The 144,179-nt window shown below is 40.6% G+C and overlaps 9 protein-coding genes across 13 annotated transcripts in view; 6 read left to right on the top strand and 3 right to left on the bottom strand.

Moving 5' to 3' along the window:
• The window catches only part of garre1 (granule associated Rac and RHOG effector 1), a 41,967-nt gene extending 35,597 nt beyond the window's left edge, over positions 1–6,370 (bottom strand). For 2 of the 4 annotated variants that reach the window (XM_066714009.1, XM_066714008.1), the window contains exon 1: positions 5,513–5,900. The gene's annotated coding sequence lies outside the window, so the exon portion shown is untranslated. Of the gene's footprint in view, positions 1–5,512; positions 5,901–6,206 lie in introns of those variants that run through there. The other 2 variants (XM_066714007.1, XM_066714006.1) reach the window with 2 other exon arrangements.
• Positions 6,371–18,826: 12,456 nt separating this feature from the next.
• gpib (glucose-6-phosphate isomerase b) lies at positions 18,827–33,136 on the top strand. The gene is made up of 18 exons (XM_066714004.1): positions 18,827–19,031; positions 20,087–20,177; positions 21,924–21,992; positions 23,342–23,461; positions 24,253–24,336; positions 24,915–25,061; positions 26,213–26,284; positions 26,761–26,805; positions 27,490–27,543; positions 28,492–28,552; positions 29,762–29,805; positions 29,913–30,065; positions 30,380–30,509; positions 30,674–30,750; positions 31,081–31,209; positions 32,019–32,094; positions 32,396–32,462; positions 32,719–33,136. Exons 1-18 carry the CDS (start codon positions 18,907–18,909, stop codon positions 32,840–32,842), a joined length of 1,668 nt encoding a protein of 555 aa, XP_066570101.1. The 5' UTR covers positions 18,827–18,906; the 3' UTR covers positions 32,843–33,136.
• A 21,220-nt stretch (positions 33,137–54,356) lies between these two features.
• Positions 54,357–89,675, bottom strand: wtip (WT1 interacting protein). The gene is made up of 8 exons (XM_066713997.1): positions 87,497–89,675; positions 75,562–75,663; positions 64,181–64,248; positions 62,055–62,117; positions 61,405–61,535; positions 60,725–60,776; positions 60,224–60,292; positions 54,357–57,365 (listed from the first exon to the last, which is right to left on the bottom strand). Exons 1-8 carry the CDS (start codon positions 88,965–88,967, stop codon positions 57,213–57,215), a joined length of 2,109 nt encoding a protein of 702 aa, XP_066570094.1. The 5' UTR covers positions 88,968–89,675; the 3' UTR covers positions 54,357–57,212.
• Positions 89,676–92,273: 2,598 nt separating this feature from the next.
• sdr42e1 (short chain dehydrogenase/reductase family 42E, member 1) lies at positions 92,274–96,471 on the bottom strand. The gene is made up of 3 exons (XM_066713999.1): positions 96,373–96,471; positions 95,745–95,820; positions 92,274–94,784 (listed from the first exon to the last, which is right to left on the bottom strand). The coding sequence occupies exons 2-3, from the start codon at positions 95,816–95,818 to the stop codon at positions 93,686–93,688; spliced, it is 1,173 nt and encodes a 390-aa protein (XP_066570096.1). The 5' UTR covers positions 95,819–95,820; positions 96,373–96,471; the 3' UTR covers positions 92,274–93,685.
• A 2,312-nt stretch (positions 96,472–98,783) lies between these two features.
• Positions 98,784–104,533, top strand: hsd17b2 (hydroxysteroid (17-beta) dehydrogenase 2). The gene is made up of 5 exons (XM_066713998.1): positions 98,784–99,292; positions 100,440–100,652; positions 101,757–101,942; positions 102,554–102,691; positions 103,442–104,533. The coding sequence occupies exons 1-5, from the start codon at positions 98,809–98,811 to the stop codon at positions 103,807–103,809; spliced, it is 1,389 nt and encodes a 462-aa protein (XP_066570095.1). The 5' UTR covers positions 98,784–98,808; the 3' UTR covers positions 103,810–104,533.
• Positions 104,534–107,666: 3,133 nt separating this feature from the next.
• Positions 107,667–111,855, top strand: LOC136758274 (arylamine N-acetyltransferase, pineal gland isozyme NAT-10). The gene is made up of 2 exons (XM_066712523.1): positions 107,667–107,863; positions 110,685–111,855. The coding sequence occupies exons 1-2, from the start codon at positions 107,786–107,788 to the stop codon at positions 111,561–111,563; spliced, it is 957 nt and encodes a 318-aa protein (XP_066568620.1). The 5' UTR covers positions 107,667–107,785; the 3' UTR covers positions 111,564–111,855.
• Positions 111,856–114,859: 3,004 nt separating this feature from the next.
• LOC136759140 (arylamine N-acetyltransferase, pineal gland isozyme NAT-3) lies at positions 114,860–123,637 on the top strand. Of its 2 annotated transcripts, XM_066714002.1 has the most exons (3): positions 114,868–114,924; positions 121,631–121,665; positions 122,482–123,637. In XM_066714002.1, exon 3 carries the CDS (start codon positions 122,485–122,487, stop codon positions 123,358–123,360), a length of 876 nt encoding a protein of 291 aa, XP_066570099.1. In that variant the 5' UTR covers positions 114,868–114,924; positions 121,631–121,665; positions 122,482–122,484; the 3' UTR covers positions 123,361–123,637. The 2 variants fall into 2 exon arrangements, with proteins under 2 accessions (XP_066570098.1, XP_066570099.1); XM_066714001.1 differs by lacking the exon at positions 121,631–121,665 and having other exon boundaries at positions 114,860–114,924.
• A 5,009-nt stretch (positions 123,638–128,646) lies between these two features.
• Positions 128,647–130,264, top strand: LOC136758273 (arylamine N-acetyltransferase, pineal gland isozyme NAT-10-like). Its single transcript, XM_066712522.1, has one exon. The coding sequence runs from the start codon at positions 128,650–128,652 to the stop codon at positions 129,523–129,525; it is 876 nt and encodes a 291-aa protein (XP_066568619.1). The 5' UTR covers positions 128,647–128,649; the 3' UTR covers positions 129,526–130,264.
• A 7,664-nt stretch (positions 130,265–137,928) lies between these two features.
• LOC136758317 (arylamine N-acetyltransferase, pineal gland isozyme NAT-10-like) lies at positions 137,929–141,153 on the top strand. Its single transcript, XM_066712565.1, has 2 exons — positions 137,929–137,986; positions 140,612–141,153. The coding sequence occupies exons 1-2, from the start codon at positions 137,929–137,931 to the stop codon at positions 141,151–141,153; spliced, it is 600 nt and encodes a 199-aa protein (XP_066568662.1).
• Positions 141,154–144,179: the final 3,026 nt, after the last annotated feature.

Genomic DNA, 144,179 nt, shown 5'->3' with positions numbered 1-144,179 from the left:
TCAATGGAAAACAAAATGATGCAGAATAATGTACTGTTTTTAATTAGCTTGCCAACAAACCCACCATTTTCCACAAGCCCATTATTCTGTAAGACTTGCTGTTGATTTTGATGTACACAGAATTGAATGTGTACAGTGAAGTAACTCCCCTACAATGTAAGGTGGAAACTGTCTGCAGTGATTCATGTCCAATACACTATACAGCAAAATGGAAGCAGACAATCTGTCAATACTGCGACATTATAGACTTGTTTACTATTGTTACTGTGGTTTATTCCTTAATGGATTAAATGTGACACAATATTCCTAGAAATACAGCTAAACATTTGCACAGTACCTTCAAAAATGTCTTACTGTATTTTAATCTGTTTTTCGCCAAAGAACGACAATTACACATCAGAATGGTATGATTTTTGATACAAAAACTAATATACAAAAAAGATTATGTATATGTATTTTTTAAATGAAGGCAATAAAACCATTTGTAATTTTTAATAGAATACATTACAAAATGATCAGCTCACATGAATATTTAAAGAATATTGAAATACTGCTGCAACAATAAGCATCATTCTAGAGAGCTAGGCAAACTGCACAAAAAGATAAAAACATTTTCCTGAAACTGAACAGCCTACCTACAGCAATTAAAATGTCATACCCACTTGCAATTAAAACTATTTAAGAACAAAATGTAAATTCTGCTTCTCACCTGCTATCTTACAAGTTCAGTTAAGTTCAGTCTCATAAACATAGGTAACACATAAAGAGCACAAAGAGCACCATTTATATCCTTCTTTCATGGCTTGAGCTCATAAAAATAATACTGTGGCTAGAACCCAATATTACTTTTGCAGACCCAGCCATAACCACAACTTGAGGTCCAGGGTCAGACAGTGGGCCACAAGAATGTCTGGTCATCTTTTAAATCAAAGTCAGGAATGTATTAAGAAATCTAATATTTTCTGCTTCATATTTGACCCATTCCAGACACCTAGGACTGCAGGAAATGTGCCGTAATAAGCCAGTGTTTACTGTTCAGTGGTATGTTTTCTTTTTTCTTCTTCCTGTCCTGAGATGACGCTTGGAGGTACTTAAGTAAGTATAAAAGGATGACGAACTCCCAGTAGCGACTAGCCTTTGTAAAACTGTGTACATTGACATAGTCAGGGGGCAGAGTGGTTTTAATCCCTAGATGCACTGCTCTGACACATCGGTTGTGGCAGCTTGCCTAAGGGAAGTACTTCAGGTTCAAGACAGGCATGGGGGACATTTACCTTTCAATGTCAAACTGTCCTACAACATACAAGCAAGGTTATGACAAAGTTGTACAATACCCTAGGCATCCTGAAAAACTGTACTCACATCATTTACTGGACATACAGGAGGTCTCAGATAGAAAGGAAGAAAATGGGGCAATTACAATTATCCCAGGGTAGAACAGTGATTCATTTCAGAATAAATATAGCTTAAGATGTAGGCCTGAGACACAGCCACTTTCTTTGCTTTTCATATACAGAGCTGTTCACGTTGGGAACATTTGCCAAGTGAGAATATTTACTCTAAGAGACTATAATGTTTCAAGATCAAGTTAGATGATTAGTTAGGATCACTTTAAGATGCAAGTGAAATCTCATAGTCTGATTAGCTTTGTTTTTCTTCTGGGGCATTCTTGGGTTCACATGAAGGAAGCAACCATACTTGGGCCGATCCCCCCAGCTCAAGCATAACTGGTTGGCAAACAGAATGGGTAAAACTAGGCCATCACAGGGAAGGTTGGGTAGAAGTAACTCCATAAAAAAAGTGAAATGTATTAGGTATTGTTCTGTGTTATTTCCTGATGGTTTGAGGAAATCCAACAGAATTTAACTGGTATGAAGGGGATCCTCTAAAATGAATTCCAATGTATCCTCGGGTAATAGGAAATGAGGAGAGCATAGCCAAAAGAATCAGGGTGTGCTGAGGTTCTGACACACTGTGCTATTTTAACAATACACCATTCTGAGAATGAAAACAAGGTGCTTTATGGCCAATAAATAAAAAGATAGTAGAGTGTGTCAATTTAGACATTTTCTGTTCCTATTGCTGTACCTGAGTATCAGAGATTTCATGACAGTGGGGGGACTTTTTAAACACTTCAATATGACAACCCGAGCAGCTGTTTTCTTCTATGACATCTTATGACAACTTGAGACTAAGTTATATGCTCCTTGGACTGAAATACCTTTCAAAGACAGCCAACAGCTGGATAAGCACCACAAATACACGGAGCAAAGCAAAACTCAACAAGCTAAAACACTTCGGAAACTATTGTAAAGGCCTGAAACACCATAGCCTGCACTCAGTAGACCAAGATTTGGGTTTTGGAGCTCACTGGGCAGAGCACTCAAAGGCTCTGCAATGTATGCCATTGTGCGAGTTCAGGACACAATTATACTCACTCTCATTGTCTAGTGCCACACGACAACAGTGCTCTACACACTCTTCTGAAGATGACTTTTGCAGCCTGGCAGAAAACCCAAAGACAGATTACTAAAACAACTGCTCGGACAGTTTGGTTGGGATATAAAAAAAAAATGTCAGCAATGCTGGTTTTAATGACCAAATGCCGCCAATTGGCAAGAGGCTGCACGGCCCACCTGTTCCAGAACAAAGACAGATTGCAAGTACTGCATTCAAGTACTCCCTCTGTTAGAGTCAGGAACAATATGAATGAACAGTGGCTTGTTTTATTGTGCGTGTAGTTTATTTAGGTATCACTGATGTAAGAAAACAAGAACAAAATGAAAGCGAAAACATCTAAGGGCTCGGACTACGTAAAGCCCACCTGTATATCGGTCCGAATTGAAGGTTGGGGTTAATTTTAAATCCTATCTAAATGAAGTGTAAGTTCAATGCCCCTTAAAGCTACAAGCTGAAGAAGGTACGTTCTGTTACAAGTAGCGGTGCAGCCGAATCCAAAAAGATTACAGCACTCAGCCCTCGGCCCTCACAATATTGCAGCGGAATGCATTTATTTCCATAGCAACAGGAGCGCTACGGATAAATCAACAGGCGCCGCCGAAAGACAACAATACCATCGAGAAGAGTGCATGCAAACAATGCACAGAAACAGAGTCGGCACCAGTCATTTACTGTAATTAGGTGTACTTTGCAGCACTCGTTCATTTTGTTCATTTTTTTTCTCCAAATAATAGCCATTATCTATATTTCTTCCATCTGCTAAACAGCCAAATAATTAGTTCAATGGGTTAGAAGACAGGAGTTTTCAACTAATTTGGCTACACTCTGTGATCCTGCACATTTATCTGTTAGTGATACAAGCTACTGCTCATGAATGCTCATTAATTAAACCTCTACAGGATAAGGGCTTGATCTGTCAAGAGGAAACACTGTACAAAAACTGAGATACCTCCAAATCTTTGTTGTTATTTATTTATTTTTATTTTTTTACATTTTCCCTTACATCGCCAGCTGCTTCACAGGCTGCGCCACACACAGACCCACTACAGCTGTTATGGACAGATTCTGCCATTCCTATAATGCTATACAGTGGGAGCTACATTCCACGTCTACACACATCTTCTGTCTCTCTGCCTTACACAAAACTGATAAAGGGGGAGAAATTAAGCAGCATTAATACTGGACAAGGAAAAAAAAAAAAAAAAAAGCCAAAAAGACATACCACAAAAAGCATTCGGAAATCAGCTCTGCCAGAAGGTGGAAAAGCATAATTGAGGGCACAGCAAACCACAAGCCTACGATGCAGCTGAAATCCTGGGAGTAGAGAATCCACAGAAAGCTATTACTTTGCTCTTTTTCAGTTGTGTGAATTGTTGCATACAAACCTTTGATTATCTTTGTAGCAATAACAGGGAACCTTCCTCACAAACTCCCTGCTACAGTTCACATCTCTGCTCAGAAAACTGGAGCAGCAGCAAGCTGTCATTAGTGGCCAGCGAGATATTTCCTACATTTCCTCGCTTCGGCGACCCAAACAGGAAACACATTCCACATGATCTCTGTGCCACAGGCCCAGCTGCAGCCCCACAGCACAACAACACACACCTCCCCATTAAAACACCAATTCTGCACAGACCAATAAAGTGCCCGTTTGGCTGTGCTTTAAATACTCATGCTTCTGCCTATTTTTAATGTGCAGATATATATTTAAAGGTTTTTCTTTCGTTTTGTTTTGGAATTTGATATTACCTTTTAAGGCAATGGAAAAAGGGCTGACTTATGAAACCAGGAATGTCTACTCCATCGGCCCTTTTTTAAGCATGCAGTCTTTTAGTTTTGATCACTATTCGTTGGCAGGTAAAGCTGGCACAAACTTCATTTACAACTCACTACCAGAGGCCTTTTACCTTTGTGATCTGCCACTGTTTGCTCTTGATAGCAGCAATCAGGCTGGACGCAGGATCGCTGTGTTTACACTTCTTATGGGCGAGGCAGCAATGTGATCAGTGATCCTGCCCGGTTTCCCAATCGTCCCATTCATAAAATAGTTCAGCACACCTCCTGTTATGACAACGCCTGGGTGCTATATGGACAACATGCATTGCTCATTTCAACGCAAATGCATGTTTAGAGAAAAGTATGCCACATGTAATATAAGCCAAGATCATATTGAAGACGTCATAAACAAGTCAAAACGAACTCAAGAAAAGTTACAAATCCCCAACTTTGTTTTATAAACAAGCACACATCAAAGGTTTGCCATATTTACATGTTTATATAGGCTATAGAGAGGGAGATCTACAGTAAACATGCATATTATCATTGGAGTTAAAGCTAAGCTGAAATATGACCGACCTCAGCCAACATACAAAATATAGTGCGTGTACATACATATATATGCAAATAATAAATCAATCCATAAAAACACATACATTCCACACAAGACTGATAATGACTTAAAACAGGTCTAAGTTTTTAAATACTGCAATGTGGGGAGGTGTATTAGTGTATGGTGTCAGCTTTTCTATAGTGTATGGTGTCTGAAATTAAGCAAAACCTGAAAACAACGGCCATCAAGACTCGCAGATCATTGCCAAGCACGACCAAACATGGGTCCATCCCGGGAAAATGTCTTTCGGGTGAATCTTGGGTCCTTTTCATTCAGATAGATGTCCTACCAGGTCATAGCGCTTAATACGATTAATAATAATACACCGAGATTCATCCCAGCCGCAGTAGCCGAAAAGGCTCCGGAGCCGATGCTGTATCCAGCCCCAGCATTAGAGAACAGAAATAAATGCACGGTTAAAACCCGGCCATGCAGATTATATACTTCTGTTTAGTCGACTTGATTTACAGTCGCTATACGTTTACGGGCAGCTTGATCCCCTTCTACACGACGTTGCAGGATTGATGCAACAAGAATAACTTTGTGGGGGGCAAAAGCATATATACAACTATCATTAATACTAATACTACTGCTAATAATAATAATAATAATAATAATAATAATAATAATAATAATAATAATAATAATAGATTGCATGTTTACCTGTCGCTTCGCAAAACACTCCTGCACCCGGCTGGCTCAGCACAGCTAGAATAGGAAAACCACAGGAGGACTATTTCTGAAGCCGATCACTATTTAGCAGGAAGGTGCATTGGAATCCCCGCAAGCGCAGTGTGCCAGTTTCGCCGAAACTCGCGTAGAAAGCACGGGCGGACACTTTGTGGCAAGCTATTAATATGGCCTTTTAACGCCCTAAAAAAAAAAAAAAAATCACCGAGGGGTTTGCAAGCTTCTCCTGAACTCGAGCGACGCAACAGTTCGGCATCGTTATGTGCAGCTCGCAGGGCACACTTTAACAAATGCCGATTTCATTGTTTTAAAAAAAAGATAAGAAAAACTACCCACTACATTGCATAATTAATTCAAATGAGAAAAAAAAAAAAAAAAAAAGGAATAGTTTTGTTAATCTGGTCAGTAATGCCACATGAACGGTCCGTGCATTGCAGTAGGATTAAAGCAACATTTGGACAGATATGCAGTCTCCTTCATTTGCGTGGCTGTGCAAATCTGCGGGAAAAGCCTTCTCTCCGGATCCAGACAGTGCAGTGAAGTGCGGGCTGCTCGCTGCATACGGAATGCGCTGCACCACTAAAGCAGCGAGCCGCACAACAGTGATCCCCTGGCAATCTGCGACACAGCCCCCCGAAACTGTCCCCGTCGTACAGGGCGTCCCTACCGTGTACTTGTATTCGTGGCCGAGGAGCTGCGTTTTATCCCTTCACCGATGCTTTTAAAAATAGACATAGAAACATTTCTTACCAGCTACGTCTCCCACCCTCCTGACAGCAAATCCCTGTCTGTGTACAGCGGAAGTGACGTTTCCCGAGCTCAAGCAGGTCAAGTGAAGTGGCCTGAAAGGGAGTTTCCCTGCGCCTATGGGTGGCACTGCTGCTGCTGCTGCTGCTGAACTTCATGCGTTTTTCACTAGATCTCCACTATGTAAATCATGTAAGGCACTGACTCTGCCCCCTTTGTTATTATTGTTACTGTGGGTTTGGCATTCAATTTGTCATCATATTTTAGTTCAATCCAAGGAAACTAATTATTGCCAATGTACAATATATCAAAGCAAGAACATATCCTAACTTCTTGTGAGAATTGTTCATTCCTTTACTGTGCTTTCTATTTAAAATGTTTGTTTTGTTTTGTATATTGATAATAATAGGTATTTTCTTTTTGCTCAACGTTTAACACAATTCAACTTCCCTTCATGAATTTGTCACCTCCAGTTCTGTGGTATCTCTTCAGAAGGATTTTGTGCATTTGCTTTCTTGTTTACTCAGATAGACAAACAATATAAATGGTTTCAGTATATGAAAATAGCCTCTTTACTCACCAAAATGAAACATTTTATTTTTGTGTATGTGGTGCTGAAATAAAATATTTTAAACAATAATAAACATCTGTCTAAATGTATCATTCACATTCACAGTAACAGTTATTTGAACACTATGACTATATGCGGCTATTGGCAAGCAGACCATTATTTATTAAAGGAGTGAGCCTCATAATTAGTAATAATTTGCCTTAAAGAGTCATTTATACTGGTTGGACTGGCTAGTGCATTATGCCCTATGTACAATAGTGATTCAAGGGCGCTGCTAATAATAAATAGCTGATTACAACTGATGACAAATAAATAAATCAGTAAAACAAAAACAAAATATCTTGCAGATATTTAGCAGTTGTAATGTTTTATTTGAGCAAGTATTAAATCCCATTTGAACCTGTTGAATGCTAGAAAATGAATCCATGCATTTATATGTATGTGTAGATGTGTGATATAAAATTAAATATTATTGCTATACCCACGTTACAACTATGTTATAACCATTTTACAAAATGTATTGAGCAGGCCTTCATCCAGCAGGGGATCGATATACACAGTACTGTGCAAAAGTTTTACGCAGGTGTAAAATGCTGTAAAGTAAGAATGCTTTCAAAAATAGACGTTAATAGATTATATTTATCAATTAACTAAATGCAAAGTGAGTGAACAGAAGAAAAATCTACATCAAATCAATATTTGGTGTGACCACCCATTGCCTTCAAAACAGCATCAATTCTTCTAGGTACACTTGCACAAAGTCAGGGATTTTGTAGGCATATAGTCAGGTGTATAATTAAACAATTATACCAGACAGGTGCTAATGATCATCAATTCAATATGTAGGTTGAAACACAATCATTAACTGAAACAGAAACAACTGTGTAGGAGGAATAAAACTGGGTGAGGAACAGCCAGACTCAGCTAACAAGGTGAGGTTGCTAAAGACAGTTTACTGTCGAAAGTCATACACCATGGCAAGACTGAGCACAGCAACAAGACACAAGGTAGTTATACTGCATCAGCTAGGTCTCTCCCAGGCAGACATTTCAAGGCAGACAGTGGTTTCCAGATGTGCTGTCCAAGCTCTTTTGAGGAAGCACAAAGAAACGGGCAACGTTGAGGACCGTAGATGCAGTGGTCGGCCAAGGAAACTTACTGTAGCAGATGAAAGACACACCATGCTTACTTCCCTTCGCAATCAGAAGATGTCCAGCAGTGCCATCAGCTCAGAATTGGCAGAAAACAGTGGGGCCCTGGTACACCCATCTACTGTCCAGAGAAGTGTGGTCAGAAGTGGCCTTCATGGAAGACTTGTGGCCAAAAAGCCATACCTCCGACGAGGCAACAAGGCCAAGCGACTCAACAATGCACGAAAACACAGGAACTGGGGTGCAGAAAAATGGCAGCAGGTGCTCTGGACTGATGAGTCTAAATTTGGCTGTAGCAGAAGGCAGTTTGTTGGCCGAAGGGCTGGAGAGCGATACACGAATGAGTGTCTGCAGGCAACAGTGAAGCATGGTGGAGGTTCCTTGCAAGTTTGGGGCTGCATTTCTGCAAATGGAGTTGGGCATTTGGTCAGAGTTAATGGTCTCCTCAATGCTGAGAAGTACAGGCAGATACTTATCCATCATGCAGTACCATCAGGGAGGCATCTGATTGGCCCCAAATATATTCTGCAGCATGACAACGACCCCAAACATACAGTGACACTCATTAAGAACTATCTTCAGCGTAAAGAAGAACAAGGAGTCCTGGAAGTGATGGTTTGGCCCCCACAGAGCCCTGATCTCAACATCATCGAGTCTGTCTGGTATTACATGAAGAGAGAGAAGCAACTGAGGCTGCCCAAATCCACAGAAGAACTGTGGTTAGTTCTCCAAGATGTTCGGGCCAACCTATCTGCCGAGTTCCTTCACAAACTGTGTGCAAGTGTACCTAGAAGAACTGATGCTGTTTTGAAGGCAAAGGATGGTCACACCAAATATGGATTTGATGTAGATTTTTCTTCTGTTCACTCACTTTGCATTTAGTTCATTGATAAATATAATCTATTAACATGTCTATTCTTGAAAGCATTTCTACTTTAAACCATTTTTTCACAACTGCATAAAACTTTTGCACAGTACTGTATATATACACTCACCTAAAGGATTATTAGGAACACCTGTTCAATTTCTCATTAATGCAATTATCTAACCAACCAATCACATGGCAGTTGCTTCAATGCATTTAGGGGTGTGGTCCTGGTCAAGACAATCTCCTGAACTCCAAACTGAATGTCTGAATGGGAAAGAAAGGTGATTTAAGCAATTTTGAGCGTGGCATGGTTGTTGGTGCCAGACGGGCCGGTCTGAGTATTTCACAATCTGCTCAGTTACTGGGATTTTCACGCACAACCATTTCTAGGGTTTACAAAGAATGGTGTGAAAAGGGAAAAACATCCAGTATGCGGCAGTCCTGTGGGCGAAAATGCCTTGTTGATGCTAGAGGTCAGAGGAGAATGGGCCGACTGATTCAAGCTGATAGAAGAGCAACTTTGACTGAAATAAGCACTCGTTACAACCGAGGTATGCAGCAAAGCATTTGTGAAGCCACAACACGTACAACCTTGAGGCGGATGGGCTACAACAGCACAAGACCCCACCGGGTACCACTCATCTCCACTACAAATAGGAAAAAGAGGCTACAATTTGCACAAGCTCACCAAAATTGGACAGTTGAAGACTGGAAAAATGTTGCCTGGTCTGATGAGTCTCGATTTCTGTTGAGACATTCAGATGGTAGAGTCAGAATTTGGCGTAAACAGAATGAGAACATGGATCCATCATGCCTTGTTACCACTGTGCAGGCTGGTGGTGGTGGTGTAATGGTGTGGGGGATGTTTTCTTGGCAAACTTTAGGCCCCTTAGTGCCAACTGGGCATCGTTTAAATGCCACGGCCTACCTGAGCATTGTTTCTGACCATGTCCATCCCTTTATGACCACCATGTACCCATCCTCTGATGGCTACTTCCAGCAGGATAATGCACCATGTCACAAAGGTCGAATCATTTCAAATTGGTTTCTTGAACATGACAATGAGTTCACTGTACTAAACTGGCCCCCACAGTCACCAGATCTCAACCCAATAGAGCATCTTTGGGATGTGGTGGAACGGGAGCTTCGTGCCCTGGATGTGCATCCCACAAATCTCCATCAACTGCAAGATGCTATCCTATCAATATGGGCCAACATTTCCAAAGAATGCTTTCAGCACCTTGTTGAATCAATGCCACGTAGAATTAAGGCAGTTCTGAAGGCGAAAGGGGGTCAAACACAGTATTAGTATGGTGTTCCTAATAATCCTTTAGGTGAGTGTATATACCGCTCTCCACCATATATATATGTGTGTATGTGTGTATTTTTCTTTGGTCGGATTTGAACTTACATGCACGCAGGGAATATCAAGTGAAGGTCAAGTTGAGAATGTATTGAAATGTAGTGCACCTGCAACATCGTACTTTCTGAACCAGGGCTGTCTATATCTTGAATGCTTTACATTAAGGCTGTTTTATACTCAGTATATTGCAGTAATTTCAGACTTCAGTTTGATTATGTACTATTTCACATGTTATGATTAAGCACATACTGTCGGGATGAGTTTTAAGCAAATTTTCCAATGTCCATTTAGCAGGGTCACTGGGGCAGACAGCATGGAGTGTGAAATATGAGGCTATTATGAAAGAATGCAAAACAGAGCTGTAGAGGGGGGAGGGGGGATTATTTTTCTGAGCACTGTTCACAGACTCCACAGAGTTGCTACTGAAGCCTCTGAGCTTGCACTTTTTCTATTGGAAAGTAGCAGTTTTCCTGAGCATGGGAGTTTAAAGTACACAACACATCACAGAAAAAGAAAGCAGAAGAAGAAAAATTGAAGAAATGGAAAACCTTTCCTATCTTTGACATTTGGCTGGGATTCTCATGAACTATTGTGTGGAAGTGCACTGTCTTTATACAGGAAGAAAGAAGTGTTACCGTGACAACCAGGGCAAGAGGCCTTAAACCAACAAGACATGAAATCAGACCATTGTTCTGGTCTGAGAGATAGAATATGACATCACTATTCCTTCCTTCAGCTTTACACTCATTATTTTGTTTGTCTCCATATCCGGGAAAGTTGAATTTAAGGCCTTTATCAATTTGAACAGCAAGCATGAAATGCTTAATTTCCCCTTGTGTTGTTTAGAAATAGCCACTCATTTCACCAGTAAATACATGTTAACAATGGCAAACTATGGCAAAATATGCAAACTGCAATATTTTCATACACAAGATAAAATCAAGTTTAGCATAATTAAATAAGATACTATATTAGCAAATCTGATACCTATATGATATATACATAAATATCACACTGATTGCTGGTCTTTAAACAAATCTGTACTGACTGTAAATGGAAGCAAGTCTACAAGGTCACCGAACTAGGGAGACGGAAACATTTGGTTGATTTTACACAATACCCAATTCCTGTTGAAAAGGGCCTGTTTTTTCTTCTTCAGTGGTTTCAAAAACAAGAGCCAAGTCCCGGGAATGTATTGGTTTATGTTTCCAACACTTGTAAGAAGTTAATTATGTCGTTAGCAACCTTGTCGGACAAGGCAGATCAGGCTGAGGTATGGTGTACTTTGTTTGTTTTTAATTTGGCTCTGGATTCCCTTGTTCAGCTCTCAGTTGTCAGGCAGTGACCCATGTCAATAGGGAGGCTGGTTGTCTGGTTAAACAGGATGACTGACACTGATGGAGAAAATAAACCAGACATTCTGTGCAAAACTCTGGTTCTGAAGTTCAACCCCTTGTCTGACATGATTTGGGTACTTTCTTTCTAGTACACACAGTACTATGGGATCGTGAACACCTCAGATATGATTTGTGCACAAATTGTTTTTGTGCCATTGTATGTGAAATATAGACACCTAATTTAAAAAGGTAGACATTATGATTTCCATAAGTCCATTGTTTTGTTTTGTTATGAATGTGTTTCCATCCAGTTCCTCAGGCTCTTCATACATTAGTGGTATTATGAATTATGAATTATACACCTGGTTTACAAATATGTATTCATTCAAGAAAGTATCATAGCACACTATGTATGTATGTTCCAACTACCCAATTGCTTCAGGCAATGCCATCCTCAGGATGAGTTTCACAATTTCACAAACATCCCCCTTTATACATACATAAGCCCCAGGAAATAAATACATATACAGGTAGACAGACAATTAAATAGATAGATGATATATGTATAGGATTAATTTTTTTGTATTGTTTGTATATATATATATATATATATATATATATATATATATATATATATATATATTATTATTATTCTAGACTGTAGGTTTTTGTTCCACCTTGAATTGGTTCAACCTCTTGGTTGCTTTCCAGAACTAATCTTTTGCTTAGCTGAATTGTTTCATTTTCTGCTTCTGTGTTTTAATGAAGCATATTTTTAATACTAATTTCAAATATGTACCTTGCAGGATGAGGTCAAATGGAAAAATATGCTGATGTTAATGAACCATATAAACCAAACAAAGTCTTTGAAAAGTTGAGTCAAAACCAAATGAAGGAATTAAATTTGACCTTGCACTGTAAGTCGATTTAAAGAAAGGTTATTATTTAAAATTACTTTCACCTTGCAATAAAATGCAACATAACTTTAGTATATATTTGGGTTTTGAATTTTGTCATATAGCATTTAGGAAAGGTGCCTTTGAATAACAATTTCACTTATGTAGGAGTGACTATTGTAAAAGAAAACAACATTTTTTTAAATCATATTAAAAAATATATTAGGACTCCTAATGAACACATCAAATTCTTTACCTTGGTCTAAAAAAAATAATGTTTAAAAACAACTGCACTACACTTTTTCAGTTTTGCGCAATTTAGTTATTTTCTCCTTTTGTTGTATATTTATTTTACTCCAGATATATTTATAAAACAAAATAAGAAACAAATACAAAAAAAGTATGACTAACCCTAACCCAACTTCTATATTACTCTTGAGTTTACAGATTGTTTTTGTTGCTATTCTAAATCTTTCAAAATAGACATTTAAAAGATGATATTTAGAAGAATAATGTAATGTGGTGTAGTAATAAGTCATAGAAACAACTTGGGGGAATAATAAAGCATAGGCATTGAATGAGATACCACACAGAAAATGTTTTACTGACCCCAACCTCATATAAGTGTGGTTGGCTGTAGTGGAGGATATTTTCGTACTTCCAATAGAGATCATAGTGAGGACTGCCAAATTAGGGGTGGATCTGCAAAGAAGAATCCTGTGCAGTGGAGAGAAAGTGTTTGAGCCAAAACCACAATGTAATTACAGCTCTAAACAGCTGTCAGGAGCGCAGGATGGGTTGTACTGGGGACTGACGGTTCTTGCAGCAGCTTCTGAGACTGGATGTGGTTCTTGTCTTGGTGTCTTAGGCCCCCTAGTGTTTAAATTGTTTGATTTGTTTTATTTTGACAAAAAATCTGTATTACCTACAACTGTACACATCTTATATATATACAAGGTATATACACATTTTGTGCAATTCATTTTGTCTTCTGGAAAAAGAAAATAACATACAAGATCCACTGCTGGATGAAAGCCTCCCCAAGATGTTTCCACATGCTTCAATCTGTAGTGTCTCTTTTCCAGGTTACCCCAGCCATGCTTCTGATCTCATCTTCCTATCTTCTATGTGGGCTTCCTCTTAGTGTTTTTTCATCTATTAGGATCAATCCTATTCCTTAATTAGTCCATCTCAGATCTGTTTTTCTTGCAATTATCTGTTTTGTTCAATGATCATTGAACTTCAGTGTTTCCAGTGATATTCTCTTTTAAACACTTGTGCACGCCCAGCTTTGTGCAATACTATATAAACATGCCTTAACCAATACCATCAATTTTCTCAATATTATAAGAGCAAGAGGTCAATAAAGGAGGAAGTGAAAAGGGTAAAGGCTAAAAATGTAAGTATCTTAGAAAATGAGCAAGATGTGGCACATGTTCTAAATGAGAATTTCACAGATGTTTTTACAAAAGAAAAAACATATAACATGCCACAGGTTAACAATCAGTCCAGTCAAACCCTAAGAGAGATCAGGATAAATGAGGAGGAGCTACTAAAGGGACTAGCAGAATTAAAAACAATCAAATCACCTGGGCCAGACGGTACATTTCCAACAGTACTTAAAGAAATTAGGGAAATTATGTATAGGCCGCTAACTCAAATATTCCAAATGACACTTAGAACAGGGGATGTGCCAACTGACTGGAAGACAGCAAATGTCAAACCAATCCACAAGAAAGGGGACAAAACTGAGCCAGGAAATTACAGACCAATCAGTCTCACCTGCATCACCTTTAAAATGTTGGAAAAAATTATTAGACAGAAAATAGAGGAGCATCTTATTGAAAACCGTATTCTTGGAGATAATCAACATGGGTTTAGATGAAGCAGATCATGTCTAACTAATTTCATCCATCGATTTTCAAAACTGCTTATCCTGGTGAGGGTTGTGAGGAAGCTGGAGCCAAACCTGGCAAGCATAGGGTGCAAGGCAGGAATACACCCAGGATGGGATGTCAGGCCATTGCTGGGCAACACACTCACACATACCTACAAAGCAATTTAGCATGGCCAATTAACCTAACCTGTCTTTGGATGGTGGGAGGAAACCAGAGTGCCCAGAGGAAACCCACACAGACATAGGGAGAACATGCAAACTCCACACAGACAGGTACCCCAAGCCAGGACTCAAACCTGGGACCCCTAGAGCTGTGAGACAGCATTTCTAACCACCACGCAACCGTGCTACCCTGCTTACTCATTCGTTAGTTTTTTGAACATGCAACTGCAGCTGTAGATCATGTGAAAGCATATGATATGATATACTTAGATTTTTAAAAAGCTTTTGATAAGGTTCCACACCAAAGACTGATCCTCAAATTGGAAGCTGTAGGCATTCAGGGTAATGTAAGTAGATGGATTATGAACTGGTTGATGTACAGGAAACGGAGGGTGTCGATTAGAGGAGTCGCTTCTAACTGGAGTGAGGTTGTTAGTGGAGTTCCACAGGGATCAGTACTAGGGCCTTCGCTTTTTCTAATCTATATTAATGATCTGGACTCTGGGATAGGTAGCAAACTAACAAAATTTGCAGATGATACTAAAATAGGTGGCTCAGCAGGTACAATCTCGACAGCATGGGTTATTCAAAGGGACTTAGATAATATTCAGTTGTGGGCCGACACCTGGCAGATTAAATTCAATGTGGACAAGTACAAGGTAATACATGCAGGTAACAAAAATGTCCACTATAATTACACTATGGGAGGAACAGAACTAGATGAAGTAACGCATGAGAAAGACCTAGGAGTCTATGTGGACTCCTCACTTTCTCCATCCAAACAATGTGGGGAAGCAATAAAAAAGGCAAACAGGATGTTAGGGTATATTGTCAAAAGTGTAGAATTGAGAACAAGGGCAGTGATGTTCAGACTGTACAATGCACTAGTTAGAGCTCATCTGGATACTGTGGACAGTTCTGGGCTCCACACTTCAAGAAAGATATCACTGCTCTAGAGGCAGTTCAGAGGAGCAACCAGACTTATTCCAGGTCTGAAGGGAAAGTCCTACTGAGAGACTGAGGAACTGAACCTTTTCACCCTGGAACAGAGGAGACTACGTGGGGACTTGATTCAAGTCTTCAAAATCATGAAAGGCATCATCCACATCAAACCAGAGTAGCGTACTGGGGTCTAAATTACAAAAATAAATACCACACTTGTATACGTGCCCTTCTCAAAGACAAACCAGAACGGGATTCATACTAGGTAATATTTGGGTTAAATATCAAGTCAACATCAATGCTTAAGTGTTATACAATTAAAAAATAAATACAAATTATTATTATTTTTTTAAATAAAAAAATATTTAAATATTATTGAATTATTCCCTGAAATAACTGAATACAAAATATATCTTAATAATTTAACAAGCTTGTTTTAATATAAAAACATAAATAAACAAAAATATTTTTAACTCTACTGACTAATAAGACATTTATTTTCCATGTATGTCTTTTGGAAATGTTTTGTGAAACAGAAGATTTGTTAAATATTGTCTGACTGACAACCTTTTTAGGACCTTCAACGTTAACACTGGTATGAGCAGCAGAGTAAACAAATTGGCATTAAACAGAAGCATATGTATAACTGTAATATATATATAAATACAATATATATACACCAATCAGCCATAACATTATGACCACTGATAGGTGAAGTGAATAACACTGATAATCTCGTTATCATGGCACCTGTCAGTGGGTGGGATATATTAGGCAGCAAGTGAACATTTTGTCCTCAAAGTTGATGTGTTAGAAGCAGGACAAATGGGCAAGCGTAAGGATCTGAGCGACTTTGACAAGGGCCAAATTGTGATGGCTAGACGACTGGGTCGGAGCATCTCCAAAACTGCAGCTCTTGTGGGGTGTTCCCGGTCTGCAGTGGTCAGTACCTATCAAAAGTAGTCCAAGGAAGGAAAAGCGGTGAACCGGGTCTTGGGCGGCCAAGGCTCATTGATGCACGTGGGGAGTGGAGCCTCGCAACTTACAGGACTTAAAGGATCTGCTGCTGACGTCTTGGTGCCAGATACCACAGCACACCTTCAGAGGTCTAGTGGAGTCCATGCCATGTTTTGGCGGAAAAAGAGGGACCTACACAATATTAGGCAGGTGGTCATAATGTTATGGCTGATCGGTGTATATATATACCATTTAAATCAAGAATGGAGCCCATAGAGAACCCTCAGCCTAATTATGAAAAAACACAACAAAAAAACAAAACGGGCTATGATTTAATATTTCAGCAAAACAGCAAACCGTATTCACTATTATCCTTTTTTTTTAATTAAAAAGCACCATATTTCATGCAAAAACAGAAAAGGAAGTGAAAATGGCATTTATAGTTTATCCTTAGTCGTCATCATTGTCAACAATTTGGTTGCTATTGTAGTACAGTTGCAGCTTTCCAGTCATATTTCCCTTTAAACATTGGTGTTGAACAAAAAAGAACCATACGTTTATTCGTTGATTAAAGTATATTTAGGCAGTGATCACAAGAGGACGATGTTGCAGTCAGTGGTAAACTAAACATTCAAAATCCATGACGAATGAAAAAGAGAAATGAAACCTTCAATACATATGCGAGATGAGCCCTTGATTCCAAATACTGCTGTTTTTTGTTTTGTTTGTTTGTCATTCCCTATGTACAGAAGGTCAAGCTTTGCCAGGACTGGCTGAGTCAGTCAGGATCTCCTTGGCTTGTCTATGAACAGCAGCTCCTGTGGCGCTCGTGAGCTCCGCAAGGACTATCACCGAGGGCTTCATTACTTCTGTTTCCAATGCTACAGCACTGCAGGTCTGCCTTGTAGATTCACAATGTGAAGTGAAGTAGAAGGCCTGGATGTGCATATGTTTCAGATGTTTGTTTGCTGTCCACATCTCTACAGCATTAGTGCATCGGTCACAGTGCTGAGCCGAGTGAATGAACAACTCCAAATTGGGGGGGGTGGGGACAAAAGAATAACAGCTGCATGGTTGGCTATATTAAAAACAACTTTCAACACATTTTGAACCAGACTTTATAACCTTTATGATCATGTACTTACTAATCCCCCCCCCATAATTTGTGCTTTAATGGAAGAAATCACATTAGAGCCACAATGGCTGCTGTTTCTAAGCCTCCTGTGGATCAGTCAGGGGTGTGGTATATAATAACTCTGGTGGAGGGCTTCTGACTTTTTGTGGGTGAACATTATTTTGATAAGGTAATGGAAAAGCTTTTTAAGGAATACTATGATTTTGTTGGTTGTTTAATACTGATTGTATTGTATGATGTGAGAGGCATTTAAGTGTTTTAAACTATTTTTACCCCCATATATGGCTATTTTCTGTAAGAATCTCTTTTGTCCTTTTAAATTTTGAAATGAGATGCGCACAGTATGGGTTCTGATTTTGTAGATTGAGAGTACAAATCTAGAATGAGTTGACGAATGAACATCATTTGATCAGCCTTAAACGCCTAAAATGCAAGTGATCTGTATCCCTGGATGTTTGGCTTGCGATACAGAACCCATTTGTCGATTGCATCAGTTGAATATTACCATAAATGTACTAAGCTAAGCGGAGTATGACAAACTAGCTTTTTAGTAGGTTTAGAAATGTCTCTACTGTCAAAGGCAAGCACATGTTACAGATCGCAAACACTAGAGGGCGTTTGGGACACCGCTTTGTAAAAGTATATTTATTTTAATTTCTAAAAAGTGGATAGTTTTTGGTAAATAACTTAAACACCATGCCAGGCTAATCTTACCTTAGTACATCCTTAGTACATCTTTAACCACGCTGAATTGCAAATATGGTATTTTGATCAGAGAATTCAAGCGTATATTTGACCTTCCAGTGCCTATAAATATGCATGTGCACACTTTCGTCGTTTATACATGTCAGTCGTACGGGCATCTACCTGCTGGTAATGCTAATCTATCTAATGCTAAGGCAGGTTTCCCACGAAAAACATGAAAAAGGTAATAAGATTCTACAGGTGGGAAAAAGAGATGGCATTGAAACAGGATGAAAAGCACGTACAGTATCCCCTTCCCTTAACTGGAGCAGAGAGAGATGGAACAGCTCGGCGTCGCACCATACTGGTCGCGTCCTTGTAGCGCAGACTTCCGCAGTTCTGCACAAACCTGCACAAATCTGCACAATGCCAGCGATCCCATTGGCGGAGCCGCGCAGAACTGCACACATCTGCGCCGCACGACCGCGACCAGCGTGCATTGCGGGCTGATGGGCGGGGCCTGCTGCCGCGCTGCGATTGGAGCCGCGCTGACTTCCTGCCTTCCTGCCCGCCCGCCCTGCGCTGTCCAGCCGCAGTGTGCACTCGCTCGCAGGGTTGTCTCCGCACCGCAGCGCTCACTCCTCCGCTCCGATCAGCATGGCTCCCGGACTCACCAGCGACCCCAGCTACAAAAAGCTGGAGAAATGGTACAAAAGCAACGCTGGCAACCTCAACATGAGGCAGATGTTTGACGCCGATAAGCAGAGGTTCAGTAAATTCAGGTGAGTGCGATGCCACCGTTATGTGTGGCGTGTTAAACGTGCCAATTAGCTAATGCTCACTTGTTGAAAAGCATCCACGTATACTGATTTTGTTTTTCAAACTTCACCCATTCAAAGCTTTAGGATGCCAACATGTGTCTTGTAGTAAATTGTTATACCACACATAACTAGTAGTGCTTTGTACTGAAGATGTATAAACGATATAGTAGCCTATATATCCAATGTGGCAAAACTACACAAAACTGAAATGAGCACTAATACCAGATTTATTAGTATCAATGTGTAGTTTATATCCTGGCTACATCATATGGAGGCGGGACCTTCCCTACGTAACCTTCTAAAATGGTGCCTCTACATCAAGAGCTGGTTTATAATATCGCTGTGTGCAAACCCAGGCACACGATCAGCCTGTGTATTAGAGGCAGTGCATCCCCTGCGCGGAGCACCGACGAGTGAGAGCTCAGTCTTAATCCTGCCCGGCAGACTGGAAACAGGACACAAAGGTCATATCATCGCATGAGGCATCGCTGTAATTCACAGTGACAGACTGGCACGGGAAGTACCCGCTGCCTGTGTGCGCAGGTGCCCAGTACCCAGACAAGCGAGCTGGCAAAGGCGGCACCGGCACTGCGCAGGCCTCCTGATTGTCCTGTCGGTTGTTTCGATTCCACAGGGGGCTCATTAAAAACTGAAATATGAAAGCATATTCGTAACAGTTCAGGACAGTAGTCCATCGACGCCATTTCTGTATAGGACGAAGCCTTTTGGCGCATAAGTAGTGTGCGTCATTGATGTGCTACGTGCCGCCGGGCGCACTGCTCTGTCTGCGCTGTCTGCGCTGTCTGCGCTGTCTGCTCTGTCTGCTCTGTCTGCGCTGTCTGCGCTGCACCGGGAAACCTCCGCCTCGCAGTGCTGTGATGTGCTGTGAGTGGCGTCCTGTGCATGTAGTATCACTCGATACACAGCAGCGATTCATACAGCTCCAATGATTGTGTAACTGAAGGCTGTGAATGTCATTTTCTTCATGCTTTCTTTTTAATTCCTTTTTTTGACAGCACAACACTTAAAACCGATGAAGGAGACCTCCTGATAGATTATTCCAAGAACCTCATTACAGAGGAAGTCTTGCAGATGCTGTATGAAATGGTAATGTTGTCAAATCCTATCAGTCTAAGTGGTGTAACAACATCTTGCACAACATGGGCTTTGCAGCCTTTTGCTTTTCAGATAGTTTTGCTGCAGTTTAATTCTGGTGGTAGAAAGTGAGTGGTGTTTATATAGGACTGTTTTGATATGTCCCATTATGTTAAACCCCCTGCATAATGGAAGTGACATCTGATTGGGTATCTCAAACCCATCTTCTCAGGTCTGATTGGCTACCCTAGTTGTGGCAGCATTCACAATGGTAGATGGGATATGGAGTTCATCACATTCCAAAAGAAAGAACAATAATCGTTCAAGGAAGTACTACATTCACAAGACTCTACTTTGGAGACTGATTTGATTAAAGCAGGTCATATACATTTTATTCTTGGTCTAGCAAGGCAGTTTATTTCTGTATATGAGTGACTTGGGCAATATTGTTTTAATGGAATTGCTCAACCCTTAGGCTATAAAGATCTAGACCAAAAAAAAAAGGTGTCTGTTTCCTCCTGTTGTGTTAGTTTGAATGTTTTGCAGTGGCAAATGAGTTTTATTGCATCCCCATTTGACCATGCACGATGGTACATTTAAGATCTGTTCTGCTGTCACCTTTCTCCAGTATTTCCACAAACGCTCCCTTTCAATGGGTCGGGCACCTGTCTTTCTAGTAGTTGTACTTTAAGCTTATTAAAGCAAACCAGTGTGCCTAAATAATTCTGCATCTCCCATGGCCTTGTCTGCAGATTGCTGTGTGTCTGGGGTTTTCATAGTCCACCGCATCAAGTGGCTGGCAGGGGCTGGATCTCAGACGATTACATAATGTTTTTTTTTTTTTTTTTTCAAATCTAAGAAAAGACTGCTGCAGAAGAAGGGCTGTGCGTGTGTGATCTAATTAAAAACAAAATAGAACTCATTGCGCAGGGTCCTCAGACTTAAATGTAATTCATTCCTATATTTCCAGCCTGTAGAATATTTTATATTTTCCAGACAGTGTGAATAACTTGGTGAAAATGTCAAGGATGAGCTACTGAAGTGGTTCCTCGGATGCATTTCTATATCGATTAGCTTTAGATTCCTCTCTCTCTCTCTCTCTCTCTCTCTCTCTCTCTCAAGGTCATTCTGGTAACCTTCAATATTAGTGTTCGATATATACTGCCTCCCCATGATGTACAGTTTTCTAGGCAAGAGCAACCAGTACACCATTTAGCAATCGTGCTATGAATACTTCTCTAAAACGAACGGATTTAAGCAGTCCATTTAGTGCATATTGGTTCCTTATGGAGGATGAAATCAGTGGTTTTACAGTCTTTCTTCATGTGCAGCTTGCATGCTCTGATTCTTACTGACGTGCTGATCGTTCTAAAACCTGTACACTTTGGAGACGGGTCAGTTATGGGTCAGTAGCAATGGATTCCATTGCCTTGGCTAGAACTAAAACTCTTTGTGAGGGTGGGTGTTTTTTTTCTCCCCATTCTCCCCATTCATAGTAGGGGAATAATTGTGTGAATTTAGACAAATGTGGTCCGTAACCCATTGCTGGGTTCTGTGGCAAACTAATGAAGAGCACTGTAACCCCTCTGATAAAGCTTCATACTCCAGGTTGCAAGACATTCAAATTTACAGAGGAAAACTCCTACTCTCAGCTTCTGCCTTTTGTAATAAATAAAAAAATGGGGCATAATTTTTTTTTAACCACTCTGAGGGGAATGTGAGCTTTAAGTTTTGTTTTTTTGCATTTCATCTGCACAGGCAAAGTCGAGGGGAGTACTGGAAGCCAGAGAGAGGATGTTCAAAGGAGAGAAAATCAACTTCACGGAGGTATAGCCTGTGTTCTAGTTCATTTCAGCTTCGCCTTTGAGGATTTACAGATTGAGATTGATTTTGCTTACACCTGCTGGAAGAGCCAGATGACACTCCCATAATCAGTTAATTGAGCCATTCGTGCTCAACAGTTTCAACAATCTGGCCTGTCATTGGTTTACTTAATGTCCACTTATCTGCAAGGTTTTGCAAGGTGTGTGTGCACCAGGAGGATTGTTATCTCACTTTTTTTTATATCACTAAAAGATCAGAGCTTTTAATCTGAAAAGGTGTATGTAAGAAATTACACGTTGCAAGACCTGACTGACTACAGGCTGGCTATAGACTGTCTAAACTTGCAATGTCATTTAAGGAAACTGTTGAATCCACCCTCACCCTGCCTTGCAATATCCAAAATTGTGCAATCCAGTTACATAAGACTACAACCCGATAGAACTTGATTTGTTTTCGTAACCCCATTACATCTATTCACAAGAACTCCTTTCTGGATTATAGTTTGTGTATTAGCAACTTCGTGAGCAAGATGTATGGTTTTAGCTGTGTTTTAAATATGACATTACAGTAACCTAAAATAAAAGCGGAAAAGCTTTTTGTCCAGTTAATATACCTTTTTTTTAACCTTTTGTAATGTCTGATTTAGTAGACAGTGTAGTCTTGTAACAGATTGTGGTATATGGTGCAGAATTTATTTCTGTAGAAAGGGATAATTCCTTTTTGGGTTCAATTCTATGCATAACTATCTGACTAAACAAAAGTGGCCAAAAGCTACCCCCTGAAATTCTCTGAATACCTTCAATAAAACCATTTTACTCTTACTTCATACAATTTCTCTGAAGTACCAGTAGAAGTAAATTTAGATCTTGTATTTCTACTTCTCATCCCAGTCAAGTCTGTCTTTATTGAAATCCAGTCAGATAGTTATGTATGGTTTATTCTGAATATTGGGTTAAAATGGTGTATAATTGAACTGGATTTGAATACGTGGAGCCGGCCTGCCATGCCAATCAAGGTATTATCGGGACTTATTCCCAGATTTAATCAAAACTTTTAACCCACTAGGCAATTTTGAATTCCAAACTCAGTAGAGGTTTGTCTAACAAAGCTGCCATCAAGTTGTGGGTTTAAATTTATAATTTGGCACTTGGATCAAGATTTTGAGATCTTGATCATGTAGTTAAAGGGGAAATCTTAGTGTCCGAGTTATACTCTTGATTTGAAGCTGTTCTTTGAAATATACTATAGAAAATACACCCAGAACTAAGCTTGGGGATTATTTCCATATTACCCTACGGTTCCTTGTGTGAAGACTTCCAGGCCAGTGCTCTGACTCCAAGCCTCCTTTGCAGGGTCGAGCTGTTCTCCACATTGCCCTGAGGAACCGTTCCAACAGCCCCATCGAAGTGGACGGCAAGGATGTCATGCCCGATGTCAACAACGTCCTGGAGAAGATGAAGGGCTTCTGTCAGGTGGGTCTCAATGTCAGCTGGTATTACTTTATTAATCTAAACTGATCTCAAAAATGGTTCTCAAAGCACAACTCGGATTTTGTTTTCCAATTATGACAATCCAATTACTGAATTGTCCTTGAATAATTAAGACCTATGGCTAGGGACCAGATTCCTGCTGTTAAATTAATAATCGGTAGTATTTAAATATTTTCAGTTTCACGTTTTACAATAGTTTTTTTTTTTTTTTTTTTTTTTTTTAATGGGGTAGTTACATCCAAATTGGGAGAACAGTGTAGGAATTACACCCATTTTAATATGTGTTCCCCCCAATTTTAGGGGCTCAAAAGTATTTGGACAAACTAACAAAATCATGAATTAAATTGTGAGTTTCAATACTTGGTTGCAAATCCTTTGAAGTCTGGAGCCCATAGACATCACCAGATGCTGGGTTTCTTCCCTGGTGATGCTCTGCTAGGCCTGCACTGCAGCTGTCTTTAGTTCCTGCTGGTTCTTTGGGCTGATTTGCCTTCAGTATTGCCTTAGAAATCAAAACAAATCAATCAGAGATAGCAAAAACATTAGGTGTGGCCAAATCAAATAGTTGGTACATTCTTAAAGACCACGGAAAACAGCTGAGGTAGATGACAGTTCTTTCCCTTGTGAAGAAAAAACCCTTCACAACAGTTGGCTAGATCAAGAACAAATGATCTAAATAGTTTACCCGTTATATGCAATTCTGTGCTACTACTACATCCATACTATTGAAAAACTGTCAATGGCTTGTGTAAAACCCTGTTTTTGTGATGCAGAAAGTGCGCAGTGGAGACTGGAAAGGCTATAGTGGAAAACCCATTACTGACGTTATCAACATTGGCATTGGAGGTTCTGACCTGGTGAGTGGTAGATGTGGCACGTCAGTCTGGGCAACAGTGTTCAATCAAAGGTAATGCAAGGCCAGTACAGTGTGGGTGTCAGATGCTGTCCCAGAGCACTGCAGAACCTTCTGGGTTTCATTGAAGCTCTCAAAAGTGCATTTATCCATTTATTTGTCAAGTATTTGTCAAGTGTTTCAGGGTAACTAAAAAAACAAAAACAAATGTGAAACCTGTCTAAGGATATTAAATGTATCCTTTTTAATAGTAATTTAAAGCCATTTAAGTAGCTTGGGTAGAGATAAACCACTTAAACCCTATGCCTATCAAGGAAATTAGATTTCTTAAGTCTTCAGTCTCATACAGATTCTGCATTACTAACTGAAGGAGGTAACTGCCTTCTGTGTTTGCAGTAACAGGCTTTATTTTCCCCAGTTTCAAACCGAATCACCACTTTCTTAATGGCTTGATTGTTCAACAAACATGTAAAGCTAGGTCAAGTGAGAAAAGGGTTTTGCAAAGACTGTGGGCCAGTGAGTTCACAGTAAAATGTGAATACAGTTCATCTGTGTAGTGGTGACTGAGCCTGTGTGTCTCAGGGCCCCTTGATGGTGACTGAAGCTCTGAAGCCCTACTCCAAGGGAGGACCCCGCGTCTGGTTCGTCTCCAACATCGATGGCACTCACATGGCCAAGACCCTAGCTGAGCTGGACCCCGAGACCTCTCTCTTCATCATTGCATCCAAGGTACAACTTCCTCAATCCCGGTCTGCTTTGTATATTCAACAGAACAGTTGTAAAATGACTGAATTCTTGGTACATCCTAAAAGTGGTTCAGACTAGCACATTAGAAGGTCGGCCATTATCGAGTTTCAGGAAATACCCAGGAACAGAAAGCAGTATCACAACTGCCTTGTCTAGGCTACATTGTATACACATTTATTATGCTGTGGTTTACTTTGCTTCGTATGTAAGGATACAGATGGGTATAATTGCAATGCAGATCGTAGTGAAGATCAGCCTCTCAAATAAATGGAGGCATATCATGACAGCAGTTTATAAATCCGTATTTGTTTGGCTTATTTTTGTTTTTTTGTCATCTCTGGCTGCATTGCATACAGAACTGCAGAGAAGAAAAATAAAGCATAAGGAAGTGGTTACCTTTTTATTTTTATACCCCTCTCCACAGTTCCTGCTGTGTCATGTTTGATAGCAGCCTAAACCTCTTAAGAGCAGAATTCTCCTGCCTGTTCAGAGAGCCACTCCATTTAAGTCCACTGGAATTTATGAATGGTGTCAAGTGAAGCAGAACTTCTATTAGTACCCCTGAACAGACCTGCAGATTAGAATAGAATATTTTTAGATTACTACTCCTATGGCTCTGCAAAAGATATTGGGATGCTGCGTGAGTTTGATTGGATAAATCCTTTGCAAAACCAATGTATTGTGTGTGTATGGGTGTGGGCTTCCATAAGTGAAGTAATCTCTTATGTGGAAATGACAGGTTATAAATAACTAGAAGATTTAAAGGCTAGTCAGGTTAAGGGGCTAAGATTGCAATGGCACAAAGTCCCGTAAGTGTGTTTTACAGCCATTAGTTTTAATCTAACTCCATAACGTTGCTGATAACTTAGAGTAAAACTGCATTGAATATTAAACCCATTTTACAGTTTATATAAATGTAGTAGATACTATCCTGAGCATTTATCTCCTATACTTTCTTCTACGATGTGCATAGTTAATTGTAACTATTTTTACTTTGTTCATGTATATACATCTTCACCCATCATGTGCTTATTGGGAGGCTGTTGAAAATCTTTAATTCCAATTTAAAGTCTCATTACTCTGTGGGCAGTGAGTGGGCAGGGGGTGACCTGTGTGTTTGGTCCTTTCTTCAGACCTTCACCACCCAGGAGACGATCACCAACGCAGAGTCCGCCAAGGAGTGGTTCCTGCAGAAAGCTGGTGATGTGAGTATAGTCTTGTCTCTGGGGCAGGGGGTGGCTGGGTGGGGGACCTTCAAGGTTGCTTGCACATTTTATGAAATCGTAAATGTATGAATGGGGTAAGGGGAGTGGTGGGGAATAGGGCTTAGAACTGAAATACAATTAATTTAGTTTGGAATTGCAAAGTGTGCAATGAAGGAACTTGCTCAAATTCCAGATTTGCAAGCCTTCAAGTAAATATTGGGGAAGGCAACTTTTATTTAACAAAAATTTAAATAAACCTTGCCCTCTCTAGATGAGGCTTTATTTTCTTGGTTTCTGTGTGTTCAGCTGTGGTGAACAACAGCTTGACAAGGCTGTTCCAACAAAAGCCTAGCACCATACCAGGGCTGTGTGATTGCACCTTGACCGTTTTGTTCAAATGCCTTCTCTATGAATTGCACTACCCTGCCTATGTATATTTGCACACATTACATTGCCAATTTTTCAATTTTTCACAGGCATCTGCTGTGGCCAAGCACTTTGTGGCGCTCTCCACCAACGCTGTAAGATTATAGCACCAATATTTGTATATATTCTGATTTACAATGTTTAAAAGTGTGTGTGTGTGTGTGTGTGGGGGGGGGGGGGGGGGGTATATTCTTGCATGTCCCTGAATTTTCTACGAGTGAGATGTGAACTTCATTCAAATGATTATGCTGAAGTTCATATAATGTAGCCTTACAAATGAGCTAATGTTAGGTTTCTGATTTGAGGAACACCAGACTCCAACCTGCCCTTATTACATGTCAGTGTATTCAGTTTGGCCTCCAACTCAGATGCCGCCTGGATTTTTTTTTTTTTTTTTTTTTTAATTATCAAAACTGTACTGCAGGGACTTTAATCATTACTTGTTGCCAGTGTTTGAGTTTAATGAATGTGCATTTTTACATGTCTGATTACTGAGGGGGCAGCCCTACCAAAGGCAATGGCATTTTAATCTTTTTGGACCACATGCCTCATATGTCCATTGTGTTGCATGTTATTACACACTTCAACTGTAAGGCACAATATGGTCCAAACCATTTACCTTAAGGGAATAGTTGCAATTTTAGTTTACGAATTAGCATGAATTTTATTATAGCATGAACATGTATTCTAGGCTGTTCTTTTTTTCTACGTCCAACAGCTTGAACTAAAGTATTTGGGGTTTCTTTGCAGTGTATATAATTTTTATTTTATTTTTCCAGCCCAAAGTGAAGGAGTTCGGGATTGACACGAACAACATGTTTGAGTTTTGGGATGTAAGTTTTCATGTGTTCTAGCTACTTGTTACTCAGTCCTGCCTTAGCCCTAGCAGAAATCTAAGGAGTGGGCTATAAATAGCAGTGTCCTTTGCCCTGTGAAGTAGGTGTCCACACACAGACAGACAGCTGCTGTGTAACCAGAGCTCCCCCAGCCTGCTGTCTGCAGCCTCCTCTGTCTGTTATTATGGGCTCTGACCTTCTCTCCTGGAGGTTACTGTAATACTGGGGTCATCACAAAGGTCACTGCCATATCCGTTTAAAGGGTACATGGCTTTATTTTTATCTGTAAGCTTTTGCTTTCAGTTTTCTTCTCAGGGTAGACAAATGTTAATGTAACACCAAGCACAGCAATAATGAGTTGGAAGACCAATTATGAGCACTTTCAAGTGGGTCCCTTAAACAAACCTGCAGGTTTAAGGTTTTGTCTTCAGTATTTATTAAATGAGTTGCATCCTCTGCCAATATTCATTGCCAGAATTATTCCAGGCTAGTTTTATCAATCATAAATCCACAGTACCCAAATTCTGACCTAATGCAAAATTGGTTTAGCTCTGAATTGTCTTGTAAACCCTGTTTGTTTGTTTCAGAGCTATGCAGATCAATAAACTGCCCAAAAGATTAGAAAAGCAGGACACTGAGCATTTCTTCTGCAAGTCTACAGAACTGTTTTTACCAGGAGAACCAGAGTCATGATTTGGTTAAAGTTGACAGTGAGGTGCTGCTCTCCTACTCCGCACAGCTTGGATGTGTAGGCTGGGCTCTGGCATCCTTTGCTGTCACAGGCCATTAGGAGCTGTCTGATAAGGGCAGAGCTAGAAAACCTTTTGCACAGATGAACACTAAGGATTTGAGCTTTCTGGGGTTTTACTGTGACTATTCATTATCTGGGGTGGGGTGAGGTAGAAGGAACAGAACTGACAACCTATTTTTGTTTGTTTTTTCCAGTGGGTTGGTGGCCGTTATTCCCTGTGGTCAGCTATTGGCTTATCAATCGCTTTACACATAGGTATGTGTTTTGATCCTTGTCTGCTGTAGTCACATTTTTAAATAAGATTGTTCTAGTGGGCTTTAGAGAACTGATCAACATTAAAGTGCCTGTAGCGCCAGTCTGCTGGATGCCTACACGACAGCTGCTGATATGGCCCTTGTTGTCTGGCACAATTGAGAATGTGTGATTTTGGTTTTACTGCAAGGTGTCGAGGGCCTTATCTCCCAATTAAGTGTCTGGCGTTTTCTTTATTGGACATGATTATAATCTGCCAATCAGGCCATGAAGACTTTTTAAATTTAAGGTTTGTCTTTTTTCTCAGCTGTTACAGGGCAGTAATGGAAAAACTCCAAATATGCACCGTGGGCTCTCGCTCAAAGGTTTATTAAAGTGCATTGTGTGAATATCCACAGTAAGACTGTAAGTAAGTAAGGAGGCCATGCACTATTGCAGTCCAACCATTTCTGCACCACAGAGAAGGGCATTTTGACCTGGGTTGGAACGTATGAAAATTGAACATTTAGTGTACGGCCTACTTAATTGTTCCAAAATTGTTAAATAATGAGGTCCACCTATTCCCACTGGGGGATATGTAACAAATGCATGATTTATAGACTTGAATGAATCTCAAATTGGTAACAAGTGACTGCCAAGAAAACCACTGGAAAAAGACATTTTGAGTTTTAACTTGTGCTCTTTAACCCATCCTGTGTATGTGCGAAATGACCATTATTTTAAAAGTAGTTTCTGCTCTTCATATACCAATTGCAGTAACATAACACTACTTTAAATGTAAACACTTTTTTTTTGTAATATGAAAACTTAGTTCTTCATCCAGCATAAGCAAACTGCCACTAATTTACAGTGGTAGATCGTGTCTTATGACAAACTAAAGCCATTGTTTAATGATTTAAGAGTCCAGGCTTTAAAATGTAATGCTACACTCCTTCATATCACTACTTAGATTAATGGCATACGGTAGTTAATTTACATTTTTGCAACTTCAATTTGATCGTTTCAAACTTCAACCATATCAATTGTTAGTATGCTTTTGTAGTCTTACAGCTTATTGTAATTCTCTTTAGCTGTGTCACCAGATGTAGTTTCAGCTGTAGGAGAAGTGGTATCAACCGTATATAACATTAAACTGAAATGTAGGCATTGTAGGCCATGGTTAATTAAGAGTAAGGCTGTGCAAAATCTATATCCAGTGTGTTTTTATTTCAGGCTTTGAGAACTTTGAGAAGCTGCTGAGTGGGGCTCACTGGATGGTAGGTACCACCTTGATCATTTCAGAGGGTACACACTTTAAAGCTCGAATGCTGATTCTTGAGTGCTGATGGATGGGGTTCCAATTTTTTTTTTTTTTCTCTCCTAGGACAATCATTTCCGCACTGCCCCTCTGGAGCAGAATGTCCCCATCCTGCTGGCTCTGCTGGGAGTCTGGTACATCAACTTCTTCCAGGCAGAGACGCACGTCATGCTGCCATACGACCAGTACATGCACCGCTTTGCTGCATACTTCCAGCAGGTGTGTTTGTGGTGGGGGCTGGAGTGGGAGCGATATTGAGTGCTGGTCACAGAGAAGGGGGACGATGTAGGCCTCTCTGCACTTCCCAGAACAATGCCCTGCAGATCTGGTGGCTAGACATTGTCAGATTTTCATAATAAGAGTTCTTAATTAGTAGATTGACGCAATTTGCATAATTCAGGGGTGCACAACTGAGCTGTGAACAAACTCCACTCTTTATGGGCTACTGCATTTAATCCCGAGACTCAACTTGTCAGTTATTGAGTTGAATGACATTTCCACTCCTGTGGTATTAAGCAGTGTGTTGCCCACAGGGTGATATGGAGTCCAATGGGAAGTACATCACCAGTAAAGGGGACCGTGTGAACTACCACACTGGGCCCATCGTGTGGGGAGAGCCTGGGACCAATGGGCAGCATGCTTTCTACCAGCTCATCCATCAAGGTATGTGGACTATATCCACACTTGAAATTCAGGCTTCTAGGCCCTGCATGATATTCTTATTAGTTCCTTCGCCTAGTCAAATGTCAAAACTATTTCCTAAATAAAAGATCTTTGGTGGGAAAAGTGTGGTGGAACAATCTTTTTTCCTTTTTTCCCCTCCAAAGGAACCCGTATGATCCCTGCTGATTTCCTCATCCCTGCTCAATCTCAAAACCCCATCAGGAGCAACCTGCACCACAAGGTACAGCTCTCAGTGACTAATAGTTCAGACCAGTGTTCTTCAGTTTTCTATAACTTGTAGATTTTTAGTTATTTTCAAAGTTATTTCCTGTGTATATACTTATTTTATATATGCATTCGTTTCTTTAGGCAGTTTAAAATGTAGCATTCTGATAAATGTTCAATCCCAGGTATGCTATCTTGTATTTTGTTAACATGCCTTTAAAAAGGGGAGTTTAATGTCAGGTAGGCATGGAAAGTCTACACTTGGACATGAAACAAAAAAAGGAAGATGGCCAGTTAATATCTGAGTGGTGATGTGTATTAATTGAATTTCTGTTATTCGGTTTAGATCCTGCTGGCTAACTTCTTGGCCCAAACTGAGGCCCTGATGAAGGGAAAATCCTCAGATGAGGCCCAGAAGGAGCTGGAAGGGGCAGGCATGAGTGGAGAAGCGCTGGAGAAACTGCTGCCTCATAAGGTGAGAGAGGAGCAGTTGGACTGGAGTATGGAGCATTGTAAGGGTCAAAACCTAAACCTTTAATTCTTACATTTATTTTGCAGTTTGCCAATGATCTTTCAGTCACCTAAAGGGGAAGGCTTTGATATGGTACCAGTTTTTTAGCCAATCAAACACAGGAGGGTGGGTTCTATCAATGGTGCTGTAATTGGGATTGGTCAAATTTTAAGTGATTGAATTTTGACCATATGATGCTCCATACTGAAGCCTGAGCTATTGTACTGGAATACCTTGCACTGTGAGTCTGCTGCTCTCTACTGGTCATTAAAGGCATTACATTGTATAAGTATATTTGGGGAAAAGGGCCTGCACTTCATTCTTGTGTGGAATGTGACACGTACTTAATGCGACCTGTAGAAAGTATTTGGTCTCCAGATAAGGTGTCCAGATATGGTTAAGCTCTATGGTCAAGTGTGAAATTACTTGAATTGATTTTGTGCACACTAAAGTTAGACTGGACGTCGAGGGGCTGGGGGTGCAAACTGGGGCTCCTCAATGCCACCATGCACTTAGCTCTTGTAATGCTCTTGTATTCTGATGCTGCCAACTTCACAGCTGGAGAGGATTTGAAGAACAAGTCTCATTGAAAATGCTTTTTTATTTATTTATCCTGTAATCTTTCTAAGGGGGAGGGAGGGCATTGTAAACTGACCATGTTTTCAGGTGGAAACCTATGATGCACTGTAAGTATATTCTGCAGTGGGGGGGAATCATTGCAATAATTAAGTACCCCAAATAACAGAAGTGCATTTTATTGTTTCTGATTCAAGGTCTTCCAGGGAAACAAGCCAACCAATTCCATGGTCTTCACGAAACTGAATCCCTTCATGCTTGGAGCACTGATTGGTAAGAGCACCAGAACACACCGCAGGGACCAGAGAAGGCCAGTGCCACTCGGCCGAGTCTGTTATTTACCCTGAAAATTCACCCAGCAGTTTCTTAAAGGCCCTAGTTAGTCAGCCCCATCAACATGGCTTTGTAATTGCTTGTGGGTACTGAGCATTTGTGACTTAAAATCCTCCATTTGTTATGACTTACAACAAAATGGCATCGTGTTAAAATACTGACTGCAGGGTTTTACAAAACTCTGAATCGATGTGATTTGACCTGACATTCAATGGAGTAAGCGTTATTTTCTTTCTTGCAGCGATGTATGAACACAAGATCTTTGTGCAGGGTGTCATCTGGGACATCAACAGTTATGACCAGTGGGGGTGAGTTCTGCTTTGTTGAATCGCATTTCTGTTGGTGACTGTTAGTTTCATAGTGGTCAGCACCTGAATGTGGGCAGTACTTCATAAATGTGCCGTGAGATTTGTTGTTAAAGGCTCTCAAAACAATCATTGAAGATGGTCAGTAATCAAGCCCACATGTAATGTGAAGTTGGAGCCCCAGCTTGGATTCGAACCACAGTCTCTGGTACACTTTGAGGACAGGCTTGAAATGAGTATTCGATGTATCCTCCAACAGGGTGGAACTGGGGAAACAGCTGGCCAAGAAAATCGAGCCCGAGCTGCAGGATGCTAGCGAGGTGACCTCACACGACAGCTCAACCAATGGGCTGATTGGTTTCATCAAGAAGAACAGTGCCTGACTTCCTGACCCGGTCCCCTGCCCCGTGGGAAGCAACTGCACAGCTCTCCGGTGGCTGCTGTAGTCGCCGCTTGTTAGGCGTTATAGAGGAGCAGAAGCACTTTACGTCTGTAATCGCCCGTCTGTGTTCTGAGTGTCTGTCACCCTGTGAGCCGCCCTTGTGTTAGTGAGTGTGTCTAATAAGGGAATCGCTGTTGAAATACTGTAATTTGTGCAGATGTTAACGCCCTAATCTTTACCTAATCACGACTTACAACTTACCAAAATAAATGTTTCATGTTGGACACCTTTAAAAGCTGTGCTTGCCTCTATCCACACTTTGTTGTCACTTATTTTGAATGGAGACTTCCCAGATGAACACAACTTCCAATCCAATACAACAAAGTCCAATACTAGAGTGTTTAGGACCTCAATCTCAACCCTGAGTACAAACAGCTAAGCAAATATATTAACTGAATACACTTGTTCACTACAATCAAATTTGCAGGGATCCCCGAGATTTAAGGAACTGGGAATACAATTTCTCTAGCCTGTTTGCAACTCCTTTTTATGGGTATCAGTCCAGTCCTTCAAGGACAGTGTTTTGGTTTTACATTCCACCTGAGCTTTGTAAATTGGGTAATTTGTTTATAGAACACAACCTAAACCCCTTTGCTAGGAAATTGTAAAGATGTCAAGTTTGTGGAAGCACTACAAACTACTACAATTGGTGCAATTATTGATTAAGCCACCGGGGGGAGCATGTTGACCAGCTACAAATCACACTTGAGTAAAGGCAACCTGTTACACCACCATAAATGTCACCGGTAATGCAATTAATTTAGTGTGCTTACTGTACTTTTATTTAATCCATCGTAAATCTACCGCAATGCTTAGGAGATGCTTTTAATGCCACTACTATTTGAATGCAGACATGCAGTTCTAGTATCGGACAACTTGGAACAACTTTGAAAACCTGACATTGATGTTAACTTGAACTACTTGATGTACACATCTTACATTACATTGAAAGAACTAAAATACCTGTATTTGTTACACAACATAGTTTAAATTATGTATCAATACTTTCCTTAATATACTATTTTCCTTTCATTTTCTAACTACATCATAATACCAACCCAGCAACATTTCTACTGCTTACCTTTCCCCTTTTATATCCCAAGTCAGCAGACAATCTAAACATTTGATTATATCGAGGCCAGTTTCAGTATAAGGGTCTCCTTTTCCTAAACCACTGTCACCACATTGATCAATACTCATACCACCACATTCCTCAATATACAGTTCTTCACAAAGCCATCACTCCTGTCACATATTAGACCTATTTGTACATGTTAAATACATTGTCCACACTACAACAGTTTCTGTTACATACAGAATACACTTAATGTACCCTAACCCCACATATAAACCTATCGTATACAGTCTACATATTTCAAGTCAATTTTAATTTAAAAACCTCTGACTTCAAATTTGCTCAGTCTCTACTTTTATTTCAATTTATTCACAATCATTTTTAAAATGCATTTCACCTTCTTCCAGATTCCAGTTTCTATACTTTCCTAACTACCACCTACATAGGTCATTAATATTCATATTTAAATTCATAACAATACCACACCTACTCTGAAATACCTTCTAAAATAATTTACAACTCCCATACACTATTTTTTTTCCATACCACATTTTAACATTCAAGTTAAAACACCTACATATTTGGTCTGTCAGCTGTCACCCATCAAAAACTTCAATTCATGTCTCCACTACAGCAATATTTTCCAACTTCATCCTAACACACATTTTGTATTCTATCCCTCCCATTTTCCACATAAATAACATTGCTCACCCAGCACTACATTACTCCACCACTCGCACAACCACACCTTTCCCTCAACCTCTACAACTCCCACCTTTCTGCTTTCCTAAACTTTCATATCTTTGACAAATATAGTATAACCTGTCTCTATATTATTGCCCAACTCTATTTTCTACTCTCTCTTCTTTTATGACAACAGCAAATCCAGGCACATACTTTTAAAATCATAAATGACCAATCTGCCACTTTTTACATCCCTTCAAACTTCAGCAATTTGACATCTTCCTCTTCAAAACTTAATCTTCACAGTCAAACCCAGCCCAGAGGCATAACCATCACCCAAGAAACAAACAATCCAAACCCTAACATCTGACACCAGTACAATATCACTGTATTTACTCTTCCATAAATATGTGGCTACCCAATAGTGCAAGCCTAGTTTAATATTGTATTCACAACACGATTTGTACATAAACTGGTGCTATGCAATACTACCTCACATTTCCAATAGCACAATGGTCTCCAAACCTGGTGCTGCACAGCCTCAAGGCATGCAATACAGAACACGACTTTGGAAAGATTAGGAAGACCGTAAAGATGGTGAATACACTCCTTCTGTTGTCTGTTCATGATTAATTAAGCAAGTATAATCATTGGAGGAATAAGGGGCAACATTGCTCTGGTATAAGTGTATGGTCTAAACTGGACCTATAAAACTTATTTGATTGGGGGCTCTCTGTGATTATGCGCGGTATTGGACTGGAGAACCCTGGAATAGCAGATCTACAATTCCGATCATTATCTCCTCCTTTTTAATATATATAAACCTTGGTGGTCCGCTCTAGTAGATGCCTGCCCTGACGGCTGGTGCAAAGTTAAACAGAGCTCTTCATTACAGACAAACGTGCCATGCTCTTTTGATCAACCGCAAAGAATGGGGATGGAGAAGCGCACACGACTTCTCTCTCTGTCCCCGTCAGGCTTTGGCGCAACACTTTCCAAATGAACCGTCGCATAAAGCCGGGGTCAGTCGCTGTCCCCGGCCTTGATCCTCACCAAAGGCGATGGTGCGGGGGGGGGGTTCAAACATCTCCTCTGCGGAGAGACAATAGAGAAGCGCGCAGGGAGGGCACGGCCGCCTGAGCCACAATGCACCCCATCTGCAGTGAAACAGCCAGGCGCACGGGGTTACGCGGAGTTTATTATTTCAAAGCTTAGTTCCACCCCCGCTGTTTGTTTGGTTTGGTGCTAATTTAGGGGGGATCTGTGGAAGCATCGCGGCGAGATCAGAGTCTTAGGCTAGATTTTTTAATAAGGTGGCGATGGATAACTCGGCATCAAAGAGGCTCGGCTAAGAGGAAATGACATAGGTGCCTGGTGTGCGTCTCTGACAGTTCTGCCCTGGCGGGTGAGGCGGGGGTCACAGAGGTGTGTGTGTGTGTGTGTGTCTTTCAATGGACTGGGGCTGCGAGGGGAATATTACTTTACACTGCATTGTATTCACTCACACCTCCTCCTCAGTCCGGATAGCGGTTTGTGGAGGAGCATCTACAAAGAAAAGGAATGTGGAGCCCTACCCAGGCATGGTTATTGAACTTCCCACACGGGTTTTTTGGTTTTGTTGTGTCTTTTGTTCCATTTGTGTGCATGTGTGTGTGAGGGTAACTTAGACCCCTTCAAACCAGCTTGATCAAACCCACACTCTGTAAAGATCTATATGATAAGAAGAAGAACACTACTAATACTTATAGGGATGTGTGTGCATGCCAAATTGCTGTACATAACGCAGTTGTGCCAACTTGATTAGTATTGATCGAATGAGTGGGCCAGATTAGGCTGGATAATAGAAAGAACAACATTGAAGCACTTCTAGAAGCAGAATTAACATTTGACATCTATTGGTTTGTCACTTGTTGAATTTGACTGTGCATATTACACACATTTTGTAAGGACAACATTGCAAAAGTACACTGTTCTGTTTTTTTTAAATGTTAGTTCCTGCTTTGTAGTGGACATAAAGCACAAGTATAAATATAAACCAGTGCATTTTAGACTGTATCGCTATATATTCTTGCTTCTACAGTCCTCGCCTGTTTCTGTGGTCAGAAGAGTTTCCAGCTTCTGGTCGGGGACAAAGACCCTGACTCATCTTCCTTCCTGCCTTTTCTCGGTCACAGGTTTGGGATTCACACATTCCATGGTTGAGATCACCCAGCTTAAGAACCAGCCCAAGATGTTGCAAAGCTCCGATTATTTCCCCGAGGTATCAGTCTCATTTCACAGAGCGGAGATGCATGCCACAGCCAGATTTCTGCTTTTCTACATGGTGAGTCAGGATTTGATGTACACAATTAAATTTGCAGAACATCAAATCTTCCACAAACAAGACTGCAGCTGTACACTTTCAGGAGTTCAGCATACTCTAAAACTTCCGTGCAAACGCTGCCTAAATTATGAAGTCATTTAGCAGAAGCCTTTATCTAAGTTGAGTTACATATTTTATCAAACTAACAGGCAATGCACTTACATATACACAACATTCAAAGAGGTTACAACACGACCACAAAACATCTATTTTGCAACTCATCATAGAGAACAACTGAATTCACATACAGTAGCTTTCTAATCATTCATAAGCAAAAATAAGTCATGAATTCTATAGAGGCAGTAAAAGGCTTAAAACAGTTTGAAGTAAATGTCAACAGAAATTACAGCCCTGTATGTGTTCAGCTTTTGTCAGTTTTCTGTTATGTCACAAATGCAGAACAATGTCTTGTTTCTGTTCCTGCAAGGAGGTGAGCTGGAATGTTCAGCGCATTTGTAACAGCCTGTATTTATCACAGCCAGTTATTTTTCATGTGTCTCTCCCTCACCCGAGGTAAATTAGGCCCATGTGTGACCTCTGGCAAACCCACAGACCCGTTTTGTGTTTGCTGGTCTCAGTGGAGGGACCAAACTGCTTCCCAGTTTTCCTGGAAGTGGGTATGGCCTACAGGATTTTCCCACAGATTTCTACTTGTGCTGCGGGATTTTGCGAAGTCATCCCTATAGTTACACTGCAAAACAAGGATACATGTCTAATCTCAATCGGATGCTGTTTCCAATCTAGACCAGTATGAAGTATAGTATGTTCTTCACTTTCTCAAGCCCAGTCATTCTAAAGAGCTGTGTTTAAGAGACACAAGAATTAAGTGTTTTTATGTTAGGTTTGTACTAGTTTACTTCATTTAAACTACACTTTAATTCCTGCTTAGTGTGTGCTTCTCAGTCTTTTTCCTAATACAATTCAGGAATTATTTGTACTTAATGCTTAATGAATGCCTTACAGCAGATTTTCAATAAAAAAAGGGGTCCTGTCTATTTTTATAGGTCTAGCATCAAGTGGGTCTCAGCAGATATGGTGCGCTTATGCATGCATCTTACAGTTAAACTCTGATGTGTATACTGGCTCAGATAAGAGGCCAGAGAAAAGCAATTTTGCAGTAATATTCTGCTGCTGGGTATTCATTATCCACTTAACACCAGCCTACATCCTTCAGCTTAGAATGAGGCCATTCTCAATGAACTGGGAACGATCTGACTCACAGCTTTACAGTAGTGCTGCTTACTCTCATTACTGTTGCAGCCAATGCTATTGTTATGCTAGCTATACCCAGAACAACATCATTACACCAGCCCATGTCTTCTGAAGCTGGGTTTACTTTGGGCTGGTGAGGCCTTCTCGATGTTTTCAAGCCTCATGATATCTCCTCTGTGTCATATTCCATTCCAAAGGTTCAGAACTGATGCTACTTCTTGCAAATACCGGTCAGTATGCCATATATTTTCTTACAAAATTCACTAAAAGCAAAATAAGTGTGAATATTATACTGTTTGTAATTATTTGAGCTCTGGATGACGTGCCAGATGACTGAATTAATGTTGGACAGCCCCTTAGGAAAGTGAAGATGTCTTGTCTTGTAGTGGCTGCCTTTGAAGTCTTCTTCAGACCAGTAAGTTGACACAAATGGTTAAATTGCCATGGGTGGTACTTTCAGTGAATGTACTGTATGCAGATGCCCACCAGAGGGCACTACTTCTTTACGCCCAGCACTACTGCAGACCAAACCCACAGCAAGTTCACAGTTCTAATCTAAAACCAAAGGGCTTACATTTCCCATCGGTTTAAAAATAATAAAGTGTCCAGATCATCTCTCTCTGTGACCCTAAGTGAAAGTATGACATGTAAATGCAGCAGCTATACACTATTATTGAATTATTGCAAAGCATCATGGGAATATATGATAATGAGCTTGGGAGACAGTGCACAAAACGTATATTAATTACCAATGTGGCCCTAATTGTGTGTGTTTATCTTTATTATGTACATAAGCACATTGTGTATAAGTTTAAAATTATACAAATTATAACTTCTGTGCATTTACACTGTGCATTCGTTATTTTTGAGTTTGAACTCTTACTATTTATATGAAGGGACAAAAAAAATACAGTTGTGTTAGGATTAATGTTTTTCTTCTAGTCCAAAATATTAAAACCACACATATATATTTGAGTCTCATATTGTAAAAACTGGTAACAAAACAATACGATGAACAGTTTCAAACTATTACCGGGGATAATATTAAAAAGGTTTGGAAAATATAAGGTTGGAACAGTACCCTTTGGAGCTATAACTAGCTTTATGTTTTGTGTCCCTGCTGTAGCTGTAAATAGCTGTATCCTTATTGAGTAGGCTTTGAATTATGAAGAAGAGAAAAAAAAAAAAAAAACTTTGATGGGGACTTCTTCCTCTAACTTCAGACGGATTTCTCTTTCCCAGAACATTGTAGCCACTTACGAATTCCTGAGTTATCTCTGCCTGAAATCACAGCGCAGCAAAAACGAAGGGCCCTCAGAGACCGATGATGGACAAGGCTATCTTGTTGCCTGGCAACGGTACATTAGTAAAATCATAAGTTCTCCTTTGTCATTTCGAGCTCTGAAGCCAGGCGCGCTGAAGATGGATTTTGATGTATAGGCTGAGGAAAGGGGGAAATTCGTGGGGAGAGAAAAAAACACCACAAAGGATTTGTTGACGAATGCATTGCAGTTGCTAGGCCTGAAAAAAAGGGCAAGATTCAACTGGTGATCAGAGGCATCCTTGAATATTTGGTCTGCAGCACACAGTAGATGTTTATATTCTATCCACACAGAGAGCATTAGCATACTGGCATAGATATACTAAGGATTTTGTGGCAAGGCTGCTTGCAGAATAAAATGCCAGATTATAATGCAGGTCCTCATTTGCAGAGCCCTGTTTATACATGTGTGCCACTGACACCTAACACCACCTTTTACCTTTTCACACAGTTTCACTGTTCATCACTACGCCAGACACGATTAGACTTAGCACTCTTAGCATTCTGACACAAGCATGCAATCATTCTTGCACTAACACTTGTCTCCTTTGTGAAGCAGTTTTCCAGCCTGTAAAATAGAATATCCGACAAATAATAGTATAGTATTCCTTTATAACTGCAATATAGGCAAGAATTTGTATTCCATGCCAACCATATGAAATTGTATTCTCTTCCTACTATCTAATAATCTATGCACCTGTACAAAACAATAAGTGGTCAAGTAAACTATAAGTATTCTTAAGTATTCAGTATGTACACTTTAGATAGAAAGTACACTAGATATACTTATAGTGCACTTATTCATTTTTATTTATTTAAACTTAAAACTTGTAAGTTTAATGCATGTTTTAAGTTGTTAATACTGCACCTCATACAAATAAACTGACCACATCTTGTGCGAAACTGCACATAGGAGACAACTAGCGCTGCAGTCATGCACAAATGCACGTACACTGAGTGTATACACTTGTCTGGGTGGCAAATGAGGTATTTCCCAGAAAGGAAACGATTATCCCTTCAGAGATATCGAGACACATTTCTTCAGTAAATAGACTGAAAACACATGAAAAGGCATGGGGGAGGTCCAGTGCAGGTTCCTAGGATGTTTCTCCAACAATTGTAACCTATGTAGTGACATTCCTTCTCCTGGTTTATTACTTGACTTGTCAATCAGCGGGATTCTTGGCTTTTTTTTCTAGCGATGCCCCTGGCCAGATGTCTTCATATCCCTGACAGTGTTCACCATGGCAACCTCCGCCAATTCCCCTTTCTTAGCTAAGTAGCTTGAGGTCCCCACTCCACTGCTTAAATGGATTTTCCAAGTTCATCAAAGGGGTCTGACAGGAGCCTGGCCTGTCTTTGTTAACTCAAGCTGGCCCAGCTGTGGACCCTGCACTGCTTCGAGTTTGCAGTCGTTTGTGAGGCTCCCGCACTGTACCTGCTCTTTGCTACCTTGATGAAGGCCTCAGATCACCAGTGGAGTGAATCACATATTAGAGGAGACACTGTTTTATAGTTGGAGGCTGATATCCTTGTAATTATGCTGGGGAGGCTTCACCTTTGTGGTGATCGTTGAGATGTGACTTCTCACAACTGCAGCCTCATGAAACAGTCAGTAACTGAACTCAGAGTTCACAGAGGATGCACATCTTTCCATAAAGAAACACTTGCAGTATGTTTTAGTCTTTTGAGAAAGGTTTTGATTTCTGGTAATAGTAATGTCAAAAATGAAATTGCTAATAAATAGCTACTGGTTTCCAACCTACTTTTTCAAGGGCAGGAAGACATATCGGGGAGGAAAATATTGGCATTTCTCAAACATCAGTCTGCACACTTCCTTAAAAATCCAATTACAGAGCCAGCATGCCAACAGAAATACGTTTCTGAAATTGACTGAATTAATCCTAGAATCCCGCCACCCCCCCCGCCACTTTATCCAAGACTGACAATAGTCTGGGCCTTAAGCAATGCCATTCCAGTGCTTTATTGAGAAAGTCTTGCATCAGAGCTGATGTGCGTGCTTTCCCAGATAAAGATCGACAGACCCTTTATCACCAAATCAGCAAAAAGCAACAGTGAGAGCATGTCAAGATATTGGAGAGAGGAAGACAGACATTGCGGTCCTTGTTCGACAAAACAAAACAGAAAGACGGAAGGATGAAAAGACATGTATGAGCAAACAAACAAACCCCAGAGATGACACTTTTAATGATGCCTGCAGAAACAACCATTATCAAACTTGCACTCACATGGCAGGAAAAAAGAAAAAAAACGATCGCCAGTATTCTGGCAGAAAGAATGGAAAAGAAAAGTGGGTGTTAGGTACGATTGCGTTTTTAAAGAGTCGTTTGGGTGGCTGCTCAGCTGGCACAGTTCTCCGAGTGCAAGGTGAGCCAGGGCTGGGGGGAGGCAGTGATGGCTGCTAAAGACATCCACAAATGCACACAAACTTAATGATGCTGCTCATATGCTTGCTCTGACATTGACTGTCCTACATCATGGCTTACGAAGGGTCTTGCCTGTGAACAAACTGCAGTGAAATATAATAAGGAGTATCATTGCAAAAAACACAGAAACAATACCTGGCAATGCCACAAGCTAAGGGAAGATTTCCTGAGGCATTTTCCAACAGTCGTGTGAAGCTATTTCAGTATCCTGTAGGGACAGCATTACCCCTCATGTCTTAAGCCACAGTTTATATTCTTAATTAAATACATATTTGAAAAGGCACTTCTGTTATGCACCACATACTCTTGTAGGCAAAGTTTCATTTGGATTACATATTGGGCATTCAAATATTTTGCCCAGAACCAAGGGATCAATGTTCATATGAAGGATACCATAATGACATCTACACAATAAATAGTTCATATTTGATTTGAAAAAATAAAATAGAGTTTCTGTTCTAGGGGTTTGCACCATCCTCATGAACCTGATTTGTTTATACATATATTTTTTGAGCTCACATCTAATGCTGGACTTGGTATGCTTTACAATTGTATATAAAGCTGGAAATTTAAAGTTGTTCAAAAACAATAGATCACAAAAACTGTTTCAGCAAAAACCACTGATACATTTTGAAACATCACCTCCCAGCCCACACAAGCCAGCTATCGCTCTCTGCATTTTTCTGTTTCGCAGTTTGAGCTTTTTTTTTTCTCTCTGGTATGAAATGGCAGGACCCTTTAAGTTGTAAAAAGAAGCCATTGAGCTGAATCCTACTCAAGTTTCCCATGGCTACTAAAGTTATATAAAGGTTAGTTTAAGTCTGTAGGCGGGGAATAATCATACTACTATTATATCAGCCCCCCCGGGGAGCCATAATTCTGGGTGGTCCCTGGCTCTCTGGCTCTTGGTCTGCAGAGGGCGGCTATGACATTGTCAGTAATGTCTGCGAGCGAGAGGGCCAGGCCTTTTTGACCTCCCCAACAATCTGGTTTTGTTAAATGAGGGTTCTGTTTATTTCTGCCAACCTAAGACAGCTGTGGATGTCTTTTGGTACTTTGGTTTTTGCCTGTCAACTTAACAAGTAATATGTGTATTCAGCTGCAGATCTTTTTTTTGCCTATTATTCAACTACCTCACAACCCCACCAATATACAGGAATCTTTAAAATTCCTGTGTAAACTCACCTGCAAGCCTTATATTATTGCTCCCACTGCTTCCTTTTGCTAAATATTCACATTCTCTATCCTGGGGCCTGAGTGTGTGCCCCACCCCTGCCCCCCGCCCCCCCACCTCATTATTCTGTTGGTATAAAAATAATTCTGTGCATTTTATTTTCCAATTAACAGCTGAAGAATCTCAAGTTTGGTGCGTTTAAAAGTAACTCCCCCTGCACCTCCTATTATATCAAACATTAAAACTGACCGGACTGGAGTGTTACACTTCTGTTATGTAAATTGGATTATTTTCTCAAAGTTTGAATTCCTGCTTTATGCGAGAGCTCCTCATCTAGCTATACACAATCAGGCTTGTCCGTGAGGGAAATCTGAACCTTCAGGAGGTATAGAGTTCCTCTGTTGAAAAAAAGAAGCATTCCACAGGAAAATCCCATATTCATCCAGTACATGGCCATTACCAACATAATTATGTTGCAGCACAACTTATTTCTGGCTCTCCCAGCCACTGGTGACCTTATAATTACCCATTCCGAGATCATAAATTGGGAAAGTCAAAACCAAGCCAAACTCCAGAGGGGGAGCTGCTGTTTACAAACTCACAAGTCTGTGCAGATTAAAGTGACAAACTGAGAAACACTTCCAAATGATTTTATCAGCCGTCCAATCCTGGATTAAACATGTGGCCTCATCATGGCTCAATGTAAAAGCCGGTTTCATTGCAGGTGCAGTCTACTTACCGTCATATGTGAGATAATACACATTCATCAAGGCTTCCTAAAGAAGGGGGCAACAATACTATGGGTTGAAGAGTGAAACAGCAGGTGTCACTGCACTCTTCAATCCAGGCGGGAAGCACCAGTTGTTATGACTAGGGCCCTGTGTTTTGCACAATCTGTCATATCAGTTATATGGGTCCTAATTATGACCCATTCAAGTGACTGCATAGGGGACAACTGTACTGGGAGACTTTTGGATAAGAATATAAACTATTCTTGGGACACTAATTACAAGTATGGCCAATCATGATCTTGGAGAACCACAATCCATATGGTTTTATACACAATCCCTTTTAAGTCATCAATTTCTAAAGACATAGAAAAATGTAAATGTGAGTATTTTAGAGATCATTTTTTCACAAACGTCAGAGCTGCTGCCCAAAGTATTGGACTCAATTTCACTAGAAATGTCCAAACAATACCTTTTAACTGAGTATGTTAATCCCCAGAAACAAATCTGAATTTTCATTTTTATTGGTTATTCCCCTTCAGCACCTTTCCAAAACAGAGTACAACCCTTGTTGCTACATCTGCTCCAATAAATGCGAAGTCATACGAGGGAGGGAAGGCTGGCAACATGCAACAGCTGCAAGCGATTGCCTTACGAAACTAGAAGCAAAACTAAAAGTGCGTGGTTTCCAACACCTGTTGCTAAATTGCCATTGCAGGCTTTAAACACAAAGATCAGCACATAGCAAAATCAGGGTCATTTCAGTTGCAGTGATATTGGTTTGACCTGTGCAGCCAAATCACTAGATGGCTTCTCTGAAAACTACTGTTCCCATGACAGAAAAAAGTACATTCTTTTTGATGAAAACTTGTCAAGCATTTTCATAAGTGTGTGTCATTCCAGATATGCTAAATATGCTTCTGTGCATATGTTATCTTGAAGTCATACCACTTGATATTTTAATTAGTTTACTGGGGAAAATTGTATATAATTTCCTTTGAAACTAGAAACCCATATCACAACCGCATATTATATATATATATATATATATATATATATATATATATATATATATATATATATATATTTATTTATTTATTTATTTATCAGGTTCTTACATGGTCAAAATTGATAGATACCTCTAGTGATTAGCATAATAATAATAATAATAATTATTATTATTATTATTATTATTATTATTATTATTATTATTATTGTTTCCATTCCAGATACAAGAGTAAGATCTTCAGGGTGAAAACTGATGCCAAGTTCATATTCCCGTGGCGCACTGCCAATGAGGATATGATTGGATTTGGCACAGGCATAACCTTAAATTACACTAAGAAGCATGTCAGCACTGGCTATTTACTGCTTTCAACTAGTCTAACAAAATGCCCCGTGTTCAGCACTGAGCTCAACTGCTAAATCCACTAAACCTAATAAAATCAGTTTTGTACCACTCTTTACCATTGATAATTGCCTAAGTGACCTCAAATGCAAAATAGCAATTTAACTGTTCATAGATCTTTCAGATCATATAATCGGATTAGATTGTATCTCTCTCTTGTTCATCTACAAACTGGTAGGCCTATATAACATACACATTTCATTTTACAACATAACACTGACACATAATAATGTTTATATAAAAATAATTGACATGACCTACTTACAAGAGCTTAATAATAATAATGTCATGCACGCTAGCCTTAAACGAAAGAAATATTACGAATGGAGGACATTTGGCCTATCATGCTCAACATTAATGCCGTTAGAATATAAATACATATGATTTAATAATATAAAGTGAATCAGTTTTAGGTAATAACTAAATATTTGACATACCACAGTTAAACAGGCGCTTCCTCTGGAGGTGATCCGACTTCAGCTTCGCATATGCAGAGGGATGGTGTTCACACTGCACTGCACACCGGTTTCACTTCACTTCCGGGATCGCTATTGTCTGAACACACTTCTTACAATTATTTGACCCTCTATTCTACCTCTTGCAGAAAGCAATGTCCAGCAGGCAGAATATGGATTGAAGAGTATGCAACAGTTACGCTCACTTCCCACATGTATACAGCAGCTCTAGTTTGTGTCGTTTGGTCCAGATTGGTTTTTGACCTTAGACCCGTACGTGGTGCGCGGCTCCACCGACTGGGCTTGTTATATAGCGTATATAGTGTGATGTTAAAAATAACTGTCCACTGGGCATCAACCTGAAGGGGAAGCTTAACCTTAATTTAACATAGAGCAACAGTGTGTCGCCTTCATAATCAGAGGTCGCGCAGATGTCCGCTCTTCTGCGCAGATCTGCAGAATCACACCGATCCCATTGGTGGAGCCGCGCAGACCCGCATAAAACTGCGTAAATCTGCGCCACACGAACACGACCGGCGTGCTTTCACGACTTAAGCTTATGAACAGTCTACGTATCGTTAATTAATCAAAAAATATTGCTTCTTCAAAGCCGTCCATATGAGTAGCAGAGGAATAAAACAGGCACATATCATTCGCCTGTCATTTTCTGGTATGGTCGTGTTTAGCACAGTATTTAATAATTGTACAGTCTTTAAAGTTAAGTATATAATGGTTTATACTAGTAATATAAGCTTCTAACTATGTATAATATTGGAGTAGGCGAGTGCTGCTTCTGATTTTACACTTCATTGGCCCAGTCATCTTGTGGTGCTTAATTTCTTCCCTGCAACACATTATCAATTGGTAAGACCATAATAACAAACAATGGATACATTCTTAGTAAAGTTAGCAACACATGTATCAAGTGACAGCCTGATTTCAACACCCAGCTTGCAAACTGAAGTCATACAAAATAAAGCTGCATAAAATCTGCAAAGTGAGAAAAGGAGTTTGGCAGTCGAGCATTATGTAATTATTCACATATCGTGCATTTTATTAATTGCATCCATTCTTTTTATTTATGGGACTGGGATATTGGGGCACCTAAATAGGAATATTCTGGGGAGCCCCCCTCATTTGCACACATACTACATTTTTTAAAAACAGTCAATGTTTATATATATATATATATATATATATATATATATATATATATATATATATATATATACACAGTTTTGCAATACAAGTGACTCACTATACAAGTAGTCTATATAAGGAACAGAAGATATCACACATTAAACTATTACAGAAAACAGTGAAACAGCTTGGAATAGAATCTAAACTCCCCATCTCTTAAAACTGGCCCATCATGAGTTAATCATCTGGCAGAACATCACAGACCCCACAACTGTTACGGTCAAAAGTGTCATTAAGGTCTTGGTCAGCGGTATCGATTACAAAAGATCTCTATCGAAGGTTTGTTGCCTGTGGGCACTTGTGAAGCACCAACATCAATAACCTAGCAAAGAAAAATCATTGGGCTTATTAAGTGTTATGTTATATAAGAGCAATTCCAAAGCTTAAAAGCACAGGAGAAAATGGAAGGCAAGAAAGTGCATAACAACGTGTGGGCCCTATTTCTGGGACTACAATTACAATTATGCGGGTTTGCCAAGGTTCAGCTGTAATTGCATCGTTTTATCTTGGCACACCTACGTAATTGTAACTGTAATCATTATTCTGTATGCTTTATACTACCGATCGATTACAGTTCATTTAACTCTTTTATTAGTCATGTTTATTTTTTGCTCAGAATTTTGAGATTGCGGTAAAACATACCCTACGTGATGCACTGCTAATTGGGATAGCATTGATGAATGACTGTTTCAGCAGCAATGTTAGCATGCTGTTTGGAAAAAAGCTAGAACTATGCTTTTGTATGCAACTTAATTACACTTTAACTTTAATCCTAAGGGATTCAGACCTACCTGATTTCTGGCAACACGATTTGACATGCCTCCACTTAACACACCTGACCACAAAATACAAGACAACAGGACTGAAGAACCAGTCTTGCTCTATTGAAATAAAAGGCTGAAAATGAAAAATAAGTTTTCTTGCCCAAATTGTTTGAAAATTGTGAATATTTTGCTTGGTTATTTAGACTAAACACAGCATAGCACATTCATGTGTGTAGTTTGTTTAATTATTTAATAACATCTGCATACTTGTACCTGTAATACTAATAAGCCAAAACATTGGTTTATCTGTCATTTCAATTATAACTGATGACAGATTTGGCTAAAGAGTGTATTCTTCTTTTCAATATAAATTTGAATGGCCATTTTTGAGTTAAAAATAAAAAGACACGATAAAAGTATATATAAAAAACATGCATGAACAGCACTTCAATCCTTACTGTGAAGTATTGAATAAGGCCGACGTCTTATTCCAGGAATGCTAACACAATGTAATACTACAGCAGCCCATTGCTAACAGCATGGTCTGAAACCAAGTAGGTGCCACAGTACGATAGATCAGTCAAGACGAGGTGGCAGTTCCAAGGCAATGGTCATCAGAGTATGTCAGTAAAGTAAAAAAGAAAATATCTATGTAATGAACTTGACTACATGTCCATTTTCACAATCCTCTGCCTACAGTCTTCACAATTTAAGGGGACATATTAACAGTGGAATGGATTAATATCACTGTTTGAAGGCCATGATTCACTTAAATATCTCAGCTTCATATAAGTTTTGTGTCATAATGAAACTTGATATTGGTGCTGTTGTATAATTCTATATGGGGTAGCAGTGCATTACAAGAAAATATCACCAGGGGCTCTGGGTCATCGAATGTAGAGAGAGCGAAACTTGAATCCCACCGAAGACAAATGAAGTATGCATTCAACTCGTTCTGCTAAAGGAAAGTATTGACTTGCTCAATACCTGTCATTAACATTACTGGAGTAATGCAAAAGCAGTAACTGAGGTAAATCGTACCTATGACAAACCTCTTAAAAAATACCTCAAAGCACATTCCCCACATGCTTCTAGTTGAGTGGTCCAAATTACACTGCTTTGTGTGTTTATTATCTGTTTAAAGGCCCATGGCCCCTGACCTTTTCTATTCATGACTACAAGAAACTATAACAAAAGTGCCATTAAAAGTGTGACTCAATGAGTTTTATATGCAAATAAAAGCTAACTGAAAATGCACACAATTGTTTCAGGATGTGCTGTTGTTGTAATCCCCAGGGTTTTAATTTTGATTTCATAGGGAATGCTATAAAAAATAATAATGAATTGAAGAACCTTTATCAAAAACAGTGACATTGGGAATATTTACAGCCCCCCTGCAGCCTGGGGCCAGTCTGATTACTCCAGCCAGTCTCCAGAACTGCTCTTATGTTCTTCAGGGGGGGTGGGAAAGGTAATGATTTCATGCACTGGATTTCTGAAATGCTTGAGAAACAATGGCTTTCTGTAGCAGATGCTGACCGGGAGTTATCTCATTCTGCTTCTCTGTTGTAAATTAGAGCAGAGGAGGTTGTGTGTGCCTGTGAAGAGAAATATGCAGCGTCCTGGTTGTTATCTAGACACAGACAGTCAGACAAGTGCGAAGACAATACCTCTCAATTCATCATGTTAAAAATAAACAAAGCAAATAATCCACAGCTCAAACAATGTATAGGCTACAGGGTAAGTGATTGTAAAAGTTATGTTTTGTATTATTGTTCTTCAGATGCTTTATGCTGCCTTTTGAAATCTTTAAAAATCTATTTTTAGTACGGCTACAGTCCAACACATTATGTGTATGTGTGTGTGTGTGTGTGTATACACTCACCTAAAGGATTATTAGGAACACCTGTTCAATTTCTCATTAATGCAATTATCTAACCAACCAATCACATGGCAGTTGCTTCAATGCATTTAGGGGTGTGGTCCTGGTCAAGACAATCTCCTGAACTCCAAACTGAATGTCTGAATGGGAAAGAAAGGTGATTTAAGCAATTTTGAGCGTGGCATGGTTGTTGGTGCCAGACGGGCCGGTCTGAGTATTTCACAATCTGCTCAGTTACTGGGATTTTCACGCACAACCATTTCTAGGGTTTACAAAGAATGGTGTGAAAAGGGAAAAACATCCAGTATGCGGCAGTCCTGTGGGCGAAAATGCCTTGTTGATGCTAGAGGTCAGAGGAGAATGGGCCGACTGATTCAAGCTGATAGAAGAGCAACTTTGACTGAAATAACCACTCGTTACAACCGAGGTATGCAGCAAAGCATTTGTGAAGCCACAACACGTACAACCTTGAGGCGGATGGGCTACAACAGCAGAAGACCCCACCGGGTACCACTCATCTCCACTACAAATAGGAAAAAGAGGCTACAATTTGCACAAGCTCACCAAAATTGGACAGTTGAAGACTGGAAAAATGTTGCCTGGTCTGATGAGTCTCGATTTCTGTTGAGACATTCAGATGGTAGAGTCAGAATTTGGCATAAACAGAATGAGAACATGGATCCATCATGCCTTGTTACCACTGTGCAGGCTGGTGGTGGTGGTGTAATGGTGTGGGGGATGTTTTCTTGGCACACTTTAGGCCCCTTAGTGCCTTAGTGCTTCGTGCCCTGGATGTGCATCCCACAAATCTCCATCAACTGCAAGATGATATCCTATCAATATGGGCCAACATTTCCAAAGAATGCTTTCAGCACCTTGTTGAATCAATGCCACGTAGAATTAAGGCAGTTCTGAAGGCGAAAGGGGGTCAAACACAGTATTGGTATGGTGTTCCTAATAATCCTTTAGGTGAGTGTGTGTATATATATATATATATATATATATACATATACATACACATACACACACATTGATTATGCCTTGTGTTGACTCTTTCAAACTGTTGTAAAAGTTCTGTCTTCTGGGAGTTATTTCAATAAGTCTGCCACTTCTTACAATATATCTGTATTATTTACTCACTTATGGGACTAGACATGTCCCAGTTTCCCTCACAGCTGGTAATCACTAGGGTATTACCGATAAGTTATTCAACTAATTTTTCTCTCATGTTTAAAATTAGAAGTATTGTACAATTTTTGTATTGTAAAATTATTGTAAAATTTTCCTAAACTTGAGGCTGTTACTGATGTAGAATTGTCCACCTCTAAAGCAAGGGGAGTTTCAACCCCCCTAGAAAAACAAGAGTGCGCTCCTGGGGAATTTTCCCTTTGTGTAACAGAATACCGCCCACCTCAGCCCAGGTCCCGGGGCCCTGGCAGAGTGTGTGACACACAGAGTGCCTGTATTGATACAGAGCCCTGACTCACCGGGTGGAGCCTCCTGCAGCCATAAAGACTGTTTTGTTGCCCTGACTCTTGGTGCTGTCAGGCAAATGCTTGGGTCCTTGAGCAACTAAAGAAAAAAAAATCCAACCTGGAGGTTTTGAACATCCCTCTGAAAACATAACAGGTTACATTCACACCTTGTCTGGCAGCCTGGTAAACAGTTATACATCAGGACGATGAATTGAATAACAGTGGTCACTAAGAGTTAATTTTATATTGTATCCCCTTAGATATGATATAATCTTTAGGACCCTGATCTCACCAGATCACAGCAAAAAAGTAAGGATAAGACCGGTTAGTCTATTCAAAGTTAGTCTCTACATTGCGTGTTAGACCACTACATTACTCCAAAGCAAGAAATACAAAGAAACTTGACCTTGACTAGACATAGAAATCCTGTATATTTATTATATTTACTCCCTACAAAAGCTAGACTTTAAAGCTTCAATTCATCTTCAAATATAATAGTCAGGATTCTTTTTTCTTTTAAAGCATTCACACTGTCCATTAAAATTATACAGAAAAGGGTGTGACTATGATTATTAAAAGCCTTTATATGAACCAAGAATGCTGTATTCCAGTATGGAATTCTAGCCTTCCTCTGAACCTTCTCTCGATACTTTGATCTTTTTTTTTATTAGCAGTCATGTGACTGTTCCCACTTAGCTTTTATCTAAATCCTGTGCTGACACGGCTCACATTTTTTACCCTGACAACACTTTCTCAATGCAGGTTTGTACTGCAACTTTTCAGTTTCAGCATTTTCTGAATTCCGACACGGATAACCTCCTATTCCTTTTTTGTTTTTGTTTTGTTTTCTTGTCTTGGAGCAAACTGCTAGGCCATTAGTTAATTCTGAAGGATCTTTCAAGTCAGGCTTTAATGAGCTTTTCAGATCAATAATCGTGTTACTTCAGTAGTTTTGCCCCATTACTGTTTTCCAGAGAATGAATGTAGTTATAACAGATAACATGAAATAAAAACAGTTGAGTGCTCTTGAGTCTAAGACAAGAATTGTTCCTTCAACTAACAATAACATACTCTTGGAGTAATAATAATAAATACAAAAAAATCACATCCCATGTAAAATCATTTAAAACCTACCCAGCCCACTGGGTATGGCTTCTTGAAGGGGGAGTAGGACATATTTGTTGGCAGTTACACTGTGCCTTATAAGCCTTTACTCATTGCCATCTTCTCTATTGATCATGGGTTTTAACTTAGTGGTCAAGGACACACTTCTTTATCCTTGCTTTTCGTCATAAAGAAGCCCCCCCTAGCTGCTCTACAAAAACATCCCAGCTGAACCAACAATCACAGATGGAAATGCAGCGTCTTGAGCTGATGCCATCGGCTGTTCTGGACTAATCAATACTGATCAAGATACAGGTATTAGCCTAATGTTTCTCACCAATATTATATATCAAAAGATTCTACCACTGGGTATTTGAGCCTAAGCAACCTGGGTATTTTAAAATGCTGTTTTAGTTAGAATAGTAATCAAAGGATAAAAATAACTTGAAATATTTCCAGGTCCCATCTGTTGTTCTACACTGCTTATAATAATCTTCTAGATCGGAGGGTGGTAGGGGCTGCACAACTTATTCACTGCTTGGAGGCGATACCAGGAGACTTCCAAAACAACAGATTTGCATTCATCATCATCGTAGGAACATATAAGGGGAACAGACGAGCAGAGTAGTACACTGTTTGTCAAACTTTGCCTCACCGTTTCCTTTTTGAATTTCATTGATTTAATCAGTTTATACCAAGGGATTTTTTTAAGCTCCTTAGACACCTTCATAATCAAGTGAGGCATTTAGAGTTAATATAGAATTAGCAGGTTTGTATTACTTTTAATTGTTAAAGACAGAGATCCTAAATCAAAGAAAACCATAGGGGTTCTATCTTTGGGGCGGACAAAGCAGACAGATAATCTGATTACGTTTATTAACCTTGCGGCTTTATCCAAATGACAACAAGAAACTACACTCCATGCACATTCAAGAAAATGCACGCATGTAAGGGACAGACCTCCCAACAAATGTAGTGTGTGTATATTGGACTCACAGCCTACCAAAAGCCCAATATGGAAAATGTGGGAAGAGGCAGTGAGAGAGACAAAGGGAATGAAAATTGATTTAGATTTATTTTCTTTGTGTTTGTTTAACTTGACCTTGTTTATTTTGGTGTTCGATATTTACTTGCTTGAATGTCTAAATTACATTTTCAGTGGTCAAGTCATTTTGTACCTTGTTGTAAGAATGGCAAATCCAATAAAAAGTTAATGGACAAATAAAGAAGGACCAGACACTTCCAAAATGATGCAAAAAAGGTGAAATGAAAACAGCTGGAGTTCAAAAGGTGCCCTGTGAAAAGAGCTTTGAGCCACTGAAGACTTGTCACCAGATGTTGCTGGAGCCAATACATTAAGACTATAACTTCCCCCACCCCCTCCAGCACAAGAATTAAAGTACAAATACACATTGGAATGAAGTGGAAATATTACAGCAGACATCCAATTTCTTGTTGAGTCACACGGGCCTCTCACCGGACTCCTGTGCAATGGGCCGCTGTACACAAATGCGGGCGCTGTGATGTGAACCAGAACGTTCCTTTTCATATTTTGGTTTACGCTGCTAAATCTCCAGTGAAAGGGGTGCCAGCGATTCGGGTGGAGTGGCAAAGCGCACTCGGAGGAACAACAATCACACGAAGTATCCGTGCGTGCTGGGATCTAATTACAGTGCCGTAATTACAGAAACAGTGATGTTGGTCTGATATCATTCTTGGATAAGCACACTAATCCACTGTGGCAACAGGAAAAAGGTACGGCCGCCTGAGAAAATAATGCTTGCTGGAACACCCTCTTGGCTTGATAAGACCGGAACAGCACCGCTAGTCAACATGCTGTACCTGCAGCGGTGCTAGAACAGTAGGCCTTTTCTGCAAGCTTCATTGAAAAGACTTATTTTTTTTTTTAAAGGATGATTAGCAAGTACCATACTACAAAACACAAACAGGCCACATACTTTCCCTGCATGCTAAACCTGCAATTGAATGTGGAAATATGAATCCGGTTTGTGTTGAAACATCAGGAGCAGACATGTTACAATTTCGCAATAAATCGAGAAATCCTAACTTTTGAAATGCTCTGAACCTCTTTGACAACAACTGGGATATTCTAGAACTACAAACTGTTAAATAGATGGAAAAAAAAGAAGAAAAAACAGCAAAATTTAAGTTAACTACAAAACTTCTTTATTGAAAAAAGCAGATTATATCATCTAAGGTTAAATGACACTTCTGACTTTTAACACATTAAATAACTTTAGATTTTTCATCTTTAGATAAATAAATCTACATTTTCCCGTCTTTTTTTTCTGAACCACCTAGGGAATCAAACACTGAACGACAAAACAAGTCTGTCACACATGCGTTTTTTTCTTCCGAGAACTAATTACAGGAGAGAAAACAGCTACATTTTTATTCTTTTTTTTGTTTGAAACATTTTTGATGGTACATTAAACAAAACTAACACATTTTTGTACAGGTAAACTAGTTACATGATATACAAACAGGGAATCAATATTTCCTATATAAAATAAAAGTTAAAATTGGTCCATTATGCTGGAATGCTAGGGTTATGTCATATCTGATTCATTATGGGTTTTCTATTCTTGCTTTTAGAATGCTTCTTTTTGATGGCTGAAACTTAAGGGGGTGGTTAAATGCGTCTTTTATACACATTTCAACATTTGTTTAACATTTCATTCCTTGATGTGGAGCTTTCACGGTTATTAAAAAAGGAAAAGGTTGACTGATAAAAATGTCTCAAAGCCCGTTTTAAATTTTGCTCCATTTTTACGATTTCAGCAGAATGGACTCACTGATGGGAGCCAACTAGGGATTAAACGAAATGCACAGATCTCAGTGTTGTGGTGTTGATAAGATCTTTTTAGGTACAGCAGTTTTAATCAGGAAACTAAATGAGGAATTAAAGAGGGATCTTTTTTATTCTTCAGTTAGGAATTCTGGCGTAGCATGAAATTGTGCTTGACAACCTCAGTAAGCATAGATTTTTTATATAGGCAACTGGTTAAGGGACATCAGAGTTGCGTTTAAAAAGACAGAAAAACAAATGCAACAAATTAAAGTGCTTCTTTTTCTTTCTTTCGTGTATTTTCATGCTGATCTATAATGTAGGTAGCAGTCTTTAGGGCCCATTCAGTAGTATTAAAGAACACCCACACAAAAAGCCACTTCTGTTACCTATTTTGTGACGAGAAAGACTTTCTTGAAAGCACTTGTTTGAAAACAGGTGGATTTCAGCGAGGATGTGCGAAGTAACGACTGCACTGCTTGTGTGAATATGGACAGGAGGGGCTGGGCTGAGTGTTTGCACTAGGTCTTCAGCAGTAAGTAGGAGGAAGGCCTCGACCACAGTCTCAGCTCAGTGAGACAAGTCAGGAAACAATTAATAAATTAAACTAACTATTAAATTAAATACTGAAGACCCACAGGCAAAGCAACAGCTGTACAGAGAAGCACAGCCACTCTTGGGAAAGAATGTTCAGCTTCATGTCCCTTGCAATAACAGGACCAATCCAAAGTTGGTCCCAAGCACCCCTTATTTGCTAGCCTGTATTCTTTTCACATCTGTACTTCACTACCTAAAAAGGCACAGGCTCTGGGTTTGTGAAAGATAAATGCATGTTGTTGACATTTTTCATGTTTTCTCTCTTTGCAAACAAGCATGTCTGAAACAGGATGTCTGATCAAAGTCTAATCGAGGTCTACAGTGTCAACCCCCCTACAGTGAATTTACTGAAGCCTTTCGGAGCGACTACCATACAGTAGATTAAGACTATGCGTCATATTTGCAGCTTGTCGATACATGTCATTTGGCCTCTGACTTCATTGTAATTGATAGTGTGCAGCAACAACATACAAAAAATGTATGGTCCTAGGTTCCTAAGTGAAATTTCTGTAAAAGTTTCTGCAAAATATATATATTAAAAAAAAAAAAAGAATTGTACAATCTATGTACATCTAACTCTTGTTATAATATTAAGACACTGCTTGTAAATCTTTTAGATCATATATACTAAAACCGTTGTCTACTGAAGGCATGGTAACTGGAATTAAAATGCGTCCTTAAAAATAGTACAAGCAACTCTACGGACAGCAGTGGCCCCTTAAAGCCATACGGGGCCAACAGAATGTGGAATGTTGCACACAGTTACATACATGCATACGGTTCCCTTGCATAGCCAATAGGAGGGTAGCTGGACTACAGTGTGTATCTGAGAGGCAGGGAATGGAAAGCGGTTCTCTAAGTGCGAGACTCGTGAACAACGGCTACTCTGAAGTAACAGCGGTTTCTCTAGGCAAGAGCTGTAAGGCAGCTGTTTGGACTCGGCTTACCAGAGCCATATTGTACATCAAGTACAGTAAGATTACACAGAAAAGCAGCATAAGCTTCATGGCGTACGTCTTCGGTCATGAAGAAATTAAAAAATGAAACCGAACAAAATGAAACAAAAACGAAAAGTCCTTTTTCTTTCCCGCGTTACAGACCTGGAATGTGTTTGAGTCACTGTGGGGCCTGCGCAGAACGGCTCTCTGGAAGCGCACAGCAGACTGCTCGGTCACCTCCTTTTGGGTGGCGAGTGGGTCTCTCGTTATTCATAGAACAAAAGGAAGAAGCCAATAACTCGAAGAATGAAAGATACCCCCCTCCATAACCTCCTCCCTCAACCCACCCTGCCCCACCCCAACAATGTCTTGCAATAGTATTTGGAAACTGAGCTTTCTTTTCAGGTTGAAATCCGGAGTCTTCATGCAAAGACCGTGGCACACCTCCCCTGGATGAAGAGGCGTTCCCAGGGAAGCTTCTGCAACAGGAGGGCCTGTCAGCGGTCACCCCTCGCCCTCCTGCCCAGTGGAAAGAAGAGGCTGTTCATTGCACTGTTTTTCCAACTTGATGCCCGGCATCGTGGTCTCTCCCTCTCTTTCTCTTCCTCCTGTTCCACTGCTCTTTCTTGGTCCACAAAAAGGCCTAGTTGTCCTGCTTCGACCAGCCCGCCCCCGTTCACAGTTCGGTGACGTGCATGGGGTAGCTGGGGGGAGCGTGAGGCGGCACCTGGACCTTCAGTCTGCGGATGTGGCAGCCGTGGCAGAGCAGGTGACCCTCCAGTGGGTAGCAACGGTGGCCTTCTTCATCATTCAGCTGGAGCCCACAGTCCTGGACGACAAAAAAGGGCGAAAGTTAAAGAAGATTAACAAAGATGAAGCTGAAATAAGTTTGGCCTTGGCCTACATCTCGAGGTGACTTCGCCTGAAATAACATTTTGAAATTGTGGTCCATTCTGCTTAACCATCAGATTGTTTTTTTCCCCCTCCTTCAGATTTTAGTCCCAGCTCGGAGACAACAAATTAGAGTAACCCTTTGTGTACAGAGTTTGTCACAGCAGACTAGTTTCACACCTACTGGCCATGTCTGTATCAGGACTGAATTCAGTCAGAGATCATAAAGTAAAGCACAATAAATCAAAGCAATAACACAACTCCCTCGAGGTGCACTTTAAATGCCACAGATGATGATGTACCTTCAACTTAAACCAATACATTTTCATGTTCAATAGAGGGGACTAGTCTATGCTTGTTTTTAAATCCCTTTTGCGTTGAGAAATACTGAGTAAGCAGTGCAGTAACTGTCTGCAATATAATCGCAACAATTATGTAAGACACGGAAACACACATCATCACTGGTAATGCAGAAGACAATATAACGATAATAACCGAGATTCAAATTTCTGCATCTGTTCTACAGGGTTTCTGGGTAATAATGTGTGAAAACCATACTTCCCTGCATTACACACATCAGTACAATCTGAGTGGAATTGGTGTCGAGCCAATGTTATATCAACTGTAATGATATCACGCCTGGGGGCTTTAAATGCCGAAGCCAATTATTTCTACTGCTTTTTCTTTGGGGGTGTAACAGTTGCAACCACTTTTTTATTTTTTTCCTTGATCTCTTTCTTTCTTTAAAAAAAAAAAGTTTGAAATACACTTTGTCACTGGCAATTATCCAAGTTCACTTTCCACTTTTTCTTGATGTCAGCAGGCTTGGTCTGTCCACACCTTGTGATGAATCCTTTAAAATGCTGGGCTAATTCTTGCACAAAAAAAGGATCTTCTATGTTTGTAGTGGCCAAGTTTTCAATGCTAATTAGAAGGATGATGATGGCTATGCTTTTAGAGAGGCTCAAAACTGAGGAGACAACAAGCTGCATACAATGGTCTGAGAAATAGTTGTTAACTAGACATAACAGTGCTAGGCCGCCTACTACTAACACAGGATCACAATCACTCGTCACGGATATTTCTACAGCCCTCCTTTCAAAACAAAAAGGTGGTCTAAAAAATACCACGGAACTGTTTTGCCCTGAAATAGGACGTAGTTGCCAATGGTGGGTTATGGAGATCTTCCTTCCAGACTGCAGAGTGGTACGGAGATGTCAGTGCAAACTGGATGTGTGCCACTGGACGAGGGACGAGTCAGGCAGGCGATCTTGGGTAGCAGACTTGGTTGAATCTGCAGGACTGGGCACTCTGTGAAATTCGCCTGGAATGCAGTTGTCCCTTAAGCTCCGAGTTGCTTTTTCAGCTGACAGTATGACAACAGGAGATAGTCCTCACAGCACAGGTCTTGGAAGGGAATTCAATGTTCGTTTAAAACAAAATAACTGCTGGTGCGGCACACACATACAGAGAAAAACAGCGTGGGTGGCTTTAGATCATGGTCTAGGAATTCCATCTTCATCGTTCCGCCAACCTGGTGACCCTGTAATCCAATCTGTATTCAGGTCTGGTATCCAGAGATGAGACTTGAGAATAACATTTTCCTTCCCCACTCACAGAACATCCCTCGAAGGTCTGGTGTGTACAGTAATCCTTAGTGCAAACTTGGTATTTTTTGCGTGGGGGATCATGGGTTAAATGGAATACCTGTTTTTTATTCTGTCCATTTTTGCAAATTAATTTCTCACACCTCTGGGTGCAACAGAAAAACAGTTCAGAGAGAAGGGAGGTGTGGGGGGGGGACTCCAAAGGTACAGAAAATCCTCTGGCACCACAAGACAGAAACAAGAAACGTGGGGATGCAGCTGCCAAACCGTGGTGTCTAAGTGGGACATTTATCCTGCGCTTGGACTGACACACCACACAGCCTGACAAGTTAATTTTATTCTACTCACTCTTTTCAAAAGTACAGTTAATTTAAATGTCATTTGGATGCAGTTTCCGTGTTAACTGCTGTGAGCAAAGCACCTTCAAACAACTAGACACTTCCCCTCCCGCATTGCCATGTACATTGTAACATTAATTAATGATGCTTTTGGACACATTGAGTGCAGACTAAACCAACTGCACTGCACTCCTGTCAAATGCCGAGCTGTGTTAGGCAGGGCATTGAAGAACAGGCAGTGACACAATTCAAGAGAGAAAACTATTCCCATACTTTCCCATCATCATTTTAATACTATATTCATTCAGCAAGTGTTTTTTTAAACAACTGTAACATTAACATTAAGATTCTGTTTTGTAAATGACATAATAATGCCAACAAAAGATCTTGGCAGCTGAGAGCAGATCTCACACATCACAAAATCACTGCTTTTAAACAGACTGCACCTTTCCCAATACCCTCCTCCATTAGGTAAGGGAGAGAGGACACAAAGTGTGTGACAGGAATGCAGCCCTACTTCCAAGTCAAACATCGTAATGGACACTACCTCTACACTGTCTCGAGCAACACGGCGATGAGTAAATGATTAACAGACTGTGTGTTTTAGCATTAAAACTAAAACAAACAAAACAAACGCCTTTCAAAGGTTGGCAGAAGCATGTTACTATGCGCACTCATAGGCACAGAAAACAAGTTAACTGACTTTTGGTGCGTGTCTGTAGCCCCAGCCTGCGGCCACCTTCATTGCCTGACAACCCAAGAGCATAAACAGAAAACACAGCTGTCAGAAGAGAAATGGGACAATCGCAGAGGGAAGAAACCCGGCAGAAGCACGGGAGTGAAGGGCTTACCTCACAGTGATAGCACTCCACATGGTAGTCCCTGTCCATCGATACCACCCGAATAGTCTCTTCCGAGCCCTGCAGGGACATTTTAAATGTAAACGTACATTTTAACTTGAGGTTTACAGTTTATTTCCATTCAGGTGGGCCATATGCAAAAGGGTTAATCATCTCCTGTAGAAGGCCTCTAGTGAATAATGCTCTCTTGGGTTTGTTGGTTACCGTAATGTCATGTGGTCCTTTGATCCATTTCAGAAGGAAAAAAGGGATGAGGTATTAGAAGAAAATAGAATTTGGCTTGCATTACAGAGTTTTTAAGTCGCCAAGAACTACTTTTTTTTACCACAATATTTAATTAAAATCAGAGTACGTTAACTATATAATACTTTATGTCACACTGCCTTTTTTCAGTATGGTTGGACACAGGAAAAAGTGACCGAATTAATTGTTCAGGATATGAGGAGTATCTCTTATTTAGAGAATATCTGAATGCAACTAAGGACATATTACCTGTGCAGGAAGAATTGGCTGGTTGCAGGATGCACACTTGGGAGCAAACACCCTGAAAAGAGAAATCAAAGCGAACCATAACACACCGTGTCTTTATAAAATCATTCAGAGAGCGCGTGGATTGAAATGAAACTCCAACACATGTATAAAGGAGTGGCAGATCTTTCCAAGTAGCCTGACTGATGTCTGTTGACAAGCCTAGCGGTTGCTTTGCTCCTGAAAGTCTACTTTGTTCAAATTTTCCCAAAAGCAGAAGAAACAGACAGGATTTAAAATCTATCCCATGATGCACTGATCTGGTTTGCTGAAGATGAGTCTGCCTGAGCCTTTGGGGTATCAAAAGTCTATCCAAATTCTGTAAATCATCCTACTGTTCTGTATAAAACTTCATGTACAGGGCAATTCCATTGTAACCGACATAACTTTTAGAGCAGAATATTGATGTTTCTTGGTCTCAAACAGTACTACCTAAACTGATATAGGCCTTCCTATGATAACCCCAGCATATATCTAATTAGGAAAGATATGAAATTTGGAAATAACCAGTAAAACAATTTTATTAAAATAGATGCATTTGATTTGGTAACTGATGTAACAAAATTTAAATGAACAAAAGGAGCCTTCAAATATACACTTGAAAGACCAACAAGCTATTTCAGTACAGGATGCTCTGCTCTTACGTGTGGTAGTCCTTGACACAGTAGATGTTGTTCTCCACGTCAACGGTGAAGGGGACCCCATCCAGACACTCGTTACAGACAACACAGCGGAAACACCCAGGGTGATAACACTTGCCCAGAGCCTGAAGGATCTGCAGAGAGAACAGCATGCAGATTGCAAATGTCAGCTCCAGAGGGCGGATCTGCAGCAAAGCACAGACTTGGTGGGAACTCTCAGGCTTGTGCTGAGTGTCGAGTTCAAGTGGGAACATTTCCTTTGTTTGCAATCAGACTGGAAAAGCAAAGCACTGCTCAATCGCCATTCAACCAGAACTGTGTTCTCTACTGGCCCATCTGTTTTATATGCGTGATTAATACACACAATGATGATGGCTGCCTATTGCATCAATTATTTCAGACGATGATTCTTTCTTGACATGGGTTCTCGTGATTCTAAACTTTTTTACAAGGAGCATTATTCTATTGGTCGAATGTTTTTCTATAGATACAACTTATAAGAGTGTTCTGTTCTCCCTCCACAAAATAAATTGGTCGTAAGTAATCAAACAAAAAATAACTATCCCACCCTGTATATTACATACTGTAATCGGTTTTCAAACAGATGGGCATGCACAGCTCAACAAGACTCGCAAGAATGCAGAAATTCATACCATTTCCATGATGAGATGGCCACACACAAAGCACTTGTCTGCGGTTTGTTGAAACCCAGAATACTGCAAAAGGAAAACAATCATCAAAATGATTATTTCTACACAAACAAGCTGTATTTTTTATTATAACACGAAAACAAAACCTGCGGACTAAAGCATGTTTACATTTCTTTCACAGTTTACTTTACATCAAAGTATCTAAAAACACTTTGTGTTTATCGCCGGCAAGTGCAGTTACCTCTGGAGAAGAACGAAGGAGCTCCAGAATGTCAGTATAATGTTAACCAAGTAAAAGTGGGACAGCCACACACTAAAAGTAAAAAAAACAAACTGGGGAGCACATCATAACAGCTATTCATTGATTTTTATTTTTTAATCTCCCAAAAAGGCTACTGCCAGGCCTAAATAAGATTTGCTAGTGCAAGTCTTATAAAAACATCATGATACTTGGTTTTGACTGACATAAAAAATATATATATTTTAACTTCTGATTAAGTGTAATTCATTCTGCAAGTATTGTGTTTTTATTGGACTGACCATGTCCGAATAATACTTGGCACAGCCCATAAAAGGCTCAAAGACCCCTTAAATTCTGACCTAAAGGCTGGGTTGTTACTGATACAGCTGTTATCAGATTGATGCTTTGATTTGAAAAGTAATACACATTCCCCAGACAATGGCTATATGGCTGCTCCCCTATACAGTTGTTATTTTAGTTAAATCAGCACCTGTAGGGGGTGCTGCTATGCAGTTTATGTTCAGGGCTTGTGTAGCACACTGAACACACTACAAGTACCCTGTAAGGAATTGTATTTCCTTCTCTATCTATGTTCAGAAAAGATGAAGAAGCTTTGACTTTTGACAAAACACCCCATCAGCAGCCACAAAAGAAGATTCAGTTGTAACACTAACTCATCACATTATTCCTCAAAGCCATTTTCATACAGGTAAGGCAAAACAAGCATGGGCCGACATCAAGCCCTTCCATCTCGTCTTCCTTACGAGTCCTGTGGCTATGGATAAAGTTATCGTGCCATGCTCTGGCCTATCAATGAGACCAGCCATCTGGACCCCCTGCTCCCAAGGTCACGACCCCACTGAGTAGTTGGAGCAGGTGGACATCCTGTTCAAGTGGGCGGCAGGGCCAGATTAAGAGCAGCTCCTACCACAGCTAATTCTACAACCCCGTTACACACAGACACACCATCTGGCTGCCGTTTGATATCATAGCTGGGGTAGACACTCACTAATTAGCACGGTGGTGGGGGTGATACAGTACATACAGAAGAGGAAAAACCTGTAGAATTTGGATGTAATATTTATGAAAGCAATCAGCCGCCATCTTTTTATTTTTTTACTACACTTCTCATCTGTCCATCTGCTTTAAACTAATTAGGACCCATTTTTCTTCTACCATAATAATATTAATTAATTATCCTTATTTGTCAGTGGAATATGATCATCACATGCCAAGGCTTAACTGTGTTCAGGGCACCAAGTATTACATTTTAAAGTAGGGAATAACCTCTTTACTTTACTTTTTATACCTCAGATTTAAAAAGTTACTCAATGTCTGAAGCTCTTGCCCCAGTGTGAGGGAGATGAAGTGTTTATATGCATGCTCCAAAATGCACTGTCCTTTAACTCTGTTAGCACAAGCAGCACAATTAAGGTGTCTTGAATTAGATTACTGGTAATAAATCTATAATTAATCTACATCAAACCGCACATGAGAAGTGGCGTTTGATTAATGCTCGCCCCATTACTAATGAGCCAAGCAGCAATGGAAGGAAATGCCATATCACTTCACAACCTGCTGCTGATCCAACTTTTCCCCAACCGAGTCCCATTGTGTCCCATTCTGATGAATAATAGGATAATTATTACCCTCTGGGGGGGAAACATTAGTTAGATTAATATACGATTTAATGGCATTCATTTCCTGTTTTTAATAATTAAAGCAAACTCCATAATTTCTCACATGTAAGAAACAATGCTGGAAAGGCTTCAGATTTGTGCTGCACAATTGTGTAGCTCCGGCAGAATCATCCATACAGACAGACAGGCTCCAGACGAAAGAGCCAAGCACTGAAATGAAGACCAATAAATGACACTGTGTAACTTACCAAGAAATCTTCTTCACAGTAGACCTTCCCGTTGACGTTGTAGAAAGCCTTCCCCCTCAACCGTCTCCCTGTGAAGAGAAGCTGAAATGTGAAGGGGAGCAGACTGGGACAAAACGGGTCTGTTATCTTAAACTTGTACTATTCTAATGGTACATTACACAAACTAGAGTTTATTTTCTGTTGAAGGGACACAAAACAAACTCAAGACCTCTTGTTTTGGCTGTCATGAAAAGTGACTATGGACATCAGCCCCTTCCAGTAAAGAAGTGAAAGCCAAGCAAAATACACAAACACTGTAAAAAGAGGCTTCTAGACTGAATGTGAAAAAAGTAGGAGGAAAACAGGATGCGTACAAAACACAGGTGTCATTCAGTGCTTCACCCACAGACTTCAAAAGCACTGCAGCATGCTATTTACTGTCCTAGCACATCTCTGCACTGTGGGATCTACTGTGAGAGGTCCTTTTTCATTTATTTATTTTTTAATCAGCGTGGGCACGCAGTGATCTAATGCAGACGTACGAGACAGAGAATGAAACAGCATTCTTGTATTAGGATCTCAATAGATGAAAAAAGCAACTGCATAATAAATAAATAAACTAGTCATTTATGGATCCCCCAGGAAGGGAACTGTAAGGCCGGTGCCGACTGAACCACGGCTGGGGAAAGGATCGCTTCAAGGGAAGGACAGAATCTGTGCTTTTGCCTCATACCTGGTTAGACTTTATTCTAGTAGCCTCTTCCAGCTGAAAGCCCTTCAAGTAATAGGTGGATACACCATTTTATCATCCACTTGCCCCACGCGTGCTCGTCTGTGAGTAAGTGTGTTCAACAGCTGACGCCACCAGCAAAATCCTTTTCGGAGCAAAATACTAAAGCTACGCAATTTTCGGCAGACACAATTTAATTATAATTTCCATTGACCCCCCCCCACAGGTTCCCCGTCCAATGCCTCAAATTGCCAATACAGCCTGGAGGGGGTTTATCCTCCACAATGTACACTAACCACGCACTTTGCTGGCTTAAAAGGTGTAGCAACATCAGTACTGGGATGCACCCAGACACCGATACAGTATCACAGGTGATTCTTTCACCGTATTTCATCACAAAATGCATTTCCATTTTCCATTGGTTGCAATTTCAGTTATAACATAGTTAAGGGGAATGGTAATGCCAGGAATGTATTGGAGGTAGGTTCAATCATTTTGCACATCACCATGACTACTGTAGATTCGCCAAAGCTAGGCTGCCGTTTGAATCACAGTGAAATCATTATCAGTCCCTGAGATGTAACTTATTTTTTTTTTAATCCCGTTTCCATAAAAGCTGTATGTCTATATGGCTGCAAAATGTATTATACAGCACATCTGCAATTTGACTGCACTTGAAATTCCTCCAGAGTTTTACAGATCTTCAACAACCTTAAGTTATTTTAATGACTTTTTAAGGGTCATGGGAAAGCAAGAAAGACATTCTTCAAGTCTTCTGTTTATTAACTCGCTAGTTTACCTATTGCAAAAGATTCAGGAGGTGAAAAACATTTGAACATTATGAAAGTAAATAAACAATTGAATTGCAGGGACAGGGAATAATAATAATAATAATTAAAAAAAAAAAAACACAAACACCAGAAACAGTTAGTAACAATTGGTTTTCTTAGCTTTTTTGTTTTTAAATATACAAAATAACCATGTCTGTCTCTGTCTTATCAGACTTCAGTCCCATTGGAAGTGGGAGTCATTAAAAGAGGAATAAGACAACAGAATCGTATAAACCGCAGATTTAAAAAGGCAGCAGCTCATACAACGCTGCCATCTCACAAACTACCATGTGCTTATTTACCATACTTGCTGCAACAGTGCCCCCAAAATGTCAAATGTACAAACTCTGGGGCTGGAAGATAAACACAAAGCAGCACACAATCCCCCCTGTTCTAACAGCGGTTTGTTCCTAAAGGACCAGAAGGCCTATGCAAACAGGGACATTCTTTCAGCCTGAGGTCACTGGCTTGTCCTATTCATCCCCCCGCCTAGGCACTGGGGCTCAAGCTCTGGGAGCTGGGAGGGGCCTGGCCAGCACTGCCTCTCTTGCTCTCCTTTGTCACAAGAGATGGCTGTGCACAAGAATCCTTCTGGAGAGAGCAGCCCAAAACTCCCTCTACTACACATACAGCACTGATGTGTCCTCTTTCTGGCACAGTTGCTTTGGGCTTCCTCTAGTATGTGTTCAGCAGTTGTTTTTTCCTTGCAAAGTTGTTTATTTGCTACATTACTGAACCACTCCAGTCAGTATAAAACTTTGAAAAGTCTTATTAAGTGAATGTGAGGAAGTGTGACGGGGAAAGCCATTAGTGTAACAACACTCATACTACCGGGTAGGTACGATGCAATGCTGAAATTCTTCCCTCACTCTCTCAACTGTTTCTTCTTATTCTCATTGTATAATTACAGAAAAGTTAAATATTCACTAAAACATCTTTAGTTTTTAAATTGTAGATGGTATCTTTACTTAAATTACTAAGATGTGGGTTTAATGAACAAATATTTAAATGTGAAAACACAAAAGAAAAAAGAAAGGGAATGTGAATATCCCAGAAAGCATTTCATGTACAGGAAGTTCAAGAAGTTTAAATAAATAAAACGTCATAAAGGTATCCAGTTTACACAGTGAGTAGATACTGTATTTGAACAAACCCTGAGTCACCGCCAGGCCATCAGGGTGGATGCAGAGCCAGCGCAGCCCATGAAGGGGAATCCTTGGGGGATTTTGGGGGCTGGGGCTGAACAGATGGCACGTGAGACAATTGCCCCAGAAGGATGTCAGTGTCTGGTGCCTGGAAGGCAAGCCCATTGATTTCACTGTATGGCCCAGCTTCTTTTTCACTCTTAAAACCTTCTCCTAGAGTGGAAGGGCTCCGAGGGTCTCTGGATCATCTTTCGTCTTGTACGGGGGGGGGGGATTGTCTCTAGCTACTCTTGACAATGGCACCAGGATACACAAGTCAGTGTTTATACAATGGTGCTCTCCAGCCCAGGAGAAAGAGAGATTAGTGGAGGTGGGGTGGTGGTGGTGGAGGAGGGGTGTCCAAAGCCAGATGCCTGAGCTGGGTATGTAACGAGCATCAAACGAAGCCAAGCCCCCTTCATCTATATTTAGGTGTTGCGTTTTAAGTGAGGAGCTTTCTTCGGCGTCACTCCATTCCTTGCAGTGCAAGGTGGTCATGTAGTCTGCTTAATTAAACCACTTATGGATTAATACATCTCCCGATTCCTTTAATCATCTTAATTAGTTATTCTATTAACAAAGATTGATGAGTTGATTAAGCAGCAGCAGCAGCCACAGAAATGTACTTAGTCAGGCATCCCTTTATTACAGATATGTCTTATTCTATATTATTTCCTAGAATGTGTAACTAATTTAAACGTTTCAGTTTAGTAGTAGGAACACACAATGCGTCAACAAAAGAGCGAAAAACAAAAACGGCACTTATTCCCAGAACTATTTATAAAAATAATACTGAAATCATAATACCAGTCAGCCTACATGATCAAGGAATACAATGACATTCTTCAAGGTTTACTGCTAAACTGAGAATGCAAGAATGACTAATTGAGATCATTAAAGAAATGGGGAGATTATTAATCAATAAGTGGTTTAATTAAGCAGACTACACGCCTACCTTGCACTGGGAGGAATGAAGCCTAAAAAAGTTGGTTGCATAATGCGCAACACCCCATCTATCAAAACTAAAGCAACATGTTTTAATAATTATACAGCTCAGAGATATTACAATTTTAACGTTGTGACAAATCAATCATACAACAAAATATGGTGGTGTATTAACCTTTTCAAAACAAATGCATTCCCTAGCTGCAATCTTCAAAACTCCTTACTTGGTGGTTAATGAGAAAAAAAATAATAAAAGGGAAGGAATCAACTAGTGGAGGATTGTGAATTTCAAGACGCAGATAAGAAAAGCATTTCAAAACTGCTGCTTTACTTATTGACTTATACTATACCAGCACTGGAAGCTATGGATGAGTTACTTGGATTAAAATACCCAGGGCAGTCATGCTATAAGCTAGTTCTCTTAGTTGGCCATAACCCCAAAGGCTTCAGCAGGCTTGCCTTCTTAACTGTGCCCCACAGGCTTCCTGCATCCTGGCATTTCCACTGTGTTTCTCATGATTGAGCGGGAATAACAGCCTCTTATTGCACTGTCCACGAAATCCTGGTTGAGGGAACCGAGTCACAGCTGGCTTCTCACAACCTCAAGAGCACTGCTGTGGTAGTACCTGGTTTTGTTTTAAGGTAATTCCAGATAGCTTAGGAATGGGCTGCTCTGTGAAGCTGGTTGTTTACCTCCGGGCTACTGAGCAGTATTTCTTAAAATAATACTGAAACAAAGGTCTGTTTAGTAGAATGAAGATTATATGCCATTTATCGCTTTCAAACATTTTAAATGCTGTAATGATTAAGAATAATAAAGTGTCCAGTGTCCAACAGGTCTCATTCGGTTGATTTCCAGAAAGTGATAAATCCCAGAAAAAACACACATCATACAAAAATATTAATATTGATTTATGGAGGTACTGTGGAGTAGTTACAAAAGTCACTCTAATAAACCTGGCATACAGGCCAAATCCTCCTATCCCTCCTGACTCATCAGAAACTGGTTTAAAATGAAACAGAAGAAAACAGATGTTCTTTATTTGGTGGAAAAGCACTGTGTCATTTGTATAATTCTTGAACTGGTGGTGTTTTTCTTTTTTGAATTGCCTGAGCTGGAAACAAAAGAAAAAGCAAACAATGCTTCAGATACATCCGACTATTGCTTGTCAATTATTATTTTTTTTAATTTAGATTTTTTTCTCAATTTGTGCCGAGACGCGTTTATTAACTGGAATACTGCAGCAGCCGAAAGAGGGTCTTGGGGGTGGTGGGGGAAATCCTGCAATGTGCAATGGGATCTAGCTGAGAAGGACCAATTAGATATCAAAATATGTTATGCCAAATCCTCCATTAAACAAGAATTTTGCAAACTGTAGACAGAAGTCATTGAAAATATTCTTCCTTTTGGTCCCATTAACACCTTACTAACAGAGGGCTTGGCTTGCCTGAATAAGCAAATATTCCTACCTAAACTGGAAGTATTTCATGTAAACTGACGAATGGTTTCCACCACAATTACAATCTTGGGTTATCAGTTCCCTGTTGGTCTTGGAAGCGGTGAACATATTCTTAGAACCATCTGGTCAGACTTGTATTCCCATTTAAAACCTTTATCTTTATTTGTTCTGCAGCCTTTTACCCACATGTGTGTTAGCACAGAACTTCTGAGGTAGGTGTACTTCCCCTATTAAACAAACATGGGTACAGTGAAATACTCGGATGAATTTAAAAAGTCATGCAAATCTACTCTGTACATTAGTTCAGGCTTGATCTTTGCAAACTGATTCAGTATTCCAGCTGTCAGAATTGTTGACTAACTATTAATAATCCCTTCAGCACCTTGAGTTAGGTGTTGAAAAGTGTTTGGTGAACGAGCGGCGCAAGTATGTTAATGTGGCACAAAATCAGGAGGGGAGTTTCAATGTGTAACAGGGTGGGAGAAATGTTATAAGTGTGTGTTTTAAAGGTTGGGAGAAGTGTATAAAAAGCAAAACTTTATGGAATAAATACATAACTGAGTCTGTTACATTACCTAAAGACAGAGTCCAAGTCACTGTGGTTTCAAGTTCATCTATATCACTTAAAACAAGTTAACTTAAACTTGCAGCATAAACACACTGTTCCAGTAAAGTGCCGTATGATGTATGGTTCTACCAACACCTACACATTCCTGTGGTAACACAAGTAGTGCCAGGCCTGTGAATGCCTGAGTGTTACTGATAACAGCCTGTGAAGGTCAGATAGCCGGACTACTTGTTCCTTTTAGAGAGAATAAAAAGAACAACTTTCATATCTACGGGTGGTCGACCAAGACAAAACAAGGTCCACTGACGAGCCGGCTGTTTAGTCCCAGAAATCACATTCCTGCAGGCGGAATGGGTAGTGAAAGTACAGGGATACAAGATGTCTTACAGAAAGTCAAATATTTCAGCAAACATTCTCTGTTAAGGGGCAATGCAAAAACAAGAGCAGAAGAAAAAGAAAATTGCAAAGACACAGGCCTACATCATAAAAAAGACATGCATCATAAAGGCCTACATTCAGAGTCCCTCTCTTTATTCCTTCCCGTTTTCTTCTTAATTAGAGTGTACTAGACAATTCATCATCTTGTTTATTTTCTTTAAAATGCATTGCATAATTATAAATGTTTTTATTAATGACACACGGGAACAGAACGTTAATGCCGAGCCAGTTGACATAGCGCAACAACAGACAGGAGATCTACACAGGTTTGACTCTTGGAGAGCAGCCCTTCTTGGCAGGCAGGTACAATCCTTCTATTGTTTCCCCCCGACACCATTCTTTCTGTGCCAGCGCAGGGTAAAGGGCCCCGGCAGCTCTCCTCTCTGATTTACGGAGGATGAATGTACGCGCCACATAGCTCAGGGTTCAGCTGGCGGGAGCTCAAGGAGATGAAATCAATTTTCCACTAAATCCACTTCCTTCCTCCACCCCTCCCTTCTAGTCGCGAGCCAACAGCCCACCAGCCAGGAAAGGCAAACTCTGAAAGGTAACACACACACACACACACACACCGAGGCACACCATATTATTGCCTCTTTTCTCAAACATGTTACTCCCCACTAAAATTTTTCGGTCTTTATTACTTTTGAGCAACTGAAAGAGATTACTTCCCCCATTGTGCCATCAATTACAGGTGAGTTTTAAAATTGCATGAAAGTAGCAAGTAGCAACAGAGGCAGCTTTTGTAAATGCTCCCAATGTGGGGAAATTATATGTATGATATTTACAAAGCCCTAAGGCTATGATTCCTCACTGTAGGGCTTCCAAATATGGTGCAAAGCCTAGGCTCCGGACTGACACACTCTCCAAGTATCAAATGTATTTTTATTATTTATTTTTTAAAGGAGTAGTCATGTATGCATCCTTGTCCACACACATTAAAACACTTACCAATACGCTAAGCTTAGACTTGTTTTGTTTTATTTTCCCTCAGAAGAAGACAGAACCACAAAGCGAAGTTTCATAAGTCATCACAAAAGACAAATCCCTGTAGGCTCTTAAATGCTTTGTTTCTGCATTCATAAAAAAAAAAAAAAAAAAACATTTTGCAAACAAAGAGCCACACTACAGCTGACATATGGAGTCATGGGAGAAATGCAATAACAAGAAAACGCCAGGTGTGTAAACCACTTATTAGGATTCGTATATTAAAAATGGAAAGATTTCTATTGAAACTTACATAATATTTCAGCTTTGAAATGCCACACATGCATGGACAGGAAGTTTATATTAGATAATGAACGATGTGCAGTACACATGCAGTCAAAAAGGAATGTGAGCTTTAAAAGAAGCAGCCAATTCCTATACATAGTTTGATCTTATGAGATTTCTCCAGCTGCACGACTGACAAAAGATTTGCGTATTTTATGAGTTTGCCAAATGGCCCGCCTCAAACTCTGTTGAATCCACAGAATTGTTTCTCTCGCTCTCTAGAAAACAAACTACAAAAAAAACCTTTCCACGTCTGTAACCACCAACCCCCCTCTCCTCCTCACCACCTTCCTGCTGAACAAACACGTCTTTATCACCTGCAGACTTCGCGGTTGGAGAGAGAGCCTGCTGACTGCCTTGTATGGGAGATGGTGATGAAAATGATTCATTAAGTTTGTGGCTTCCATTGAGAATTGAGAGGGGAATTTCAATCCTGAGATTTTTTTTGGGGGGGAGTGAGCAAGTACAGGCCTGCTGGCTTCTCCTCACACAACTGCTAAGCTTAAGCCAAAACACCATTTCTCTTTCTCTGGCGATCTCGGCATCCTCCTAACCCCCCAAGATGTTTTTCTGAACACCAAGGTTGGGAAGATGCATCTGTGGTTATACCTTCGGTGATTCGCTGCACTTTTGCCCTGGACAGAACATATATCCAGAATCCGAGTCTGAAATAGACTTGAGGCAAACCACAAGGTCCTGGATTAGGATGATTTTCATTTTTTTTCTTACAGGGAGTGGCTGGTGTAAAGGGCAAGTCACGTAATAGCCTACTGATTCATCTGGTAATTTACGTGAAAAGCCCACATTAAATTGTGGGACCAATTGCCTCAAGAGCCAGACACTCATTAATGTTCTGAAAAGCCTTCTTTCATCCGTTACTTTAATGGTTGACACTACAGTCTAACCGGGACGCAGAGCAAGATGTGGATTTAAGTTTCCCCGTTCCTTGACATGGGACTAGAACAAACCGTGATTTATTCACTGGATTTATTGTGGCCCCAATTAAATAACTGTACCTTCTTCTGATTGTGTTGTGAAAACTGCTCAGTCAGCAGTCACAAAATTCAACTTTGCCGCCCTTTAAAACTAGCAATTAATTTCCAAATCCCTGTTCATGGAGGTGACAAGATCTTACATGCATGGTGTACAATCATAAGTATAAAAAGCCCACTTTAAGGCGAAAAAGCAAAGCTGGATGATTAAAAGACTCTTGAGCGACTGTGGTTGAGTTAGAAGCGGCCCAGTTTGGATGCACAGTCGGAGTGGCAGGAACAATCGACAGCAACCAGCACTTTGGGCTGAATGGCTCATGTGTGCTCTGCTCATTGGCCAGCCCTGCCTGAGGCCTTGCATGGGAAACGTGAAGGAATTTGAGTGTGTTTACGCAGGACCCATGCCAGGCCTGCCTCGGTGATAAGCGGCCCTGGTACAGTTTGTGTCTCGCGTCTGATTTAAGGGCCCCGGGAGGGCGATGGGGGACAGCATTCCTGGCATATTTACCACAACTCAAACATAACCTTCTGCTTTAGGTGCTGCAGCCGCTGAGAGAAGAAAATGCATCACCAAATTAGGTCTCAGTCTGGACCTTAGAGCACAACACACGCAAAATCACTGGGGGCAAGGTTAAATACATAATTAAGGAGGCCTTGGATAAAATCGCAGTGATTGTGGGAGATATTAATCTTGTCATTCAGTTGAATCTCCCCACCTCTTCCACAAAGATATCAAAATATTTCCCCAACAGGCACAAGTGAAGGGAAGCTGTTGTAATTTACTGCTCCAATATACTTTAGTAATTGTGGAAACAACACCGTGTGGTTGAGCTCAGCAAGGGAAGGGAGTGTTGGAAGGCAGGAGGGAACACCCTGGCAAATCTGCAGGACGCTCATCATCTCTGGTTCTCATTTGATTTATTTATCGATAATTTCACTATACAGGCAAAATGCCCGAAACTAAACAAGCTATTTTCCACGAAGGGCTTCCTGGCTGGTATACAGCCCTGCACCACACCCGTTTTTCAGAAAAATAACACAAAGTCAAGATGATAATACCTTACCGCTTCAGTCTTTATTCAATATTTTCAAATTGATGCACTCTACTGCCGATTACACATGTACATGTACACAGCAGAAGTCAGATGTTGTGCAATTACTGTATTAGCCTAACTCAATTGAGACAAGAAAATAACTCTACAGTGGCTTTTTCCTACTGGTTGCCACTCACTTCCACAGAAATAACCTGAATGATACAATATATGCTCTTTATTTCACAATGAGATCACACAAATCTAAATTAAACCTCACTAAAATAAGGTGAACCTCTCTCTCTACGAGTACAGGCTTCTTTAGCTCTGAGCACGGCACTCAGGAACAGTAGCTGACCATAGCTCGAGAGCGATTGCCTCCTCAAACACAATCCCTCTGAAAGTAGCCAGCCGCTTATTAGGCGTATAAACACAGACGCCAGCTGGCTGTCTAATTCACAGCCCCTGGGTGGATTTTCTGTACTTGTGGGACTTTTAAAAGCATTTAAGAAAGAATCCAGACTATCTAGCGATTGCTGGTGTGGCCTGTTGATGGAAATAACAAAGCCACGAATGGGCCCTCACAGTAAAGTTCCCAAATCAATAAAAAACACCATTGCAGTGTTTAACTTACATTAAAAGGCAAGCCCAGTCTCAGTTTTGTTTCTTTTAGCTGTTCTAGCAATCTACTAGAGACATTTTTTAGCCTTGCTTTTCACTTGCAAATCTTACTACTTTCAGTGTTGCCAAAGACACACAATGCAGCTGTGCAGTATAGAGCAAAACCTATTTTTGTCTTTGCAATATCTTAATCACTGGCAACATGCAGTTTTTATACACACCATATTTCATTTGGCCATTATTCAATCGCAGCTTTAAAGCCTTTAACAACTTTTTAATTAGCTGCTAGTTGATGAAAGGAGTGAAAACACTTTTCATTGCATTTGACCATTCTCAATGTAATAAATGTAATGTAATAATTTGTCAGCCTAAGGGCCTTCTTCTCCATGTTGATAGAAAGTTAACTAACGAGTACTTTTAAGACTAGTTCCAAGGAGGGGTATTTATTTTGACAGTATTCCATGCTCATATAATTTCTATTTATGTTAATGTTTTGAGTGATTCAATCTTTCAGGAATTGAATACAAGCTTAGACTTAAACAGTTTAAAAGGAAGTGAAGACAGTCCATATATCCATTAACAGTACATGAAAGTTTATCACCTAAACTGTGTGCTCATGCATGAAAGATAGGGAACATAGTGTTAATGGGGACACCATCCTGCTCCCGAGAGCCTCACTGGGCTCCCCAAGACACACACTGAACACAGGCTGTCTGAACTCATTCTAGACAGATGTTAGAGCAGAATACAGAATGAAAGAAAACATAAAAAGAACTTCCCTCAACTTCAGTGCTTGCTGCAGTATGGAGAAGTTCAGATAAGAACCCCTTTTTTGTGGAGGGAATCTCATTATATTGCAGACTTTCACATTTGATCGAAACAAGATGAAAATAGATCTGCAGACACTCCAATTTTTGAAAATCTGCATACCCTGGTCATGTGATAAGGGCTATTAACTTCATCAGCAATCCTCCTTCCCATTTGGGATCATTTCAATTCACACACACAGAGTAGGGAGAGGACCTTATCCATAGCAAGCGTGTCCTTTCAGAATCCAGCCTGAAACCCACGTAACTGAAGAACTCTCCACACTTGGACCAACTAGTCACCACATACTCATAAGCTGATTGCATTCCTGTTCTAGTAACCTCTGAGTAAGATAAATCATCATTCAAATCACCATTCAAATAGGCAGAGAACCAAATCAACTTGGAATTTCCCCAGATGCTTAGAAATGTAGGCAAACATTTTCAAAGGACGTCTTTCTATTTTGGCTACTCTATGGAGAATCCACTTATTGTTTATATCCAAGAAGTTGGCAAAACACTTACCACAGGAGCAGCATGTGAAGCAATTGGTGTGGTAGAGGTTCCCCATGGCCTGGCAAGCTTGGCTCGCTCCATACACCCCCTTTCCACATTTTATACAGATACCTGTTGGAGAGAACATGAATTGAATCAGTGTCAAAACACAAATCAATACAGGCAGCCTGCAGTTAAAAAAATAAAACCTTGAACTTGAATTGAAACCTTTTAAACTTCTATCAACTGTATAATGGGCAACCAATCTAGATCCATGAAATAAAAGCACTTTGTATTTTGTCAAGTCAATTGTGCAAGTTAGTGACCAAGACCTGTGATCGCTTAGACAAATGACGATGACTTGGATGTCAGGATAGATTTTATCTGGAAGATTACAAGTCAGAGCCTGTAATCAGTTTCTTATAAACAATTTCCAATCATGGCTGCTGCTGGCTTCACTCTAATCCACACAGGAGTCTCCTGACCGAGCCCATCCCCATCTCACACTGTCTTTGGAAACTGCGAAGATCAGATGTTTCAGCCTCCTGTTCCAGATTCAAGGCTCTTCTCCAACAAACTCACCAAAAAAAATGTAGCCTGGCTCCAAACCAACTTTGGAAACTTGCTTTACATTGAGCTCAAGACTTGAGAATGACCTCTATTCCCCCCCCCCCCCAGTGTACTAACATAACCTCACATTTTTCTCTTTCCTCTGATGGATTGTGAAGCCATTAATCCCAAAGGGGCCCCGAGAATTACAGGCTTGTGTCAGTGATTCAAGACATGAATGGTTGCAAGAGCAGGTTGGCAACAGACAGCTAACCTCACCCCCGCCAACAGGATAATTTAAATCTGAATCAGGACAAATTATAAACAATCCCCATTGCTCAAGGACATCCTTAGGCTTCTGCTGGGGTCAGAGAGTTCCTTAATTTAATAAGGCACAACAGGTTCAGATTCCCATGAAACCATAGTGCATCAATGCCACCGGCTGCACTGGGGATCATGACATGATCTGGCAGTGTGGTGGAACGTGATCCCAAAGGACGCAACATCCCACTGGAGAACTGATCCGGGCTTGCTCGCTTCCACAAAAATTTAAATACATTTTTGGGTTGTTTTTTTAAAACGTTAGCACAGTTCTTTGATATACTTTATGGCTGCTGCATGCCAACTCATTAGCAAACTTTAAATCTGCTAGTTTGGCAACACTCTGCCGTTAAAATCACTGTTAAGCTGTTTACCTATCCCAGAGAAGAAGAATAAAAAAATAAAAATCTAAAAGGGAGCATGTGGCTTGTGTTTTGCTGAGCATTGTGGTGGACATGGTTGAGGATGCATTTTGTGTTCTTTGAGTTTGTGGATAAAGCGAACAAAGCTTGGCCAATATTAGTGATTGTTTGTGTGGGCAGACATTGGACAGTTTCTTCCGGGTTTTTATGCATTCTGTATTGATGAACAATCATGGAAACCAAGGGTCATACTGAATGGTAACTTCCTGCATTACTATTATTTATTTCTTGGCAGTGCTGTACTTTGCACTTCTTTCAATGCTGATGTTATTTAAAATATGCTTTGACCTTCCCCTGCACAGCTGTAACTCAGGAGAAGCTTTCAACAAAGGTACCTAATCAATCTGATCATCATGAGGACCCACAGGAAGGGATAAGATGACCATTAATCTGTTCTGGGCAGTTACTTAATCGATCCAAAAAAATGCAAAAAGCACTGCTGTCAAATCCTCAAATGATGCACATACTCTTGTGTGAAAAGGCGCTAATTGGTTTAAGTGACTAAGCACATTTATGCAAAGGCTAGCGAAACTGAAATGAAATGGACAAGAAAAAGTGAGGATTAGTTTCTGGGAGTTGCATTTGAAAGTCTAAATAAAACTTGGCCGGAATTCCCAGAGTCCATTCCTGACGTGCCCTGGGTTATGTTTTTAGAACCTTGTGAGAAACTAGGAGGTTAGAACTCCTCTGGAAAAACTGGAACTGAACGCAGGCCACAGAGAGCTCTTCAAAGCTACAGAACATTTTCCACCTGAAGCGGGTGATTTGCACAATAAAGCAGCAGGAAAGTGGTGCAGAATCTGACGCTTTTTCCCCAGGGGAGCTAATCTGTTTTTCAAACACAGTGCAAGAGAAACAAAAAGCGCACCAACTGCAAAGAGAGAAGAGGGTGGAAAAAGAAAATAAACAAAACAGAGAATATATGTGTTAATATAAACAGACTCAGTGCTTTTGGGGCTAGAGGGATAGTTGCCAGTGTAGTCTTTTTGTGGTTGTTGTTAGTAAAAGATTAATAATGTACAGGTTATGCTAACTTGTACAAATATTGCTTTTGACAACTCTGGCTATGGCTGACTGTTCTCGTAAGCGGGACTCTTCTTAGGGGAAGGGAATTGGTGGAGTAAGCCCTGGGTTTTACTTCTTCTAAATAAAGAGATGAAACAGGTTCTGTTCAGCGGCAAATTCCATGCCCGTTGTCATCTTGAAAGAGAGCTATAAATGGGGTAAGGTACAAGTTAGGGGTTTTCTCCTAGTTTCGCATTGACAGCAAACACATCCTGTCTATAGTACATCACATACAAATGTTTTCCATTCAGGGACTGACATTAAAAACAGGCATTTTGATGGAATTTGGATGAGTTTCGTTCCAGTTTGCATGCCGAACAAATGGTACCACACTGACAGTTTGGTAGTAGGCCATATTCCCTACGAACCAAAGCAATTGCAATTTCTTTAGAGATTGTTTATGTATGTTTGTTTTTAAGTAGAGTAACTGGGGATGTAGAAAACCCAAAATGTATTTATCCACTGTAAACATTTTAAACTATTAAAATATTATTTCCTTCAAAATTGAATTTAAGAAGATAAAACCAAAATCTCACTTAAACATAAGGCAAGCAATTCCAAAACAAAATGTGACCCTATAAGCAAGGTTTAAAGACAAAATATTTGTTACAGATTAGAGACTTAAAGACCATTTTCACACACTAAGTTCAGCCGTTTTAGCTGTAAAGCATTAAGTCACATCCTTAGAACTGGCTGAGAGGCCTGCCACTAAGAGTGCTGAGGAATTTTGATGAAGAATTTTCCCATTTGGGGGGGTACTAATGTTTTGCAACTATGGTCTCTATGATATCAGAGCCAACTCCCCAGGCGAGCATTGGACCAGGCATCAGCACGGACACCTTTGTTTTAAGTCAACACCACTTAAACGGTGTGAGGTCACATCTCTTTATCATCAGGACGTCACCTGGCACACGTACACCCTTTTCCCCACAGACCAAATCAAAGGCGGCTATTCTTTGCAGCCCTGATAACGGGAATAATAGAGCAATTTGCTAACCCCGGGCTCCCTCAGACTTCCTTCTGTGATAGGAGCAAGGTCAGCAGTCATGCTATCTCGCGCGAGCCAATAAACTTGGGAAGTCTGATTAAGAGTTGCATACTTGAGAGGGGTAGGGAGCTGTACACTTCGGGTAGGGGGGAGGTACGGAATTTAGGGCAGGTGGTTTCTTACTGATTGGAAAAAGACCTTTGGTAAACTCAAGCTAGAAAACTAAACCACTGTCTTAGTACATTCTCAAGGACATCTCTAGATAGCATCTTCCCATCACATCCCTCTATGGTTCCTGAAGAGGAGGGGTTGCCTTTCCTAATGAGGGATGAGGTGGGCTGAGGTCTGGATTAAATGTAGATCCCAATTATTTATCATACTGGGAATCTGACCCATGCAATTTGTCAAATAAATAAATAAACAGGACATAATAAACAAGTGACAAATATTGGCTTTTCCGCTCAAAATACTCTCTGTGAGGTGGTGAGTACTGTATTAGTATTCAATGTCAAAGTAATGCCAGAGGAGACCTTGTATCATATCCACCCATCTGGTTGTCAGACTGACTGCAAAGAATATAAGAGCAAACTTATTCAAAATATAAATAAAATAAAATAAAAAAACTTTAGAGGATGCCCTTTCAAATGCTTCACCACACGTGTAAAAGGGACATTCATAACATAAGGGGAAAGCTTGAATACTTCTAGAGCCTCAATTTCACAGGCAATTCCTCAACTATTATTGCTTTTTCTAGTGAAATTCAAATCAGGAATATGCAGACCTGCAAGAGAACTTTGTTTGCTTTTATTTCAATTTCAGCACGATAGCAGTGTTGTATTTGAGGGAACCATCATTCCTTGTGCACAATTTCAAAGCAAAGAAGAAAGATCAGTAAAATGAAGCTGTCGCCGTTTTCCTTTAAAGGTCTAAAAAGTGAAAGGAAGCCTACAAATAAATGCAGACACTGTCCTGAAGATACCGTGCATCTCAAAAGACTTCTGCAGCAGAATACCAAAACAGAGGTGAACGCTAAAGCTTCTGGTGACCATCTGGCATTATTCGTCACATCATAACATTGATGGAAAATGACTAAGACTGACTAGAACGAATTACAATACTCCAGACAACTTCGGCTCAATGCATGTTATTGCAGCAGACAACTTCAGATGCTTAAAAAACAATGCTGATTTAGAAATACTTTGATCAATTGGTTGCAATCAAATGAGGAAGATTGGCTCCTCTCATTTGTACCCACTACTTATATTCCTGCGTCCCTGCCCTGGAAATGGAGACCCAAGCTATGCCAGCTTCCCCAGTTTTAAGAACAAGCCAGAACAGCACTACCTGTGGGTTGAAAGCCAAGATCAGCAAGTCAGTACAACTAGACTGAGAGCAGCCGAGGGCCCGAAGATATGACTCACCGTGCACCGCAGGCAGACAGCCGTAATGAGGTGAGTGTAACGGGAGCAGCTGTTGGCAGCACTTTTACATGAGCTAGTTTCTGCACCAAGCTCCATTAGGCTGTCAGACAAACCCCCTCGTAAGTGCCTGAAGGAAAAACCAGCTTTTTCAAGCACACAACAATACAGTCTAGCTTCTTGCAGTGTCAGAAAGGTCTATGGAGGAGGGTGGCCGTCTCCAGACCTCAAAGGCTTGTGGGATTTGCAGGTATCTTCATTAACACGTAAAATGGCCTCCAACAATGAATCCCAGGTTAACAGGTTATGTCTTGTCCAGGATGAAAACTGGAAACCTCGGCCTTCCACTACCTAGACCTGAAATCTGTACCACTGACTACCTGATCAAAGGACACCCCCATTAGAAAGCTCCAGGTGCCGAGTTTATTACAGTATTTAACAGGGTCAGGGAAAACCTTGCAAGATTACATTAGTGGGAAACGGTGTAAGCTTGAAGACCCCTCTACAAATAGAGGTTGCTTCCGGACAATATCCAGTGGGCATATTCTTAATAATACATTCAAAAACACGAGGAAGAGGGTAAGTGATGTTCTCTTCCTGGGAATGGAAATAGTGGTCAGATTTGATGGAGAAATCACCCCCCCCACCACTTGTTGTGCAGTACCATTCCCAGCAATGTTTAAACAAATCCTCTGTAAATACAAAGGAAGTGGTCAGTATATGACAGAGGGTGAATGGCCAAGATGGAAACTTCTAATTTAATTTGTACGATTCCCCCGAATAAAAGCCAGACCACATTGATACTGTGGTTGAATGGCTCCGGGAAATACAGTTTGTGAATGGGGGAACAAATTGATGAAATAAAGATACTAAAAATACACACACACACACACACACACACACACACACACACACTTCTGTGGCCAATTATTGTACAGATGTCTATTCCAACTGCAGTGTTGTACGAGCATACTATATCACGAAGGCTGGACACTAAGGAGAAACTGTAGCTCAGATGAAATGCTTTGCTTAATTTCTTGGATGACTAAGCTACTAACAACCCATTATAATGAGCAGAGTGCATCACTCTCAACTCTAACCTTTGTTGAAAGCTCTTTAATTACACTTCTCATTAGATTCTTTTAAGTTTTGACAATCTAGTCACTTATCGCTGATGTCGACATTTGGTCTTTTTGCTGCGTGTGGCCATAATATTGGGCACAATTAACAGCAATTTTTGGTTTTGACCCAGGGAAATTTTAAATGAGCTTGAATAATTACTTCACTGTTTTACTTGGAATTCAAGCTTGCCATCCTGAACCTTTTTAAAAAAATACCTTTATCTTATAACTTCATTGAGTGAACATTAGATATAACACTCAGTGGAGAAAAGGGTTATAAGATATACCATGACATTATAGATCAACAAAGTGCATTTAAAAATTAAACTATAAAAGCACTAATTATTGTATTTAGAATGTACATGTAAATCCAACAAAACAATTGAAGGAATTGCTCAAAACTGGCCTCGATTTAGAGGACCTAAAAACGTAAAAGCCTCTACTCCCATGATTTACCTGGTTCAGCTCTACTGGATATAGAGTCCATTCATAACTTCATTGATTTCACATTTTCTTCACTAGTATTTGCTTGTAGCCCAGGCTGTCACAGGATTAAATTAACAGTATGGGTATACATAAGTAACACTGGGCCTCTGGGGGGAGGGAAACAAAACAAAACAAGGCTTATATTTCAATTCTACCAATTTTATGGTTGGGTGAAAGAAAAAAAATATAAAACAAACTTGCTTAAATAGAAAGATACATGCACAGTGGAGGAAAAACACTGATTTCAACCCAACTCCGACAATGCACTATATTATTACGGTGATTATTATTCCAAGCAGGTGATTGGAGTTCACCCCCACCAGTCTTGTCTGGCCAGCAAGCCAAGTGGCAGTGCCAGCTGTCTGGAGTAGCTAGCTGCCCTGCTGGCTGGCTAATGAAGAGATGGAGTGGGGGAGGCAGGGGGGAGTAGACAGGGTGGGGTTCACTGAGGCTTGGTCGACAGGCCAGCTGTTTATTAGAAATGCATTTGCACCAGTGCCACAACAAAAACAACAGTAACAAAACAGACATACTGTCAGGGCCTCAGGCAAGCAGCAACACAGCAGCCAGCTTGGAAACACAGGCCTTAACACTTTACTGCCCGAGCCCTGCGGTCACCAAGGGAACGGCGTTGTCTTTTTTGGACAGCGAGCTCCAACCAGGCCTAAGTTGCTCGAGCCGTTTTGAATCTCTGCTCTCAACCTTCATGTTTTAACCATTGCTATAATAACACTCATAAGCACCAGCTTTTGACATTTGCTTTTAGTCACTGGCAGCTCAAACTTGTATCACTAGAAATCAGTTTTTCAGACAGTCCTGTACTCTTTTACGCATGTATGGAGGGAGCTGACTATATACAGCTCTGGAAAAAATTAAGAGACCACTGCAAATTGTTCTTAAATCTGCACCTCTACATGTATGGCAGCCATTCCATTCATATTTTTATTTGGAATTTGGGAGAAATGTTGTCAGTAGTTTATAGAATAAAACAAAAATGTTCATTTTACCCAAACGCATACCTATACATATTAAAACCAGAGAAAATTATACTTTTGCAGTGGTCTCAATTTTTTCCAGAGCTGTATATATTACTTTTAACCGTGTGAGTGGCATGTTGTACAATGTACAGTTTACAAAAACTTTGTATTTGTATTTGAAATGATTTGAGGCATGAACATCAAATACCTTCCGATTTTGTTACTTTAAAATGGAAAACACATGCAATAAGCTAAAATACATGCTTCTGATTCAATACAGTCTTATGTAATTGAAATAGGCTTATGCAGGATGCAATTGTAGTGTCAGATGGTATAATTGGCTTCTGTACAGTTAAAAGAAGATAGAAGATAGAAGGCAAGACATCTTGGCAGTCAGACAACGATTCTAAGAAGTGGTCAGTCATTAACTTGAAACAGTGTGGACTTTGTTGGCACAGCTGACAAATATTAACCCCCAAGTTGCTCCATCAGTAAATGTGCACTGGAATTCTGAACATTCCTTTTTTTAGACATAAGTGACTCGGGCGGAAAAAACACACACTCAAATGACCACTGCCTAGCTCATCGCCATTACAGACAGAACAATACTACTGCAAGGAAGGAGGTGTAATTAATGGTGCAGTGTGAAAGCCTTCACAGAAGTAGACTGCAAAACCCTCCATTATAAAACAGCAAGGAGACCACAGAACTACTGAGTGGCATCCAAAACTGTCAGGGAGTATTTCTTTACAAAAGAATAGCCTGTGCCCTTCTCCGCTTAGTTAAAAATGTGCAACCAACCTGAAAATGTGTATTTTCCCCTAGTAGGTACCCATTCATCAAACAGTTTGGCATTTGAATATAGAGATTAGCAATTACACATTTCCTATGGATCATTTGGTTTTTGTAACGTTAGATCAACGCAATTTGACTTTAACAGAAGTAAACCTAAACCCGGCTCAGTTTAAATCTTGATGGTCGCCATTCAAGTGGCAGACACTCACTGAGGATGGTAACAACCTCCTGGAGTGAATATTCAATCTCACAGAAGACCATATACAGAAGAAAAGGGCAGGGTAAAATTATTCAAGTGAACACCTCACAGTCCCATTGGCTACACGTGTTTCAAGATGTTTTTAAGGAAGAAAACGCCAAACACTTTCAGAGAGCAGCAATGAATCCTGACATCAGTATACCTTGATCTACCCTTAATGAAGATCGGCTTGTCCCACGTTATAATGGGTGATTGAGTCTGCCTCCCCTTTTCCTTTACTGACCTTGGGGCGCAACAAATTTAAGCTGTAGCATAAAAACAGAGAACAAAAGAAAATAAATGAAAAATGCCCTTCAAGATACCATAAAAGTCTTGTTACAGACAAAGCAGGCACCGTTGCATATTTGCAGTAAATGCACTGTAAGCGAGAGGTCTCCTTTTTCATGTTTATGTGGCTAAACCTCATTTAATCCTCTTTTACACCAGCTTTAACATAATGAGTGCTCTTTCATTATTATTATAGTACAGGAATAAGCTGGAACTGCCAACGTATGTGCCGTAAAATCAGCATGAGGTGATTAGTCATTGTGACGCTTCACTCTGGAAGAAAGCCCATGGAAGCCCCCAACACATAAGCCAGAGCAATTACAGTCCAGGGAAGTGCCACTCTGCATTGCCAGTGACCTGTGGAGATTATGCAATAGTGGGGCTGCTGAAGTCTGGTACTCAATACTCTCCAATCACTAGTCAGCTGCTTCAGGCACAAAGGGGGTAAGAAGGCTACTGTCCGAGTTAATGCTCCATTTAGCTGAACTTCAGTCAGGGAATTAGCATTGTCTCCCTGTGAATTAGAACCAAGCAACACAAACCTTTTACTTCACTACAGACCTGTCTAAGAAACCTTAAATCCCCTGCACACACACATACACACAACCATACTGAATCACTGTTTATAGACATATCAGTATTACAACAGGTCTGCTCTGTACTTCAACACAATTTCATGGCCTTTGATGTACTTTCTTCCTCACTGGCTGACAGTTCAAAGCTCTGTGCTTCAGTACAACATTCTCTCTCCCTCCCGACTGAACAAACACAGGCTCCCGTTACGACAATGCAGTCTACCATCCCGACATAAGTGTGTGATCGCTTTCAAAAATATTCAGAGGCCCTGTCTATTATTTAGCGTCTTCATTCTCAAAACGGTTTACAAACAGTATATCGTGACGAGGAGGCAGGGGGAATCTTGCTCTCGGGTCTGTTTTTACAATGAATAGTACTTTCATGCCTGGTGATTCCATTTATTAGGGCAATTACAGCCTTCAAAGTCAGCGTACAAACAAACCGTTCAGGACAGATTTCTGAATAAAGACTTTTTATCTTGATGAAGGACATCCAGGAAAACCTGTGCACCCTCTTACTGTTGATTTTGAGCTCGGTAAATAGAGGAGCTCTTTATTTCCCCAGCTATATACAGTCACGATTACTTCAGCCATTCCTCAGAGCAAACACATGGTACACCCTCACTTCTCCAGTGCCAAGTGTCTCGGTTTGTAGTATAGTTAAGTGCAAACCCAATCCTGCTTTGAAATTTTAACCAGGTGTTTACTTCCAACAAACACGCAAAATCAAACTTAAAACATGAGCAGTAAAAGAGTTTTGCTGAAGACATCCAATTACATCCCATTCTGAGTGAGTCATCCCCTACAGATAACACGAAACAGAGAGTACCAGATAAGTCTTTTCAAGTAAGAAGACTGGGAAGAGAACGGCTTCTTTTCTGTCTGGCTCGTGGAGCTAGCAGGGTTATTACACAGTCTGTCTAATAAAAACATAAATCACACTCAAAAAAATGACTTTACTGTGGTTATGACAGATCGCAACAGGCCTGTATCGCAGTGTGAGATTTATCACTCGCAAACTGGGCCATTGTTGTTTTAGTTGAGATGATAAAAATAAAGGCAGAGCAGATGCCGATTAAAATTGATCAGTCTACAGAGAAGCATTAGATGTAACGCCAGGATAGCGCGAATTATTTTCAAGATCCAAGTCGGATTCAAAGCCTAGGTGGACTGGAGATAAAGGTACTGTGCTCTCAGAGTTGGTCAGATTATATTCAAGGAAGTTAAAGGGAGTGCAGACCCATTTTTGGATGAAATGTACATATGATATTCAGAGTCACGTCTCAGAATACGAAACAAAAGTATTTTTCTCCACAAAGACTATCCAAAACATCCTACTGTAAATCTTATGATGTTCGCCCTCTGTTTAAGTTTGTTTTTGAATGCATGGAATCTGGGCACAGCAGCACATCTTTTGAAAAGCCCCTTGTGGCACATTAGTTTATTTACATGGTGCTTAGGAATAAAGCACAAAAACAGTGCTCCTTAATTAATCTGATTCAGTCATTAAGAGACTAAGTGGGAATAATACAGATACATTCCCTTCTTCCAATGTAAACATGTGCATTAATGAGAACAGCATAATGAACTGAGATTGTTTGTCTTTAACATATTTATACAGTATATTAATAATACAAACACAACCTTGTCCACTGTTGCCTGTTGGAACAGAATCTGTGTAATAATTAGCATACAAAATTCAAACTCTAGTCTCCTCTCTTAACCCTTAACTTACATATAATTGTGAGAAGGTGCAGGCAGGGGGGTGGGGGTTGGCTGGGCTAGTTAGTTGTCTGGACTACCACAGGTTTGCTATGAAAACTGCTCTTTGTTTGCAGTGGTAGTTGGTGGGGGCGTGGGGGGGGTCTAACCTTTCAAATAGCTCTCTTTCCCCCCTGCTCTATCAGCCAGTTACAGTGGCAGGTGTTGCAACAAGGCTCTGGTGTTTTAACAGATGCTGGATGGCCATCAGTGAGGCAGATTTCACAGGAGTGTATGACTGTGAATATGGATCACTCAGGCTGCTTTATTTAGGTGAACCTTTGGTAAGCTTGGATTGGGGAGCTAAGCGGTAAATACACAGGCTTATGGTGCAACCTACTGAACCAACTTCATACCTACCAAAACCAACCTGTAACACAAACAGGTAACCAGGTCCAATATAAGGTTAATCTCATGCAGGAATCAAACGCATGTTGTTTGTGGTCATTCATATTATATATATAGGGATTCTACCCATATTTACAATAGTTTCCAAAAGTCATATTATTTACAAACAATTTCCTTGTAAAATAATAATAATAATAATAATAAATTAAAGTAATTTCAACATTATTCAAATATAAATTATTATTGTAAATAATTAAATGTGATGTTTAGGATGCTCTGGGCACTACAGACAAAATATGATTTGCAGTACACTTCATATTATTAATATACCTTTTACCGCCATAAGCATTAATGATTATCAGTTTCAAATCAATACAAATGTACTATTTATTGCAGCAAATGCAACTGTAATGTAATAATACAATCTAGACACTTTGCCACTTAAGATAAGGAACTCATTTGCTTCAGAAAACAACTGAGTTTATTCAGTATTAAATAATCTATCATCCAGATAAAGGTATGATATTGTAACAGAACTAGTTTACCCAAGAGGACGTGTGCAGACACTGGGAGCAGGTAGTGCGACAGTAAGGGCTGGCAGAACTGCACTCACCAAAATACTCTTTCTTCATGTGCATCTCCAGCTCTTTCTCCAGCTCCAGCGTGAGAGCCTCTAGCCTCCTCTCGGCTTGGCTAGGGCCGCTTTCCCGGCATGGGGTAACCTGGTACGGCAACTTAAACTTTTGTGCCGGAGCTGAACTCTTCGTTGGGCTCCCATAATTAAATGGTGCCGGGACTCCTGGGCCAGCTTCTGGGTTTAATCCGACCTGGGCCGCCTGTGTTTGCTGCTGCTGCTGCAGCTCCTGTCTTGCCCTGTTATGGAGAGCATCTCCGAAATCTTGGATCACCGTGTCTTCTTGTAACCCCGGTCCCAGCATGGAAGACCTGGGCGAGGGCAGCTGTAGCTCCGGGTAGGTGCTCATGGACCCCCTTGAACTACGGGAACTCCGAGAGCTGTGGCTGGAAATACTGGACCGGGGACTGACCACACAGTTAGCCGCCACGCCGCCCGGTCTGCCGCTGGCGTCCTGGCTGCAGATACTGGAGCGGGGGCTCGCCACGGGCATGCCGTGCAGCACCGCGCCTTCGTGCTCGGGGTTGCCCGATGGCACGTACCGCGAATCCGAGTAACTGGACCTGGGGCTTGTGGTGCACGAATACTGACTGGCCGTGCTGGACCTGGGGCTGATGTGCCTCTGGTCGTAGCCCATGCTGATGCCACTGGTGCGGTTGCTGCTGGGCTTGCTGCCGCAGTCGTAGCTGTTTAAACTGGCCCTGGGGCTGGAGTGTTTACTGGTGTCGCTGGCGGTGCTGGCGTAGCTCGACCGGGGGCTCAGGGCGCTGCTGCCGTCGTACTGCACCAAGCTAGACCGCGGGCTCGTGTATTTATCCTGCCCGGGGACCACCAGACTCGACCGCGGGCTGGGGTGTTTGCTTTGGTCCTGAGAAGACATGGTGGACGCCAGGCTGGAGCGGGGGCTGGTGGCACTGTACCTGCCGTCGTGGTTGGTGCTGACACAGACACTGTTGCTCCTGCTGCCGGGGTAGGAGGGGAAAGCGCCCTGCTTGTTCAAGAGCACCCCGTCATACGCACTCCCGGCGCTGTACCGGTGCCCCTGCACCTCCAGAGAGTACCTCCTGTGCCGCTCGGAAGCGCCGCTGTAGCACGGCAGGGCAACTTCGGATTTGGTGCAGTGACCATCCTCCCCGTACGCGGCATCTCTCGGGGGGCTGCAGAAATCCAAAGGGGCCGCCCGGTTTCCATTGACCGGGCGGATGGGAGCCGCGTTGTAAACTTTATTCCCAGACGGGTAGTGTTCAAACGCAGGGAGCTGCTGCTGCTGCTGCGCCGCACTGCCATTCATTCGCTTACTTTTCTGCTCGGAAATCATCTGAGCCGGGAAATCCAAGTCGGGGCTCAAGCCCGCATCCCTCCTGGCGCCGTACATCCCCTCTTTGCACGCCTCGTACAGAGAGAGCCCGTCCATCAGCTTACTCGCCCGGCGCCCCGCGTCCTGCTCCATGCTCCGCGCTGCCGGGGACAAGTTAGCGAGGGACCCGCCGAGTTCAGAGGCGGCGAACTCCACTTCGCGCAGAAATCCCAACAAACATCCGACAATAGCCCCCCGTCTCACCGAGGGAACTTCAATCCCCCCCGTCCGAGCATGCTGGCCGCCCCGCTGCTCCGCGGGGGAAAATGCGCTTCTGCACGGATTTGTCTTCTCCCCCCTGAAGAAAAGAAGACGTTTGTCAATTTCTGTCTTTGATAAGTTGAAAGGTCTGTACAGTCAATGGCGCGCTGCGCGGAGGAATTTTCTCTGGTCGGTTTTGCACTTTTTAAACCCACGGCTCTTGACCGACGCGTCCGACGCCGGGAATAAATCCCAGCTGCGCGGCTAGGCGGCTCTCTGCTGTCGGGGCGAAGCGTCTCGGAGGAAAGTTGGCTGCTGGGGAGAAAAACGGGAAGAGGGACTGTTTCGTGTGGCAGGAATGCGCGGAAGGATTTGCAGCGCGCTGCGGCGCTCTGGAATGTAGTTAATGCTGGAGCGAAACAATGATTGCGACCAACTCAGCAAGGGGGTGCCGGGCTTAGCCAGAGCGCAGTTACTTCACACATGTCTCCCGAAACGTGTTGCTTTATGCATCTTCTTAGTATCTCAGGACGGCTGCTTTTGAGCTGTAAAACCTAGGCACATGCACATTTATAGCGTTGGCAATACGCTATAAAAAGTAAATGATCGTTAACAGGGTGGAAAGAAAAGAAAAACAACACCACTCCGGGAAGGGGCACAGCATTATTTTCTCAGGCCCAGTGCCAGTTTAAAATAGGGAACCGTACGATGCCTACCCAAAACAGCGCCCCCACCCTCAGAGCCCGTTCAGGGTCAATTCATTATGTTTTTGTAACAGAATGAAATCTGTTTAACCCTTTTGATTGAAACCAACTTAACTGGTGGGACTATTGATGCCTTGTTTTGGGGCATAAAACACATGTACTTTTCATGATTAACCTCCCATTCTTTTTTTTTTTTTTACATTATACTACTAGTTATATTTCTTTTTGCTCCTTTTCTACAAATCATAATTGATACATCGGTTACAAAAGTTATCCTACAATTTTTCAAAGGCCAATACTCAAGACTGTAGAGGTGGAAATGTGATACTGAATGTGAATACTGAATAAACATAATAATCTTCAGCATGACTGTCTGTCCTTGGAACATCCCCTTTGAAATCCTGCGAGAAACAAAAACAAATAATGTTGGACATTTTATCTGCCGCTTTTGAGCTTAGTGGCACTCTCACTCCTGTGTAGCACCAACCTTACGACACAGAAATGGTAGGGTAGAGGTTTAAGTTGCCAGTGCGAAAACAGAAAATATAGTTGAAATAGGAGACCTTTGAAAAAACACAATACCATTCCATTCATCGGTGTCATGCAACACCACCAGGAAAGTTGCTTGTGGTTGCAGGGTTTGTTGAAAATTCATAATAAATGACGGACTAGCTTTACTAAGTCCCTGTTATGTTATGTTATGGGTGAGTTCGTCAAGAGAGTGAAAAAGAGTGTAACAAGCATGAAACAGCAGGCAAAAGTAGTTACAGTATCCTACAGAAGTTGTGAGACAGAATGTCCAGCATTCAGGAAGGACAGCAAACACATGTATTTTCTGATTAGAAAACTGTATTAAGTGTTAAACAAAAAAATTGCCTTACTTTATTTCAAGGTTATGACATTTCTTAAGAATCAGTTCATTTCATAAGTTGTTACATTTCGATAAGATTGTTTATGGTTGAATTAGACCCATAATTATAACCCCCACCCGGTGTGGTATTCATATTTAAGGAGAAAGTGGGAGAGAGAAATAACCATTACCTTTGAAAGTATATTTGTTTATTTACATATACATTTAGATCTCTCTTGGTAACATATTTGAGTAGATGATAACTGGGCTTGTATACCGGATACAACTGTTTATTTTCAAAGGAGTTCAAAGTGTGTTCTGTTAAACAAGAAAAAAAAAGCTCCACGGTTAAAAACAAACTTTCACTTTCTACTCGTGTGTATAGAAGTCTTTCTATGTGTCTTATACTTTATTATTAAGAAAAGTTTAAAGCATTTCAAGAATTTCCCCTGTGTCTGTAGACCTCATGGAGATCTGATTGACATGTGTCTAATGTCCCAGGTAAAGACAGTTGTGTATTGTTTCACATGACCAAGGCCAAGGTGCCACTACGCCGTACCAGTCTCTGGCTTCCTTTTTAATTAAAAGTCGTGTTTCAATGGCTTCTCCCAGCTTTTAAAGCGTACATCAGTGAACACACATTCCAGTCCCATTGGTTCATCTGCAGTCCCTGTTACAGATAGAGAGGGTGGCACTGAGCATTGAAACAGCAACTAAGAAAGACTGTTGTTTAAGGCCATCTAGTGGAAAAACCTGAGCTACAACAGCCACAGGGACAATTTTAAAGAATTTTAACTATGCACCGTATGACATTTGCTTTATTGAGATCCTTCCCACTCAGGATCGTAATAGGTTTGATTTTGGACATGTATATTTTTTAAATGTTATTGGTTTCTTCAATCAGCTTCTTGGAAATAGTTTATCGTTTAACAAGGATCAGACAGTTATTTGATTCATGTGTTGTGCTCATCTTTTGTGATTATAATCAGAAATGTCTCAATGAGGTTTTGATTAACCTTAAAAGACTTATGATGGTCAAGAGATAGTCACTGAAATGCAATTTGTTTACACTGATTTTGTAAGAACCTGCCCAATCCTTGGTGTTTCTCTCAGTTATCACCAGGTGAGGTATAGGTTTATGTTTATTTTTCTCTGTAGAAAAAATGTCAGTAATGAAAATATATCACTTCACACTAAGTATCGCACTTGGCCTTTGTGGTAATTTCTGTGCCAAATATGCAGTGGTATGCAACTTGATCTCTTTAATTCCATGACTGCTCAAACTGGAACCACAGTATTGTTGTGATGTTTTGGAAGAATCAGGTAGCAGGATCTGTTTATCTAATTCCAAAATACAAATGACATGACATCATATGACCATACGCAATTTTTTTCCCTAACGTTGGGGTTGTGTTGCATTCTGCCCATTACATGCACAGACATTTACGAATATTCAGGTCCCCAGCTGAATACAAGAGATGAAGGACTCTCAAGAGCAGATGCTGCATTACTTAGAAATCTAATTTAGAGTGCAGGGAATATATACGGAATTATAACACTTATTCCCATTTGAGCATTTAACACATTAGTATCTGATACGACTTCTATCTGAACTGAGAACAAAATGAACAAAGAAAAGAAAAATGTCACTGCTACATAGATTTATTAATTAATACAAAGTACAAATAAAACACCTTTTCGAAGACACGCTAACTATTATGTAGCTATTCAATGATTTTGTGTTACTTATTTGGTCAGAAAATCGTTGGAACAAGCGGTACTTTTCAAAGAACAGAAAACTAATGAAATACTCTAAATGACTTATGGTACATTATGAAGTTTTCAGGAATTTCAGAAAAAGCCTTGAAATAAAAGTTTCTAAATGTGTCCTTTTCCACTGAATCAGTTGTACTTAATCTCAAGATGTTTTTTTCCCCCTAAGTCTACACACAGATTTCAGGAAAACAAAATATTCTGGCTTCTAACATGTCCTGATTTGCCTTTTTAAAAAGACTGAAATATGTTACCCCTTTTATGTTCTTTAATTTGTATCAACATTGTACAGAGTACCGCTTGGAGTAATGATCAAAGCCGTAGCACAGAGTATGTATTACCTGCTGCTGCAGTTAAGATAATTCGAGGTTTTTAATTAATTATGCTTAAGAAATAATTAATTACTCTAGTCCTAGTGATGTGTCAGATTGCACAAAAAACAAATCATGGTAGATTTTGTTTTTAAAAAACTTTAAAACTCGTTGTTTATATTTAACACTACAGTATTTTAGTATTTTTAGGATTTTTTTTTGTTATGCAGTGCAATGATATTTGGCTGTATTCTGCAAACTAGTTTAATGTTTACTAAAAATAAATGATCAATTGTCAAACATATCGTAAACAATACCTTTCTGCTATGACAATTTCTTCCTGTCTTGAGCACAGTAGCATTTCAATTTCTAAAGACCATTATTTCCACATTACAGACTGGCTTCACAATCCATTTACCGACCAGTTGTTTGGTTTCACAAAGCAGATTAGCTGCTTTTGGAAATCTAATAACAAGGAAACACTCTTTTAAGACATTAAGCTGCTGTTTCAGACACAGTGCTACGATCACGAGAAGACTGTACCACCAAAAAAGGGTTTTTATAATGCTTAAATTAGAGTTTAGAAGTGTTCCTGAGAAATATGTCTTCCCTTGCTTTCTTCAGCTGTTTATGTAACCTAACCTTCATGTTTTATTTTTAATTCCAACGTTTGAGATATAGGTAGAATCTGAACACTTTAAATATGATAACTCGCACATACATACATACGTTTGTGCAAAGGTGGACCCAATAAGAGAGGGCTGCTCGAGAACAGTGAACTACAGGCACTTTTTCAGAACTGAACAATTTGCTTTCAGATTTAAAACATTAATGTATTATTTCCTTGATCTAGTATAAGGGCAATGAGAATACAAACTTTCTCCCGAGGATGCAAGGATCTTGAAACTGTAATTTATAAAGAAATGAGTTTTTAATTAAAAAAATAATACAATTCTTCGCTGGTTAATGTGGTTACGTGCCCACAACTGGAAGAAACGAGAAGATCACAGCAACAAATGCAATTACGAGCAGAATATCCTGCAGCAGATGCTTAAATGAGGAAGATTTAGGCTTCCTCCCATGGCCCCTTTTTTTAAACCACTGAACTACTTCATCCAAGCTGTACTTTTGGGGTTCATAGCCCAGGTCTCTCTTTGCCTTGGCCATGCTGAAGTAATGTGTGACCCCTGTCTTGTAGACCTCTGTGCGAGTAAGCAGAGGCTGGAAGTTATAGAGGCGGCCAACAAGGGAATGAACCATTTCGGTGAGGAAGGCGAAGAGGTAGATGAGGGTGAGGGGCAGGCGCACTTTGGGGAAAGGGTGGCCCAAGCCTTCCACCAGAGGGCGGAAAAACTCAAAGTTGTTGATGGGTTGTCCATCGGAGATAAAGTAGGCTTGGCCGGATGCTCGGTACCCTTTGTTCGCAGTCAGGGCCTCAGCAGCCAGCACGTGCGCTGCAGCCAGGTTGTCCACATGGACGAACTCCACCAGGCTGCTGGCTTCTCCATACACGAAGCAGAAGAGGCCCCTTTCGATGTACCCGACAATCCTCGGAAGGTGCCTCTGCTCGCCGGGTCCGTAGATGCCTGCCGGACGCAGGGCCGAGGTTCTCAGAACGCCCACGCCGTTTTCCAAGGCTCTACCGTTGGCCTCCATCACGGCCATCTCAGCCAGGGCCTTGGTCTTGGAGTAGTGATCAGGGTGGAGGTGGAGCGGCAAGTAGGGAAGAGTCTCGTCTCCGTTTTCAATTACTTGGCCACCGAAGACCACGTTGAAGGTGCTGGTGTAGATGAGCCGGGGCACTGCACTGGCCACACAGGCCCGGATCACGTGCTCTGTCCCGCGCACGTTCACCTCTTCGATCAGGGTCTGGTTCAGCTGCTCTCGGCCTGACATGCCGTATGAAGCGATGTGGAAGACGCAGTCGATTCCTCGTGTTGCACTCTCCACCTCGGCGTATTCCCTGATATCTCCGTGCACGAACACCATCCCTTCTGGAATTTCCTGGCTAGGTGGACGGACGTCAAAGAGCACAACCTTGGCCCCCTTCTCATGCAGAGCACATGCAAGGCTAAGAAAGCAAGTTAAATATGTGTTACTGCAACACTTTGTAACTAGCTGATAGGAATCTAGCAGCACAGCTGTTTATCCAAAGACTTTGCCAGTTATAAAAAAAGGGTGAAAGGTTATACTATGTTATGTACAAGGTTTGCAAAGTAGTCTATGTCTACACTGTCTATGAGTTTTGAACACGTGACAGTATAAAGCACACATTACGGAGAATACCTCTTTAAGGCCACTTTTCAAGAGGAGACTGACTCTTCATACATTTGCTAACAGTGTGGGATCGCCATCTAGAGAAGCTTTGGGGGAATTGCATTCATTCCTTGTGATTGAACTTGAACTGGATGAAAAGGCAACAAGACAGTTCAGTCTAATCTAATCTAAATTAATCATAGAAAGACATACTAATTTTACTTTAAAACTTTGTGAGCACTACAACTGACAAACCCAAGACGGGTGATGTGTTAGGAAGTAAAAAATAAAGGTATTAGAGCAGTTCCTTCCTTAATGAAACAGTGACAAAATTTGCTTGGTACGCTGTAGAACTATTATGCATATAACTATATTGAAATTTTGAACATTGTAATTATAGTCATAAAAGGGTCAACTACATCAATATATATGCCTATGATATTTTGCATAAACTTCTAGTGTTTTGACTACTTTTTACTAAACAGAGCTGCTGTTTATGAGAAACACAGGTCACCTTAGGAATGTACAAAAAGTACAAAAAAGCATTTCTGATTCTCAGTTACCAAAATCTAATATCTCTACAGAGGGGTAACAAAAATAACAATGAGACACAAAGCCTATTGTTTTTTTAGTATTATAGTATAATAAAGTAGTCTACTTGAATAATAGTAAATGGTGAACTAGAAGGGCAATGCATTAATACATCAAATATACAGCTATTTGACAGAGCTCCATTGCCATCTCGGTATATTTTATTTTTTGTTTTTAAACCTACCGGTAGCCAAAATAGCCTCCGCCGCCAGTAATGAGGAAAGTATCTTTCAATTCCTTACGGTCTAGTTGATCCATATCTGCAAACAAGAAATGATCAATTTATCACGATTAATTCGGATAAAGACATTTCAGATAACTTAGCAAAGTTATCTCTACTTGCACAAGACGCAGCCAAAACAAACTATTATTAAACACAGAGACACAAACATTGCGTATCACAAGGGTTATTAGAAAATCTAGTACAAAGTTGAATTTCAAAACATACTATATTGAAACAAATCGCATTGCTGGTTGGGACAAAAACTATGACATACTACCATTTTCAAATCTAATCTCTGTAAAGTTTAACGTTTTGTCTAAATTAATGAAATTATCTCGTTCTGATGTGTACATTATTATACGTTTCGGATTGCATCTTTTTTTTTTTCTCCATTTCATACTGTAAATCTCGAAAACATCAGTAAAGTTAATTCATTGTAGGTCTAGGAAGGATTAAAACACTAAAAATGTGCCTCCATCCTTTTGTGAACCTTATGTGCTGAATAGTTGAAATATAGTCCATGTTATCTAAACAACATTTGATAAGCAATTGAATGAATTGTTTTCACAGAGACACTTTTCCTACATACCTCTCTCGTTATGTGTTAAAGGAATCGCTTCCTGTATGCAGGAGGAGCTTCCCCGGTCTTCTGCTTGCCTTCTTGCTGCGCAAATGTACGCAGTTGTGCGCACATCTGCGCTGCTCCACCAATGGGATCGGTGGAATTCTGCAACACTGCGGAAATCTGCGCAGCACGTACATAAACCAGGCGGCGCTGCACGGCTGTGCGCACTCTGAGTGACGTCCTACGTTTTACGCTTTCATTTGCACAACAGAGATGGCGGGGAAACTCAAAGCTGAAGAAATGAAAGATATAATACAGCGGTTAAATACTATCAACCATTCCTTAGGTACGAGATATTAGATATTTTGTGTGACTGTTATCTCATAGGTGTGTGTACCTTTTCACTTCATGGTATTGAGTGAAAAGCGATACACATTGCGGTCGACATTACATTAGCTAATTTAACTTACTTCCCAACATGCATAGTAGTAGCAATACTGGAAATTATATAAAAGTAGTGCGTTATTCATACATATCGTTTGTGAGACGTTACATACATTGTTGGTGTTTAATGTGTAGGCCTAGTCACGACAGGCAGTTCATCTTGGACCAAACACCCGTGACATGTTTGTGAATAGGTCTCGTAATAATAAAAACCTAAAAAAGACTAACCCCGAGACTTACAACTTCGTTATAGCGAGGCAGACAACTATCAAACTGTATTTACTTATAATAAATCCATATATAATATCGTTTTTCTAGAGTCCGCTGTGGCATCACTGGCGCAGAGCAAGAAGGAGCTGGGAAAGGCAGCCGAGAGCCAGACATACCTCAATCAGGTACATCCCCGTTTCACTGCAGACCTTATTGCACATACGGACACATGAGCAATTCATCCCTAGACGTCTGATATAGTCCGTGTTAAATAAGTAGATCAGAATAATAACAATCAACAGAATCAACCAGACGAAAAAGCAAGATGTCCTAATCAACAAAAACAAAACAATCGTAATAAATTGTATGAAATCCCATCCAGAAAGAGATAACGTGTGCTTTTTCATGATGCATGAACTGAAAATGTATTGGGTAAGATCAGTGCACTCCAGCCCCACCGGAGAGTCAGTGACCTTCAGATTTAGATTTAATCCCTTGCTGAATTATCACATTCATCTTTACTGATTAAGCCAAAACCAGTTTTTATTATGCATTTGAGGGCTGAACAGGAAGCGGGCCAAGTAATGCAAAGTTGAGGGAAAATGCACGAGGAAGCACAATTGAGACGAGGCCTTTCACAGTTATCATATCCCAGTTTTTTTTCTTTCCCAAAGACCATTACTTTTTGAGTTTCAGAATGCAAATATTTATAAATCCTCTTTCCCCCCCCTCCTGTCTGCAGAGTCTGCAGCCTCTTTACACAGCGTTTGTGCCACAAGAAGATGTTGCTTCACTGTCTGGGGATAGTCCTGTGTGAATCTGCACCTTTGTGTCTTCACTTTGTATGTGTATCTCACTGAATTCACAGGGGATATTGATGTGCTTGTTCATCTGTGTTGATGTTGCGAGTTTAAATAAATGTACTGCTCTCTACTCATGCCATGACACAAGCATCAGTGATACTGCAGTGTTCATGGAGAGAAGTGTAAATATATATAAATATATATATATATAGCCAATATCATAGATTATGCATTTCTGTTGCAAATGGTATCCTTTAATGAAATCTTGTGTGGGGTTAAGTAATGTATTTACATGAGGCACTAAAGAAAATATACATAGTTATACAGTACTTACTGACTAGGCTGTTGAGTTGTCAGTCACACAAGAATGTCATCTATGTTTCTAAATTAAATTGCCTTGTTTGTACTTGCAATAGATGCAGTAGCTATCTGTTTTTAAGTGTTATTGGAGCCACTGTTAAAAAGAATTGCATGGGGGGGGGGGGGGAAATCCCTGCAACTAAAATGTATACCTCCCCCTGAAAAGGAAAGCAGATTTGTAACTTTGAATTTGTATTTGAATATTGTGAGGTGTATTGACTTTGGCATTAAACATCTCCTATACGTATTTGCTCATGTGTATTAATCTTAACACCTTCCCAGCTGCCAATTAACCAAGATGAATAAACCAAACAAGCAAGACAAGACATGTGTGTAAAGACATGAATGGAACAGATTCTAAATCTGTAATGTAGATGAACTTTCCCAGCTAGCAGTCAGTATGGGTATATTTTGTTTAGGCCACCTGTTTGCTTCCTGATAGTGGCACAAAGAGGTTTGTAAGGTGTGCAGAATAACATTTACCACAAGATTTTTTTTATATCCATGAGCTTAGTGGCTGTTTACATCAGGTTCTGTCCGCCCTGTTTGTTTCAACAAGCACAAATAAGATCACAGATAGGAGACTGGGCTCGAGGGGGTGGGGTGGAGGTGTGGTTTATCTGTCATTTAAAGTGAGGGTGCAATGAGCTGCTGTTTTTTTTCCCTTTTTATTTATCTGTATCTTTCTCCAGAATTCAGTTACCACTTGGCACATGCTGAAGACGTACTAAACAGGGTGGTAAAAAAACACCTGTACACCTGTAGAAAAAAAATAATCTCAGGTCGAAGGAAATTCAAAAACAAAACCAAAAACAACCTCACCCGTGGTTCTGAAAGAATGGAGAGCCCTCTCGACGAATCTTTGTATTTCCCTGCGCTTTATGCCACAGTCACAGCACTGTACATAGGGGCAGTGATACTCCGAGTAAAAGGGGGACTGAAGTTTGGGTCTTGGTATTTTATTGTGACTTTGGTGCTGACTGTTCTGGGTGGGCCCCTGTGCTTTCTGAGTTTGCCGGGCTACACTGGACTACTCCTGCTCACCTTCAGCTTTTTCGTCTGCTCTTTGCTACTTGGAAAACCAGTAGAACTGCTGCCAGTGAACAACAGAGCCGTGCTGATTACCGGTAAGAGGACTGAATTTGTATGTGAATCCACGCAATGGTAACTGCGTCATGTTAACAATGCCATGTTAACTTCCAGTAAGTTGTTGAGCCATTGATTGGCAAATCTTGTGTGGAGTTTTACTCATTTGTGTTACTGCTATGTTTTGAATTTGACGGTCAAGCTTTACACATGCTGGCTTTTTAGAACTATCAGACACGTGTAAGTGGCGGATGATTACAGGTAGGAAACCTTAATAAAATAACCTGTTTGCTCACCTTTCTTTCATTCTCTCCTTCACAAATTAGGATGCAACCTAATTTTGCTGAATTGCAAGAAACACTTGGAATAACAGTTGATTTACTAAATGTTTGGTTTGAGAGAGTAACTTTGACATCTCATCTAAAAATGTGTAACATTTCTGCTTATGTGTCCACCTTCCTAATGATGTGTCTATGTATGTATTTATTATCAGTGTTACGTATGATTATTGTTTTCTGCATGCCTCTATCCAGCACAGTATTTGGCTGGTGGCCACAGGTAAATGGGCTAGCATTACCCTGCTGTAGGGCTGTTTTCTGAGGCTTACTGAGATGAAAGCTCAAATCCAAGCTGTGAGCCGGTCTGTTCACTGAGCTTTATTCCCATAGCTGGCCTGGTTCAGTTTAATTCCCCTCCTAAACTCATGCTGTTGAGCAATGTGCTGTTCAGTCACACATTTACAAAACTAAGAATTGCACTTCTAGTTCTAGCACTAACAGGAACACATTATTCCTCACCGAAGCACCATAAAGTTTATCATGTAAGTTGTCCACACCCAATTGGCAACCATTAAATACACACTCAGAATTGAAATATTTTTTAAATATTCATACCAACTTTAATAATACACTGTCAGTTAAATCTGTGGGAAAATTACTGATAATATTGATATCCGTTAATAAGCAGATGTTACTACTGTATAGGATCATGTTTTCAATTTAGTATTCAGTATTTCTTAAGTTAAATATACAGAAAGCAATACATATTTTGTGTGTGTAAGTGTATGTAGTGTGAAAACAACACCATTAACTAAAATGTTTTCATAGAATTGAATTTATAGTGAATTTTGCAAGGCAGAGAAACTTGATGAACTGAAAGGTTTATTTATTTCCTCTACTGTGTAAACAGGCTGTGATTCAGGGTTCGGTCACGCCTTGGTCCAGCACTTGGACAGCCTGGGTTTCACTGTGTTTGCCGGAGTGCTGAACGAGAGAGGCGTCGGTGCGGACAAGCTGAGGAGATGCGGCTCAGAGAGGCTCTCGGTACTTCAGCTGGATGTAACCGACAGTGCTCAGATCCAGACGGCTTACCTGCGAGTGAATGCTGATGTTGGGGAAACGGGTAAATCACCTGGTTCTAGGTCCATAAGGGTCTGTCTGACGCGTCCCAAGTCAGACTTGCTCTTTAAGATATATTTTTTTGAAAATACTTAATACAACATACAGCCTTGCCTAGAAAGGTCTCTGTACAGTATCTTGGGGAAATGTAGTGTGCCTGTAGAAGAGGCTACTGGGATCTTCATAGATGTCTGTGGCCACAAAATATGCTAGTGGAGTCATGTGATTGCATGGGCTAAATCCAGAGAACAGTGCAAGTAGGAAGATAATACCTATGCTACAGCTCACAAAGTGTGAGATTAGTTATTTTACAAGCAAGACTGCAAAACTGGAATTTCATGGGTGCTTCCACACGAGTAACACTGGTTCTGTTCATCAGATATTTATCTAGTAACACAGTGATCCTAAGGAAAAATCAGGAGGCTAGGTTTGCATCAGGCAGGGTGCTGCTTGTTGCATTTATAGGCATAATTTCAATGACTGTTGGGTTGGAGCGACTGGCATGTTACAAAGGGTGTTGAGACCTGCACTTAGATGACAAGGAAATGGTTCCTCATTTTAAAAAGAACTCCTATTATGTAGGACACGGTGTCACAAGCTGTACAAGTCAGTGGGCACGAAAATGAAGCTGCCTTCGCGTGCTTTGCGTCACTCGCATATAAGGAAGTTGTGACGGTAGGTTTAGTTGGGTAGTTTACTCTGGAAAATGTGCAACAGGTCATAAAAAGCAATGGGCAATCATGTAGTTTGTCACTGAAAGACGTCAGCCTCACAAAATGATTGTCTTGCACGCAGCCCAATGTCAAGTAAATTATTGTAGTGTTGAAAGTAGTTAACATTCAACATTCATTTGTTCAGAACAATTTATGTTGGCCTTCACACTGCCTTGGTTGTCCCAGAAATGTTCTGAAATGCATTTAATAATGCAAAGGAGTGTTTCACAATAATATACTGTATGTCAAATGGGTAGAAAGGTCTGAATTTCTCATTCCAGCTGCAAACATTAAGTCAAAGACAAATGAAGTCAGTGTTCTGTATGTTATAAACAGAAAAAAAGTGATTTGTATTGATAAATTAAGGACAGAAGGCATGCTGTTTTTCTTCACAGGGCTTTGGGGGATAGTAAATAATGCAGGATTCCTGGGATGTGTAGCAGATGGAGAGATCCTGCCCATGAAGCTGTACAGGAAGTGCATGGCAGTCAACTTCCTTGGGGCAGTGGAGCTGACACAAACATTCCTGCCTCTCATTCGCAGAGCCAGAGGCAGGATGGTCAATATTTCTAGTTTTGCAGGTAAAGAATTAGTAGAGAACTTGAAATGATGTCCTTTAAGGTGGGAATTCTGAGTGCAAACACACCACAAACAGGCATTGAACTCCACAGTCTCTTTGTGGAACGAATTAGAATACTTGAATTCAATCCCATTGTATTCTCTGTTGTATACAAACTAGATTTTATTCCTTTAACCTGTAAAGAAAATCCTGGGCAGACCCTTGCTGCCTTCAATTATAGCTGTCTGGGCAGTTAGATGACACCAGTGACCTCAGCCTAGATAAATTTACCAGCAATAGAAGTATCATACTTGGCGCATCAGTCAGTTGTTTGAATATGGGCTATTAAGGTTATAGTGACCTTGATCCAAACTCATTCATATTCTGCGGACACTTGGCACGCCACCAAACTTGAAAGGGGGAAGGATTCTTCAGGCGTGTGTGTGATTTATCTCCTGACTTGCGTGTGAAAGCAACTGAGCTTTACAGCCGTTTAGTAGTGTCATCAATCACCACGTTGGTTAAACACATCAGACATGACTGAAAAAGCAACACCCCTTCGTCATCATCTCAATATGTCACATCTGCACGGGAAATGTAAAGTGCTGAAATGTAACGTGTCTCTCGTTGCAGGAGAAGTCCCCATCCCTGGGTTTGCAGCCTATGGGGCTTCCAAAGCAGCCCTCAGCATGTTTTCCGAAGCCATGAGGCAGGAGCTGTCCAGATGGGGCATCAAAGTAGCTATCGTCCAGCCATCGGGTTTCAAAACAAGTGGGTATTATTTCATGTACACCGAGGGTATTCAGGATACAATATATTGGGGAATTACACTAATACTTAATATTTTCCTGCCCCTATTAATGACCCTACAAAGGCTTTATGTAAATACACTGGCCAGCATTGACAAATGTGATAGCTCCAGTCTCTCCTTGTATCTACTCCTGCCCTCTCTGTTCCTTTTCTGCAGGTTGATGCCTTTTCTCACTCTCTCGTCTCTTGCCCTGCAGTGGTAGAATGAGCTGCCAGTGTTGATACCCTGGCTTTGTTGTGTAGAACATTGTGTGTTAGGATGTGTGCAGTCATTTCAGTAATAATTGATAACCTCGTTATAATGAGATTCTCAGCATCCAGTGTATTCAGGAGCAAAGGGTGGAGCCTCTTTTGGGTGACTGAGTTGCAGGTTTCGAATATCTCTTTGCTCCCCTAATGTATCTCTGAAAGGATGCTTTTGGGTGTAATCATCTTGTCAGAACCTGCAAATGTAAGAAAGGGAGGGATTGTATTGTTACTATATAAATAAATCTGCAATGTCTCCTGTATTAAATAACAGAATAAAGCAAATCACACTTACTACTCTCCAGTTTGCAAAGGACACGTACATTTCATGGCACATTGAGACGTTTCGGGAGATTTTTAGGCTAGAGCAGTGGTACATAAGAATGTCTTTCAGGGAGTCATGCCATGAAGTGAGTTAAAGCATTGGACTGTCTTCTTTCTTTAAAAAAAATGAAATCCCATCAGATATCCGTGGCCAGAAAAAAGAATGGGAGAGCTGTAAGGAAGAGATCTTATCTCAGCTTCCACAAGATGTGAAGGAGGACTATGGCGAGGGATACATCTCCTCCATCCTCGGCCATTTCTTCCAAATTATGTCCGTCTCCCAGGAGGACCTGCGGCCAGTGATGGACGACATTTATCAAGCCCTGATGGCTGCCAGCCCACAGACCCTCTATACGCCTGGCCAGTTGGCCTGGATCATCCCATTTATGCACCGCTTCTTCCCCGTACGTTTCAGTGACTTTGTGATTGCCACCCTATTTGGCTTCTACAAGCATGTCCCAGCGAGGCTGCAGGGGACTTCCAGTCCAGTCAACAAGCGTACAGGATAACATGTGCAGCTAGGTATTGTATTTCTGCCCTTAAGGTTTCTTAAAACTGTCACACTACGACCTGAGGCTTCTTAACTAACCAGTCTCACTCCACATTCCCCAATGCAGTGTATTCTGGAAGCATTTTTAGAGTGTATGCATCTCCCATAACATCTCATAGGGCTGTATTTGGTTCCATACACTATATGGAGAATATCATATTGATTTATGTGCGGCAGATATCTTGTGGCAGCCGAGTTTGTTCCCTTTTATGGTGAGTTTGCACTTATTCCACAGTAGGTGGACAATTTTTACGGTTCCATCTGCATTTCTGTCTTCCAGACTCGAACCTACTACTCTTGATGCCTTATCTCTGTTAGAGTTTTTAACATACACCTACACAAGTGCCGTTCTGTCTTTGCCACAGCGTTGCTTTATTGTTTTTATCTGCGTGAAGGCAGCAGGATGTGAAATGAAGTGACAGATGCTTTATCTACCCGAGAAGAAACCATGACCCTATGCTTGTGTAACAGTGATCTAGGCTTCATCTCCTGCAGGTAGATTATTATTGTTATTATTATGTTATTTTTTAATCATGCCAAGTTTCCCTTTTTTTCTTATTTTGAAGCATGTATGAATCATTAGAGTTACACAGACCTTTCCAGCTGTCTCCTATCTGCAAGTAATGTATGTTTGTGCAATATTGTCTTCCTTTTTTCTAAAATAAATAAATGTTTGTATCAAATCATTTGAATGTAATTCTATTCAGCTTTACTGTATTTGACTGTGACACTTGACTGGGTTGACCTTGATTATAAAGAGGATTAAATGGCTTTTACTGTCCACTGTAGAGATAGGACAGAAGATTTAATTGAGGACTACTTCAAGTATGAGCCCTTTTCTCTTAACTAAGACAGTATTTCGGTGGGGTTCTACTCCTCAATTAGCTTTGCCACCTGTTGCTACCCCGGCACTACAGCCCAGAGCATCTAATTTGTGTCAATGTAATGACAAAAGCCATGCCTTGACTCACTTCAGAGATCCTGTGAGATTGTGAGACTGCAGACAACACAGCCACTGTGTGCTATAGTACTGGAGAATAGAAACATAGAAGTTGTCTATGAGCAGTACAATAAAAAGCAGATGTTTCCAGTAACCCTGACACATAATAAAAATACGACTTTACAACTGTTTGTTGATCAGACTATCCTTCATGCATGCATCCTTGATGCATCTAATTCACTGATAGTTTGAGTGTAATTATCATATGATTAAATTACCCAGCCATACATAAAATAGGCCCAGAATTATCTGCTTGTTACAAAGATGTAAAAAACTAAACAAATTAGCCTTTTGTTCTTGACTGATTACAGGACACAAAGCAACATTCAAGGTCAGGGAAGAACAATTGCTCAAGCATGGCAGAAATGTATTGTTACTAAGTTAAGAAGTCATGATGGGATAATAATAACCAATGTGCAAGCTCTATTAATTTGGGGAGTCCCAAAGCCAGTCATAATAAACTGAAAAAAATGTCCCCCTTGTCCTTTGACATTTTTTTATTTGTTAAGTTTAGACTACTGATAGGATTTCAATTAAGCTTTTATCTACTCTGACTAAAAACACTACCACTCCTAAAACAACATAGACAATGGGCATTTCCTTTCAAGGGCATATGACAATGGGCTTGCATTGTAATACTGCAGTCAAATCGGGGCGAAAAAGCTTGCGGCATGTATAAATGAATTGAGAAGACGTCGATTTCAATAGTTTCAGCCCGCCAAACTGTCCGGCTGTGTTTCCACTAAATGAGTTCACGTGAGGACAGGGAGAGCACTATAGTGGAAAATCAGTCGATTGCAGCTGCTTCCTCATGCCTCAGGAATAATCTGAGGCTAAATGCTGTTTTGTACACATATTATGAAAACTAAGCTATAGGCCTATTAGAGTTTCAAATGAAGCCCTGAATTCACTCATGTCAATATCAAAATCTGTAGTATATTCATATACTTACAGTATATAGAGTGTACTTTACTTATTTTACATTAGAGTGAACTATCAAGAAAGTACACTTAACCAGTATGGGAAATAAACATGGGCAGTAGATGCAGGTACTCTTCAGTCACAGTTGTAATCCAGGCTCTCATAGGATATCCACAGATCCTGCTCTTATTCAAAACAGACCATTTCCTCCATCAGTAAACTCTTGCTTCACAATTCTCTTTTCCCTTTATATACCCTCTCTGCTACCTGAATAGGTTGCCTGATATCTCTACAGTATATACACTCACCTAAAGGATTATTAGGAACACCTGTTCAATTTCTCATTAATGCAATTATCTAACCAACCAATCACACGGCAGTTGCTTCAATGCATTTAGGGGTGTGGTCCTGGTCAAGACAATCTCCTGAACTCCAAACTGAATGTCTGAATGGGAAAGAAAGGTGATTTAAGCAATTTTGAGTGTGGCATGGTTGTTGGTGCCAGACGGGCCGGTCTGAGTATTTCACAATCTGCTCAGTTACTGGGATTTTCACGCACAACCATTTCTAGGGTTTACAAAGAATGGTGTGAAAAGGGAAAAACATCCAGTATACGGCAGTCCTGTGGGCGAAAATGCCTTGTTGATGCTAGAGGTCAGAGGAGAATGGGCCGACTGATTCAAGCTGATAGAAGAGCAACTTTGACTGAAATAAGCACTCGTTACAACCGAGGTATGCAGCAAAGCATTTGTGAAGCCACAACACGTACAACCTTTAGGCAGATGGCCTACAACAGCAGAAGACCCCACCGGGTACCACTCATCTCCACTACAAATAGGAAAAAGAGGCTACAATTTGCACAAGCTCACCAAAATTGGACAGTTGAAGACTGGAAAAATGTTGCCTGGTCTGATGAGTCTCGATTTCTGTTGAGACATTCAGATGGTAGAGTCAGAATTTGGCGTAAACAGAATGAGAACATGGATCCATCATGCCTTGTTACCACTGTGCAGGCTGGTGGTGGTGGTGTAATGGTGTGGGGGATGTTTTCTTGGCACACTTTAGGCCCCTTAGTGCCAATTGGGCATCGTTTAAATGCCACGGCCTACCTGAGCATTGTTTCTGACCATGTCCATCCCTTTATGAACAACCATGTACCCATCCTCTGATGGCTACTTCCAGCAGGATAATGCACCATGTCACAAAGGTCGAATCATTTCAAATTGGTTTCTTGAACATGACAATGAGTTCACTGTACTAAACTGGCCCCCACAGTCACCAGATCTCAACCCAATAGAGCATCTTTGGGATGTGGTGGAACAGGAGCTTCGTGCCCTGGATGTGCATCCCACGAATCTCCATCAACTGCAAGATGCTATCCTATCAATATGGGCCAACATTTCTAAAGAATGCTTTCAGCACCTTGTTGAATCAATGCCACGTAGAATTAAGACAGTTCTGAAGGCGAAAGGGGGTCAAACACAGTATTAGTATGGTGTTCCTAATAATCCTTTAGGTGAGTGTATGTATGCTTGTATCCAGCAGGCTGAAGTAAATAGTGCCACTCTGATGTCATAATATGGTTAATTAATATCTTCCTCTCAGTAGATGCACAGAAATTTGTTTTTTCAGCAGCTTTACATTTGTGTTTCAATTAATTTCACATAGAGGTACATGTTCTCTTGTTAGGACAAGGACACTACTTTCTAAAGGTTTAAAATAAGTTGATTTCACAACAAGATTCTAAAACCTCATTCAGGTCACAAAGTAAACTATTTCCAAATGGAGCTGCATAAAATGTATAGTTATCCACTTTCTGCATCTTACAAATAGAAATGAAGCTGTATAAACCAGACTTTGATCACTTTGTGACCATTGTCCTGGCGCTGTGGAAGTTCACACTGCTTACTGTTGCATTAAAAACATGAATCTTTCAGATAACTACAATATGTTACCTTGAACTTTTTCCTCAAGTGATCTATGAACTGTTGAAGACGTTATATTACCCGTTTTCATGATTGCTTGCACTGAATTTCACCAGCCACTCGCCACGGAAACGCACAGGAACAAAGACCTTCATTTTCTACACTCGGTAAGTATCCTTACTGTACATGCGTTTACTTCAATTGGACACATGCAGTACGTGGAGTACTTTTAAACATTATTTTCCTTCATATTTCCTTCATATCACTTTGCCTGAAGTAAAGTTTAACTTCAGTAAATGCTGGCCTGTATGGCAAGCCGTTGTGACATTTAATCCATAATTGCTGATATAAAGAATACAATTGCCGATATCAAGAATGATCTGGTACTTTTGATAACAACAATTGTATTTTGGATATCAGACATGTAATTCTTAATATAATAAATTCATACTAATTAGCATCCGTTAATGTGTAACTTAACCCTTTACACTCCGCCCCATTATTTTCAGATCATTATAAATACATGTATTAGATACGTTTATCAAATATAAATAATTAAATAAAATGTAGAAACTAGAGACCAGGAACTTTCTAATGATGTCTGGCGTATGTCGGGTCTTCCTATACTGAGCTCCAGGCTTTCAAACCCGGCCATTTCCCTCCGTGTACAGGATGCATCTGCTCGAGTCTGTGTTTGTACTGTCAGCCGATCAGCCCTGAAGACCGCAACTTGTTCTTTCATTTGATATACGATACATGCATATGCTACAAGGAAAAGAAAAAAATACCCGCACACTTACTAATAGCTCCAAAAAATCATAAAAAGTATTTATTTAGCTGTCTTTTCTCTTTATTTGATATGATCTTTTTCGATTCCCAGCACATTCTAATGTATTCAGTGCGTGTGTAATCTGTTTTGTACAAACTATCAAGGAGAAACACACAGACAGGACAAATGCCAGTAGAGAATGGCAAACCCGCTGAGGGTGTTCCCAGTGAACAGGCAGTGCCAGACAGTAACAATGAGAGGGTGCCAGTCTGACAGCCGAGTTACTCACATCTACTGGGGGCTTTTCCGAAGAAGGGGAGTAACTATAACATGGAGAGCAGACAAAATCGGATGATATTTAGTATGCATTTTTGGTATCAAGAATACAGTTTTATATATCAAAAATACAATTGTATTTCTGATATCAGCAATTGTATTCTTGACATCAAAAATGCATACTGATTAACATCTGGTTAAGGATTAAATGTCACAATGGCGTACCATTAATTGCTGATATCAGCAATTATGGATTAAATGTCACAATGGCTTGCTTGAGAGAAGAGGAATGGGTTTGAATTGGCACATGGTAACGAATGTGGGCCTTGACTTTGTGATTGGATCTGGATTGCATCTTGATTTCTGTCTGTTGTTTGTCTTTTCGTTATTTATCGGGACTCTTTGTATGTTGATGTCTGTTTATTTGAGCACCGCGCACGGTGTTTAAATCACTTTTGCACCATACCCTTGTGACATTTGCCTCTGTGTAGTGTCATAATTCCACTGCAAAACTGTATTTTATTTTTTACTTTGTGAATATTGGGGTGAGGAGAGGGGGTCCAGTGTGGCTGCGGCCCGCCCTGGTCTATATTGAGAGAATCCAGTCTATTGTCACAGAAGAAAAGTATGAGACAGCATTTGAGTTCAGGGGAAAATGGAGCCTTTTGTTATATAGACAAAATAAATACAGTAGATTCTAAATGAACAATCAAAACGTTGGCAGTGAAGCACACAGCTGACGGTTAGGCTGCATATGCATTGCTAAAGCATGTCATTATAGATCTAGGGCCGGTTGCATCAAACTATATTAGACTAGTCTAAATTTGACAGACTAGTTTAATGCAAGTTAATCAGTTGCATAAAATTTAAGACTGATTAAGACTTAGCCTGAGAAGTTAGCCTCCTCACCCCCAGAATAATTTAGGATTTAAGTCTTTCTTCTACTTGAAACTGATGGCGACATTGGCGCTAATGCTGACAGGTGGAGCCTCCCATTGGCTCACACACACTCCACTCCTCCCATTGGCTCACACACACTCCACTCCTCCCATTGGCTCACACACACTCCACTCCTCCCATTGGCTCACACACACTCCAGTACTCCCATTACCTAACACACACTCCACTCCTCCTCCCATTGGTTCTCACACACTCCACTCCTACTTCCATTTTCTCACAAACACTCCATTGTCCCACCCACAGCAATCCGCGAAAAACATAGAGACATCGAGACATCGAGATATTTTACCTGCACTTCTGCAATCTCAAAACTTGAATTTCTATTAAGTAATTTTGTAACTCTTTCGTTTTGCTCTTGTATCCTGTAGGCCCTATAAGTCGCACAATATTAATAATAAAAAGATAACTCTGCTGTGTTTAGGTTTTAGGGATGTCCTCCTCCAGTACGCAGATGTTATCTCTTAAATGAGCATATTTTTCCATTGCTTCTGCCTGTCTTTTACACTACGCACACAAAGTTGGTTGATGCTGTTAATTTTTAAAGTTTATCTCACGGCTTGTATTTGAGTGCATTAATGCAAGTTTCAGAAAATGTCCCCCAAATTATATATCGTTCTGCATAATATTTCAATAACAAGCACAGATTTTGGGATCGTCACTGTTTTAGAGAAGTGTCCACCATGTTTTTTGTTTTTTCTTCATGAGTCTTAAAATTTCCAGAATATGTTGCGTCAAAGCTAAGTAAGATTATTCTAAGAAAAGACTGTTTTATGCAATGGTTTTAACTCGGTGTCTATCGTTAATTACTTATAATTGTACTAAGACAAAGATTTAGTGCAAATCCAGTTCTTAAGGCTTCATTCATTCATCATTTCATGAAAACTGGACCACCAGGAATCAGCCTTGAGGAGCCTTGATATAAAGTACTTTGACTTCTGTGTGTTGTCATCATTTATACAAAGCAGTGTCCATATGTTCTCCAGGGCACGATGAACCTGAAGGAGTACTTTGAGAGGATTGGCTACAAGGGTCCCTTCAACAAGCCAGACCTGGAGACACTCAGCAGCATCCACAGGCATCACATCCTGTCCATCCCATTTGAAAGCCTGAGCATTCAGTGTGGGGAGACGATCAGCATGGACCTGGATATCATCTACAACAAGATAGTGAGAAGCAGTCGTGGGGGCTGGTGCTTCGAGAACAACCTGCTCTTCTCCTGGGTGTTGAAGGAGATGGGATACAGGTTCACGATCCTGGGGTCAAGAGTGTATGACAACCACACTAAAGTATACGGCCAACACGAGTCACATCTTGTAATCCAAGTTGTCATTGATGGGATGTCATACATAGCAGATGTGAGTTATGGGTTTGCCGAGCAAATATGGGAGCCCCTTGAGCTAATTTCTGGGAAAGATCAACTTCAACTTCCTGCTGTTTTCCGGCTTGTCGAGGATAATGGCATCTGGGCCGTGGAGAAAACTGGAAGAAAGCCCCACATTTCAAATGAACAATTTGCCAATTCTCCTCTGGTAGACAAAAATATAGACAGGAAAATGTATTGTTTCACTCTGACACCACGTAGCGTTGATCACTTTGTACCAAGAAGCCAATACCTCCAGACGTCTCCAGAATCCCTGTTCACCAACAAGTCCATCTGCTCCCTGCAGACGCCCACAGGGTTCAGAGCCCTTGTTGGCTGGACGTACAGTGAGGTCACCTTTAACTACCAGGATGGGGTTGATCTCTACCAGATGTCCACCATCTCGGATGAAGAAGTGGAGAAGGTGCTCAAAGAAAAGCTTGGCATTGTGCTGGCTAATAAACTTAAGCCCACTGACAATAAAGGGCATTATATCGTGTAGTACCTGAGCTTTCAATAATCTGCAAAAAGGTGGATACATTAGCTTTTCTAAACACTATACCTTTGTGATACATTTTAGACCCATACTGTGTGTATAGAAAATAATTCCCTACCACATTGAAAGAGTAATTTATTAAATTGTTCGAATCAACGATTATATTTAAGAGTAGGTTCTTAAACAACAGCAATAATAATAATAATAAACTTGAAACTTTTAATATTAGTCTGTGATTGAACATGTTACATTTAATCTGCATTGTCAGTATGTAGAATCATTGTTTGCTTGATTAGAAATAAACCAACTCTGAACAGAATATCTATGGTTTCAATCTGAATTGTATTATAATTTTGAGGCAGAGTCCAGTGCACAGCTCCACACACGTGGCCCTGGGTCCAGAGACTTGAGGTCCACTAGGGTTGGTTGGGGCAACAAGGGGAGTGACTGTATGAATCTCCTGAACTCAGTGAGCGGTGGGAACACTGGAGGACCACAGCTTGGTTGTTGCTCAGATTCAGGAAACTGCTTTACTCTCAATCTTCCAGCGGTCTGCTTTCCCTGGCCAGTAGGTGTGGTTATTGGATAAACTAAAGGTGAGGTCCCTGTGGACTGGATGGATGGGAGGCCCATTTCGGGTTAATATACAGTCTCAGACAGGTGTCCCAGTGGAGATCCCAGAACCCACAGTCACTGTGCCCGTGCAGGTGGGATGTGTCTGTGTCATCCTCCGATCTGCAGTCCCAGGACACAGGCTTCTTCCCCCTTCGGCACCAGCGCTGCTCCAGCCGAGGAGGGTGGTTCACAAGGGGTTCACATGAGAGCATGAGAGTGTACACAGTGTGACCTAACCTTGAAAGATTTCCTATCATAAGTTCCCCAGCTTATCATGTTTGTTCCATTCATTCCCTAGTATCTATTTGTACTGTCAGGGCTGGACTGAATCAAGAGGCCCTATGAGAATGGATTATAGTCAGGGAGATTTGTTATTGGGGATTGATTCTCTCATGCACAGTTTGGGTCTGATGGGTTCTTTCAAAACAAAAGGAAACCAACAGGTACACCAGTATAACCTAGGAGTGGGTCTTGTTTTATATAACTAGTCTATAGATATTTATTAATTCTATATTTCAGAGTTTGATGAACATTGACTACACATATTAAATCTTAGTCCCATAAAGACTAGTAATCTTCATAAATAATCATCCTAATGCTATGTTAAAAAACATGAATTGGCAATCATTCCAAGAAAAGTGTAAGAAGGGTACTGCCACCTAGTGGAGTACACATATTGTAACTACATAACGTGTTTGATCTTGTAGAACAGGTGTAGGCATTCTGATCCCGGTGTAGATCTCTCTTAATCATCAATTGCTAAATACCTGGAACAAATGGTACTCATGACCAATTAACACAATCACTGAATCAATTCATTCATTCATAGGCTTGGGGTAAAGAAACACCAGAAGTGTTTTAATTCTCTGTGCCTACCTGTTCCAGACCTCAATAAGATCAGCACATACAATGCAGTGTTCTCTCATGTGCTGGTCTAATCAGTTATTATCAATTGAATTCAAAATCAGAATAATTAAAAGTGTAAAACAAACATATATTTTTTGCTTCCATTGATAAATAATGTAGAATTAAAACAAATATTCCACTTAGACAGGTCCGGCACTATGTGCAGGCCACAGGGGGCCTTGCCCCCCAGTTTGAATATTGTTTTGTACACCGTTATGAATTGTCCATGTAGAAATATGTTATGGCAATTTCCAATCTTGTTACAAAACTTATGTGCGTTGCTGTCGCTACAATGCTGTTAGTGCTCTACTCCTCTACGCACTTCGTCAACCCCTGACCGCACTTGTGCCCCCCCAGTAATTTCTGATGACCCTCCGCTGCACTTAGGGATATTTCCAAAAATGTTATAATACTGAATAACTGCATAAGGAAAGAAATTGAACCTGGTATTCTAGATTTTCCTACACATAGGCCTCCCTGTCCCAGACTAGCTCTCCACACATTGACATTTCCTTCAATCCCTCTCAGACCATACAGCAGTTACATCTCACCAGATCATGGTAAATGAATCTGAAGTACATTTTCAGATTATAAGCATTCATTGAATCATGATGCATGTGGATATCTTGTGGTTTATCAAAACAACCCCAAAGACATTCAGAATTAACTCTGTCACACAAGCAGGAACCTGAACATATGTATAAATGAGGAAAAATAAAATAACATCTCACTGATGCTGATATATCAAGGAAATCTAGGTATGGTATATCATTTTAAATGAATGTTCATTTCGGGAAAATTAGATGGAGTTTATTTCACATTATATGAAGGTGAAATTACAACACTGAAGTAAAAAGCTTGAAAACTATCCTGCAAGTATTGCTTTTACTTCAGCGATTGTAAGTAAACTGTGCAGATGCATTAAAGCAATAACACGCCTCTTACATAAACTTTAAAGAAAAACTGAGAAATAGAATACCCCAATATAATGACTGAACTTGGGTTTAAAATCCATATTTTAAAGGAGAGGGTCTTAGAGATGTCCTTATTCTTTTGCAGGACACTATGAATCTGAAGGAGTACTTATTGAGGATTGTCTACAAGGGCCCCTTAACAAGCCAGACATGGAGACTCAACAATCCTTACAGTAGAGTGGCTAGTAACTGTACTTCTTTTACAGTAGGCTGAACATTCAAAAAGTATGCTTAACCAGTATGGGAAATAAACATGGGCAGTAGATGCAGGTACTCTTCAGTCACAGTTGTAATCCAGGCTCTCATAAGATATCCACAGATCCTGCTCTTATTCAGCAAACCTTTTTCTCCATCAGTAAACTCTTGCTTCACAATTCTCTTTTCCCTTTATATACCCTCTCTGCTACCTGAATAGGTTGCCTGATATCTCTACAGCATCCAGCTGGCTGAAGTCAGTGTAATGAGTGTAGTATTGTTATTTAAGTTAACTGTAAGAAAATAGTGACACTTCGATATAACAATATGGCTAATTCATATCTTCCCATCAGTAGAAATTAATTTATAATTGTTAGGATAATCTTGCATTAAAAAAAAGCAACAGCAATGATTCACTTAGAGGTCATTTTTTCAAAATTCAAAGTTAAGAAGAAGGTAAATAATCCACCACAAGGAACATTTATAAGAAACTATTTTACTTTGGAATATGAAAGCTATCCTGATTTTTCAAAAAGGTTTATGGTTAGGACATTGATTTTTTAGTGATCTTTGAACCTTTGAAGCTGTTAATGTTTAAATTATTTCTTGCACCTTGATCATTTCATTTCACCAGCCATTCAGCATAGAAACAAACAGAAAGAAAAATATTTAATTTGGTAAGTGTATCTTAAGCATTTTTTAAATCAATGTTTTACTTTTAATGTACATCTGCTTAAATTGGACAAATACATTGGTACACTTTAAATAATTTTCCTTTTCCTTTTTTATTTGTAAGGTTTAAACAAAGCTCTGTTCAGCTGGAAGAAGGTTTAACTTGAATAAATCTATTCCAATCAGATTGTGTAGTAATTTTGGGTCACATTTTGGGACTTCAATAGTTACCAATTCATGAAATACAATAAATACTTTCTATTGGAAAGCCTCATAATTTTGCAACACTTTGGGGACACAAAAATAAATGGCCTCTCATGAGTGAATAAAATATGAATAACAGTGAAATGTTATGAGTCTATGATTCAGTCATGTAAATTGATGGTAAATCATGCATCACATGTTTGATTACATTGGAATTATGTTGGATGACATGTATGTATTTTGAGAAACCAAAGAATACCTGAAAGGAAGGCAATACATAATTCCCCTCAGTGGGAAATGTAATTGTAGTACGAGAACATTACTAGCTACTACCCACTTTATTTAAGATACAGGATATAAATAAAACCTTATTTTGTCAGATTTCGAGAGAGTACGGAAGAGCATTAGGGCCACTTAAGAGAGAGAAAAAATATATATATTTTGAGAAAAAAAATCAAAACTTTTGGGGAAAAAAGTCAAAAGTTTTGAGATTTAAATGCGAAATAAACTTTTGAGAAAAAAAGTTGAAAGTTCAGGTTCAAACACAACAGCATCGATATGGTGTTATAAGGGGACTGGGTAAAACCCGAAATGGGTTCTAGATGAGGAGAAGGTTATCGTGAAGTTAAAAAGACTGTGTAGAGCTGTATTGAACTGAAATGTAGGTATAAAAGGGAATTATTGATGTCTAAATTACTGAAAAGTATGCCTCGGAATGCTAATAAGCCTTATTAATCGCTCGAATGGACAAATATTGTAAACTATTTTGGGTGTATGTTTCCAGTTCCAAAAATAACTCCCCAGCAAAAAACTACTGTACCTTAAAAAGGACTATGATGATTTTGGGGAGTTGTCTTTTCAATATTAGAAAGCAACCCTTGGAAAGCTAACAACCCAATCTAAGACAAACTTGTGGCATTGGGGACATTTATTTGGTTGTCTCTTTCCAGTCCGACAAATGGCTCCCCAGCATGAAACTGTTGTAGCACTATTGCACCTTAATACCACTATTATTTTTACAAATCCTGTTCAGTTTAACAAATTGTAGAAAATGTGTATACATTATTATAATAATATATTTACATTATTTAATACAATATTTGCAATTAAAACACACGTTTCTGAAAGCCCAGAATAAGTATTTTTGTGTTTTAGACATCTTTGTAAATCTTTCCATTGTTCCGGCGTTTCGGGTTTTACCCAGTCCCCTATCGATGCTGTTTGAACCTGAACTTCCAACTTTTTTTCTCAAATGTTTATTTTGCCTTTAAATTTCAAAAGTTTTGAATTTTTTTCTCAAAATATATATTTTTTTCTCTCTCTTAAGTGACCCTAATGCTCTTCCATAAGAGAGAGAGAGAGTGACTGACTGTTTAAGCCCTTTATTCTAACAAGCAGAAAACATACTCCATACCAGTCCTAAAAACCTGTGTTTAACAAGTATATCTTTACATATACATGTATATTTTCCCTGTTTTTTGTTCTCTGTTTGTTTTTTTGTAAAATAAACAAGTCCTACATTAAAATTAACAAACACCTATAAATTAGATACATAAAAATTACCAGTTCCCCATCAGCATCAACGTCACACAGAGCATGATTTATACACCACTTTGATTTAAAACTCTCCAAATCAGTAATCAACGTAAAAAACACAATGTTGAGCCTGCTGACCACCAGCACCTTCAGGATACCTAGCACATTCCCCCACCCTCCCCAGCATTACCCGCTGCATGAGCCTTCACAATGGCAAGCTTGGCCTGACCAATGATAAAATTCGCCAAGGAACATAAGGCTCTCTGCTTTGCAGAATACTGAACCCCAAAAATAAAAACCTCTTTAGTAAACACAACACCCAAAGCAAGAAAAAGGCATCCTAAAGGATCGAACAAAGGATAATCCTGAGGCAGTCAGCAAAGGCATGAAATACTGTGTCCCTCTCCAGACAGAAAGGGCAGCGCTCCACTGTCGCTGCATCAGGCTTATTAACAAACAAATTGGTAGCAACAGCCCCATGCAAGATCCTCCATTGCAAATCCCCCGAGCGTTTTGGGAGAGGTGGCTTGTACAACACTCTCCACACAGGGGACACAGACTCGGAGACAGACAGGTGAGTTCTCCACTTGGTGTCAACCGAGTCGGAAAGCTGTTTAAAACCATAAGCCTTGACACACACACTATACAGCGGTCTCTTATGCAAAGTGTGAAAGCTCACATTACTTAAATTCTGAAAAAAACAGCTTCCTTCCATCCTCTCTGCCCTCACAAACAGAGGGAGTTACTGACAAGGAAGGGAACACTGTCTGTTCCACCGGCACCCGACAGTTAGTCAAAAAAAGGTTCAGAGAAAGTAAGAGCTGGGGAGAAAAAGAGGCTCTGAACTCCTCCAGAACCCTCTGAATAACATGGGCTGAGCGATCGCCTCGCTGCACCGCTACCTCCTCCCCCAACCTCCACTGAAACCGCAAGCTTGGTGATCCCTGCCCTTGTAAAAATAGAAGCTAGGCCATTGAAGGTAATAGTCTTGCAGGGAAACAATGGATTAAAACCTAATGGTTCTTCCAACAATCAAAAATGGGTTATTGTATCTGCCATCTGATACTGAGTGAAGAAGCCCCAAACATGGAGCACTCTAGCATAAAACGATGGCAAAGTGAAACTGTCTGATCTAGTACTGTCCAGCAAGAACAAATGGCAATCAAACAGCAACCCCTGCCGTGCGAAGTATGGAAAAAGCATAGAATCTTCAGCTTAAGTTCTCCAAGGAATAAAGCAGTTTCTGTGCGGTCTGCAACCGAAAGGCCACCACCCTGCTGACTAGATTAATCAAGCCCTGCCCCCCCTCATTTGTTGGTAAATTTAAAATTGCTGGCTTCAGCCAGTGAAACCCACCCCAGAAAAAGTCAACAATACATTTCTGTATAGCCTGCAGAAGTCCCTGAGGTGGACCCAACACCACCAACCTGTGCCACAGCACCAGCAACCAGGTTGTTAGCGACCAAAACCCACCCCCTGAAAAAGAGCTGAGGCGACACTCCCAGAGCCCTAAACCCGGTGCGTACCCACTGTATCTGCTATCGGAGCAGTGGAGGACCGGTATCCTGCCAACAACTTGTTAAAAGAGTGTTACATTTGCCCCAATTTACTGCAGCAAAGGAGGCCTTCCCAAATGTGGAAATAAAACCTTCCCCAAAACCAAATGAATGCATGGTTTTGAAAAGATAACTATGGTCAACTCTATCAAAGACTTTTTCCTGGTCTAGGGAAAACAGACCCACATTTATATTAAAAAGACCAGCAACAGTGAGAACATCTCAAATTAAGAACAAATTATCAAAAATGCAGCATCCAGGAACACAGTATGTCTGGTTTGTGTGAATTAGAGTCTCCATATGAGTGTTTAGGTGGTTTGTTAGAGCTCTAGAAAAGATCTTGAAGTCCGAGCACAACAATGCTACCGGTCGCCAGTTCCTTATATTACGCTCCCGACTGAGAAAAAACAATCGCTTTGTTCATCCTAGCAGCTGATTTAATGTGTACAGCCCCAATCTCCGCCCCCACAGCAAGCAAACAATGCTCAACAGACACTGCACTATCAGTAATGTATTTAAACCCATGCCTACACATTAAAGACCCAAACTCTGTGGTTTGAGACCCCATAAAGAGGCCCAAGCTGACCAAAAGTCAGTGCACATATAGAAAAACCCCAATCAAAGATATAGAAAAATACAATAAATAGTAAAAAGTAAGTTTGCAAGAGCTTCTCTTCTGCACTCACCACCACTCAAGCCCCTCCCACTACCCACAATCCAGAGAGAGAGAGATTTATTTACCTTCACAATTGAGAAATTGAACAGAAATTGGCCCATTACATTAAAAAAAAAAACAAAAAAAAAACATAAGATACTTCTGACTGGCAAATTTCAAATTGAACATTACCATAAAATAACACCTGGCTGGTTTGATACCATGTAGAAGATCATGAACTTAAAAATGTCAATGATAGAATAAAAACTTGGAAATCCAGAGTAAGAAACTCTAGGTATTTTTGTACCATTTTCACATTCTTCAAAGCCATCACATCTAAAATACACCTCCTGCAGGAAGCAAGGTAGCAGAATTGGAAGGGTTGTGTGATTTTAAATTTAAATTATATTACCAATTATATTACCTCAAACCCGACCAATCAGAAGTATGGAGGGGGTAAGATTAGAATATTTGTCTAAAACCTATATAAACAGAAAGTTTGGAGTGGAACAAAATGGGAGTGGAAAACCCTAGGAGTGGAAATCCAGGAAGATAGGAAGGCACCAAAGTGAAAACATTTTTTTTGTCCACTTTGTTTTGTTCAGAGATGTAAATGTATATGTTTTTGTTACTTTGGAGACCCAAATGTATTTATTTGGAGACACCTCCATGTTCTCCCGTGGGGCTAACCCCTAACCTAACATTTCCCTGCTAACTGTAACAAGCATAACACAAACTGCCCCACGCCCCTAACACAGACAGACAATGCAGTCCCATTTATCCCCCAGTCCTAGATCACTACAATACAATTAGGTAATCAGCTTAGCCCTCTTGGTCCAATTGCTCCCTGGGGAATCCTATGGTCCAAAAATACCAAGGAGAGGGGGAGATATTTCATGAAATTGGTCTGTTTGAATTTAACTCAGTGTCTGTGGTTTGTGTGCTGAGAGCTTGGAGATACAATGAACCAATTACAGCTGGGGAATTTGGGTAATCACTGAGGTCCTAGTTCCTCAAAACCAATACCACTAGGTGGCAGTTTTTTGAGCTAATGTAACTACATAAGAAAGTTTACAAACGAGAGGAGGCCATTCGACCCATCATGCTAGTCTGGTGTCCATTAATAACTAAGTGATCCAAGGATCCTATCCAGTCTATTTTTAAATGTTCCCAAAGTTTCAGCTTCAACCACATCGCTGGGGAGTTTGTTCCAGATTGTGATGCCTCTCTGTGTGAAGAAGTGTCTCCTGTTTTCTGTCTTGAATGCCTTGAAGTCCAATTTCCATTTGTGTCCCCGGGTGCGTGTGTCCTTGCTGATCTGGAAAAGCTGCTCTGGTTTGATGTGGTTGATGCCTTTCATGATTTTGAAGACTTGAATCAAGTCCCCACGTAGTCTCCTCTGTTCCAGGGTGAGAAGGTTCAGTTCCCTCAGTCTCTCAGTAGGACTTTCCCTTCAGACCTGGAATAAGTAATAACTATCCCAGAGTCCAGATCATTAATATAGACTAGAAAATGCAAAGGTCCTAGTACTGATCCCTGTGGAACTCCACTAACAACCTCACTCCAGTTAGAAGCAACTCCTCTAATCGACACCCTCCGTTTCCTGTACATCAACCAGTTCATAATCCATCTACTTACATTACCCTGAATGCCTACAGCTTCCAATCTGTATCCAGTGTGCTCCAGTCTAACTCTTCTAAGTGCTGTCTCTTTTCTAAAATTGTAGACCATCGTTTTAGACTTGGTCCTTGTTTTTCTAAAGTATACCTCAAAGTTTGCCATTGGTTCTCTGACTAGTGTCCCTCTGACTCATTTGAAAAGTCAATGCATGCTCTCTCTCTGGTTGCTTCCCTGACAAATCTGAGTTGGGTGGTCTGTAACACCCTCTACCACTAATCCTCCAGATACTTTATTCACAAGTTTAACACACAAAGATTCTGTTTCGTTACTAGGATCTAATTTGAGTTCTTCTGCCTCAATGTCATTTCTGACATATAATGCTACCCAACCAGCTCTTCGATTTTGCCTATCTCTCCTAAAGTGTGTGTATCCTTTCAACTTGTATTCATCCCCATCATTTTCTGTAAGCCATGTTTCCGTCACTCCTACATCATCATAGTCACCCGCCAGCACTGTGGCTTCTAGGTCTAACATCTTGTTCCTTATACTCCTGGCATTGAGGTACAAACAAATTTCAGGACTTTTCTACTAGCAGTTTCCCTTGGTTTTCTTTCCTTGGTGGAACATCTTCCATTGTCAGAGCTCCCTGCTCCCCTGGTCCCTAGTTTAAATGATTTGCACAAGTCCCATCTATCCCAGAAGACAGACCAATGCTCCATAAATTTAAACCCTCTTCCCTACACCAAGATTTCAACCACGTGTTAAACTTTCTAATCTCCGCCTGTCTCCCTGGCCTGGCACGTGGTACCGGAAGTATTTCAGAGAAAACTACCATGGAGGTTCTGCTCTTTAGTTTCTTTCCTAACTCTTTAAAATTTGTCTTGCAGAACCTCTGCCCTACCTTTTCCTATGTCATTGGTTCCAACTAATTTGTATATAATCCCATTATGCAAATCTAGTACCTCAGGCTCCTTTCTGGTCATCATTTCATCCAAACTTCACTGGTTAACTGAACTAAGAAATTGGCTTACAAGTGTCACCTCCTAGTGAGTGATAGGGGGCGACATGCTACACGACCATGCCACCTCTTTGTGTATAACAAGGTCCTCTCTCGCCTAACAAATCTCTCTCCCTGGGCAGGCTTGACGGGACCCCAAGACACCACCATAGGACAGGTAAGATGGGGCATGAAGACTGTGCTTTGGCAGGGAACAATACAACAGGGAAAATATATTTTTAAAAAGTTCGAAACCTCGAAGTCTTTTTACATCCAGTTCATAGGTCTCTTAAAACTAATCCCCATATAATAGAAACTTGTGGTACTTAGCTTCGCCGTCGACTCTAGCAGCCGGTCCACTTGGTTCCTTGTTCACCATCCCTGGTTCCAGGTTTCTTCTTTATTAGTTATAATGCTCAATCTAGGAAGCTTTTTGCCTTGTTTTGCCGTCTTGAACTGCACAGCATCTTTTGCTAAGTTTCTGGAAGAGCACCACTGCAGTCCATCCAGTGCCTCACTCTGTGTATGTCTGCTCCTGAATAAAAGGAACCCCCAGCTTCAATTGCCAGGCAGAGAGTCAGGGGCGCAGGTGGAGATAATTGGTAGAGGGAACACAGGCGAGTCCAGGTGAGAATGCAAGTTGGTGGCATGCACTTGGCAAAGAAGCAATAATTAACCCAATCACCAATTAATCAAACAATTCAAGAGAATCATAGTAAAAACACACAAAGAAAAATAAGAGAAACAATAACTTCAGTATAAAAAAGACAACCAGTGATAATTAAAGAAATAAGTGAAAACAAAAAACAAAAAGTAAATTAAAAAGGAGCCCATCACGCCACGCTCGTGATACCAGCATTAATTCACCCCTTAGCGAAAACTATAAAACCTGTTTGACTGGACCACCAGGAATCAGCCTTGAGGAGCCTTGACATAAAGTACTTTGACTTCTGTGTGTTTTATTAATACAATGTAGTGTCCTTATGTTCTCCAGGGCATGATGAACCTGAAGGCGTACTTTGACAGGATTGGCTACAAGGGTCCCTTCGACAAGCCAGACCTGGAGACGCTCAACAGCATCCACAGGCATCACATCCAGTCCATCCCGTTTGAAAACCTGAGCATTCAGTGTGGGGAGACCATCAGCATGGACCTGGACATCATCTACAACAAGATAGTGAGAAGCAGTCGTGGGGGCTGGTGCTTTGAGAACAACCTGCTCTTCTCCTGGGTGTTGAAGGAGATGGGATACAAGTTCACAATAATGGGGTCAAGAGTGTATGACAACCACACTAAAGATTATGGCAAATATGAGAGCCACCTAATACTCCAAGTTGTAATCGATGGAATGTCATACATAGCAGATGTGAGTTTTGGGATGTCCAACCAAATATGGGAACCTCTGGAGCTAATTTCTGGGAAAGATCAACCTCAACTTCCTGCTGTTTTCCGGCTTGTAGAGGATAATGGCGTCTGGGCCGTGGAGAAAACTGGAAGAAAGCACCATATTCCGAATAAGAAGCTGGCCAGTTCCCCTCTGATAGACATACATCTAGACAGGAAAATCTATTGTTTCACTCTGACACCACGTGGCATTGATCACTTTGTACCAACAAGCCAATACCTCCAGACGTCTCCAGAATCCCTGTTCACCAACAAGTCCATCTGCTCCCTGCAGACGCCCACAGGGTTCAGAGGCCTCGTTGGCTGGACGTACAGTGAGGTCACCTTTAACTACCAGGATGGGGTTGATCTCTTCCAGATGTCCACCATCCCTGGGGAAGAGGTGGACAAAGTTCTCAAAGAAAAGTTTGGGGTTGTTTTGGCTAATAAACTTAGGCCCATTGACAATAAAGTAGATTATTGTGTGTAGTATGTGCCGAAAGGAGAATACATTAGCTTTTCTAAACACTGCATTTTAGACACATAGAATATGTATAGAAAATAATTCTCTACCACATTGAAAAGGGTAATTTATTAACTTGTTCTTTTCAAGGATTATATTTAAGAGTAGGTTCTGAAACAATAATATGCAAAGCTTCAGGTATATTATTCTATTATATGGGATTGATCATGTTAAATTTAATCCACCTTGTCAGTATGTAGAATCATTGTTTGTTTGAATAGAAATAAACCAACTCTGAATAGAATATCTGGTCTATGGTTTCAGTCTGAATTGCATTATAATTTTGAGGCAGAGTCCAGTGCACAGCTCCACATACGTGGCTGTGGGTCCAGGGACTTGAGGTCCACTAGGGTTGGTTGGGGCAACAAGGGAAGTGACTGTATGAATCTCCTGAACTCAGTGAGCGGTGGGAACACTGGAGGACCACAGCTTGGTTGTTACTCAGATTCAGGAAACTGCTTTACTCTCAATCTTCCAGCGGTCTGCTTTCCCTGGCCAGTAGGTGTGGTTCTTGGTTAAACGCAGATGAGGTCCCTGTGGACTGGATGGATGGGAGGCCCATTTCGGGTTAATCTAACGTCTCAGACAGGTGTCCCAGTGGAGATCCCAGAACGTGACTCTGCATAGGTCAGTCAATTGCAATGAGAGCAAGTCACAGAGCCACATTCACATACCAGTCACTCAATTATCTAGCTCCTGGCAGACACAAGGTGAGATTGATGAGGTGATAATTATCTAGTAAATAGCCAATAATTCCTTTTAAATAGAAAGCATGAGAGTGCACACAGTGTAACCTAACTGTGATTTTAGGAATTTAAATTAATCAAACTGTAAACAAAACAATCACGTCAGTTCATGTAAAAATCTTATAGAATTAATCATTTTAAAGTTTAATGGATTTGTGCTTGAATTGTTAGTACCAGGGGAGTTTTATTTAATATTTAAAATCATACGTATTTAACTTATAAATCATGCACTAGTAGTGCACCTTGATTTTATATAACTAGTCTATAGATATTTATTAATTCTATATTTCAGAGTTTGATGAGCATAGATTCAGCCTACAGAAAACTACACATATTAAAACTTAGTCCCATAAAGACTAGTAATCTTCATTCATAAATTAATTGGCAATCATTCCAAGAAAAGTGTAAGAAGGGTACTGCCACATAGTGGAGTATGCATATTGTAACTACATACCGTGTTTTATCTTGTAGAACAGGTGTAGGCATCCTGATCCCGGTGTAGATCTCTCTTAATCATCAATTGCTAAATACCTGGAACAAATGGTACTCATGACCAATTAACACAATCACTGAATCAATTAATTTATTCATAGGCTTGGGGTAAAGGCTTGTGCCTACCTGTTCCAGACCTCAATAAGATCAGCACATACAATGCATTTTTTTCTAGATCTGCTCTAAACCTCAACATATTCTAAATGAATTGTAAGTAAAAAAACTATATATATATATATATATATATATATATATATATATATATATATATATATGTTAGTTCACACAGCTCACTCCACTGAGACTGTTCTCTTGGCAGTCACTGACTCCCTCAGCTGTGCTCGGGCAGCCTCCCTCTCCTCAGTCCTCATCCTCCTTGATCTCTCCGCAGCATTTGATACTGTCGATCACTCCATCCTCCTCTCCTGCCTCACTGACCTTGGAATCTCTGGGACTGCTCTCACCTGGTTCTCCTCCGACCTCAGAGACCGGACCTACCAAGTGACATGGCGAGGCTCCTCATCCACCCCCCAACCTCTCCTCACATTCGTTCCCCAAGGCTCCGTCCTGGGGCCCCTCCTGTTCTCTCTCTACACTCACTCCCTGGGCCCCCTCATCGCATCCCATGGTTTCTTCTACCACTTCTATGCTGATGATGCCCAGATCTTTCTGTCTTTTCCCTCTTCTGACCCTCTCATCCCCTCTCGTATCTCTTCCTGCTTGTCTGCTATCTCCGCCTGGACGCACTCACACCACCTCAAGCTCAACCTCTCCAAATTGGATCTCCTCTTTTTCCCCCACTCTTCCTCACCTTCTGCTGATCTCTCCATCTCGATCCCCTTGGAATCCACCACACTCTCTCCCTCTTCCGCTAAAAATCTAGGAGCCACCCTCGATCCTGCGCTCTCCTACACCCAGCACATCACCACACTGACACGCACCTGTAGATTCTTCCTGAGCAACATACGCCGGATCCGTCCCTTCCTCACCAACTACTCGACTCAGCTGCTTGTCCAGTCACTGGTCCTCTCCCACCTGGACTACTGCAACTCCCTTCTGGCCGGCCTGCCTGCAGCTACTACCCGCCGCTCCAGCTCATCCAGAACTCTGCGGCTCGTCTGGTGTCTCTCTGCCACGATTCACACACGCTACTCCACTGCTCCGCTCCCTCCACTGGCTCCCGATACTGGCACGCATTCAGTTCAAGACATTGACCCTCACCTACCGCTGTCTTAACCACACTGCACCAAGTTACCTTCAGACCCTTGTCTCCCCATACATCCCCTCCAAACCACTGCGGTCTTCCAGTGCCAGACGACTAACTCTACCTCCTCTCCACTCTCCTTCCTCCAGAGCCACTCCTTCTCATCCCTGACCCCTAAAAGGTGGAACAACCTGCCCACCGAAGTCAAAACTGCAGAGTCCTTGACCTCCTTCAGGCGCTTACTCAAGACACATCTTTTCAGACAGTACTTATAATATTAGTCCTTTTAATCCCCGTTAGATAGCACTTCACAGAGTTTTATTATGCTTCTTGCGTTTTTGATTGTTTTCCTCCTTGCTCCCTTTCCTGTAGCCCTTGACTGTGACCCTACATCTTGACAGAACTTAGCTTTTACTATCCAGGATATATGACCTCACTTACTGTACTTGCCTGTGTAAATTGGAAGTTGTAAAATGTATTATATTTTGAATTGCTATGATTTATGTAAATTGGGAAAATTGGATGGAGTTTATTTCACATTATATGAAGGTGAAATTACAACACTGAAGTAAAAAGCTTGAAAACTATCCTGCAAGTATTGCTTTTACTTCGGCGATTATAAGTAAACTGTACAGATGCATTAAAGCAATAACACGTCTCTTACATAAACTTCAAAGAAAAACTGAGAAATAGAATACCCCAATATAATGACTGAACTTGGGTTTAAAATCCATATTTTAAAGGAGAGGGTCTTAGAGATGTCCATATTCTTTTGCAGGACACTATGGATCTGACGGAGTACTTTTTGAGGATTGTCTACAAGGGCCCCTTAACAAGCCAGACATGGAGACTCTCAAAAGTCCTTACAGTACAGTGGCTAGTAACTGTACTTCTTTTACAGTACTTTGAACATTCAAGAAAGTACACTTAACCAGTATGGGAAATAAACATGGGCAGTAGATGCAGGTACTCTTCAGTCACAGTTGTAATCCAGGCTCTCATAGGATATCCACAGATCCTGCTCTTATTCAAAGCAGACCATTTCCTCCATCAGTAAACTCTTGCTTCACAATTCTCTTTTCCCTTTATATACCCTCTCTGCAACCTGAATAAGTTGCCTGATATCTCTACAGCATCCAGCTGGCTGAAGTCAGTGTAATGAGTGTAGTATTCTTATTTAAGTTAACTGTAAGAAAATAGTGACACTTTGATATAACAATATGGCTAATTCATATCTTCCCATCAGTAGATGCACAGAAATTAATTTATAATTTTGTTAGGATAATCTTGCATTAAAAATGCAGCAATAATGATTCACTTAGAAATCACTTTTTCAGAAATGCTGGATGTTATTTGCCTTAGTTTGCAAAAATCAGTATTTCAAAATTCAAAGTTAAGAAGAAGGTAAATAATCCACCACAAGGAACATTTATAAGAAACTATTTTAATTTATTTTAATTTGGAATATGAAAACTATCCTGATTTTTCTGCAGCTCTACATTTGCATTTCAATTAGTTTTTCATTAAAGAGGTTTATTTTCTTTTTGGTTAAGACAGAGATTTGTTAGTGATCTTTGAACCTTTAAAGCTGTGAATGTTTAAATTAGTTCTTGCACCTTGATCATTTCATTTCACCAGCCATTCAGCATAGAGACACACAAAGAAAAACATTTAATTTCCTACATTTGGTAAGTGTATCTTAAACTTTTTTTTTAAATAAATGCTTTACTTTTATGGTATATACATCTGCTTAAGTTGGACAAATACAATGGTACACTTTTTAAAATGATTTTCCTTTTCCTTTTTTATTTGTATGGTTTAAACAACGCTCTGTTCAGCTGGAAGAAGGTTTAACTTGAATAAATCTATTCCAATCAGATTGTGTAGTAATTTTGGGTCACATTTGCAGTGACTTCAATAGTTACCTATTCATGAAATACAATAAATACTTTCTATTGGTAAGCCTCATAATTTTGCAACACTTTGGGGACACTTTAAAAATAAATGGCTTCTCAGGAGTGAATAAAATACGAATAACAGTGAAATGTTATGAATATGATTCAATCATCTAAATTGATGGTAAATCATGTATCATGTTTGATTACATTGGAATTATATTTTATAGAATGAATGACATGCATTTTAGAAACTTAAGACTCATAATCTGATCTCCAAGGAATATCTGAAAGGAAGGCAAGAGAGAGAGAGAGAGAGAGAGATTTATTGACCTTCACAATTGCGAAACTGAAGAGAAATTGGCTCATCACATTAAAAAAAAACAAAAAAAAAACACAAGATACTTTTGACTGGCAAATTTCAAATTGAACATTACAATAAAAGAACACCTGACTGGTTTGATACCATATCTAAGGTCATGCTTTGAGGATGTTGAAAATGTCAATGATAAAATAAAAACTTCAAAATCCAGAGTAAGAAACTCTAGGTATTTTTGTACCATTTTCACATTCTTCAAAGCCATCACATCTAAAATACACCTCCTGTATGCAAGTTGGTGGCAAGTTGGTGGCATGCACTTGGCAAAGAAGCAATAATTAACCCAATCACCAATTAATCAAACAATTCAAGAGAATCATAGTAAAAACATACAAAGAAAAATAAGAGAAGCAATAACTTCAGTATAAAAAAAGACAACCGCCATGCTTGTGACACTAGCATTAATTAACCCCTTAGAGAAAACTATAAAACCTGTTTGACTGGACCACCAGGAATCAGCCTTGAGGAGCCTTGACATAAAGTACTTTGACTTCTGTGTGTTTTATTAATACAATGTAGTGTCCTTATGTTCTCCAGGGCATGATGAACCTGAAGGCGTACTTTGACAGGATTGGCTACAAGGGTCCCTTCGACAAGCCAGACCTGGAGACGCTCAACAGCATCCACAGGCATCACATCCAGTCCATCCCGTTTGAAAACCTGAGCATTCAGTGTGGGGAGACCATCAGCATGGACCTGGACACCATCTACAACAAGATAGTGAGAAGCAGTCGTGGGGGCTGGTGCTTTGAGAACAACCTGCTCTTCTCCTGGGTGTTGAAGGAGATGGGATACAAGTTCACAACTCTGGGATCAAGAGTGTATGAGAGCCATGGTAAGGATTATGGCAAATATGAGAGCCACCTAATACTCCAAGTTGTAATCGATGGAATGTCATACATAGCAGATGTGAGTTATGGGATGTCCGACCAAATATGGGAACCTCTGGAGCTAATTTCTGGGAAAGATCAACCTCAACTTCCTGCTGTTTTCCGGCTTGTAGAGCATAATGGCGTCTGGGCCTTGGAGAAAACTGGAAGAAAGCACCACATTCCGAATAAGAAGCTGGCCAGTTCCCCTCTGATAGACATACATCTAGACAGGAAAATCTATTGTTTCACTCTGACACCACGTGGCATTGATCACTTTGTACCAACAAGCCAATACCTCCAGACGTCTCCAGAATCCCTGTTCACCAACAAGTCCATCTGCTCCCTGCAGACGCCCACAGGGTTCAGAGGCCTCGTTGGCTGGACGTACAGTGAGGTCACCTTTAACTACCAGGATGGGGTTGATCTCTTCCAGATGTCCACCATCCCTGGGGAAGAGGTGGACAAAGTTCTCAAAGAAAAGTTTGGGGTTGTTTTGGCTAATAAACTTAGGCCCATTGACAATAAAGTAGATTATATTGTGTAGTATGTGCCGAAAGGAGGATACATTAGCTTTTCTAAACACTGCCTATTGGGATACATTTTAGACACTGTGGAAGAAACTCAGTCTTCAGTCAGATTGGAACATTCGTTGCAATGCCTTTATTACATGCAGCATGGAGAGGACCAGTGAATCAAGAAGATCCCAATGTTGCTCTGGCTTCATACAAAAAGTCTGAGGTTTTTATACACACAGAAGTCAAAGATCTGGTTATAATTAACAAGGAAAGGAATTTCTAACTTTACTTCCACAACATATAGTATATGTATAGAAAACAATTCTCTACCACATTGAAAAGGTAATTTATTAACTTGTTCTTATCAAGGATTCTCTGAACTCTGAACAGAATATCTGGTCGTACAGTGAGGTCACCTTTAACTACCAGGATGGGGTTGATCTCTTCCAGATGTCCACCATCCCTAGGGAAGAGGTGGACAAATTTCTCAAAGAAAAGTTTGGGGTTGTTTTGGCTAATAAACTTAGGCCCATTGACAATAAAGTAGATTATTGTGTGTAGTATGTGCCAAAAGGAGGATACATTAGCTTTTCTAAACACTGCATTTTAAACACATAGAATATGTATAGAAAATAATTCTCTACCACATTGAAAAGGTAATTTATTAACTTGTTCTTATCAAGGATTATATTTAAGAGTAGGTTCTGAAACAATAATATGCAAAGCTTCAGGTATATTATTCTATTATATGGGATTGATCATGTTAAATTTAATCTACCTTGTCAGTATGTAGAATCATTGTTTGTTTGAATAGAAATAAACCAACTCTGAGTAAATATCTGGTCTATGGTTTCAGTCTGAATTGCATTATAATTTTGAGGCAGAGTCCAGTGCACAGCTCCACACATGTGGCTGTGGGTCCAGGGACTTGAGGTCCACTAGGGTTGGTGGGGGCAACAAGGGGAGTGACTGTATGAATCTCCTGAACTCAGTGGGCGGTGGATTGCAGAGGAATCCAACGGCAGCTCATAACACTGGAGGACCACAGCTTGGTTGTTGCTCAGATTCAGGAAACTCCATCATCCTCACAATCTGCCAGCTGTCTGCTTTCAGTAAATGTTACTTGTCAAACTCAGGTGAGGTCCCTGTGGACAAGATAGACGGGAGGCCCATTTCGGTTAATCTACCATCTCAGACAGGTGTCTCAGTGGAGAACCCAGAACCCACAGTCACTGTGCCCGTGCAAGTGGGATGTGTCTGCGTCATCCTCAAAGCCCAGGCCTGATCTGCAGTCCCAGGACACAGGCGTCTTCCCCCTTCAGCACCAGCGCTGGGCCATTCAGAAAGGCCATTTAGACTTTCATTTAGGCATACGAATTCATAGGGTTGGAACACCAGAAATGTTTGAGCCCTGCAGCACCTGTCTACCTTTTTCAGACATTATAAACCTTATTGATGTTACATGCAACATACCTCAATAATATCAGGAGATACAATTAACATTTCTGTTTCAGAGATAAGCCTCAACATTTTTTTTCCAAATTAAAAGCAAAAGTATGTAAAACAATGTAATGTTCAAATTATCAGCACAGTATTATAATGCCCTCTCATGTGGTGGTAATTAATCAATTTGTTTTAAACTGTATTTGTTATGATTACCAATTGATTTCATGATTTGCAAGAACATTAAGAAATGTGTACTGTCTGAGATCGGCCAGTACTATGGAGTCACGTTGGCACACATCGGTCAAGTTTTAAGGTTCATATGTAGACCATGCTAGGGAAATGTCACAATGGCTCTGTTGTGTATAATGATTTCAAAAGCCAGCAGGTATTTTCAGTTGTAGTAAATCGGTTTAAAAGCAGGATCCTAGCGGTCAGAATGAGATCAATACTGAAATAAACGAAATATTGACAAACAACAACCATGGTGTGAGAAAGCAAACGGACCTGGCGACCAAGGATGATGATAAAAGGGGCAAGGAGAGCAAAGTTTGCCTGAGTACCTGAGCAGATCAGGTCTGTGCAGGAGCCTGTGTAAACAGCCGGAAACGCATTGTCTTCAATGGGAACACGCCGAGCTTCACTTCATATCGTTTTAATGCATCATTTGGATTAGTCTCGTTTCCCGTGTGAGCTGGCGAAACTCGTCAGTGCATTTGGGGACATGGGGCTGGACAGATGTGACGGGGAGTGAGATGAACACAGTGCAGAGACAACTCGGGTGGCCGATATTTTCGGCGCCTGTATTTTATTTTACGTCTCTTTGAATCCGCACAGTTTGGCGCGCCGGGCTCTGGGGGCGTGGCTCGGGTTGCGTCACACATGACGCGTTTCTCCGGGCGGCCATATTGACATACAGGCCGGCCTGGGCCGCCTCAGCGAATTTAGGGCGGCTCAAAAAGTGTAATTTTTCATCCGGCTCAGGATCGGTCAGTTGAGTTGAAGGCCATATGGGTGCTTTCCCCAAGGCACCGGAGGTCATGTGATCCAGCTGTCAGGCGTAACCATGGCGACGCACAGGCATGCCCCCCGAGCAGATCTGACTGAGACCGGACGTGCCCATCGGAGCTAAACAGAGACATTTTGCTGATTGAAGAGACATATAGTAAGTTTTGCAAAGTCCTATTGGGATGATAACTAAGTAATTGTTAGGGGACTCAAGCCCCTGCCCTCATGTGGATTGAGCATGTCAGGTGTATAATTACACACCTCACAGTCGTGCTTGTATTCCCCCCCATAACTCTCTAATCAATCATTCACAATCTAGATTGAATGTGATTTTTAAAGGGGGGACAAAATGAGAGAAATATTGTTACAATTGTATAAAATGCAAGAAATTGCCTACATATATAAACATTTGTACTAAGTTAATATCCTAACACATGGTTAAAGTTGTTATTTAAGATACTATGTGTCCCTACACTTTTAGCTTTTTGACATCTGTTTTCTACAAGATCACTAAATGTAACTGGTGTCCAAAACCCTTGCATCCTTGCGATGGGGGGAGTCTTTCAAGCAAAGACCATTTTAGCAGAACTTCGTTTTTGATTTGTTAATGTCAATGTAAAAATGCAAAATGTCCACATTGTTCTCCTACTTGTAAAGACAATAGTTTCTGAATACTGTCTGGTGTGGAAGTTCATTCCCTTTAAACTGTCCATGGGAGCTTTATTTAAAACTATGGAAATAATTGTGTATACATTTTAAATGGCACTCTGTCACATGTCAGGATGGTTTGAATACAGCATTGGTCAGAGCCAAACAGGTGGTCATAATTTGAGTGTTTGGTCAGGTTTATCAACTTGCCATTGCCATGCAGTGTTTAGTGATATGAATATAAGATTTGGTGCCATTAAATGTTATGCTTTAAAATAAGCAAAACTGGGCAGTTTCCTATTCAGACATGCAAATAGGGAAAGTGAAAATGCTGGTTTGTCTAGATCAGTGTTTCTCTGACTCATTTGTCTTCTACCAGTGCAGATTATTAATATGATAATATATAATATATTGAAGTTGAGTGAAACCCTGTGACATGGACACACATTCTTCAGCTTATTTTGTTAGTTTGTTTTTTCCTTGGTTAACATTATATGTGGATGTAGAATTCTTTATTTAGGAAGTTATAATTTATTCAAATGTTTCCATACATGGTGACATTTTTGCCACCTCGTTTATAACACACTTTGTCCTAAGTCTTCTCTGTATAACATGTTACAGGGAATGAGATTTAAATTTGCAAGTGACCACTGAATCTCCTTTTGCCCAACTTTTGTAGTTGCTAGGGTCCATAGAAGATGGCGTTTCAGGGAATCCTGCCCTTGGTGTTGCCTGCAGCACTGATGCTCATGGGCTGGTTGTTTTATAAGTCGTGCAACCAAGCCAGTCCTGATGTTGAGGAGATGCCCGAGACAGCTAGCCTCAATGCCTCCTCCAGTGAGGGTAGCCACAGCGTTGTGGAGAAGAGCGCCCCAGTTGAGATCAGCCCCAAGCGCATGAGTGTCCAGGAAAGGGTAACAGAGGAAGATGCAGTGGAGACGTCTGAGTCTCTGGCACATGTAGAGAAGATGCAACGTCTAGAGTCGGAACGTCTGAAGGAGCTGAAAATGGCAGAGGAGATGCAATGTCTCAAGCAGCTGGATCGTGTCCAGGAGCTGCAACATCTGGAGTTGGAACATCTGAAGGAACTGAAAATTGCAGAGGAGATGGAATGTCTCGAGGAGCTGGATCGTCTAGAGTTTGAACATCTAGAGGAGTTCAGCCAGTCAGATGGGGAACTAATGATGGTTCCAGCGTCCACAGATATAAGGGAACATGATGGCTTCAAGGACTATGACTGCCTTGCTCTTCTGGGACGAGGGGCATTTGGCAAGGTGCTGCTCGCTGAATCCAAGGTCACTAAGGTGCTGGTCGTGATCAAAGTCTTGAAAAAGCGCGAGATTGTGGACAATGAAAATGTTGACAGCCTCCTGTGTGAAAGGAGAGTATTGGAGACCGTGAGCAGAATACGGCACCCCTTTCTCGTGAGCTTCTTTGGCTGCTTCCAGACGATCCAGCACATCTGCTTGATAATGGAGTTTGCCGCAGGGGGAGACCTCACGATCGACCCGGAAAACCCATTCTCGGAGTGCCGTGCTGTATTGAGAACTGCTTGTGTAGTGCTTGGATTGGAGGGCCTGCATGAGCAAAATATTGCACACAGAGATCTGAAGCCTAAGAATCTCTTGCTGGACAGCAGAGGCTTTGTAAAGATTGCAGATTTTGGTCTGTCCAAAGAAGGGATGGGGGTCACCACCAGAACTAGTACATTCTGCGGCACGCCCCAGTTCTTTGCCCCAGAAATGATGACAGGGGACTCCTACACCTGGGCCGTGGATTGGTGGGCACTGGGGGTCCTCCTATTTGAGATGATGGTCGGTGAATGTCCTTTCACTGGTGACAGTCTAATGGATCTGTATACCAGCATCGTCAATGATCCGGTGCCATTCCCCCAGTGGATGTCGGTAGAAGCCATCTCCATCATGACAAGGCTGATGAGTAAAAACCCAGAATGGCGACTGGGGGCCGGTGAGCGAGGCGCAGAGGATGTGAAGGGTCATTCCTTCTTCAGGAGCGTGGACTGTCGAGGCCTAAGAGAGCAGACCGTGACGCCTCCTTTTGTGCCCACCGTCAATGGCCACGAGGACGTCGGTTCCTCCGAAGCCCCAGTCCTCACTCTGGGGTCTAGAGTCTTCAGCCCAGAGGAGCAAGACCTCTTCCGCGATTTTGAGTTTGTAGTGAATGGGTGTTAGTGGTCCGAACTAGTATGGGAACCTTAGCCAGATAAATAGGAGTCAGCTCACCAGAGTGGTAAACATTGCCAGCAAAATAGTGCAGAGGTCACAATGTCAGTTAGGAGATCTATATGCACTGAGAACTAGGAAGAAGGCCCAGTGTATTCTGGATGACGACTTGCATCCTTTGTTGTCAGAGTTTGAGATGTTACCTTCAGGAAGGCGGTATAGGTGAGCGAAAAATCAGTTTCCCACAGAGGCGATTCTAGAGTCTGTAGGGGCCCTAGGCAGAACATTTTCTTTTTTTTTTTCAACTTTGTATAAAAGGAAAAAAAGATGTCCAGGAGTGGGTCGTCCTAAAACCTGCCCGGAGGCCCCCGTAAGCGCCTGGAGCCGCCCGGAGATCACATAGACTACTAAAACCTGCCCGAAAGCTCCCGGTGGCACTAGGTAATGCCCAGAGATCAAAGAACATAACAACAGCAAAACATGATTAAGCTAGGAGATCAGCAGACATGATCAAGGACATATCAAGGCGATTTACAATACAAAGCAGTCACATCCCAGCTAACACACAATGTTATGGCAACATTGTGTGTTAGCAGGGATTTACACTGTACTTAAATATAGTTTGACAATACACAATGCAATCAAAGCCTGTATAGTATTGGAATAAAAACATGATTATTATATTTATTATTAGTATAGTAGTAGTATTAATAATAATAATAATAATAATAATATCCCCTGTGCTGTTGCTGTATATGTCATTTAAGGGGGTAAGCTGTGCACCATATATGAAATAATAGTAATAATAATAATAATCATATAGTGATTATGTGATCTCTGGGTGCCTCCGGCCACCTCCGGGTGCTTACATGTGCTTACGGGCGCCTCCGGGTTCTTACGGGCGCTTACGGGCGCCTCCGGGCAGGTTTTAGGACGACCGCCAGGAGCTGCTGACATAGTTTTCTCCGGTGAGAACAGGGGGGTTTTGGGGGGTGCTGAAAGGGTTTTCTTTGGTGAGAGCGTAGCTGTCAATGTTGTGGATTCCGTTTTGTTGCCCCTTGGGGGCCACCTACAGTCTGGGGGCCCCAGGCAGCTGCCTGGCTTTCCTGTCCTTAAGCTACACTTCTGGTCTCCCCACTGACTCGTTCACCTTGTTCATAGCCATAACAAATAAATTAATAAACAAGCATTACTCTTACATGACTATTACTCATGTTGTTTATTGTGATCTGCCCTCAGCCCCCTTCCCTCACCTCTTAGCCATGACTTCAGAGCATCGTCTGCACTGTTGCTATTAGACCTAGGACGGATGACTGACATTTTATATTAACTATATTTTACCTGCTCTTCTGTGACTTTGAAACTGTAATGATTGTATTATGCCTGATTGGTAATTTTGCACTGTATGTTTGCACTTTTGTTTTGTCCCCTGGATAAGGGCATGTGTCAAGAAATGAATAATAATAATAAAAAGAAAGTTGTATTTAAAACAAAATGCTAGGAGAAATTGGTTTGCAATTTTCTTTTATATACTACTAGCACCAGCTGACACCATTTCTATTCATAAGAGAGCTGTTTGGCAGGGAGGATTAATTTCAGTTATAATGACATCATTGCCCAAGTAGTAAAATAAACTTGTGTAATGTAACAGATAAATATTTGCACTGCTCTTTAAGGACTATGAAAAACTTGTGTAATGTTTATTTTACCTTTTCCAGAAAGTAAAACTTTAAGTTTTCTTAATATTTTACTAAATATGTTGTCTCATGCACATAAAAAAAAGAGCTGGTTAAAATGGTTAAAATGGTTAAAGATGGGGTAGAAGTATTTTTCATATATATGTAGAATTAATGTGGCTTCATAGATGTAGCCCAGTATGCAGTCCACAAGCAGCATCTAGCAGGCAAGTGGGAGAAACCCTGTGTTAGCATGAGTTTCATCTGCTAACTATCTATCACGCTGCCTGGCTTGCTACACTTCTGGTAGTATGTGCCAAAAGCAGGATACATTAGCTTTTCTAAACACTGCAAATTGGGATACATTTTAGACACATAGAATATGTATAGAAAATAATTCTCTACCACATTGAAAAGGTAATTTATTAACTTGGATTATATTTAAGAGTAGGTTCTGAAACAATAATATGCAAAGCTTCAGGTATATTATTACATTATATGTGATAGATTAAATGTAACATGTCCAATCGTGTCAGTATGTAGAATCATTGTTTGTTTGATTAGAAATAAACCAACTCTGAAAAGAATATCTGGTCTATGGTTTCAGTCTGAATTGCATTATAATTTTGAGGCAGAGTCCAGTGCACAGCTCCACACATGTGGCTGTGGGTTCAGGGACTTGAGGTCCACTAGGGTTGGTTGGGGCAACAAGGGGAGTGACTATATGAATCTCCTGAACTCATTGGGTGGTGGATTGCAGAGGAATCCAACGGCAGCTCATAACACTGGAGGACCACAGCTTGGTTGTTGCTCAGATTCAGGAAACTCCATCATCCTCACAATCTGCCAGCTGTCTGCTTTCAGTAAATGTTACTTGTCAAACTCAGGTGAGGTCCCTGTGGACAGGATAGATGGGAGGCCCATTTCGGTTAATCTACCATCTCAGACAGGTGTCCCAGTGGAGAAACCAGAACCCACAGTCACTGTGCCCGTGCAAGTGGGATGTGTCTGCGTCATCCTCAAAGCCCAGGCCTGATCTGCAGTCCCAGGACACAGGCGTCTTCCCCCTTCGGCACCAGCGCTGGGCAATTCAGGGTTTCGTTTAGGCATATTTATTCATAGGCTTGGGGTAAAGAAACACCAGAAATCTTTGTTCCCTGCAGCATCATGGTTGCCTACCTGTTTCAGACATTATAAACCTTATTTAGTGGTAATTAATCAGTTTGTTTTAAGATCTGTATTCGTTACCAATTGATTTAATGATTTCTTGACACATCGGTCGAGTTTTAAGGTTCATATGTAGACCATGCCAGGGAAATGTCACAATGGCTCTGTTGTGTATAATGATTTGAAAAGATATTTTCTGTTGTAGTAAATTGGTTAAAAGCAGGATCCTAGCCAGAGGTTACAATGAGATCAAAACTGTGAAACAAACAAAATATTGACAAACAACAACCATGGTGTGAGAAAGCAGATGGACCTGGCGACCAAGGATGATGATAAAAGGGGCAAGGAGAGCAAAGTTTACCTGAGTACCTGAGCAGATCAGGTCTGTGCAGGAGCCTGTGTAAATAAAAAAGGCAGGAATTTGCTAAAATAAGTTCTCAGAAAAAACAAGGACAATATGCGATAGCCCTCCCCCCCCAGCTCTTCATTACTAGATCGGCCCCCCAGCCAACGGTGTGGTAAAGGGGTGAAAGGTGATGACAATTCAGGGGCCTTTTTACATTTTAGTTATATATATTTGTTAAATAAAAAACAATTCAATGTAATGTTTTGGGCCTGGTCGTCAATGTTTAACATTCATCTTTAGTAATCTACCATGTTATTTAAGTTAGAGGGATCCCTGTGCAGTTCATAGCATTCATGCTCAGAGAATCTCTCTCATAAGCAATATTGGTATTGTAATTATCACGATTCCCAAATTAATTAGAAATCGAATCGAATCGAATCGAAATAGAATCTAATCGGGACCTTGTGACTCGAAATAGAATCGAATCGAGAGATCAGTGCCGATACCTAGTCCTACAGGTAAGGCTAAATAATATGTCCTATACCAATACTAAATATGTCTAAGCTTTTATTAAAAAACAAATAGACATTTCTATAATACATGAAGAAAACAGACTATTGCCATAAACCACATATTGGTCTGTGCATTATGGACAAATAACATTTATACTTGTTGTGCACCTGCTTCTGCATGAAGGGCACATGTCACTGTCCGAAGCAAACCCGGAACTATGAGCTCAACTGCAAACCTGCAGCGGTTACATTTCCCAATAGGTAACAGCAAAATCAACTGCAAAAAGACAGGGAATAAAACATTTCCAGAAACACAGGCATAGAGCTAATGTTTCTTTTCCAGTCCTTCACGAAGATCAGATGTCTGGTTTGTTTCGCACTGGTCTTTACACGGGTGCTGTTTAGGGTCTTAATGTGTTTGTTGCGTTTCCCGCAATTGTGCAGTGACTGGCAGCAGCAGTAGAAAACGGTCAGTTTTCACTTGAAGTATGAAAAATAGAAAAGAAAAGGAATTGAACTTGTTTTTCTGTATTTGCCTTTCCCAGACTAGCTCTCTGTTATCCCAGGCTTCCTGTGTGTCAGTGATGTCAATTTAATGCTCGTCTTATTCAAAGTGCAGTCACTGGAAACGCCTGTAGCTCCGCTTGCCTTTGCTGAAGATCTCTGAATCTCTGATACATTTTTGTCAGATTTTCTTGAATCTTTAAAGCAGCAGCACTACCTCACTTAGTCATGGTAAGTGAATCTTTCAGATTTAGATTAAAAGCATTCATAGAATCATGTAGAAGGATATCTTTTGGTTAAAAAAAATATAAATATAAAAAAAACATTCAGAATTAACTCTGTTTCATATGCAAGAACCTAAATATTTATATAAATGAGAAAATGTCAGTGCGTACATAAAGATACTTAATCTGCAGGATTTTGTAGTTTCCTGACACCATTAAGGAGGATGAACAACTTTTGCCCTATTTAATGGCAGACATTTTCTGCTGTTTCGGAAATATTTTACTCTATTGAACAAGAAGCACACATTAAAAAGGAATGTATAACTTTATCATGTATTTAATTTGAAAAAGTACACTTAAAGGATTTGTTGTACACATCTTGAAAATGACAATACATGTATACACTCACCTAAAGGATTATTAGGAACACCATACTAATACTGTGTTTGACCCCCTTTCGCCTTCAGAACTGCCTTAATTCTACGTGGCATTGATTCAACAAGGTGCTGAAAGCATTCTTTAGAAATGTTGGCCCATATTGATAGGATAGCATCTTGCAGTTGATGGAGATTTGTGGGATGCACATCCAGGGCACGAAGCTCCCGTTCCACCACATCCCAAAGATGCTCTATTGGGTTGAGATCTGGTGACTGTGGGGGCCAGTTTAGTACAGTGAACTCATTGTCATGTTCAAGAAACCAATTTGAAATGATTCGACCTTTGTGACATGGTGCATTATCCTGCTGGAAGTAGCCATCAGAGGATGGGTACATGGTGGTCATAAAGGGATGGACATGGTCAGAAACAATGCTCAGGTAGGCCGTGGCATTTAAACGATGCCCAATTGGCACTAAGGGGCCTAAAGTGTGCCTAGAAAACATCCCCCACACCATTACACCACCACCACCAGCCTGCACAGTGGTAACAAGGCATGATGGATCCATGTTCTCATTCTGTTTACGCCAAATTCTGACTCTACCATCTGAATGTCTCAACAGAAATCGAGACTCATCAGACCAGGCAACATTTTTCCAGTCTTCAACTGTCCAATTTTGGTGAGCTTGTGCAAATTGTAGCCTCTTTTTCCTATTTGTAGTGGAGATGAGTGGTACCCGGTGGGGTCTTGTGCTGTTGTAGCCCATCCGCCTCAAGGTTGTACGTGTTGTGGCTTCACAAATGCTTTGCTGCATACCTCGGTTGTAACGAGTGGTTATTTCAGTCAAAGTTGCTCTTCTATCAGCTTGAATCAGTCGGCCCATTCTCCTCTGACCTCTAGCATCAACAAGGCAAGGCACATTCTGTATGAAAACTTGGCCAATTCCCCTCTGATAGACATACATCTAGACAGGAACATCTATTGTTTCACTCTGACACCACGTAGGGTTGAGCACTTTGTGTCAACAGCCCAATACCTCCAGACGTCTCCAGAATCCCTGTTCACCAACAAGTCCATCTGCTCCCAAATATGGGAGCCCCTTGAGCTAATTTCTAGGAAAGATCAACCTCAACTTCCTGCCGTTTTCCGCCTTATAGAAGATAATGGAATCTGGGCCTTGGAGAAAAGTGGAAGAAAGCCCCATATTCCAAAGGAGAAATTTACTAATTCCTCTCTGCTAGACAAAAGTCCAGTTAGGAAAATGTATTGTTTCACTCTGACACCACGTAGCGTTGATCACTTCGTGCCAACAGCCCAATACTTCCAGACGTCTCCAGAATCCCTGTTCATCCACGAGTCCATCTACTCCCTGCAGACGCCTACAGGGTTCAGAGCCCTCGTTGGTTTGACCGATAGTGAGGTCACCTTTAACTACCAGAATGGGGTTGACCTCTTCCAGATGTCCACTGTGACTGATGAAGAAGTGGAGAAGGTGCTTCAAGAAAAGTTTGGCATTGTGTTGGCTAATAAATGTAGGCCCATTAACAATAAAGGCAATTATATTGTGTAGTAATTCAGCTTTCAATACAACTGCCAAAAAGAGGATACATTAGCTCTTCTTAACACTGGATTGTGATTTGTAATTTGTTCTAATAACAATTAATACAAATATACCTAAAGCTTTGCATATTCATCTTTTATATGTGATTTAACATGTTACATTTCCCTAACTTTGTCAGTATGTATGTTTGCTTTAACTGAAATAAACCAACTCTGAACAGAATATCTGGTCTATGATTTCAATCTGAATTATATTATTATTTTAAGGCATTATTATTCTGAATGTGGGGAGGGGGCAGGATGGAGGAGAAGGGAGAAATAAGGGGAAGGGGGAACAAGGGGAAATAGGGAATGAGAAGAAGGAGAGGCTGGGCAGCAGCCAGAGTGGCAGGGACAGGACTATTGGGCCAGTGGAGAGAGGTGGAGAAAGTACCCCAGACCACTTATGGAGGCCCCGGAAAATGGGAGATGTGGAATTGAACTCCCCGGTATGATCTGCTACCAAACTAGCTTTCAAGGCGTGAACATGGCGGCTACTGCCTTTGTGTTCCCTTCCCCTGTGATTGAGGCAGAGGCAGAACACCAAGCAACAATGGGAGTAGAGACGCAGTAGGCAGCACTGGAGGGTGAGTGACAGCACAGCCAGGAGCGGGCAGACAACACTGCTGGTAGCATCCCTTTTCCTTTCCTTTTCTTTTAAACATCCTGAGTCTGCTGGAGCCTGGGATTGAGGCAGGAGGAGGCACCCAGCGAGTGTCGTGCCGGATGGTAGAGTAGCTGCTATAAGGAGAAAAGCACTGAGAAGCTAAGTATTACTAATTTTGATTTCGTGAGGGTCTTTGTAGAGCTGTGGAAAAAGAAGTAGAGCTAAGATGCAGTTATTTTCAATAACTTGTTTCATTACCCCTCTCTTGCTGATAGGCTGTCCTGGAAGGGCTTTCTTCTTTTTCTTGGTTTATGTATATGATTACTACTGTGGTCTATATTTGTGGGGAATTAATTATAGTTTGAGCTTAGATATTGTTCTATTAAATTATCTTTTTTCTATAGCTTAGATTACAGATTTTAATATAGGTATTTGTATTCGCACAGTAAGTTTAATAAAGGAGTATTTAGATTAATTTTAGTTTAGCTTATCCCCTGTTTTTCTAACTGTGTGCTGTTTGTGTGCAGACCTTTTGCCCGATACAGTGTTATTCAAGGACAAGAAAATGAAATAACTAATTTGTTTCAGCTTACCTTATTGCTCATTCTACAAATATATTCTAAAATGGCCTGGACACATTTGTTGGTACCCCTTAGAAAAGATAATAAATTACTGGATTCCAAATAATAGTGATATTCCAAACTAATTAGTTTCTTTAATAAGTATCACACATCTCCAATCTTGTAATCATTCATTCAGCCTATTTAAATGGAGGAAAGTAGTAAGTTTGGTATCATTGTGTGCACCACACTGAAAATGGACCAGAGAAAGCAAAGGAGAGTGTTGTCTGAGGAGATCAGAAAGAAAATAATAGACAAGCATGGTAAAGGTAAAGGCCACAAGACCATCTCCAAGCAGCTTGATGCTCCTGTGACAACAGTTGCACATATTATTAAAAAGTTCCAAGGTCCATGGAACTGTAGCCAGCCTCCCTGGGCGCGGCCACAAAGGAAAATCCACCCCAGATTGAACAGGATAGTGCGAATGGCATAAAAAGAACCAAGGATAACTGCCAAAGCTTGTATCTACAAGCTGAACTCCAAGGTGAAAGTACATCAGTTTCTGATTGCACCATCTGGAGCTTTTTGAGTGAAAGTGGCCTCCATGGAAGAAGACCCAGGAGGACTCCACTTTTGAAAGAAAAACATAAAAAAGCCAGACTGGAATTTATTAAATGCATATTGACAATCCACAATCCTTCTAGGAGTAGGTACTTTGGAGAGATGAGTCCAAACTGGAGCTTTTTGGCAAGTCACATCAACTCTATGTTTGCAGACGAAAAAATCTTTCAAAGAAAAGAACACCATACCTACAGTGAAACATGGAGGAGGCTCAGTTACGTTTTGGGGCTGCTTTGCCGTGCCTGGCACAGGGTGACTTGAATCTGTGCAGGGCACAATGAAATCTCAAGACTATCAAGGCATTCTGGAGCGAAACGTACTGCCCAGTGTCAGAAAGCTCTGTCTCATTCGCAGGTCATGGGTCCTCCAACAGGATAATGACCCAAAACACACAGATAAAAGCTCCCAAGAATGGATAAGAACAAAATATTGGACTGTTCTGAAGTGGCTTCTATGAGTCCTGATCTGAATCCTATCGAACATCTATGGAAAGAGCTGAAACTTGCAGTCTGGAGAAAGCATCCATCAAACCTGAGACAGCTGGAGCAGTTTGCTCAGGAAGAGCGGGCCAAACTACCTGTTAACAGGTGCAGAAGTCTCATTGAGAGCTACAGAAAACGTTTGATTGCAGTGATTGCCTCTAAAGGTTGTGCAACTAAATATTAGGTTGAGGGTCCCTTCATTTTTGTCCATGCCATTTTCATTTGTTTTATTATTTACAATATTATGTTGAAAAATAAAAATCAAAAGCAAAGTCTGATTTCTATTCAATATGGAATAAACAATGGTGGATGCCAATTACTTTTGTCAGTTTCAAATTATTTCAGAGGAAACTGTGCATTCTTTGTTTTTTTGTGGAGGGGTACCAACAAATTTGAGCATGTCTGTAGCAGTCACTCACTCTGCTTTAAACCTCAACACATTTGAACTGAATTAAAAGCAAAAATAAGTCATGAATTGTAATGTTACTACTATTCTTGAGAGCACCAATTTTTCAATGATCAGCACAGTATTATAATGCTCTCTCATGTGGTGGTAATTAATCAGTTTGTTTTAAACTGTATTTGTAATGATTATCAATTGATTTCATGATTTGTAAGAACATTAAGAAACGTGTACTGTGTAAGATCGGCCAGTACTATGGAGTCACGTTGGCACACAGATTTAGGATTTATATGTAGACCATGCCAGGGAAATTTTGCAACGGCC

Source organism: Amia ocellicauda, chromosome 9 (assembly GCF_036373705.1).
Source record: "Amia ocellicauda isolate fAmiCal2 chromosome 9, fAmiCal2.hap1, whole genome shotgun sequence".
Classification (NCBI taxonomy): Eukaryota; Metazoa; Chordata; class Actinopteri; order Amiiformes; family Amiidae; genus Amia; species Amia ocellicauda.
This window is presented reverse-complemented; position numbering and strand designations above follow the sequence as displayed.

What these genes read in the sequence shown, in the direction of transcription:
- gpib (XM_066714004.1), top strand. Translation starts at nt 18,907, where the DNA reads ATGGCTCCCGGACTCACCAGCGACCCCAGCTACAAAAAGCTGGAGAAA. An exon ending in TGGCGCTCTCCACCAACGCT is followed by an intron (nt 26,806 to 27,489) that starts GTAAGATTATAG and finishes TTATTTTTCCAG; the next exon opens with CCCAAAGTGAAGGAGTTCGG. An exon ending in TGAGTGGGGCTCACTGGATG is followed by an intron (nt 29,806 to 29,912) that starts GTAGGTACCACC and finishes TTTCTCTCCTAG; the next exon opens with GACAATCATTTCCGCACTGC.
- wtip (XM_066713997.1), bottom strand. Translation starts at nt 88,967, where the DNA reads ATGGAGCAGGACGCGGGGCGCCGGGCGAGTAAGCTGATGGACGGGCTC. An exon ending in CATGAAGAAAGAGTATTTTG is followed by an intron (nt 75,664 to 87,496) that starts GTGAGTGCAGTT and finishes TCTCTCCAACAG; the next exon opens with GTATCTGTATAAAATGTGGA. An exon ending in AGCCAATTCTTCCTGCACAG is followed by an intron (nt 60,293 to 60,724) that starts GTAATATGTCCT and finishes ATGTCCCTGCAG; the next exon opens with GGCTCGGAAGAGACTATTCG.
- sdr42e1 (XM_066713999.1), bottom strand. Translation starts at nt 95,818, where the DNA reads ATGGATCAACTAGACCGTAAGGAATTGAAAGATACTTTCCTCATTACT. An exon ending in GGAGGCTATTTTGGCTACCG is followed by an intron (nt 94,785 to 95,744) that starts GTAGGTTTAAAA and finishes TTGCTTTCTTAG; the next exon opens with CCTTGCATGTGCTCTGCATG.
- hsd17b2 (XM_066713998.1), top strand. Translation starts at nt 98,809, where the DNA reads ATGAGCTGCTGTTTTTTTTCCCTTTTTATTTATCTGTATCTTTCTCCA. An exon ending in TGCTGATGTTGGGGAAACGG is followed by an intron (nt 100,653 to 101,756) that starts GTAAATCACCTG and finishes TTTTCTTCACAG; the next exon opens with GGCTTTGGGGGATAGTAAAT. An exon ending in CAATATTTCTAGTTTTGCAG is followed by an intron (nt 101,943 to 102,553) that starts GTAAAGAATTAG and finishes CTCTCGTTGCAG; the next exon opens with GAGAAGTCCCCATCCCTGGG.
- LOC136758274 (XM_066712523.1), top strand. Translation starts at nt 107,786, where the DNA reads ATGATTGCTTGCACTGAATTTCACCAGCCACTCGCCACGGAAACGCAC. An exon ending in ACCTTCATTTTCTACACTCG is followed by an intron (nt 107,864 to 110,684) that starts GTAAGTATCCTT and finishes TATGTTCTCCAG; the next exon opens with GGCACGATGAACCTGAAGGA.
- LOC136759140 (XM_066714001.1), top strand. Translation starts at nt 122,485, where the DNA reads ATGATGAACCTGAAGGCGTACTTTGACAGGATTGGCTACAAGGGTCCC.
- LOC136758273 (XM_066712522.1), top strand. Translation starts at nt 128,650, where the DNA reads ATGATGAACCTGAAGGCGTACTTTGACAGGATTGGCTACAAGGGTCCC.
- LOC136758317 (XM_066712565.1), top strand. Translation starts at nt 137,929, where the DNA reads ATGGACCTGGCGACCAAGGATGATGATAAAAGGGGCAAGGAGAGCAAA. An exon ending in GGAGAGCAAAGTTTACCTGA is followed by an intron (nt 137,987 to 140,611) that starts GTACCTGAGCAG and finishes TTGTGTCAACAG; the next exon opens with CCCAATACCTCCAGACGTCT.